Genomic DNA, 144,179 nt, shown 5'->3' with positions numbered 1-144,179 from the left:
ATGTGTAGATGGATGTTATGTGGTTAATTAGGAACAAGAAACTCGAATTTTTATGGAGTTTTGATGGAGGAACGAATGGGTTTTCGAAGAGGACACACAAACAGTTTCAGTTTGTGTGTCGGTTTTGTTTAGGGTTTTTGAAGGATGTTTAGGGTTTGTTTCTGAGGTTTAAAGCTTGTGGGTGATGGTAGGATGTATGGAGAACTTAGAGGAATGATTTTATGGTGGAGGGGTGGTATTTATAGGGAGTTAAAGTAGGGCAAAAGAGAGGGAGGGCAAATCGGGCTAGCTCACGGATGGCTGCTGTCCATCGACTTTTGTGAGGGTTTGAGGGGGGGTTTCTTGGTGATTAAGCTAGGATAATATGGGTAGGATACTAGGGTATGGGTTAGGGTTAATGGGTACGGGTCTTGGTAGTGTTTGGAGCGGGTTTGGGCTCGCGAATTGACACGCAAAAACAGGGGACTGCATTGGTGTTTTGCGGGCTGCTTGTGGCCTGTTTGGGACGAGAATTTGGGCTGCTTGTGAGGGGGTTCGAACATGGGTTGATGGGTATTGGTCTAGGTGGGTTAATGTACTCGAGATTCGTGCCAATTTGCAAAGGAAACGGGCTTAAAAACCGAGCTAAAATCGAGCTCAAAAACAAGTGTTCAAAACGAGTTTTCTTCGCTTTTCAAATCGATTTTTCAAATCAATTAATAAATTAAAACAAATGACTTTTCAAATCAAGTATTCTCATAAAATGATTTTTCAAATCAAATATTTATTTTATTTTCAATAAAATAAACTTAAGAAAATAAATTCAAAATAAAGCTTTAATTTAAATATTATTTAAATTAAATGAATAATGAATTCACTTAAAAAACACATTAATTTTAAATATCATTTAAAATAACAAAATGAACTTACTAAAAACATTAATTTAAATATCATTTAAATTAACAGAATGAATTCACTAAAAACATTAATTTAAATATCATTTAAATTAATAAAATACTTCATCGACGACGCCCATTCCACCTCGTAAAACGAGCTCCAAATAATGACAAAGACAACTAAAGAATACATGTGTCCTATCATCATCGGGTGTTTGTCGGGTTCTCTATAAATTCCAATATCGACGGATACGGGTATCTACAGAGCCCCACTTTGACCGAGGCTTGGACAAGGCGAAAGTCAAAGTATACCCCAGTCCCTTTCGACCGAGGATTCTTCGGTCGTTTATAGTCCATTAGACTTGCGTATATAAGCTCGCCAGCCATAAGAAGAGATCATACCTGAAACTTCGCTGGGGATTGACTCTTGCTTCTGTTGCGTCGAATTATCATCGTTGGTCGTCGACCCATAAATTGCATATATGGTGGGTTGAGCCTTATCCTTAGGCGCCTACGTATCCGTTTCTGACGGAATCAAACCCGCGTCGTAGTTCGGCAACTGCTGACACATGCCCAAAGTTTATCATCTGCTGGCACCCAACCGAAATTCATCATCTGTTGACACTTGCCCAAAGCTTATCATCTGCTAGCAGGTGCCTAAATGGGACGGGACTTTCCGAGGAGGTTGCCGCCACTTTCATCATTTGCTTTCAGCTATGGAATTCTTCCATTTCATACTCTTGTATTGAATTGAATTCTTGGTGGATGTCATCCTTTATATCTTGATAATGGTCTCTGAAGCCAACGACTTCAGAGCCCCCAGTTTGCAATGGCTCTAAAGTCGAAGACTTTAGAGCCCCCAGTTGAAGCATATCCTGCTGTATTTGAAACACAAAAACGCACTAGCAATAATCATCACATGAGCACATTTGGATCATCGATCTTGAAATTGGATCATTTTGAAGTACTGGGTCATCGACCCGAAAGTTGAATTTGATAATTTTGAATAATTGGGCCATCGACCCGAAAATTGAATTTGAAAATTTTGAATGATTGGGTCATCGACCCGAAAATTGAATTTGAAAGACTGGGTCATTGACCCAAATTTTGAATTTGAAATGAATCACTTGGATGCTGGGTCGTCGACCCAAAAAGTTTTTGAAATTTTGAAAGTTTTTGAAATTTTGAAATTTTGAAATTGAACCTTGATGGGTGAGCATGAAATGCGACTCAGACATTCTATACGACCGGTAAACAACGTGGGCGTAGCCCGCTACCGCAAAACAAAAAAAGAAAATAAAACCGTAAGTGTGCGCGGGTTTTAATTCAATTATTGACTTGTTGGGGGTAGAAATGTAAATTGGCCATTCTGGCGCCAAAAGATGGCAAATGGGAATCACAAGGTCGTCGAACTTGGGACGGAGATATCGCATGGCATGGGCGTGCTCCCGAGGGCACATGGGAATCAAGATCACTTGACATTGACAAGGTGGATTAAACTCATGGAGCACAACGTTAGCTTCGCCTAGACACTAAACACAGACTGATTTTATGAGAACAGTTGGACATCACACATCACTCTTGTTGGGAACATTCTCACTTTCTCTTCTCCTCGCCTCCTTTCTTTTCAAATGAGTATTCATCATTTCTTGCCACCGCCTTCTTTCTTTTCAGCGGGCTTTTACTATTTTTTCTTCCACGCCTTCTTTCTTTTCAGCGGGTTTTTCATATTTTCTGTTCCCAACACAAACCCACATCTATGTGACTCAAAGATCTTTGCCTAAACCGTTAGATAAAGCTCATTTCGAGACTTGATACTATTCATCCGAACCTATATCCTTATCCTAGCCTACATCGAGTGCTAAGACCGACTCAAACAAAGGTGGCTTCATTTGGACTTGGTTAAGACCCGTAAGAAACCGACAAGATGACAACTTGGTTGATGAGTGGATTGAATCCCTTGTTCAGAAGGACTGCCTACGTATTCGCGTGGAGCGAAATCAAATCCGACGTAGTTCGATCATGGTGCATAAACATGGCATATTGATTGTGTGTACACACTCGAAGGTTTCACCTAAGGTATCATGTCGTATCCCATTCTAGCCTGTAAGGTACCGTTAAATCCCGTGTCTAGGGTTAGGTGTAAAAGGCTTGGATCTTTTGGGATGTGGAGCTTGGTAATAAGAAGTTAGAATGGTTAACCATCATTCTGAAGGTTTGTTTTGTGGTGCTAAGGCCAAGGGCTATGGTCACTGGCGATATGGTTGGAATGGGTGTCTCGGGTTTGATGAACCACGAGTGCAAATGGGTTGAAAAATGATGTGGGTTCAAATTTCCATGTCTGGACCCTAAAGGTTGGGTGTAACAACACAAGCGGGATAATTCTCAAAATTCCCGATTGTCCCTTTTCTGTCTCGGGAAGGACTTAGAAGGTAAAGAGGTCACTACTTAAGCTTTTGGGCTTTGCCCATTGAACTTCAACTATGGGTACTTGATTTGACTTAAAGCTTCCGTAACTTCGACATTCAACCAAAAGCGCTCTGCAATGACTTCAACATCTTTTTTTTTTTCTTTTTCTTTCATCACTTTTCATTTTTCTTTTTTTTTTTTTTTTTTTTTTTTTTCATTTTTCCAATTTTCCTCATTTTCTCATTCTTTTTCATCTTTTTTCTCTCTTTGAAAATGATCTTCTATTCATTCTCTTAGTCATAAATGGATACACCTTGAAAACCGGGCTTCGCCAACTAATTTGGGTAAGAACTAACAATTCCTTGTTAGAACGGGTTGATATCTTCTCTCTTCGAGATGGGATGATTTTGGTGGGGAAAAGGCTTGCCTTCCATCATCGATAGGGAAACAAGGAGCTAGTCCGGGTTTGTCATAGAATCATCTAAAAGCTTGTCACAAACATTGGTTCAGATGGAGGTTTTCTACCACCAGACATGGAATAGGTAAAGGAATCAAACACGGGATCCTAGTGTACCTTACATTTTGAAACAGGACATATTTCTACCCCAGGGATGCCTTTGAGTGTGTTGTGCATTTTATCATTTTTTCTAATGATTGAGGATCGAAAACAAGACATATTTGGAAATGAAACTGCAACTTTTTATTGGAAAGACAAAAGCTTAACAGACTCGAAGGAACGATTCCTAGGACACACCCTAGGTCATCGCGGAACAAACGACTCAACTTCAAGAAAAGAAAGTCCTAGACTCGACTCGACTAAGATAAGAAAACAGATCCGACTCATAATTTTCAAATCTAGTCTTGAGCTTTCTCTTGTTCAAATTGTCGCCTTAAATGCCCGGCTCTGGTCCTTGATCCCTTTGATGGCCGGCCTCCATCCCGAGGTAGTCCTCTGAGGATCTACGCCAATGATGAAGGTTGGTGAATCGAATTGTCTTTTATTAACTTCGTTAACGAGAGGAGTACATTCTAGAGCGAGACTCCCGATTTGAATTTCATTCTTCGGGTTTGGCAAGAATTCAAAGCAATCCACAAATATTTTCCCGATAAACACCCCTTTTAAGTGACATGGGCGGATAAGATGGGAATAATCGACATTGTCTTCGACAGAAACAAAGTTGGCGTGATCGCCAAATGGATTGGTAATGTTATTGGGTTTTATGGCTGGGATTGGGAGCGTTCCGTTCTCAATCATGTCTTGGATTTCGTGCTTCAGTCGATAGCACCTTTCGGTATCATGGCCTTTCCCTTGATGAAAGGCACAGTAGGCATTTGGTTTATACCATTTACCTTGTTGATCAGCGGGAGGGTCCGGAGTTGGACCAATAGGCTTCAGCTTTCCTTGGGCTATGAGCCTTTGGAGAGCGTATGTATAAGTGCATCCGATATCGGTGAATGCCCTAGGTGTTTGGCGCTGCGACTTCTTCAATTGCCCTTCTAAGAGATTGATGGCTTCATCAATATGGGTCGTTGCTTGGGCCTTGCCCTTAGACGATGACGCCCCTTGGTACCCTTTCGGCTTTTCACCTCGCCTTATGACATCATCTTCTACCTTTATCCCGATTCTTATCAATTCTTTGAAAGAGCCAAAATTCTGTATTTCGAGCATTGCGGTAAATAGGTCGTAGATTCTTTACGAACTTATCTACCATTTCAACTTCGTCAGGCTTCTTGGCTAACTTCACGCTTTCAGCGCGCCATCTTGCAAGGAATTCAGTAAAACCTTCTTTTTCTTTCTGTGTCATCACCTCCAATGTTCTTATGTTGGTTTGAATCTCGACATTGTCAGCATAGTGCTTACAGAACTCCACCGTAATATCTTCGAAAGTGGGGAAGTTCTTAACGTCAAGATTATAGAACCACGCCTTCGGTGTTCATCCGTAGATTGAGCGAAAATTTCAGAGAGCATGTCAGCAGGTACTCCCTTCAGTGCTAAGTACCCCTTATAGGCCTTAACATGGTGGACTGGATCTTCTGTGCCCTTAAACTTTGGGATGTCAGTGAGTACCATGTTCGTGGGCAACTTATCCCGCACCGGGGCATAGGCCCTAGCATTCTCATAGTGGATGTTCTTCCCCTGGGAGAGTTTCAAACGGTCTTCGATGAACTTGAACCGTTTCTCCGGATCGATCGAGGTGGAGGGGAATCTTCACCCAACTTAGATTCGATTGCATCCATTCGGGTCATCATGAGGTTTACGGCCTCGGTGAGCTTGTTAACAAAGATCTTCCATTGCTTGACGTCGGGTTTTTGGCGGCCTTTCTACAAGAAAACCCCGTACTGAGTCAATATTTAAAGTAAGAGCCCCTGCACACTTAAGGACACGACCCCAACTTGACTCAAACAAAGACTCGACTTGAGACTGACTAACCAAAGGTTCGACTCACGGTTGGATCTAGACCTTGGTTCATTTTAGACTCGACAGAACGACATGACTCAAACTGTCATAAATCGGTTATAAACTGGACTCGGTGTGGCCAAACCCGTGATTGGACTAACATAGCCCATAGGTTCGGGTGAAACGCCCTAAATGGCCTAGCTTGGGCGTTTTTGTGGACTATCCTACACCAAAAGGTCGACCAACATGACTCAAGGCCCAAGAGGTGAGCTTGGGTGACCCAACAAGGTCGTGTTCTAGACTCTTAGAACGAAACACACCCGGCCTAACACGACCATGACCCGGACACGACTTGACGCATTTCATGCTTGGTTGAGGTTCGAGAAACATTTTGGATTGATTTTGAAAAGATGAAGGATTGATTTGAAAATGAGATTTGAAATGGGCAAAGATGCCGGCTATAAAAGCTCATTTTGGGCCGAAATTTCTAGTCCTATTTGGGCAGCATTCCGCGTTTTTAAAACCATGCTATTTTGAAAGTAAGTTGTTCAAAAGTTCGGTTTTGAAAAGGACATGGGAATTTTCGAAAAACAAGACTCGGGAAAACACATTGCACATTGTCATTCTCATGTTATAAGGATGTATGCTCCTAGACATCTCTAAGTCTCGGCAAGTCTTCTATAAGAAGGTCTATGCCCTCCATCCTTTTGCGGTCTTATAGAGCAAGGTGTCTTAAGGTAAAGTACCTAGAAGATCGTCCCCACCCTCAAGAACCACGCGAGGCGAAGTGGAAGCGAGCAATGTGCAGCTTCCTGGCATAGTGGGACGTCGCCCCCCACGCATCACGAAGAAACGCTGGGACGGCCCGGGCAAGTCCTTAAGGGTTTATGCATGAATCGTAGCACTATGAGTAATGTTTTACTTTCCAACACTTTCTTTTAAAGTTTCACCTCGGAGGAAAAGACCCTAGAAACACAAAGTGTAACTAGTCCTCTTTTCCCAAATGAGTCGCCAAATCGTGGACAAGGCCCTCGGAATCGCTGCGTCCGCGGGATCCACACTAGGCATAATCGACTCGAGGTTCTTTCGAATCGAATTAAGACATATTAGAGTCGCCACCAAGTTTTTGGGAACTTGGAACCGTTCAAGTCAACTTTACACCTTTCATCGAAAAGCATAAAGCCAATCGACTACGAGTGATTAAAGATAAAGACTTGTACCCTATATCACTCGATTTGAATGACTCTCGTAATCCAATTGTATTTAGACGGATCCACAAACCATAGATCTTGAGTAAGGGGTGAGGGTACGTGTTAGGAAGCCCATAAGGACACCTAACCCCGCCCGTCAATAACGGCCTCTACTAAGTCAAGTATCGGATTTCAAACAAGGTCATAGCTACTACGATATATGATATGCAAACATCGTTTTAAAACCCTAACACGTGACAACAATTTCTATGTCGTTTAATGCATGAATACTAACTTTGTCAAAGTTGTTTTAGCATGTTGGTTGATTTGAAATAAAAGATGCGCAAACACGGCTTAGGAGGAATGGGGAGCCATTGGGATCTATCCTATTACAACCCAGGCATTTCATGCCGACACAACGAGAAATAAATTACAACTCGATCTAATTACAACAACTATCGAAATTATTTTGACTCAATTAAAATAAAACCTATATACATGATACAAAATTACAATACAAACTAACAAAAAACAACTTAAACTATTATGACTTAACAAATAAAATAAATGTAAACACAAAGGCTAAAACTAAGTTAGATTGATTAATGATGTTAGCCGATTTATTAATTAGTAAACAAATTAGACTAGAATTAAACTAATTAAATTAAATTAAACAAATACAAAGGTTTGAAATAAATTAGGTACAACTTATTGATTAAATTGAACCCAATTCATTAAAATTATTCACCAATCCATATTTATTAAAATAGGATTAGTAAACAATTAAAGAAACAAAAGAAGAAAAGAAATCAAAACTGGCAGACCCGTGCAGTGCACGGATCAGAAGTCAGAACAGACCCGTGCAGTGCACGGTTTTTGTAGAAAACAAAGTTAATTGCATTTTAATTTCGAAATCAGCAAAATAAATTACGGAAAAATTCACTAAATTAAATTTACATATTTTGAACCTTAAAAAATAATAAAAACAAAATTTACAATATTAGAAACAAGTAAAACAAATTAAAGGTTAATTAATTATAAATTAAATTAAATAATTACGAACTAGGTTAAAAACAATTCTAATTTGTCAACGAATGCAAATGGAAAGGTGTTAAGCACGCACTTCCATGCTAGCGAGAAAATTAGTGAAAAGAGAGATGCGTTCAATTAAGTTATAGAATTGTTAGTCGATTGATTTTAAAAGCTATGTCGAAACACCCTAAAGTGTCTAATTAGATTATTAAATTAATTTAATGTCATCTAAATACGTCATAGGTTAACAATCAGAGGTTAAACTAACATACAACGGGTCCTAGGGTATGTCGAATTGGCCGAAATAACAAAGGGGTCAAAAGCGAAGAGCGAAGTTAGAAATTCGTTTTATTTATGCCCTACCTTGAACACGAGGATATGTAAATGAGACGGGGGTGTACGACCGACAGAAGTAGCGGTTTCTTTTCCCATCTCAAGTCAACGCGGGTGTTCATGGTGGTACTTTAACTCATACTCGGACTAACTAGTTTCATAGTTAATTAAAAAACAATCGATAAACAAACGAAAAAAACAAACAAAAAAAAGACAATAAAAAAGGCATAAAAAAACGAAATAAAAAGAGAAAAGAGAAGGGGATTTGATGCACCCTCAACCTACATGTATCGTTGACACCGTCTTGGGTCGTAATCGATGGTAGATTTTATCTCGAGAGGCCGTCGTCGACGAAGAACAAAGCAAACACGGGTTTTGGAAAGTTTCTGGACAGCGATTTTAAAACAGTGATATCTCCCTCGTTTCACGACGAAAATTCGATCCGAAAGATGTTTTGGAAACTAGAAAGAAAGGAGAACAAGGATCTTAAAGCAACCCCTGCTCGATTTGGGTTAATGGGCACGAAAAACGAGCACAAACAGAACTGGACAGACAAGAAGAAACCGCGAAAACAGAGTGTTATTTCACTCTGTTTTTCGAGGGATTTCGTGTACTCTCAAGGGCAATTTGGCTCGTAATTCTTTGTCTAATGTGTAGATGGATGTTATGTGGTTAATTAGGAACAAGAAACTCGAATTTTTATGGAGTTTTGATGGAGGAACGAATGGGTTTTCGAAGAGGACACACAAACAGTTTCAGTTTGTGTGTCGGTTTTGTTTAGGGTTTTTGAAGGATGTTTAGGGTTTGTTTCTGAGGTTTAAAGCTTGTGGGTGATGGTAGGATGTATGGAGAACTTAGAGGAATGATTTTATGGTGGAGGGGTGGTATTTATAGGGAGTTAAAGTAGGGCAAAAGAGAGGGAGGGCAAATCGGGCTAGCTCACGGATGGCTGCTGTCCATCGACTTTTGTGAGGGTTTGAGGGGGGGTTTCTTGGTGATTAAGCTAGGATAATATGGGTAGGATACTAGGGTATGGGTTAGGGTTAATGGGTACGGGTCTTGGTAGTGTTTGGAGCGGGTTTGGGCTCGCGAATTGACACGCAAAAACAGGGGACTGCATTGGTGTTTTGCGGGCTGCTTGTGGCCTGTTTGGGACGAGAATTTGGGCTGCTTGTGAGGGGGTTCGAACATGGGTTGATGGGTATTGGTCTAGGTGGGTTAATGTACTCGAGATTCGTGCCAATTTGCAAAGGAAACGGGCTTAAAAACCGAGCTAAAATCGAGCTCAAAAACAAGTGTTCAAAACGAGTTTTCTTCGCTTTTCAAATCGATTTTTCAAATCAATTAATAAATTAAAACAAATGACTTTTCAAATCAAGTATTCTCATAAAATGATTTTTCAAATCAAATATTTATTTTATTTTCAATAAAATAAACTTAAGAAAATAAATTCAAAATAAAGCTTTAATTTAAATATTATTTAAATTAAATGAATAATGAATTCACTTAAAAAACACATTAATTTTAAATATCATTTAAAATAACAAAATGAACTTACTAAAAACATTAATTTAAATATCATTTAAATTAACAAAATGAATTCACTAAAAACATTAATTTAAATATCATTTAAATTAATAAAATACTTCATCGACGACGCCCATTCCACCTCGTAAAACGAGCTCCAAATAATGACAGTGACAACTAAAGAATACATGTGTCCTATCATCATCGGGTGTTTGTCGGGTTCTCTATAAATTCCAATATCGACGGATACGGGTATCTACAGAGCCCCCACTTTGACTGAGGCTTGGACAAGGCGAAAGTCAAAGTATACCCCAGGTCCCTTTCGACCTGAGGATTCTTCGGGTCGTTTATAGTCCATTAGACTTGCGTATATAAGCTCGCCAGCCATAAGAAGAGATCCTACCTGAAACTTCGTTGGGGGATTGACTCTTGCTTCTGTTGCGTCGAATTATCATCGTTGGTCGTCGACCCATAAATTGCATATATGGTGGGTTGAGCCTTATCCTTAGGCGCCTACGTATCCGTTTCTGACGGAATCAAACCCGCGTCGTAGTTCGGCAACTGCTGACACATGCCCAAAGTTTATCATCTGCTGGCACCTGTCCGAAATTCATCATCTGTTGACACTTGCCCAAAGCTTATCATCTGCTAGCAGGTGCCTAAATGGGACGGGACTTTCCGAGGAGGTTGCCGCCACTTTCATCATTTGCTTTCAGCTATGGAATTCTTCCATTTCATACTCTTGTATTGAATTGAATTCTTGGTGGATGTCATCCTTTATATCTTGATAATGGTCTCTGAAGCCAACGACTTCAGAGCCCCCAGTTTGCAATGGCTCTAAAGTCGAAGACTTTAGAGCCCCCAGTTGAAGCATATCCTGCTGTATTTGAAACACAAAAACGCACTAGCAATAATCATCACATGAGCACATTTGGATCATCGATCTTGAAATTGGATCATTTTGAAGTACTGGGTCATCGACCCGAAAGTTGAATTTGATAATTTTGAATAATTGGGCCATCGACCCGAAAATTGAATTTGAAAATTTTGAATGATTGGGTCATCGACCCGAAAATTGAATTTGAAAGACTGGGTCATTGACCCAAATTTTGAATTTGAAATGAATCACTTGGATGCTGGGTCGTCGACCCAAAAAGTTTTTGAAATTTTGAAAGTTTTTGAAATTTTGAAATTTTGAAATTGAACCTTGATGGGTGAGCATGAAATGCGACTCAGACATTCTATACGACCGGTAAACAACGTGGGCGTAGCCCGCTACCGCAAAACAAAAAAAGAAAATAAAACCGTAAGTGTGCGCGGGTTTTAATTCAATTATTGACTTGTTGGGGGTAGAAATGTAAATTGGCCATTCTGGCGCCAAAAGATGGCAAATGGGAATCACAAGGTCGTCGAACTTGGGACGGAGATATCGCATGGCATGGGCGTGCTCCCGAGGGCACATGGGAATCAAGATCACTTGACATTGACAAGGTGGATTAAACTCATGGAGCACAACGTTAGCTTCGCCTAGACACTAAACACAGACTGATTTTATGAGAACAGTTGGACATCACACATCACTCTTGTTGGGAACATTCTGCTACTCTTCTCCTCGCCTCCTTTCTTTTCAAATGCAGTATTCATCATTTCTTGCCACCGCCTTCTTTCTTTTCAAATGCTTTTACTATTTTTTCTTCCACGCCTTCTTTCTTTTCAGCGGGTTTTTCATATTTTCTGTTCCCAACACAAACCCACATCTATGTGACTCAAAGATCTTTGCCTAAACCGTTAGATAAAGCTCATTCTGAGACTTGATACTATTCATCCGAACCTATATCCTTATCCTAGCCTACATCGAGTGCTAAGACCGACTCAAACAAAGGTGGCTTCATTTGGACTTGGTTAAGACCCGTAAGAAACCGACAAGATGACAACTTGGTTGATGAGTGGATTGAATCCCTTGTTCAGAAGGACTGCCTACGTATTCGCGTGGAGCGAAATCAAATCCGACGTAGTTCGATCATGGTGCATAAACATGGCATATTGATTGTGTGTACACACTCGAAGGTTTCACCTAAGGTATCATGTCGTATCCCATTCTAGCCTGTAAGGTACCGTTAAATCCCGTGTCTAGGGTTAGGTGTAAAAGGCTTGGATCTTTTGGGATGTGGAGCTTGGTAATAAGAAGTTAGAATGGTTAACCATCATTCTGAAGGTTTGTTTTGTGGTGCTAAGGCCAAGGGCTATGGCTGCTGATATGGTTGGAATGGGTGTCTCGGGTTTGATGAACCACGAGTGCAAATGGGTTGAAAAATGATGTGGGTTCAAATTTCCATGTCTGGACCCTAAAGGTTGGGTGTAACAACACAAGCGGGATAATTCTCAAAATTCCCGACTGTCCCTTTGTAACTGTCTCAGGAAGGACTTAGAAGGTAAAGAGGTCACTACTTAAGCTTTTGGGCTTTGCCCATTGAACTTCAACTATGGGTACTTGATTTGACTTCTGGCTTCCGTAACTTCGACATTCAACCAAAAGCGCTCTGCAATGACTTCAACATCTTTTTTTCTTTTTTTCTTTTTCTTTCATCACTTTTCATTTTTCTTTTTTTTTTCTTTTTTTTTTTTCATTTTTCCAATTTTCCTCATTTTCTCATTCTTTTTCATCTTTTTTCTCTCTTTGAAAATGATCTTCTATTCATTCTCTTAGTCATAAATGGATACACCTTGAAAACCGGGCTTCGCCAACTAATTTGGGTAAGAACTAACAATTCCTTGTTAGAACGGGTTGATATCTTCTCTCTTCGAGATGGGATGATTTTGGTGGGGAAAAGGCTTGCCTTCCATCATCGATAGGGGAAACAAGGAGCTAGTCCGGGTTTGTCATAGAATCATCTAAAAGCTTGTCACAAACATTGGTTCAGATGGAGGTTTTCTACCACCAGACATGGAATAGGTAAAGGAATCAAACACGGGATCCTAGTGTACCTTACATTTTGAAACAGGACATATTTCTACCCCAGGGATGCCTTTGAGTGTGTTGTGCATTTTATCATTTTTTCGGAATGATTGAGGATCGAAAACAAGACATATTTGGAAATGAAACTGCAACTTTTTATTGGAAAGACAAAAGCTTAACAGACTCGAAGGAACGATTCCTAGGACACACCCTAGGTCATCGCGGAACAAACGACTCAACTTCAAGAAAAGAAAGTCCTAGACTCGACTCGACTAAGATAAGAAAACAGATCCGACTCATAATTTTCAAATCTAGTCTTGAGCTTTCTCTTGTTCAGCTGTCAGCTTAAATGCCCGGCTCTGGTCCTTGATCCCTTTGATGGCCGGCCTCCATCCCGAGGTAGTCCTCTGAGGATCTACGCCAATGATGAAGGTTGGTGAATCGAATTGTCTTTTATTAACTTCGTTAACGAGAGGAGTACATTCTAGAGCGAGACTCCCGATTTGAATTTCATTCTTCGGGTTTGGCAAGAATTCAAAGCAATCCACAAATATTTTCCCGATAAACACCCCTTTTAAGTGACATGGGCGGATAAGATGGGAATAATCGACATTGTCTTCGACAGAAACAAAGTTGGCGTGATCGCCAAATGGATTGGTAATGTTATTGGGTTTTATGGCTGGGATTGGGAGCGTTCCGTTCTCAATCATGTCTTGGATTTCGTGCTTCAGTCGATAGCACCTTTCAAAGATCATGCCCTTTCCCTTGATGAAAGGCACAAAGAGGCATTTGGTTTATACCATTTACCTTGTTGATCGGCGGGAGGGTCCGGAGTTGGACCAATAGGCTTGACTTTCCTTGGGCTATGAGCCTTTGGAGAGCGTATGTATAAGTGCATCCGATATCGGTGAATGCCCTAGGTGTTTGGCGCTGCGACTTCTTCAATTGCCCTTCTAAGAGATTGATGGCTTCATCAATATGGGTCGTTGCTTGGGCCTTGCCCTTAGACGATGACGCCCCTTGGTACCCTTTCGCTTTTCACCGCCCTTATGACATCATCTTCTACCTTTATCCCGATTCTTATCAATTCTTTGAAAGAGCCAAAATTCTGGTATTTCATAGCATTGCGGTAAATAGGTCGTAGATTCTTTACGAACTTATCTACCATTTCAACTTCACAAGCTTCTTGGCTAACTTCACGCTTTCAAATGCGCCATCTTGCAAGGAATTCAAGAAAACCTTCTTTTTCTTTCCGTGTCATCACCTCCAATGTTCTTATGTTGGTTTGAATCTCGACATTGTCAAGATAGTGCTTACGAACTCCACCGTAATATCTTCGAAAGTGGGGAAGTTCTTAACGTCAAGATTATAGAACCACGCCTTCGGTGTTCATCCGAGATTGAGCGAAAATTTCGAGAGCATGTCGGAGTACTCCCTTCAGTGCTAAGTACCCCTTATAGGCCTTAACATGGTGGACGGATCTTCTTGTGCCCTTAAACTTTGGGATGTCAGTGAGTACCATGTTCGTGGGCAACTTATCCCGCACCGGGGCATAGGCCCTAGCATTCTCATAGTGGATGTTCTTCCCCTGGGAGAGTTTCAAACGGTCTTCGATGAACTTGAACCGTTTCTCCAGATCAGTCAGAGGTGGAGGGGAATCTTCACCCAGCTTAGATTCGATTGCATCCATTCGGGTCATCATGAGGTTTACGGCCTCAGTGAGCTTGTTAACAGCATCTTCCATTGCTTGACGTCGGGTTTTTGGCGGCCTTTCTACAAGAAAACCCCGTACTGAGTCAATATTTAAAGTAAGAGCCCCTGCACACTTAAGGACACGACCCCAACTTGACTCAAACAAAGACTCGACTTGAGACTGACTAACCAAAGGTTCGACTCACGGTTGGATCTAGACCTTGGTTCATTTTAGACTCGACAGAACGACATGACTCAAACTGTCATAAATCGGTTATAAACCAGACTCGGTGTGGCCAAACCCGTGATTGGACTAACATAGCCCATAGGTTCGGGTGAAACGCCCTAAATGGCCTAGCTTGGGCGTTTTTGTGGACTATCCTACACCAAAAGGTCGACCAACATGACTCAAGGCCCAAGAGGTGAGCTTGGGTGACCCAACAAGGTCGTGTTCTAGACTCTTAGAACGAAACACACCCGGCCTAACACGACCATGACCCGGACACGACTTGACGCATTTCATGCTTGGTTGAGGTTCGAGAAACATTTTGGATTGATTTTGAAAAGATGAAGGATTGATTTGAAAATGAGATTTGAAATGGGCAGCATGCCGGCTATAAAAGCTCATTTTGGGCCGAAATTTCTAGTCCTATTTGGGCAGCATTCCGCGTTTTTAAAACCATGCTATTTTGAAAGTAAGTTGTTCAAAAGTTCGGTTTTGAAAAGGACATGGGAATTTTCGAAAAACAAGACTCGGGAAAACACATTGCACATTGTCATTCTCATGTTATAAGGATGTATGCTCCTAGACATCTCTAAGTCTCGGCAAGTCTTCTATAAGAAGGTCTATGCCCTCCATCCTTTTGCGGTCTTATAGAGCAAGGTGTCTTAAGGTAAAGTACCTAGAAGATCGTCCCCACCCTCAAGAACCACGCGAGGCGAAGTGGAAGCGAGCAATGTGCAGCTTCCTGGCATAGTGGGACGTCGCCCCCCACGCATCACGAAGAAACGCTGGGACGGCCCGGGCAAGTCCTTAAGGGTTTATGCATGAATCGTAGCACTATGAGTAATGTTTTACTTTCCAACACTTTCTTTTAAAGTTTCACCTCGGAGGAAAAGACCCTAGAAACACAAAGTGTAACTAGTCCTCTTTTCCCCAAATGAGTCGCCAAATCGTGGACAAGGCCCTCGGGATCTGCGTCCGCGGGATCCACACTAGGCATAATCGACTCGAGGTTCTTTCGAATCGAATTAAGACATATTAGAGTCGCCACCAAGTTTTTGGGAACTTGGAACCGTTCAAGTCAACTTTACACCTTTCATCGAAAAGCATAAAGCCAATCGACTACGAGTGATTAAAGATAAAGACTTGTACCCTATATCACTCGATTTGAATGACTCTCGTAATCCAATGGTATTTAGACGGATCCACAAACCATAGATCTTGAGTAAGGGGTGAGGGTACGTGTTAGGAAGCCCATAAGGACACCTAACCCCGCCCTTCAATAACGGCCTCTACTAAGTCAAGTATCGGATTTCAAACAAGGTCATAGCTACTACGATATATGATATGCAAACATCGTTTTAAAACCCTAACACGTGACAACAATTTCTATGTCGTTTAATGCATGAATACTAACTTTGTCAAAGTTGTTTTAGCATGTTGGTTGATTTGAAATAAAAGATGCGCAAACACGGCTTAGGAGGAATGGGGGAGCCATTGGGATCTATCCTATTACAACCCAGGCATTTCATGCCGACACAACGAGAAATAAATTACAACTCGATCTAATTACAACAACTATCGAAATTATTTTGACTCAATTAAAATAAAACCTATATACATGATACAAAATTACAATACAAACTAACAAAAAACAACTTAAACTATTATGACTTAACAAATAAAATAAATGTAAACACAAAGGCTAAAACTAAGTTAGATTGATTAATGATGTTAGCCGATTTATTAATTAGTAAACAAATTAGACTAGAATTAAACTAATTAAATTAAATTAAACAAATACAAAGGTTTGAAATAAATTAGGTACAACTTATTGATTAAATTGAACCCAATTCATTAAAATTATTCACCAATCCATATTTATTAAAATAGGATTAGTAAACAATTAAAGAAACAAAAGAAGAAAAGAAATCAAAACTGGCAGACCCGTGCAGTGCACGGATCAGAAGTCAGAACAGACCCGTGCAGTGCACGGTTTTTGTAGAAAACAAAGTTAATTGCATTTTAATTTCGAAATCAGCAAAATAAATTACGGAAAAATTCACTAAATTAAATTTACATATTTTGAACCTTAAAAATAATAAAAACAAAATTTACAATATTAGAAACAAGTAAAACAAATTAAAGGTTAATTAATTATAAATTAAATTAAATAATTACGAACTAGGTTAAAAACAATTCTAATTTGTCAACGAATGCAAATGGAAAGGTGTTAAGCACGCACTTCCATGCTAGCGAGAAAATTAGTGAAAAGAGAGATGCGTTCAATTAAGTTATAGAATTGTTAGTCGATTGATTTTAAAAGCTATGTCGAAACACCCTAAAGTGTCTAATTAGATTATTAAATTAATTTAATGTCATCTAAATACGTCATAGGTTAACAATCAGAGGTTAAACTAACATACAACGGGTCCTAGGGTATGTCGAATTGGCCGAAATAACAAAGGGGTCAAAAGCGAAGAGCGAAGTTAGACAATTGTTTTATTTATGCCCTACCTTGAACACGAGGATATGTAAATGAGACGGGGTGTACGACCGACAGAAGTAGCGGTTTCTTTTCCCATCTCAAGTCAACGCGGGTGTTCATGGTGGTACTTTAACTCATACTCGGACTAACTAGTTTCATAGTTAATTAAAAACAATCGATAAACAAACGAAAAAAAACAAACAAAAAAAGACAATAAAAAAGGCATAAAAAACGAAATAAAAAGAGAAAAGAGAAGGGGATTTGATGCACCCTCAACCTACATGTATCGTTGACACCGTCTTGGGTCGTAATCGATGGTAGATTTTATCTCGAGAGGCCGTCGTCGACGAAGAACAAAGCAAACACGGGTTTTGGAAAGTTTCTGGACAGCGATTTTAAAACAGTGATATCTCCCTCGTTTCACGACGAAAATTCGATCCGAAAGATGTTTTGGAAACTAGAAAGAAAGGAGAACAAGGATCTTAAAGCAACCCCTGCTCGATTTGGGTTAATGGGCACGAAAAACGAGCACAAACAGAACTGGACAGACAAGAAGAAACCGCGAAAACAGAGTGTTATTTCACTCTGTTTTTCGAGGGATTTCGTGTACTCTCAAGGGCAATTTGGCTCGTAATTCTTTGTCTAATGTGTATATGGATGTTATGTGGTTAATTAGGAACAAGAAACTCGAATTTTTATGGAGTTTTGATGGAGGAACGAATGGGTTTTCGAAGAGGACACACAAACAGTTTCAGTTTGTGTGTCGGTTTTGTTTAGGGTTTTTGAAGGATGTTTAGGGTTTGTTTCTGAGGTTTAAAGCTTGTGGGTGATGGTAGGATGTATGGAGAACTTAGAGGAATGATTTTATGGTGGAGGGGTGGTATTTATAGGGAGTTAAAGTAGGGCAAAAGAGAGGGAGGGCAAATCGGGCTAGCTCACGGATGGCTGCTGTCCATCGACTTTTGTGAGGGTTTGAGGGGGGGTTTCTTGGTGATTAAGCTAGGATAATATGGGTAGGATACTAGGGTATGGGTTAGGGTTAATGGGTACGGGTCTTGGTAGTGTTTGGAGCGGGTTTGGGCTCGCGAATTGACACGCAAAAACAGGGGACTGCATTGGTGTTTTGCGGGCTGCTTGTGGCCTGTTTGGGACGAGAATTTGGGCTGCTTGTGAGGGGGTTCGAACATGGGTTGATGGGTATTGGTCTAGGTGGGTTAATGTACTCGAGATTCGTGCCAATTCGCAAAGGAAACGGGCTTAAAAACCGAGCTAAAATCGAGCTCAAAAACAAGTGTTCAAAACGAGTTTTCTTCGCTTTTCAAATCGATTTTTCAAATCAATTAATAAATTAAAACAAATGACTTTTCAAATCAAGTATTCTCATAAAATGATTTTTCAAATCAAATATTTATTTTATTTTCAATAAAATAAACTTAAGAAAATAAATTCAAAATAAAGCTTTAATTTAAATATCATTTAAATTAAATGAATAATGAATTCACTTAAAAAACACATTAATTTTAAATATCATTTAAAATAACAAAATGAACTTACTAAAAACATTAATTTAAATATCATTTAAATTAACAGAATGAATTCACTAAAAACATTAATTTAAATATCATTTAAATTAATAAAATACTTCATCGACGACGCCCATTCCACCTCGTAAAACGAGCTCCAAATAATGACAGTGACAACTAAAGAATACATGTGTCCTATCATCATCGGGTGTTTGTCGGGTTCTCTATAAATTCCAATATCGACGGATACGGGTATCTACAAATTGGCTCAACATCAGACTCGGTATTTGGCAAAGAGTATGGGAAAACATGTTCATAGAAAATAATATCTCGCGACACAAAAACCCATTTCTCTTTCAAATCATATACTTTCCACCCTTTTTTGCTATGTGGGTATCCAATAAAAATACACCTTTTACCTCGCTCCCCAAATTTATCCTTTGGCTTGTCTTTATTGTGGACATAACACAGGCATCCCAAGATTTTCAAATTATCAAATTTAGGCTTTTTCCGATAAATCATTTCATAGGGAGTTTTTCCATCTAGAAGAGGCGTTGGTGTTCTATTTATTAAATACGCAGCGGTTAAAATGCATTCTCCCCAAAATTGAATGGGTAACCCTCCTTGAAAACGCAATGCTCTTGCTTTCTCAAGGATGTGACGGTGTTTCCTTTCGGCCCTACCATTTTGCTGAGGTGTATCTACATTACTTGTTTGAAAACGAATACCATTCTCTTCATAATAATGTTCCATTACCCCAGACAACAACTCCGTCCCATTATCGCTTTGTATAATTTTAACACACTTGTCAAATTGTGTTTTAACCATTTGACAAAAGGTTCTCATTAAATCACTGGCTTCACTCTTTTCCTTCATAAGATAAACCCATACTCCCCGACTATGGTCATCCACTATGGTCAAAAAATAATGCGCTCGAGTTAAACTGGCTACACGATATGGTCCCCATATGTCACAATGAATAAGACCAAACAATATATCACTACTTTTATTATTCAATTTAAAAGGAGCACGAGTTTGTTTCGCCCTACAGCATGAATCACACACAACATCCGAGTTCCAACTTAAACTTTTGCCAACAAGATTAGAGAAGCTAGAAAAAATACTCTTTGAGGGGTGCCCTAGCCTCCTATGCCACAATCGACTCTCCTTCGTTACCAGCGCTTGGTTCGTCAATTCTAGCTTCGGTTGCTTCAAATAGTACACCCCTTGTCGATGCTCACCTCGTCCAATCTCCGTCCTCATAGTCGGATCCTGCATTATACAACAATTAGATTGAAAAGTTACTACACAATCATTTTCACATATCAATTGTTGCACGGAAATAAGATCACACGTGAGTGTGGGAACAAATAGCACGTCTTTTAGCAAAAAGTTTCCATTCAATTCCACTTCTCCATGGATTTTTGCTTCGACTTTTCTACCATCGGGAAGACTAACTGTCGATGGCTCTTCGACCCAAGTATTCTTCAATAAACTCCGTCTTCCCGTCATATGGTGTGATGCTCCGCTATCAATTAGCCACTCAACATTATTTAATTGCATGCTTAAAGATTTTTCATTGCCATCATGACTTCCGACTAGGAGAGAACGAAGCCTTTCGATCTCTTCGCTGGTGAAGGGGAAATTTTTCGGCTCATCTCCTTCCTTTGATTCTGAGGTACTGGTCATCGCATTAGCCTGCTGATGTTCCCGATTCCGTCCTCGTCCTCTCCCCCTTCCACCTGCAGCACCACGGCCACTGTTGCCGCCACGTCTGCCGCGTCCTCTTTCCCGCGACTTCACTTCCTCATAACCATGTTTACTGTAGCAGTTATCTTCAGTATGATAAAACTTACCATAGTAGTTGCATTGTGGTGGAGTCTCTTCTCCATCAACATCTCCCTTACTCTCTGGTTCCTCCACCTTTCCCTCGAGGAAGCCCAGTTTATTCTTCGCGTCGAGGCCATTCCGTACAGCCTCTGCCAACATGTCGTAGTTGTTCCCATTGAAAATGATCTGGGTAACATTCATGCTTGGGTTGTCTGCAGGATGTAAGTACAAAGGCGATGACATCGGGATGGTCTTTGGACCACTTCCCTGCCCTTTGTTCTTTCCATCGTCCCCTGTCATTGAGGAAAAAAAAATGATTTGTGATTTTGATTTGTATTTTTAATGGCCTGATACCATGAGAATTTCTATAACAAAGAAACTGAGTATTTGCCAGATACAAGTCATACTTTCATTGATAGCAAAAGTGTCCAATATATACAACTTAGTCAATAACAAAACCCTATCATATCTCCTACAATAATGGTAACAAATAACAAACAAATATTTACTATTATTTACAATACACACAATATATTATCAAGATAATATCTTGATAATATTCTTTTAATTTTTGTCTATCAGGTATCTTACTCATGACATACTTACTACTTTTAATGTATCATTATTTAATAGCTTTGTGATCAACATATCGTAAACTATTTTTGCCTTGATATAGAGGAGGAACTTAATCTGTATACTTTCCTGTCTAATTTTCAAGTAATTGTTATTGGCTGCTCTCTTATTTGCTATCTTACAAATATAAGTCTCATGCTTTTCAGGGAGATGATGAATTTGATATTGCCAGTATAGGAAAAGGTATATATCTTCCCATGTCCCCATGACTGAGCTATTTGTTTCATAGTTCCCTTCCTTTTGAAATTAGTAGCCCTGGTCTAGTAAAATGGAGAGTTTTATTTTGCGCTGCTACTTTCTTTTACACTGCATTTGGACTGACAATATAAGGATCGTGTTTTGTGTACTACAAAGATTTTGCAGCTATGGACAATAAAGTTCTTTGGTGTGCTTTGTTAATGAACTACAAATAAATCTGCCCCACCCCATATACCTCTTCTCTCTGGCACTTCCTCACTCTCGATGCTTCTTTCCCTTCCCTCACACAGACGCACAACAACAGTCTCCCTCACCATTGACACTCGCCAACGACCGCTTCGCAACCTTATGAAGTTTGTACATTTTTCAATTGAACTAGTTGTTGCGCCGCGCCCTCCCGGGCGCGGAGCCCCAATTTGTGTTTTTGTACTTTCGAAGTTTTCAGGAATATAGCTAACGGTTGCGGTTGTTTTGTGCGAAGTATGATGGGTGAAAGTAGTTAACGTATAGGAAGTAAACAACATAGTATTTCCAGTAAAGCTAATTATTTTTACACATTAGTAAATCCGCATCTAGAAGCCATTAATTTCTAAATAACCGTAACTGCCAGGAGCTAATTATTTATAAGTCTGTGCAGATTACAAAGTACAACCCTAACATTAGACGGTCGTTGTTAATTCGTAAAGCAACGGTTACAAAAGTGCACCAAAATTTGCCAAGGTAGCTTTCAAACGTCTTGCTTTTTTAGTTTAGTGAAACTTGCTTTAGCACCCACTCTAGTTGCTGTGCTCTAGAAAGAGCTGTTGTAGGGACGACCTATACATAAAGTTTAGTTCTCAGAATTTTGGATTCGATGTACTCGAGGAAGTTTTCCCGTTCATGCAGACCACAAAACGTGTACATATATTGTAAGTTGATAAGGTTTGGTTTTTTAATAGAGGTATGAGCGTTTCTTATAATGTAAACAACTTATTATGGGCCGGTAGTTTTACTTGGCAGACAGTAAATATACAAGGTACCACGTATAGTAATGTTATTACTTGCACAGGCATTTCATACAAAATGGATGCCTCCATTTCTACAAGCTTTTCTGGATTGTTAGTGGATGCTGTTATAGTGTATTCCCCGGACGCGTCTGCTGCTTCAAATGTTATTGTCATTCTGTATATGCAAACCAGAGTGCAGATAAGAACCCATAATGGTGTTGTTTGTAGTGTTGTTGGTTATTTGGTGGTGTGCGGGGGAGGGTGTGGGGGTAATTTGCATTGTTGAATTATTACCGTGGAATTGAGGTGACGTTTGCTGTAAAACATGAAGCACATGTATATACAGAGCCCTTAGGTTGAATGCTGCTTGTGCCACAAAAGCTACAACCAAGGTACAGGTGTATGTCGTATTTGCTAAAGTTGTTCAGCTTAACGTGCAGTTAGTGGGATTCCTCTTGTAAAGTGTTGGTAGCCTGTAATTTGTACCAATTTTTAAACAATGCTTTCTATATACGTACGCTCGTGAGAGAAATGTTCATTATTCTTAAATAAAAACAGTGCTTTCGCAATGTTATTAATATTCTGTGCACACGCATCGGGTTGGTGATAAGTGTTCATGTCATAAGGCATGGTTGTTGCAATTAATAGTTGTGTTTCGATGTGATATGTAGGTAACATTTTTATGGAACTTACGTTCTTCTCGAGGAGACTTTCAATGGTTGTTATCCTGCGTGTGAGCGTTGGACGGCGGCACTCGAAGATCTGTTGTCTTTTTGCATTAAGCATGTTTTCGTTTTCCTTAGCCCTGTATTAATGTAAATAGTAGTATATATATAGCAAGCAAATATATCATATAGTTATGCAGAACATTCAATGTGTGCTTACCAAGCCTTGAGTGATTCTGCCTTTTCTACCCGTGGATTTAAGATTATGAATGATGCATGCGTTATTATGAGTGAGAAGCCTGCAATATAAGAGTTCATACTTTGTTGTCAGTAAGTTTCATTGTTCTTCGTTGCTATATACTTACTTAGCAAGTCTCAGATTGAACCTTTTTGGTATGACGACATCAAAGCTGTAAAGCCAACTACTGGAAAGGTTGCTGCAACAGAGTGTAATGCTGCACATTCTTGAATTGCTAAGTCTGTCCAGGCTGTTATCATCATCACCTGCTGATGACTACATTCCGGAAGAGATGTTTTTAAAGTCTGGACATAGTATAGGTTTTTGCATGCATAGTTTTGCGGTCAACAATAATGAGTGTACCTGTGATCAAGAATTAAAACCTCGCAAGCATCTGAGGTCCGACAGTTGTAGTTAGTATCATTGCAGCGCCGGTCCACATATATAACAACTCCTAAGACATCTGAAATTGTAGATATAGTTAAATGGCTAACAAATGTATGTACTTATTACTTGTTTTTTTTTTGTTCACTTGCCATTGTACGTGTATTATTAGTTGAAATTGGAATGTACATTTTATTGCACTGCAACTTACCGTAGCGAACATCAAGTGATTCTATTCTAGGGATAGTTCCAATTAACACGTAATTAGGCATCTCAGGAACTTTTATTTCGGAAACAGGTTGGATAATCGTGTTGATGTTGAAATCAATTCCATAAATTTGATTTCCTGAACTTCCTGAATAGTTAGCACGTATTGGTTCGACCCTGGCATTAGCAATGTCATATTCCTTGCCTTCTTGCATAACATCCTCAAATGCTTCTAGGGATTCATTGAAGAGGTAGGTCTTCATTATAGTACCCTGCACGGTCAGGATCATGTCCTGTTGCTGTGGTTTGTCGCGGTCAAGTTAAAGTACATATGAGTATGCATAATATAATAGCTCTGATATTAGGATTTTTGATTCTGTTTAGGTAAATCCGGGAACAATTGGACATGCACAGGAAAAATGAAATGTACCAACAATTATATACAAAACTGCTCAGTTTCAGCAAAACAGTATAATCACTAAGAGGATGAAGTTCAACAAGACAAAAAAAAAAAAAATATAATTCAGGCAATATTATAATGCGATTTTGCGACTTTTAGCAAACAATGGCATTTCTCTAGACGCCTCAAGTAAGCAGGTGTCTGATATATAATACAGTGATAGTTTAGGAATCAAAGAAAGTTTTGTTAATCAGGAAATAGTATAAAATTATCTGAAAGGTACCTCGTCATATTGAAAGGTGATTTCTTGGTACTCTAAGGGGCTTCCAGGAGTTGCTGAACACACATTTGTTATAACGATGACTCGTGCTTTAATAGTGTATGGACCAGTTGTGCCAGAGAATTCCCTAGTGTGTTTCCTTAAAGGTCTCATAATTATCTGCATCTTAACAGAAATGCAAGCAATTAAACAGGTATGAATCCTTTGTTGTATAGATACAATATATAGCACGAATAATGTAGCTACTATTCAGCTATGTATGGTGAAAAGCTTGAAAAGTTTAGATGGATTTTAGATTCAGTATCTCTGTGGTAAACTACGTAAGAGTTTGTTTTTGACTGTCTGCTAGCCTTTTAGATTTGGTTTGCAGAATAACAGGGAAAACATGTGTGTACCTTCGATAAGCTGCAGCAAGATGTCTAAGATTGTTTCTACAATATGTGCTTGGATCTCTGAATTTTATGATAGTGCTTTGATATATCTCTCTATTTCTCCTTCTATCTCTGTTCTCCTTTATCTTTATATATATATATATATATATATATATATATATATATATATATATATATATATATATATATATATATATATATATATATATATATTTTTTTTTTTTTGGGGGTGTAGTATGTCGTTAGCCGAATACAATATTTGAGCTGTTGTGTTTAGTAAAACATATCACAATCTATATATTTTTTTTGGTATATAACACTGTAATATGTTTAATCTTATCCTAATACTGTTCTATGGATTATCTATGTTGTATTTATGCATGTTCTATAAGGTCTAATCATGCACTCTTTAGATCTTGTGGAGACTGTTATCACTACTACAAATCCAGGCAACTACAACGCCCCTTTAACAACGATTATTCACGAAAATCACAACAGACGTTGTAGAATGTATGGCGCGAATTTTACTAAAATTAATTACAATGGGTATGGTTATAAAAACCGTTGTTATTAGTTTTAACAACGGGTCACACATGAACAACCGTTGTTAATAATTTGGCGCAAAATTGGCGCAAAGTTAGTGAAAAGTAATCACAACGGGTGTTTTTTACAACCGTTGTTAAAACATATTTCACAACGGTTGTTGTTTAATAACCGTTGTCAATATCTTCCATACTATAAACCACACAAACACAAGTCTGCTGCAGCCACAAAACACAACCCTTAATACACAAACACAAACACAGCAGACAAACAAACACAAAACACACACTTTCTTTTTTCTCTTTCTCATCGTCGCTTTTTCTTCTCGCCGTCACTTTTGATTTCATCGTCTTTTACGTTCTGTATTTATCAGGTAAATCTCGCCGTCACTGTTAGTTTCATCATCATTATTTTTTTTTTCTATTTATTTCTTTTGCATGTATGTGTTTTTATCGACCATTATGTTATTTGTTTAAGTATTGTTCGCATAATTAGTTAGTAAAACAATGAAGAAGCAAGATAAACATAATTAATATATATATATATATATATTTATAAATACATAAATTAACAATAAAAATTACATATATAAAAATGCAATTCTTATATTTTCATAGAGGATCTTATTCTGCTCTATCGTATCCGTCCTCTCCTCCTTGGCTATTTGGAGGTTCCGTTCGGCCAGCTTGCTATATCGTCATATAGCCGCAATCGCTGCCGCTCCGTCAAGCCATCTTCTTTGGCGTGCTTCAGTGCGGATCGAGCATCCGCAAGGTAGCTTCTGAAACTTTCCTCAATATGGAGGAACCGGCGGATGAAGTCATGTTGTTCTCGATCATAGTAAGAGTCTTAAGGATGAAATCATTCATTTTGTTGGAGTTTGGAGTTTGTTTTGAAAGATTAAGTAGAGTTATTTATTTGGAGTTTGTTTTAGCAGTTAGGGTTTGGAGATGTATATATTGAGATAATGGAAATGTTAGTTGAGATAATGCAATGTATTTATACTAAGCAATGTGTGGGTTGAGTTGTTTTTTAATTAATATATATGTTAGTAAGTTATGCCATAATCATCATATCTCTCAATGCTGCTTCAAATATTATTACTAACCCTTCTCATTCCATATTGTCCGTTCATATGCACAGTGATGTCAGTAATAATGCATGCATCGGAATTCTAACGGGCCGTAATTATACATGCATCTAGTAATATGTAATTTTATTTTGTTTTTTATATTTTAAGAACAAACAACAACGGGTATTTACAAGCAACCCGTTGTCTTTAGTTATAATAACGGTTTTCTATATTAAAACCCGTTGTTATAACTTTCCCCCCAAAATTGAGTCACACTTTCCACAACGGGTTTTTATACATAAAACCGTTATTAATAGTTTTAACAACGGTTTCCTTAAGAAAACCAACTGTTGTTAAAACCTTCTACAACGGACGCTTTAACAACGTCCGCTTTTTTATATAACAACGGTTTTTGACCGTTGTTATAGCCTGTATTTGTAGTAGTGTATCTTTTGAGTGGTACATTTATTTTACTTAATTTAGGGGATTGTGTTTTGAAGGCAAGATATGTAGTTAGTTTACAACCGACTGGTTAGATATAGGTGCAACTGGAAATGCAACCGTATAGTTTGTGCAGTGATAATTATGCTATTTTTTTTGTTGCCATTGCCACAATTTTTTTTTTTTTTTTTTTTTTTATTGTTTGTTTTTAAATTGTATGAATGTACACCAGCAAATTGGGAGACCAGTTTAGAGAGGGACTGTCAAATGTTTTCATTGGCTGACGTTTAGGGAGTAAATTACAAGTTGTTAAGTGGAACCCTTACTTTCATAGGGTTAATTTCTGAAAGTTAAACTTGTACTCATCCTATTTAGCCTATAGTTCCCCTTTCTCTAATATATGTGAGGAGTATTATAATGAAAGGGGAACTATAGGCTGAATAGGAGGGAATAATTATTACGCATAGATGATTGTTTAAGTGGATTAAGAAACATGATTAATTCATAAAACAAACTCGACTTGGATCGTTAATTAGTTACTTAAACACAATAGTTCAGAGTTGTTTTGGTAGCATAGATCCAAAATAATACATTTAACCCCAAAAGCAAAAGTCAGAATGCTTTTGGTCAGAACAGGATGCTATGTATGCAAAAGTTTTCTCAAAATGCCAGGGGCGCTCTATAGCCTCTATACAACCATTCCGTTTTCCAGAAATGGATAGGAGGTGCACCTTCAAGGCTTTATAAGTAGGGGAGACAGTCATAGTTACTATTTACATATATGCTGCAGCCGTATAGCTTGGAAGTATTCGAATGTGGGATTACTGGGTTGCAGCTGAGCTGCTGGTGGGTTTCTTTTTTTGGTAGGCGATCCAGAACCCTGTTTGGTAGTGTGACACTTTGGAGTGTTTTGTGCTGGGGTTTCTGGGGTGCATGAAGCAGTTTTTTCAGCTTTGGGTGCTTTCAGCAACGGGGTTGTGGGCACGGTAATCGTCTTAGACGTATTAGAAGAGGCAGCAGGTGCATGAGTAACTTCAGTTTCAACAGTTTGAGTAGGAGCTATAGGCTGCAATTGTATGTTTTCAGGGACTGAAATGACTGATTCAGGAAGCTTTCGTGACGATGGATAGTCGGAAGTCATTGCAATATCAACCAGGGTCAGCTTGGTAGAGGGCTGTTCTGTTTCTCCAAATTGCAATTGTCTAGCTACCCGGGCAGGCTGTTTTGATCTGACTGTGACCGACACAGACTCTGAACCGTGAGGTTCATGCTGTTCGTGCGTGTTAGCTTCTGGTTGTTCTGAGACATCTTTGTGTTGCGATGGAACTGCAACAATTTTGCGAAGAGCCCATTGCAAAATATTGTTCCTTGATAGTGCAATATTTGGTGAAACTTCAATTACTAAGGGCCCGTTCTTTAAAGGTTCACAAGCCTTCCTGAATTTTATACTGTTGTCCTTAAAGAGAGAACAATAGCTTGTGAGTTTGGGTGTCATAGAAGTTTAAAAAGTCTGTTGTAAGGGATAGTCAAACTTAGAGATTGTAAATAGGACATTTTTTAGAATTGAACCTGTAATGTTTTTTTAGTCAGCATGTATGTTTTACGATGCTTTGATGTAAAATCATTATTCTGGCTGAACCATCCTATCTTTTTATTTGATTTAGTTGGTCTACCACAATGTCATATGTTTATTTTTTACATTCTGAATGTTTGTTAGAGGTTTGTTTGAGAAGACATAGTTAAGGTTTTAATGATTGGGCCCTAAATGGTGTTGCTGTTAATTTGTCTGCTATTCACGTATGGAAGATCATTTGGTATGACTGTTGGAGAGTGCTCTAGAGTGTTATAAGTGCAAACGCTATTTAAATGTGAGAACATACCGTATGTCTCATATGAAATATATCTGTTGCCGACATCTGGAACATTGCTACTGCATCTGCTGTGAATGCTGTTATTTCCATCTGGCCAGTGTCGTCAAAGACTTCACAATTGAAAGTAATCCTGCGTTTAAATTTTATAAATTATTAACATATACGTGTTTGATCATGAGGCAGTTTGATTGTGTCATTTACAGGAAATGTGGGTGTAGACTACCTTGGCTCTGACACAACTCTATCCTTAGTGCATGTTTCACACTTGAACGTTTCCCCGGATGCATAGTCAGTACGCTTACCACATATTGAACAGCCTAAGTAGGCATTAACTTTCTGCAGGTCTGCTTTTTCCACTGTGACGTTCAGCTTGTACCGTTCATCCTGAAGTGTCTTGTTTGCGTGTTGCGAATTACACATGAGATACCGAAGGTAAAATAGTGGATGTAAGGGCAATTCAATATTAAGTGTGAACAGTTGTTAGTAAAATTTGTACAGTGTAAATCTTTCAGGAAGACTTGGTTTCCCCCCCTACAGAAGATATCTGTGATTAGTAAGGGTGGTGGTGTTTAACTAAGCATTGAAGATGAAGTTGGCAAATAATGTTGTAGGTTTATAGCTGAAGGGATCATACCATTCTATCTGGGCAGTTATTTTAGGACCTGTAGGGTCCATATTGATTACGGTTGACATGGTACATGTTAATGAGAAGCCTGCATGATACTCAGTTTAAAACAGCAGCAATATTGGAACATGATAAGCGTTATGACACTGTTATAGGTTATACCTCTATAGCTGGAAACTCGCAAAGCTGTGAAGCCAACTACAGGTAATTTATCGACCAAGGAAGCCAGCTTATCACATTCGCCTTCTGAAAGATCATTCCAGGCTGAGACTACAATTGGTTGTTTAGTACTGGGCCATAGATGGTAGTGTTAGTTTTTCGGGAGGTCAATATGTCCAGTATGTCTGCAAAAATGTGACAAGTGTTACCTGTGGTCAGTAATAACTATCTCTCTAATAGTGTTTTTGCGGCCTTGTTTGGAGGGAACTTCGCGCGCAGCTGGTTCGACATACAATAGGGTTCCAGCAACATCTGGTAGGATCATTTTTTTTGTTAATAAACAGAAACATTATGTCAGTAAGCAAAGTCATTCTGCACACTCGATATTTACCAAATATGTCGTAAGTTGTTGCTGTTTTTGGTACTTTAGAAACATTCTGGTATTCCGGCAGTAAGGCCTCAGGTGCAGTCAGGGGCGGACCCAGAAAATTATCTATGATGTAGCAAAATTTTAATGTTATTAAAAAAAGCCAGTAACTAACACAATGTTATCTATTATTGGACAACGAACTTATAATTTGTCACGTTTTACAGTAACTAAGTCGATTAAAGCTCGAGCTCAAGCTTGCCTCAAATCTCGACATCAACTTTTGAATTGTAAAGCTCACACACAATTTTTCATTTTCTTCAATTTTTTTTTCATTGCTAATTTATATATAATAATGTTTAATTTCAAATAAATCATGTTATTAACTAAATAAAAAATAAATAGAAATACTCCATTTGTCCAAATTTATTTGTTTACCTTTGATAAAACTAGTTTTCTTTCATAAAAAAAATATAAAAAGTGACATTTCTTTTTATCTCTAATTAGGATACAACACTATTTGCAGTGACAAAGTACACTCCAAGTTTTTTTTTTGACAATCCATCATTTCTATTTTGTTTGTGGTTTTAATTATATACTCTCGTATATTAGTGAGGATCCTTTGTTCTATATGGTGTCTCATCTCCTGTCCCATGCTACTCTTTGCTTGACACATCAACATAGGAAATAATAAATATACCATATATGTGGTTTTTATGTCTATGTGTTAAAAGGAGAGGGCATGGGATAGGAGATGGGATAGAAAAATGAGACAGATGATCCTCATTGCTCGAATATATATGAATCAAAACCAGAAACCAAATACACACTACGTGCTTAAATATGTACTTCATACTTCTATATTGTTCCATATCAACATTCGAGATACAATATTTGTTTACTAGCCAAAAATAGCAAAAGAGTAGTGATGCGATCCCGCTAAGTGTTCACAAATTAAGATGTGGTCGTTGGTCACGGTCGAATCAAAACACAATTTATAGCTCCACAAACAACTCTACAATTAGTAAAGAGGCAAGTAAAGGTCGGATCCCAAGGGACGGGAGTTGAAATGAGATTTCTATTGTAACTAGTGGTGTCTAAGGGGTGTCACAAATTGGGTTGATGTAGAAAGTTACTAAACTAAAATAGCAATGAAAATAAACAAGCAAGATGAATTAAAGGGGTGTAAACAATTGATTAAAGGCACTAGGGTGTCATGGGATCATAGGGGAATCATGGGATATGATCATACAAACATGTTCTCAAATTATAAGCAAGCAATTATTGTTGTGATGGATTGAGTTGGGTTATATCTTACAATCCTAGGAAAGTTCGGGTCCCGGAGCCGAATCGATTAGATTGTACAACACCTACAAGTCGACTTAATCTTCCCTACTCAACAACATGCATGGTCTAATGAGACTCGAGTTGGGTTATATCTTACAAGTCTCATTGAAAAGATAGGAGATGATAGTAAATGCAAGGATTCATAGGCTTAGCATTTCATCAAATATAACATGTGCATGAGTTGAGATCAAAACAAGCAAGCAAATAAAACATGAAAGCATATTAATTTAAGCATGAATCATTCCCCATGTTGGTTTCCCCTAATCACCCATTAACCCTAGCTAAGAGACTACTCACTCATTATCATGTTGATCATGCTAGCAAGGTTGTCAATCATACCAACAATATGAAACATGATGAATAAATGAAAGTAATTAACAATAATTAAAAAAGGGATTAAGAGATTATACCTACTAATGATTCCAATAACAAAGCAAGAATAATAGAAGTACTTGAATGCTTGATTGAGAGGTTGTCAATCTCCCAACAATAACCCAAATAATCTTCAATTACCCAAAATAAAGGATGAACAAAAGAGAGATTAAAGAACTAAAACTTGGATTAAAACTTGATTAATACTTGATTACAATATTAAAGAGAGATTTGATTGATATTAACTACACTAATTATTGATAAGAAGAACATGCTCCTCTAATTAGACTAATGGGGTATTTATAGTGGAAATTAGGGAGGATGCATTAGGGTTAACTAAGGGCTAAACTAGTAATTACACTTTTTAAGTTGAGAAAGGAGGAGCCGGTATTTTCTGAGAGAAGGGCTTCTTTCTTCGTAGCTTGGAGAAGACAATCCGTGCTGTGCTAGAATCCGGGCGGAATAGGGTCGGGACGGGCGGATTCTGGCATTGGAATCCGAGCGGATTGAGGGGAATCCGGGCGGATTGTGGAGGGGGAATCCGAGCGGATTGTGGCAAAGCCACTCGGATTGTGCTGCTGCGGGACGGACGGATTGGTGACAATCCGCTCGGATTGTCAGTCAACAACAAATCTTCTTCTTTTCTTTCCTTTTCTTCATAAATTCCTTGGGGATTTCCTTGGGGACTCAAGGATCCTTTCTCAACATTGCTCTTCTACTATGATATGTACAAAGGCCTTCTAATCTTGTCTCTCCTTGATGCTTGGTCATTGAATTCGATCAATTTAGTCTCGTTTTGCCATGAAAATGCAAGATTCTTACTCCTTTCCTACCAAGGGATCAAAATCTCAAAGAATATGCAAAACAAAGAATTAAAGATAAGAAATGACCCAAATAAGCACTAAAAAGCATGGGAACAAGGCTAATTCGGGGGCTAAGTATGCGCCAATTATGGTCACATCAAATATCCCCAAACCGAACCTTTGCTCATCCCGAGTAAAGAGGTGATAAAGACTAGGACCAATACTAACCTATCCTAATAATATAACCGATATGAGACAATTAGCGGGTCTCACTCCGCCCCTTCAACTCACAACAAGACAACCATGAGGTAGGATGCCTTCTTGCAAGGCAAGGTGGGTCTTGCCAAAATGGCGACACATTCAAACTTTAAGCACACAAAAACACATAATGGATGCATCTACAAAAAGAATAGCCACTCCCTCATCAAGTGGCGGAGGCACTAAAGAGGAACAAATTTAAGAGCATGTAATCCTTCACAAATACTAGTTCAACAAATTACTGAGTCTAAGAGGATGGCACTAAATCACCTCCAAATGGTGTTAAACTAGACTACTTTCGTCCTCAATTTCCAAATGCTTTCGTCAAGAGCGATCGGATGGTGGTGGAATGATGATCCCTATGATGTTAGTAGCATATGACATGACAAGTCTCGAATTCTCTACAAAAGTAAAGGTCGTGGATCGTCCCAAGCTCGACCAAGTGGCTTGACAAAAGGCTTTTTGGGAATGAAATGCTCAAATCTTTCTTCACAACGGGTGGATATGACTAGTATTCAAAATTGTCCTCATTTCACTTTCACATTTCAAAAATTTAAGATGGGGTTTGTCCCTTCCGGGCTAGTGTCCTTTGCTTTCGCCAATCGCTTATTAGGCAACCGGTTAACCTCTAGACAATAGCTTTTCGGGGTGATAGTCACTCTGTCTCTGGGCGGCCGAATTCACAACCGTATGGGGGCCCAATTCAATGGATCCCACACCAAAGCACATCGAAGTGGTACGCCTCCATCAAAACAACTTAACTTTCTCAACTTTCAACAATTCATAACATTTGAGGTTTCCTTGGCATTACATTACTTCCACATGACAAAATTTCTTTGAAATGAGAACTTCAAGCTTATTGATAGAAAATATTTTTGGGTTGCCTTACCACAAGGTTAACCAAGGTCACCTAGACAAGTTAACCAAGTCCACATCGCATCACGGGGTTGGAAAGGTGACTCACATGCAAACCCTTGACTAGGCCTTGGGTCATGGGTCAAAAGACACTAGTATGACACTATCTAGGGTGTTTTACAACCATTCTAGTAGGCAAAGTCTTAAGTTGAACAACTATTTGTAATGGCTTAGTTGCTCTTGTCAAAGTTCCTAAATAGGCATTTTTCAAAACATTTCTAACATGCAACTACATGCCATGATGCAGCTAATATAAACATCCTAATGCAAGTTATTCTATCAACTAATATGACATATAAACTAAATGCAAGTCCTAAATTCACATTGTTATACCGCATCAATCAAAATAAAGCCACATAGTCATTAACATAAAGAGGATAAAGGAGATTGGAAAGATCATACCATGCGGTCTTCAATATCCTCATGTCTCGGATGTGGCGTAGTCAATCAATGTGAACAAGGATAGAACAAACACAATATATACAAGACTACAAAAGGAAATAAACATGTTTTTGGGTTTTCAATTTTCAAATTTTTATGATTTTTGAAATTTTTCAATTTTTTTGGATTTTTGAATAAGAGTTAAATGTTAGAATTCCCATCCCCACACTAATATGGGCATTGTCCTCAATGGCCAAAATGATGGAAATTATGCAAAGATGATGCATGATTTCTATACTAAATGCAATCTATACTAAGCTACACTACATGATGCATGGTTTTTGTTATGACGGAGAGGATAATTTAGATTACCTCCCGTTGTGTATGCATTAACTTCCCCAAACTGAGTGAGACACTATTGCTAATGTCCAAGGATGGGTATAGTTCATGCACACACTATGCTATCCATGAAACTAATTTGTCATTTTGGATTTTGAAAACGGGAACAATAGAATGAGAACACCTCAATGGTACCGAGGTGTGAGTCCTCTAATGGGGCTAGGACTACTTCAACAATGATCAAAATGAAATAAAATACAAAGAGAGAAATAGACAAACCATGAGAGGGTAGGAGTCTCCAAGGCTTGCTAATCTTCCATCATGCTATCACCATCACTTCCCTCATGAGAAGTGGTCACATTACCACTTTCCTTGTCATTTGCTTCTTCACTTTCTTCCTCATATTCCTCATCATCATTTTCACCATCCTTTTCTTCTTCACTTGCTTCTTCCTCAATATTATCATCAACTTCTTCATCATTTCCAACAACCTCATTGTCACCCAAAACGACCCTAGATGCACCCGGAAATAAGGCTTCTCTATCCGCCCAACTAGGCAAAGGACATGATGGATCAAGTAGTCCTTGCCTAGCTAAATGTAGGAGGGATGGATATTGAGCCAAGTAGGCATTTTTCCGATCTTCATAGGCTTGCTTGTGCATTGCTTGCATGAGAAGAGTCACATAGTCTTTCCCAACTTCAACTCCTTCCGGTTTGAACTCTTCATACTTAAAGGGGTAAGGTTGTATGACAATGGAAGAGGAGGGCATTTCAAGATCACCCTTTTGTTGTTGAATGATATACTCGGCCTCTTTGGAAAGGGGAAGTAGATAATTGGTCCGGTGGACGCTTAGACGGCAAATCTTCGAAGGCAAGGTGACGATCTAGCTTCACTAGTGAGCCATCCATACTTAGTGTCAAGGGGGTTATGGGCAACCCACTTGAACTTGTGAATCATAGTATGCATATCAACAAGATGGCCACCCTCCTTTGCTTTGTACTTGTTATCCTTATTGAAGTTAGGATCAAAGTGCTTAGCTAGGAGTGTGACTAGGCCGCCATTGACAATAACGGTCGTGCCCTTCTTCCCACAATCAATGTTGAGCCATCTATCTACCAAGAGCCTCAAAGAATTGTAAGGCTTGGTGTGTACTCTTCCGATATTCAAAGCCGATTCAAGGAGAATAAAATCAAGTCTTGTGAAATGGTTGGTATCTTTCCTAGCAATTATGGTGTTACCCACGACCTTGTGCCATACTCTTATGCCCGGATGGTGGACCAAAAGAGCACGACTCGCATGAAAATCCTCAAATTTCTTCCCGGAGATTGCCTCCCAAAGAGGTTCGGGGTCATACTTTCCATAACTCTTAAAATAACTCGGTTCATCACTAAGACCCAAAATTTCACCAATTCCCTAAAGGTAATGCGTCTACTAACATTAGCTAGACGAAACTCGAGATTCTCCCTATTCTCAACTTTGGTGACTTTCAAAGAACTTAAAAATTCCAAGGTAAGGGAGGGGTATGTCAATTCCCTTGTTTCAAACAATTTCTTCAACCCCATGGCATTGAAAAAGGCTTTTGTTTGCTCAAGAACACCCAATTTTTCTAAGGTATCTTCACATATGAATTTGGTGGATTTTAATGACTTCATAGCAAACTTGACAAAGGTATTTCTATGGGTATCGGAAATAAAAGTTACCTCCGGATAATGCAAAAGTTGATCAATTACCGGAGTGGAAGGTGTTGTTGCTCCCATAGAAGTTTGTTGTTATTGTTGCACTTCCAAGTTTGGTGTTGCTACCACCATAGCCAATGCTTTCTTTGTTTGAAGAGCCTTTTGCCTTTGTGAGAGTGTCTTAGCCTTTGTTGCCTTTGTTGCTCCCTTAGTCCTTGCCATTGACGAACTAACCAAGAAAAGAATGAAAAATCTTCAATTTGTAGTATGCCCAAATCGATTTGAAGGTGAAAGGCTTTGCCTTTATGAAAACAAAAATCGACTCAAAGGTTGAAGATTTTTGTGCTTGGTTTTGATTTTTGTTGAGGAAGGAGTGATTAATTTGTTGTTGGAAGGATGGTTTGATTTGATTTTGGTGAATGTTGTTGAGGGTTTTTGTTTTTGTGATGGAGAGGATGAGGGTTTTGATGTTGTGGGTAGTGTTTATGAATGAATGAATGAATGAATGAAGGTGGGAGGGGTTTTAAAGAGACCGAAATTTTCGAATCTGCGGGGGCAATCCGTGCGGATTCTGCTCCTTCTGGACTTTGCAAAACTCGCCTAAAGACGGGCGGATTTGTGACAATCCGCTCGGATTTGCTGGACACGGGACGGGCGGATTTGCTTGAAGACGGACGGATTTCAGTCTAGAAAATTTTGCTTGTTTTCCTCAGCTGCAAAGACGGACGTCTTTCTTACAGGACGGACGGATTCTTCAAGACGGGCGGATTCTTCACAGACGCCCGGATTCGATCACAAATCAAGAAATTTTCAAAATTCAGCTCGATTCGGGACGGGCGTCTTTTCTCGCAATACGCTCGGATTCTTTCGGACGGGCGGATTCTCGGGGAATCCGCTCGGATTCTTCCCCGTGTACACGGATTCGATTCCATCCGTGCACACTGCATTTCCCATACCGTTCTTTCATTCTTTCTTCAAGTCTTGTGTTCGTCATTGTGGGGGCACTACTAAGGCATGGATAGCCTAGGCAATTGCCATCCCCACACTAAGCTAAAAGCACTACACATCAATTGAAATCGTTAGTCCCTCCCTCACTTTCTCTCAAACATGACAATTATTTTGATCAAAGTAAATAAAAATCCAAAGATGACAAAAATGCAATACAAGAATTGAAATGTAAGTTAGGGAGTTAGAAATATTTACAAGTGGTGGTTTGGGAGGACTCCACCAAACTCTCATTCTTGATGAGATGTCAAGGGGCATGTCCAAGGTGTTGTTGATGTTGCTCAACACCTTGAAGAAGTAATCAAAAGCTTGTTCATTATCATGGTAGAGGTTCTCAATAGACCTTGTCCCTTGTTGTTGGTCTTGATCGATGGCATTACCAATGTAGGGATTAAAAATCCCTTCAAATTCGTCGTCCCAAAGACCACAAACTTCATTGAGTTGATCATTGAAAATTTCTTGCTTAGATGGAGACAATTCTCCCAATTTCTTCTCTTGGCCAATGAGGCCATCCTCTTCTTCCTTGGTTGATTTTGATGAGCTTTGCAAGCTCTCCTTGTCACAATTCACTTGCTCTTTGAATGGAGCATCTTCAATTTTCTTCTTCCATTGGAGTTCCGATTTCTTCCTTTCATCCTTTCGGCTATAATGATCAATCATGAAACATGGTTCATGCAAACGAGGAGCTCTCATGGTCTTGTCAAGATTAAAAGTTATGCTTTCATCTCCCACTTCTAGAGTGAGCTCACCATGTTTCACATCAATCACCGCACCGGCGGTGTGTAGGAAAGGTCTTCCTAGGATGATTGTAATGTTGGAATCTTCCTCCATATCAACAATGACAAAGTCCACCGGGATGAAAAACTTCCCAATTCGCACGGGGACATCTTCCCATATCCCTAACGGTGTCTTCGTCGATCTATCGGCCATTTGGAGTGTGATATTGGTGCATTTAAGCTCTCCCATCCCCAACCTTTTACTCACCGAGTACGGCATGACACTCACACTAGCCCCTAGATCACATAAGGCTTTGTTGATCGTTGTGTCGCCAATGGTACACGGTATTGAGAAGCTTCCCGGATCCTTTAACTTTGGAGGTGAACTCCCTTGAAGTATTGCACTACTCACCTTAGTGAAGGCGATAGTCTCAATCTTCCGGATCGAATTCTTCTTTGTGAGGATATCTTTCATGTATTTCGCATAGGCCAGCACGTGATTGATTAATTCCGTGAAAGGAATTGAGACTTCTAAATTCTTCACAATTTCCATGAATTTTCCAAGTTGATCATCAAATTTGGGCTTGGCTTGACGACTTGGAAAAGGAAGTCTAATCACAATGGGTTCCTTCTCCTTGGCCTTGTCTTCATTTTTCTTTGAACTTTCTTCTTTTGACGATTCTCCATATTTGGAGTTTTGCACAATTTCTTCCTTTTCACTAGCTTCCACAATTTTATCCTCAACTTGCTTCTTCGGTGCTTCATACCTTGTACCACTTCTCAAATGAATGTCACTAACCGTTTCATGTCTAGGGGGATTACTTTGAGGTGGTAATTTCCCCTTTTGTCTTTGTGATCTTGAAGATGCTAGTTGAGTCAATTGTGTTTCCAACATCTTGGTGTGAGCTAGAATGTTGTTGATGGTGGTTTCCTTTGCTTGGCTATCTTTTTGCATTTGAGTGAAAAATTCTTGTTGATTCTTTTGCATTTGGAGGACCGCTTTTTGGACATCAAAACCTTGGTCATTTTGGTGATTGTATGGATTTTGATTTTGGTAACCTTGGTTTTGATTGTAAAAGGGTCTTTGATTTTGGTTTCTCATGGGTGGTGGAGTGTATGTTGTTTGAGGGTTTTGAACATTTTGGCTTTTGTATGAGAGATTTGGATGGAATTTGGTGTTTTCATTGTAAAAGTTGGAATAAGGGGTACCACTCTTGTATGCTTGGAAAGCATTCACTTGTTCATTTGTTCCCCTACATTCACCTTGGTCATGTCCCAAAGTTCCACAATTCTCACATATCCCACTTGGGATTGATGAGGATGCCGTCATGGCATTAACATGATGCTTCGATGATTTTGAGTTTTCCTAAAGTCTAGCCATAGCTTGTTCAAACTTCAAGTTGATTGTGTCAATGTGAGCACTAAGTTGAGCACCCAATTGAGTAACGGAGTCTACTTCATGCTTTCCTCCTCTAGTAGCCTTGCGAGGTCTACTATATTGTGAGTTATGGACCGCCATTTCCTCAATCTTGTTCCATGTTTGATTGTCATCAACTTCGGTGAACATTCCATTTGATCCCATATTGAGAATGTTCCTAGAATCTTCATATAAGCCATTCCAAAATTGTTGCACCAAAAACCATTCGCTAAGTCCATGGTGAGGACATGAGCGACAAATTCCCTTGAACCTCTCCCAAGCTTCATACAAAGACTCTTCATCCCTTTGCTTAAAACCCGTAATTTGAGCTCTTAGCATGTTAGTCTTTTCCGGTGGGTAGAATTTTTTGTAGAAAGCTAGAGCCAACTTCTTCCAAGAATCTATTCCAAGGGTGGCCTTATCAAGGCCCTTCAACCATTGCTTCGCGGTGCCGATTAAGGAAAAAGGAAATAAGACCCATCTAATTTGGTCTTGAGTCACGCCCGTTTGAGAGATAGCATCACAATAGTCGCAAAAGGTTTCCATATGAGAATGAGGGTCCTCACTAGGCATCCCCCCGAATTGGCTCCTCTCAACTAATTGGATGAAGGCGGACTTGGCAATAAAATTTCCGGTTAGATGTTGCGGTGTAGGAGTACCATTTGGTAGATTCTCCTCGGTGGGTACGGAGTGTGACGAGAATTTTGGCATTGTAGGTGGATTTTGTGGGGTATTTTGTAATGGGTTTTCTTCTCCTTCTATTGCGAAAGGATTGACAAACTCACTAGTGGGTTGAACAACTTCACTAATACCTCTTAAATTCCTCCTAACAACTCTCCTATTGTTCGTCAAGGTTCTTTCGATTTCACGGTCAAAAGGTAACAAATCACCTTGTAACCTTCTAGACATGCAAAATATCAAACAACTCGAAAATGATTAGAACAAACCTTGAGGAGTTTTACTTCCTCAAGGCGAAGAAAGACACAACTAATGACAATAAAAAGAAATCTAAATCAAACAAACACCGTCCCCGGCAACGGCGCCATTTTTGATGCGATCCCGCTAAGTGTTCACAAATTAAGATGTGGTCGTTGGTCACGGTCGAATCAAAACACAATTTATAGCTCCACAAACAACTCTACAATTAGTAAAGAGGCAAGTAAAGGTCGGATCCCAAGGGAAGGGAGTTGAAATGAGATTTCTATTGTAACTAGTGGTGTCTAAGGGGTGTCACAAATTGGGTTGATGTAGAAGGTTACTAAACTAAAATAGCAATGAAAATAAACAAGAAAGATGAATTAAAGGGGTGTAAACAATTGATTAAAGGCACTAGGGTGTCATGGGATCATAGAGGAATCATGGGATATGATCATACAAATATGTTCTCAAATTATAAGCAAGTAATTATTGTTGTGATGGATTGAGTTGGGTTATATCTTACAATCCTAGGAAAGTTTGGGTCCCGGAGCCGAATCGATTAGATTGTACAACACCTACAAGTCGACTTAATCTTCCCTACTCAACAACATGCATGGTCTAATGAGACTCGAGTTGGGTTATATCTTACAAGTCTCATTGAAAAGATAGGAGATGATAGTAAATGCAAGGATTCATAGGCTTAGCATTTCATCAAATATAACATATGTGCATGAGTTGAGATCAAAACAAGCAAGCAAATAAAACATGAAAGCATATTAATTTAAGCATGAATCATTCCCCATGTTGGTTTCCCCTAATCACCCATTAACCCTAGCTAAGAGACTACTCACTCATTATCATGTTGATCATGCTAGCAAGGTTGTCAATTATACCAACAATATGAAACATGATGAATAAATGAAAGTAATTAACAATAATTAAAAAAGGGATTAAGAGATTATACCTACTAATGATTCCAATAACAAAGCAAGAATAATAGAAGTACTTGAATGCTTGATTGAGAGGTTGTCAATCTCTCAACAATAACCTAAATAATCTTCAATTACCCAAAATAAAGGATGAACAAAAGAGAGATTAAAGAACTAAAACTTGGATTAAAACTTGATTAATACTTGATTACAATATTAAAGAGAGATTTGATTGATATTAACTACACTAATTATTGATAAGAAGAACATGCTCCTCTAATTAGACTAATGGGGTATTTATAGTGGAAATTAGGGAGGATGCATTAGGGTTAACTAAGGGCTAAACTAGTAATTACACTTTTTAAGTTGAGCAAGGAGGAGCCGGTATTTTCTGAGAGAAGGGCTTCTTTCTTCGTAGCTTGGAGAAGACAATCCGTGCTGTGATAGAATCCGGACGGAATAGGGTCGGGACGGGCGGATTATGGCGTTGGAATCCGAGCGGATTGAGGGGAATCCGGGCGGATTGTAGAGGGGGAATCCGAGCGGATTGTGGCAAAGCCGCTCGGATTGTCTTCTTTGCCGCTTGGACGGACGGATTGGTGACAATCCGCTCGGATTGTCAGTCAGCAACAAATCTTCTTCTTTTCTTCCCTTTTCTTCATAAATTCCTTGGGGATTTCCTTAAGGACTCAAGGATCCTTTCTCAACATTGCTCTTCTACTATGATATGTACAAAGGCCTTCTAATCTTGTCTCTCCTTGATGCTTGGTCATTGAATTCGATCAATTTAGTCTCGTTTTGCCATGAAAATGCAAGATTCTTACTCCTTTCCTACCAAGGGATCAAAATCTCAAAGAATATGCAAAACAAAGAACTAAAGATAAGAAATGACCCAAATAAGCACTAAAAAGCATGGGAAAAAGGCTAATTCGGGGGCTAAGTATGCGCCAATTATGGTCACATCAAGTAGTATATTGCACTAAATGTGCAATTATAAAAAATGAGCAATAAATAATCAAAAATGAATTGCATTAGCATTAAATCCCATGATTTTTGGGGGAGTTGGGAGCGAGACATTTCCAAAGTGAACAAGTAAATAAGCATACGTTTTTGACTTGATTAATTACTTAGCATTAAATAACTAATTGTGGTGTAGCAATTTAATTTTCCTCACATTAAATTTTTTCTTTGGTGTAGCAAATGCTACACTATGCTTGGCCGTGGGTCCGCTCCTAGGTGCAGTTGCAAGAGGACGGATGAGTGTCTGCTTTCCAAAACCCATTGTGTATGGCACCTCAGCAGGATCTCGCCTACATTGGTCCTGCATTGGCCTGATTGGGGCATTTGCAATTTCATATACCCCGTTGCACATGAGCGCTTCTATGTGAGCTGCAACCTGATCCCCAAATAGAACCCCCCACATTTTCTGACCCTGTACAGAGGGCTCTCAAACTCAGAAAGCTAACTGCAGTTAAAAAAAACACGGCAGTTTTTTGAAATACGGCAAGTAGTGTTCATAGTAGTCGCCTACAAAACGCAAAGATCGATGGCTATTATTTGGGTTCCTGTAAACACAGCAACATAAACGTAATGACATCTGCATGAAGGTACCCACCAAACGTTAAGTAAGATGGCCTTAAAGGTTCTACATAACCATCCAACAAACCTATATAGACGAATTAAGTACACAAATAACAAATTGATAACTGATAAGTAATAACACACAGTGGCATTCATATAAATTTGGCATGCAAGATATACACAATATAATGGACACGTTATTTGCCTTATCATCTTGCAGCACCACCGTCTGATAGAGGACATCCCTTGCAGATTTTTGGGCTTTCCCTTTCTGCAGAACCTTAACCTTGACCCTGTAATTTTTGCTTTTGTTGTTCAGTTCATCCAAATATACCCTGCCTTCAGTCATGATAGACGGTGCACTACATAGAAAGCAACACCGTGAGAATGTAAGCAAGTGTTCGGGTAAACTAAATGCATAATTTTTGGGTGTTTTGCAGTACAGTACTGTTAGTTTAATAATCTGATTGCAAATTGCAATACAACAACAATGCTTGAGTACCAGCCATATGAACGTGCAATTTTAACTTAAATTTTTATAGTTTCCAATTTCACGTAAAATACACGAACAATATAGTATGGACACTGTAAATGTAATGAATGTGTGGGAAGGAGAACTGACCTTTACTTGCGATAAGTTTAGATTTCAACTACGATAGGGTTATATTTGGATTTTCCCTATGGTATATTGTTCGACGACCCGTTTACCTGTATCTCACTGCTGTTGGTCTAAAGGAGAACCTTGTTAAGCAGTTTGACAATTGTATACTGGCAGCTATTAAACAGAGCAATAAGGGTAACCTGATTTGACCTTTAACACCATTAGAACTTAGAAGCACTTTAATTTAAACAAGGTTAAATGTTTGTACATAAATAGCATGAACGCCATTGATGCAGGACTCTCTATAGGATAACCATAAAATATTAGAAAGCTAATCATTGAAAAGTCGCCACTATAATCATGCATTTTATTACAAAAGCTGAAAGTGTAAACAGAAAAAATAGTAATACACATAGTAGCAAGCAAAAGCAATCTAAAGGAAGTTATACCCCTTCACAGTTGGTATTTAGAATTGTTTCCTGTCGAAGGAAGATCGTAATATCACAGACGATTTTTCCAGTTAGTCTTGTTTTGAAAGCTTTACTTTACTTGTTTTTATGAGGGTCAGTATTGAGGAGTGGTGTGGTTTATACTTTTAGTATATTGTTTTACTGATAGAGGGGCACATTGTTGTACTATGCTACAGTCATTAGCCTTGTGCCTATGACCTATGGAGTGTTGGAGTGTATTAAGGAAAGGATTTTGTGAGGGTAGTTGTATATATGTGGTATGTAGAGCTATTGTACTTTTTAAATCAATTGTTTATTGTGGTAAGTTTGGTTCATTGGGTGGAATTGTCAATTAGTAGTAATATGAGTGTACCGTAAACAGGTATTTACGTATAAAATTGTATATAGACCAAGTAGTTTATTATTTTTCATATATGACTAACAATTAACAAGGCATATCTTACTAAAGATTATTGATTTTTTTTATATATTTATTTTTTCTCTTTTTTTTTGTGTTTTTTTTTTTGCCTTGTTTTAATATATATATATATATATATATATATGTATATGTATATATATATATATATATGTATATATATGTATACGTATATATATGTATACGTATATATATGTATACGTACATATATGTATACATACATATATGTATACATACATATATATATATATACATACATATATATATATATACGTATATATATGTATACATACATATATGTATACATACATATATATATATACATATATATATATACATATATACATATATATATATATATACATATATATATATATATGTATACGTACATATATGTATACATACATATATATATATACATATATATATATACATATATACATATATATATATATATATATATATATATATATACATATATATATATATATATGTATATATGGAATTTAACATCTATTTAGCGGATGTCCTAGTTGTCCAATTTTAAGCACATAGAATATTTAGTAGAGCACAGTGATTTTTAGTTGTTGCTTAGGCATACATATTTCCAAAAGCTAATTCATCGTCCATTGGACTATAGATTATAGCAGCTGGCAACTGAACAACTGAGCTAGGATTTCATCACAAAATAACGCTGTTCCAATCAAAGCTGAGGTAACGCATTTTTTCAGATGACAGCGCCACGCATAGTAAGGCATAGATAATGTACAGGAAGTGTGTAGTTCCAGGTGCACAAAGTCAGTGTTGCTTGTTTATTAAAAGCCTATTGTAAAATACAAGTAAAAACCGTTAATATTTGCTGTGATTGAATTCTGAACAATAATCCGTCAAGAGATTTATCTCCCAGGTAGGAAGTCAGCAGCAGTGGTTTACCTTTAAGTGGTAGTAGGTGATATAATTCCGGCAAGGATAGTTAGCTGAAGTAGCTGGGCGGAGTTTGATCTGTGGTATCAACACGATGTCTCCCCTATTTTGCCCAGTTATGATGACACATTCAATTGTGTTTGGTAAAAACCTCTTGCATATCAGTCGTGTGCCATTGCATAAGCCAAATGATGGCTGGAGGTTCCGGATCAGAATAACAGGTCAATTTTCTTTAGGTCTAAGTTTGTGAGGACTCATTCCCCCAGGATTCAATTTGTTGATGAACTCAGCAGGATAGACTGCACAGGTGTCATCTAACATTGAATCGTGACTTGTGTACGTTACAGATTGCCTAGGGAACTGGTCAATTAGAGCGTCATTAATGGCATCAACATCATCGTTTAAGGGTGTTAAAATAGCTCGATCTGTAAATAGGTTAGAGTCAAATGTACCAAGTTCTAATTCTGGAAATGCAAGTGCCGCTAAATCAGCAATTGGATTTGGATTTGTCCGGTCCAGAACTCTGACAAGACCATCTGATAGTTCAATGCTCTCAAATTCTTTTGTCTGCAACTCGCCATTGCCAAGTGCAAGTAAAAACTTTGCAAATTTAGGATCATCTTTAGCACGGAGGTTTTTAGTCAGGCTAAACTTAATAAGCTTTGGCCAGAGGTGTGAGCTGAACAAACTCACTTCTACTACTTCGTGCTGTGACTTTCGGGGTAGAATGGAAAGTGTTTTCTGGAAGTCACATCCGAATACAACTACCTTTCCCCCAAAAATCTGGTTTGGGTCACATAAGTCTCGAAGAAGATGGTCTAGGGACTCAATATTCTGGCGGTTTGACATTGAAGCCTCGTCCCAAATTATCTAGCTTACTGCACGGATCAATGCAGCTAGGCTGCTTTGTTTGGGGACATCACATGCAAGAGATATGTCCCATTCCAAGGGTATTTCGAACTGCGAATGTGTTGTTCACCCGTCGGGTATGTTAGCTGCAGCTATTCCTGAAGATGTGGTAGGCAATACAATTTCCCCCATCATGCACACCTCAGTGTACAACGCTTTGTATAGAAAAGTTTTACCTGTGCCCCCCGGTCCATCTATAATGAATGCCCTGGTTTCGAGGTCTGTTTGTGTTCCATAATTGTGGTAAATGCTTCTTTCTGAGCTTGATTTAACAGTGACTTACACAATCTGCAATCTTCAGGTATTGCTGCATATAGGGCATCAACTACTATATCTCTAGTGCGCCGAACGTCATCATCAGTACAGGTATCTAGATGGTCCAACCCAAACTCTGCCATTGTCTTTCCCATAGCTTCCAAATACCTCTCGACTGCACGAGCTGTCAGCTGACTAACTTTCAGTGGGTCGTCAGGAAATTGAAATCGGAAATCATCTGACAACGATTCATAGTGTGTACTCCATAACAAAGATGGGTGCTTTGGTTGGGCGAAAATTAGCAATGTTGAGAAAAGGCGACGAAGTGCAATAGGCATCTGAATTGCGCATGCCTCTGCCATACATAATTCGACGACATCCTCTTCTTCAAGCAATCTGTGTCGCAAGGCTGCCTCTTGGAACGTTGCACATACGTAACCGTCCACCGTTTTCAAATACTCAAATGAGGTCGGACCTCGGATGTGTAGTAACAAAAGCCTTAGGAAAAACTTTTCACCTTCGGCTGGTGCTACAAAAACCAGTCTGCCAATTGCAATAACTTTGTTCCTCCTTTTTCCCATGTTCTAGACCCAGTATCCCAACGGTAGTGTTCTGTGAATTCCCCGTACAACAGTTTGGGACATCCTTCGGTTGCACTTGTCCTGAAAAACTCCGTTAGGGGTGTGCGGCTTCTTTTTTCATCAGCAATGACATCAGCCAAGTTATCTGTTGGCCTTAGTCGTATTGTCTGCATGTTTGGAGGTGCACCTGCAGGGGCATTACCGGTGGTTGTGTCTCAAATAGATCAAAACCAAATATTCGCCAAGCTGCTTCGCATGGAGATAACCACCGTCCTGTTTGGTATTGAAAAATGTCAACAACTGCTTGAGGTTCTTCACCTTCAGCTAAACTGAAGGATACCCTGTCGTGGCCTTTGTATATATACTTATATAAATATTTCATTGCGTGCATTGTTGAACAGACTTCAACCTTCAGGTGGCAGTCGAACAATGCCAATAAGTATGGGTTATAAGGGATAACCCACCTATTGTCCATATTGTGCTTCCGTACAACAACCGTCTCTCTTGTGTTGCGCCTCCTATAGTCCAGATATCCAGAAACATTAATTATAGTATCGGACGTGTAGGGCTTTGGGTAATTAAATTTGCAGTGCCTGAGTGTGTTGGGATGTTTCATATAAGAACATGTAGGATTAAGATTGCCACAAGGACCGTGCATAATGTGCTTAAGCACAGACTTACGAAGGGATGGGTTTGCCATAGACGGTATTTCAGCAGAAACAAATTTGTCAAAATCTGCTGGGCATTTCAGCCTATACCCATCTTTTAAAATGATAAGGAAGTGGACTTGAGGGAGACCCCTTTTTTGGAATTCAACTACATATACGTACACAGCCACTTCCTGAAAGATTTGCTTTTCTACAATTTGTTTCTTCAGCGCTAGAAGCTTAGCACGGAAGACTCTAGCTACTAAGTCTGGTCTATTCTGAGCCTCCTCTCCTGGGGCTAGTTGATCTTTTATCTCAGGCCAGTTAGCATTGCATGTCTTGGTGATAAACAGGTGTTGTTTCCCAAACCTATGAACAAGAGCCTTTGAGTTCAGATATCTCTTTTTTATGTCCCCGGGTCCTCCCAAGAAAGACGGTGGCAAAATTACCCGCTTGCCAATGTTTGCTGCACGGTGCTCACCTGCCCCAATAGTATCAAGAATTCCTTGGTATAACTCAACCCTTATCGTTTCTTGATTGTTCCGAAAATAATCAAGGCGGGTGTTTTCGATCTTAACGTACATGTCAACCACGTACTGCTGAAAACATCGTCCTGTCCTAAGCAGCATATTACCGGGTCGGCTTTGCAATTTGTAACAATAATACCGGCGGTATGAAACGATTTTGGACTTTGGGCCATATATTTGCACGACACCTGTTGTTGACATGCATAAACAATTAGCTAATGCAGATACCACTCTTATTACTACTAACTGAAAAACTATTAACACGTAAGTAAGTTATACTGGTAAGGTTACATACGGTTTGATTCATCTTCTAACAGGCACTCGACAGTCTGGCTAAGTTCAGAAGGTACCCTGTTATAAGCATTGGTCCCTTTCTGGGCTGCTTGTGGGTTTAACTTTTGAAGCCCTTGCACCCACCCACACTCTCCGTACGGGAAAAGTAATGGGTACTGCAAAGGATCATAGCACCCATAGTAATGCATTATTCGATGGGACTGGTTATCCTTCGCAGTCACAGTTATGTGGGGGGTGTTAGATTCGCTAGAAGACGAGTTATCTGTCCAAATAATAGCAACCTCATCAGACGTGGGTGCATTATACACCCGTTGGTCTAGGACAGTATTCCTGTGAATTCTTATCTGGCTATTATCATTAATGGGTAGTTCTCTAAGGGATCGAAAGAAACGTGCATAGGGATTGTTATGTGTAATTTGTATAAGGGTGTTAACGATAACCCCTATGACTTCTGGGAAGCATCCAATGCGATTCAATGCTTCATATTGGCCATCGTAGAAATACAGCTGCAAATACTTGGGTTTACGATTATCGGGAAGCAATTTAGGTACGTTATGATAGATTTGGCCTTGAAGTTAAAAGACATAAATACCTTTCTGAGTGGATGCTATATAATCTCCACCAAATGAGCTAAATGCAAAGAGGTTGTTGTATATTCTTGCGTATGTCCGGAAATGAACTGCAGAAATGAACTGCATCCTCGTCAGGAGAAGTATATAGCCGCACTAAGGCAGGAGGGAATGCATTTGTAAGCAAGTTGATTGCTCCATCAGCACAGCAGAATAATGGGGATTCCTATAAAATCTTTAGGGCGTTGCATTTAGTACAAACTCGACCCTGTGGAAGTCTCAACTGGTCTGTAGGTAATGGCTGTGCAATGTGGACTACAGGTAACCCTATGCAAATAGTGGCTCCAAAGGAGTTAGTTTTAGACTTACTTATAACGATACAACGATTACATAAACAGCAGAATGGAAATGTTATTCGCCTATTTGTCGACCGACTTGGGTCCTCTTTTGCCTCTTGGGCCGCGGTCGTAGAGGCGTTTCAGGTACATTGCTGCATTTGACAGTCCATAGAGTAAGAAATTTTACTTTTTAGTTCCACCCATAAAGGATTGTACACTTCAAACTATACCTTGTTCCTTAATGGTCGACATTTATAAATGTCGCTCTAGACCGTTTCGCACGCATAATTGGTGTAAGGGGTGGGACAGCCATGGTACAGTCTGCCTGTGTGCCACGGCTTTGTGACGAGCTACATCCTTGGGTCTGTAAGAGCATAAGTTAGAAAATATAAGCTTGCGAAGTTAAGTGTTACGTGGGGGTTGGCGCAAATCACATTTTCAAACAACACCATAAAACAGAGGAACTTCGTTGGTAAACTTATTAAGATTGGGAGATAATACGAACCACGGTACACTGATTACACCAAGTTCCAAATGCAAAAATGTGGTAATTGTAACGACGGATTACATGTCTGCTAAATATCACATGGCAAATGGTCGAAACTATGCTGGTCTGTGACAGCCTGTTTTGTCAAACCATATACCCTAAAAATAAGGCATATTTTATGTTAAACTAACAACGGCATTAAAGTATTTAAGGCTCTACTACTTTGAAACAGGGTATTTTCCTTTTCACCTCGAAATTAACATCAACAATTTAAAGCACAACACGTAATATATCAGAATTCGTGCTAAATATGCAGTTGAGAATCACAATCTTGATTCATTCGGTTGTCCACTTCATATTCTATCTGTGTTAATTCAACAATTAGATGTTGGTGTATCTCCTATTTGTATTATGTAGTCATAAGTCTACTTATAGACATTTTGTTTTAGTAGGAGTAGGGGCTTTGATTAAACGGCTGGTAACCAGTTTCAGACTGTAAATGTAAGCTGAAAGGATATACCAGACAGTTCCGTAGCCTTGCTGAATGCATCATTTTTTTGATAGGAAATTAAAACATAAAATTACAAATAAGAAGTAGTAGGGACCATAAACGTTCATCCCAAATACAGTACAAGCATACGGGAACATAAGTACAACTTATATACATAAACACTGTCGTAGTGTCAAAAGGTTTCAAGATAATCCTATTTAGCAGGATTCCGAAATTTTAGGGTTTGTGCGGTTTTTAGCCTACACATAAAACATTTGGTGCCAAAACGGAACTTCAACCACACTTTTATCTTTATTAGCGCGATTCCTAGTAAAGCATGTACCTACGCCTTTTTGAAACGGTCAAACATTTCCTCCACATATTTTGAATTTCTAAAATAGCGGGGGGGGGGCTTAGCTCATGCAGGGAGCACATGTGCCTTATGTGTGCAAGTTGCACACAACTTTAGTTTTTTAGGTGGAGGTGGAGGGCCCTTGTTGTGACGAGGGATCTGAAAGTCAGCAGCACGTCGGGTTGTGGCCCCTTCCTCAAGAAACAAGCATGATTGTTACAAATCCTCTTCTACGCCTGTGAGCCGTGCTTTTGTAGCAAGATATGTTTCTCGCTCTAGGGCATGATGTATTCAATTGCCTTCTTCGCTACGTCGAATTTTGCGCACTCAGGAAAGTTGAAGCAGTCACTCACTATGTCCTTCTTTCCAGTTACCATTCCTGGAACGGACACAGTTATAAATGCAGTATACCTTTCCTTCCCATGACTAAGAGTATGCAGTGTCGTGCAGTGAATTGGGAATTTATGGGTTAGAAGCCCCAATAGGGAAACATAATCAAGAGTAACAATCTTGGGGGTTCCTGATCTAGCCTCCGGGGGCTCTTCATTTAGTGGGGTGTTTCTATGACCTTTAATAAGCTCTTATAACTCTAGCCTTTTCAATCTGTACAGCCCACACATCCTTTGCATCAGTTCTCTCTTTGTGCGGGTAAAATCCTTAACCGTAACATTGTACTTGGTCATGATATCATGAACAGCCTACATAGCTGCATGCTCACATGATTCTTCTGGGGTTAACGCTGGACCACCAGAGTATATTAAGGCTACTGGCGCACCTTCTGGGCGGAGTGAAAGGTAGACGATATTACTGGTCCCATTAACATACCGATACTCAGGACTTGAGAAACTTAGACATTCGGCTATTTGCTCAATCAAGGGTTGGAAAGGTATTACTACTTATGTAGGTGCAGTACCTAAACCCTGTAATTTGAGTATACTTTTTGTTAATAAGGCTTGTTGCCAATGTTGTTAAAACAGCAGTCGTACTATCTAATGGGAGAAGGAATGTGCAGGCTGTTCTTTGAAGTAACTTACCCAAAGCATGCGATGAGTGGATCTAAGGTTATTGCCAGCGTGTTACCGTTCATGGGGTTCAAGTTAAACCAGCAGGTCCAAATTTAAGAGTTTAGATTTAGGTTTTACGCATATGTTTTTAGGACATTTTCTCTATATGCGAGTTATTTTACAATACAACACATCACTTAGTTTCTACACATTTCAGTGCATATGACACATTATCAAACGCAGGCAATTACTATGTTACTAAACTAAAGTTATAGTTACTTTAAAATTATAGTAGTATACTAATGTAATTTAAACACCATGAACCTATTATTAAAATCTTAAAATGAATATATTCTAAATGTGTCTAATCGTGTTGTCTATCTTTTCTACTTAAATTTATCCTCATAAACTATAAATTCAGAATTTGATTAATCAGTTGAACTCTCACACACATACATATAAAATTAGAGTACATAACGGATCATTTCACGTATGCCAACAAAACTGCAAATTCTTTCAAACTAAATTTCAATGTTCAAAGTTACCTACATCAAGGCACATTATTCCTTGTTTGCCTAGGTCATTTCATATAGTTTATTTCATTTAGCTTGCACTATGAATAGCAAGACACAGACAGTAACATGCGCATAATGCTATCGCCAAACAGTAAGGATGCACATTATTACAGAAACAGGCAGGGAAAATGAACATCATAACATAACCAAAATGGTCTATAGGGGCGCAAAAAACACCATTTAAAGTTAAATTATAGAGTGCATTTGCTACTAAGGAATACGTACAAACGTTAGAAATCTAGATGTAATCACATGTGCAGAATTTACCTTTGTTAAGCCTGAGGAAGACGGTGGTCTATCTTCTTATGCATTATCCATGGTACTCTCTGTTGGGTCAAATTGACTCATAGTTTTCCCTTAGTGTTTAGTCACTAAGGTTCTAGTACTTTAACAAGTATACACACATGTATATATATATATATATATATATATATATATATATATAAAACACAAAAACACATTGGTTGTTTCTAAGTAAATATTATAAATATACTACTGAAGCAAGTACAATTGCGACTCTCAAGTTAATCGGTTTATAACAATGACTTTTCACGAACAAGCAATGTTCAATAGATACTTTTAGATCAGTTCAGTTTGGGTCTAGGCTAAATGTGTGGTTAGTGGTAACAAAGTATCCACTTAATCTTGAGTTACTATCTGTTTACTTCCCTTTTGTGTGTGTATGTGTGTGCGTTTTTTAAATTTCTTTCCCTTTTGTGTGTGTATGTGTGTGCGTTTTTTAAATTTCTTTTTTTTTTTGTTTTTTTATTTTTAGTTTGGGGTTGTTGTTTACCTTTTTAGACCTTAACATATGGAGCTCGAGCTTTTAATCGTTATGCGTTACTAACAAGCGTTTCATAAAGGGAGCACCCGAATTGAAACAGTAACGCTGGCTTTGTTGCAATTGAGAGATCCGATTCATTTTATGGCAACGACATTTACCTTTTTGTATGCCTCTTTTTATTTTTTTTGTTTTTATTTGTGTGTTTATCCTATCCTTTTTTTTTGTAATGAAATGTGGCATTATGAGCGTTATGTTAAATCACTTTATTTAGCATTCATAGCAATTACAAGCATCCCATTCGTGTTAATGTATGTAATTATATATACAAGCTAGGCAAATCGTGTTAGTGCATTTTCGTCCTCATTTCATATAAGTATTAGTTACAGTAAAGTGTCTATGGAGTGGTTTATTTTTGGCTCCATAAAAAAACAGTATATATATTAGGCATATTTTCCGGCCTATTTCAGATTACCGCTGGTGCATTTATATCCGTCATAATATAAACATATAGTTGTATCTCGTATGGAAAGAGTTAGTTAGAATATAAGCCAATTGTAGTAACTGGCTGTTAGTTGGCAAATATTTGTTAGCATGGAGTCAACCTGTTGTACAATTTCTACCCGTATTTCATGGTAATCTTAATCACTTCTTGCAGGCCACAAATTGCTTTGCACATTTCTGGGATTTGTGTTTACCATGTGCACTGTTTAGTGGTATAATGATAGGTAATGGCGATTGTATCTCTTTGTGTATGATGACCTCATATTGTTGTGTGGGGTTGTTGTAAGACTATTCTTTGCTTGGTTGACTTGCTTACACAAGCAGGCTGATGCCGGACAACCCTGCTTCTGTGGGACGGTGCAAGTTGCAAAACTCCCGATGGAAATGTACGGAGTATTAGTTATCGTAAATTTGTTGCTTCGACCGGAAAATTACCTAAGCATACTGCAAAACCTATCCTTGTTACGACACGCTATCTCCGGAACGGAAAAAAAAAAAAAAAAAAAAAAAAAAAAAAAAAAAAACTCTTTCATAACTGGCCTAGATATAAGGTGTGAGCGAAGTTGGCTAGTCGTGTTGAAGGAAAAATAAATATAGTAAAATTTCATTTAAAAAATAGTTTAGTTTCTTGAACCTTTCAAAAGTTAATTTTCCAAGATAACAATTACACACACACACACACACACACACACAAACACACATATATATATATATACATATATGTATGTACATACACACACACACACACACACACACACACACACACACACACACACACACATTTAAAATCGGCATTTATAATAAGGGTAACGATTGATAACGACGTATTCAAGGCTTGCAGAAAGATACATATGTATCTCAAAGTCAGAGCCTAAAAAGTACTGCATAAGAAAGTAGGCGTTTCAACTTTCAACGTACGTCGGTAAGAGTATAAGTTTACGATTCGCGCATCAACCAGTCTGTGGCGTAAAATCATCCGTAAGTAAATTAAAGTCGACTGCTAACTATCTCAATTGGCGCTTGAGTTAATCATGAGACAATGTGAATCAGGTTATAGCAAATTAGTTGCAATAATAAACCTTTTTTAACCATTTACTAATCATAAGATATTAATTTCAGTTTCTAATAAACAAAAAAAACTTTGCAAATTGGAAGATATGGAAAGATTTGGATGTTGGCATAAATAAAAACATTGCAAATCGCATCACTTTTTTTTTGAAACTATCTAATATAAGTCCATTTTAAATTTAAAAAGGAAGAAAAAAAACTTGTGCAAATTCACTTTAAAACATCATGTCATTTAGGTAGTTGTCCATAGCGATTATTCTTTTTATATACATAGATCGTTAATTAAAGTAATGGCTACTTTATTAGTATGTACTCATATACTTTAAAAATAGTTTTGTTATTGTATTTGTATATACTCACAGTGTACAAGAAAATCAATGTTGAGAAATCAAACATGACGCCTCAATTGCGAAAATATAATTATAGCAAATCAATACTATAACCCGTAAATGAGACAGGCACAAATTTCAGAAATTAATGGATGTCTTATAAGCGCGAGTATTACTTTGGAAACACAACTAAAGTTAGTCATTGTAAATAGCATAAGCGTAGTTAGATCAACGGCAGTTAGTCAGGTTTCTATAAAATGTATTTTCCTATAGACAAATGTATATAAACTCTCGAACAGACAGTCCAACCTAAGGGTATGCGAGGTTCGTAGGACCCTAACAATTAGGAGAAGCAGTTACAAATAAATTAAGAATGTGATAAGGATGTTACGAATAATATGTTAAGGGTGCGCGAGTTTCAAAAGCAGCAATACAGATGTATGTTCCTAAATTCAGGGGTAAAGGGGCAGCACAGGTGTTGTTTAAAAGACAAAATGATAAAGAAAAACTACCATACACGAGCACTGCCACGCACGTCAGATCTAATGCGCAAGTAATTCTGAAATGCGAAAGATAATTATAACAGGCCATTAACTCGCACTTTAGATATCATATCTAAACCACTGTTACTCAACTACTAATTGATGGATGACATGTATAGGGACGCGAAATGCATTGTTTAAAAGTGATGACAAAAATAGTATAAATTCATATCTTAAAGTTTGAGATTAATGCAGCTGTAGATGCAAACTTGGTTCTTATCAGCGAGTTGCCTTCCTTGTTGTCGCAATATGTAAGGGAGCTTCCTACACATTGGTGTGCAGGTAAAGTACTTTGCATCCCTTTTTGTTGCCACCCATAGATATGGTCCGTGTCTTGATTTGTACTCGGCAAAGAAATCTTGTCTGCTACGTCCTACTGATTCAAATTTCTCTTGCAATTTGAATGCTAATCTGCATGACTCATCTTCATTTCTGAATTTAATGCGAACTATACCACTGAAATGTTCTGCCTTTGTGCTATTGGTAATGCTTAATCCTTCTATAGTATACCCATGGCTGTTGAGAATGTTTGGTAATGCTTATAAATTTCTCGGTACATATCGATCCCCCTTTCATTTTCCCTGACACATTAGCAAGGATGCATGTGTATGGGTATACAAATTGATCTCCCATTTCCTATATATTTGTTTTTTTGTTTCTTGTTTTTTCTTTACGATTTTGTCTTTTGATTGAGTTTAATCTGTATGTTATATATACTCTTAGGTCTGAAATCTAGACAGTCAATTTTTCGCCCAATTCATTGTACTTCTATGTTCACACGTTATCTTTCCAACTTCCAGCCATATTAGTTGTATATGTTGGTTTGGTTGCCTGTTACCATTCCCTATTAATCAATATTTTTAATATTTATACAATCCTATTTATTGGCCATTGAATACTTTTTAATTCAGATACTGATTCATTGACCGTCATTTATTCCCGTGTTGCCTGATACATATTTTGTTTTTCTGTTTTCGTTTCTGTGGTTTGATTATTATTAGTTGCATTTTTTTATTCAAGTTAACAGTTCTTTCTTAAATATCCGTAAGCATAAGTCCTATTCTTTGTTGTAATTCGTTAAACTTTGTTGAATGGTAAACCAAATCTGAAAGACCTCCTTATGATCGTCATAGTATTTAGTAAGACCGTCTTTGTCATTTATAATAATGTTACGAATCATAATAATAATAATAATAATAATAATAATAATAGTAATAATAATAGTAATAATAACAACAACAACAATAATAATAATAATAATAATAATAATAATAAAAAGGAAGGTTGAATTTTATAAAAGGCAACAGGTTCGCAAAGTAGCCATAGGCAACTTTTTAAGACGTTAGTTTGCTGTTTCTTTTTGGTATTACTGGAACCAGAAATTACGATTATCTCTAAAGCACCAAAACCGTAATTGGCCTTTTGACTGTTCTTTGATAACGGCTACATGAAGAATTTGGAGGTCCATTTGTAGGTTCTTCTAAATGCTTGTCACAAATGTTATTGTGAGTTATTCTGGTATCACATAATGCTTGCTGCACTATAGAATTTGAAGTGGTTCTAACTTATCTCCTTTACATTTTTGAAAAAATACCAGCTAAGTCCCTCTGACCTGCTATCCATAAATTATGTGGAGGCGTATGTTTCTGAGATACTAAATACAAAAGTTCCTCAAGAAGGAAATGTTCAGTACTGTTGTTTTAACTTGACAATATATAATGCAGAAGGAAGGCAGTAGAGATCTTGTTACTGGCTAGAAAATACATTGGCATTTTGATACATTTGTTAGTCTATAATTCAATAACATAGAGGCTTAATACCTAAATTAGCTGTGGTTGGTTGACATTAATAAGCTGCTGGAAATGCTCTTTAGATTTTCTCCCAGACAAAATAGGAGTCAAAATAATGCAGATAACTGTAATAATTAAAACCTGAGTAACCTAGCCCTTTATGATATTAACCTTAGATGAATACAACATAATCAAGACACCTTCAACGAACTGTCCCAAACGATTTAGTGCACATGAAATGTCACTGAAGGATAGGCTTGACCTTTCACAGTGCTTAAATATAATGTAAACGGCGATGAAAACAATCCCCTTTTTAAAAAATGATAACTCAGTTTCTAGAAACGCATTCTGACGAAGGCATTTGAATGACATCGTTATGCAATCATCTGAAATACTCAATACAACCTTAAAGTCTCTAATTCCATATGGGTAACAAAGACTTCTTTATAGTAAGTCTCTCTGAACTTAAAAATTTTCAAGGGCCAAGTAATATAAAATTACATCACCGATTGGCGTCAACCATACTATACCATCATCCTTTCTAGCTACAAAAACAATAGCAGTGACTACCCAACAATGTAGCTTTATTTGACTTCATACCATACCTCAAGTATTACTTTAAATAAACCAGTTAGACGAACTTTTAATCCCAAAAATAGCATTTCTTATATGTTAACATACACCTTATCAAATCTTAATATCGAAAGTAACTACGATAGATAATGATGAACTCGACTTAATTACTTAATATTACACCCTGAATTCAACTATTCAATTCTAAGCGTTGTAAGTTGGCGAAGCTAATGTTTTGCAATCGAACCATTGATTTGCTGTAACTAAACTGTGAACTGAATTCAGGGGCTAAATTTCTATATGGCGTAGACATTTGCCTATAAATCACTACCATTTTAAAATAGTTTTGTTTATATTGTGTTATGAACTGAAAATTCTACTTACCTTGTCCATAAATTGACTCTTCATATGTATTCAATTATTGAATAGAAATCAATCATAGTTCACTTGCCTATTGAAACAGTAAAGTCAGTTTAATTCAGCAACCTGCGTTGATCCTTCTCGGAGTTAATCCTCAAAAAACTTGTTCGAAAACTTATTGTAGTATAACAGAAGATGTTAACCAATAAACTCATTACTAAATCACTCATTAACAACAAAAGTGACAAGCTTACCCCCCAAAATTTGAAATATCAATGATTTCTGAGAAAGTTAGTAAATACCATTAGGATTTTAAGCGCCAACTGTATTGGTAGCTATAGCTTGATGCAGAAAATATACAAAATCTGATATCCTTACTGCTAAGTAGACGCCGTTTTTTTTTGGTATTTTGTGTACTACTGTTGATAAAGCAAAATGAATACTGTGACATGTAATGTAACCAATCGCGTTTAGTTGAAAGTTCGCCGCATATTATTCTGAAAGCGAAGAACAACTGCTAATACTATAGCTGCATAAAGGCTTGCAGCTCATGACCATATATACACTGAAATTGCAGTCCCCCCAATTAACATTGTTTTAGGATACAAAATTAGACGTAGACATTTCTTAGACCACAACCTAATTACAAAATGGCCAATAATGAAAACAAAGGCAAGCCTAGCAGATTTGGAGATGTTTAATCTGTGTAGGATTGCATAACTAGATGCAATCACCCTACATGAGTCCATATTTTACATGCAAAAGGTTGACACTGTAGGTTAGGCTATATAAACAAGCAATAAACCGAAAATCAAACCTGCTTACCGAACGCCTTAGCACTTAGTCAGAGTCGTAGTTGAAGGAAAAGTAGATCTATATACTAACATATTCATATATGTTCCATTTTAATTTGTCATAAAATTAACAAGTGATCTTATGCATGCAAACTATTTAACAAAATAAAGAAGAAACATTCATCCTTACATTGGAATTTCGGTTCATATGGGCACAAAAGAGATCTCCTTCTCTTTTGTTCTTGAGCTTTCCTTTTAGATGAACAAAGACCCAAGTGTAGGATCTCTCCCAAGGATTAATACCCAAAGCACACTCTTAATAAAATTAATATTATGTATACTAGATAATATTAATTTTGTGAGAAAAATTGACCCAAAATATTTGGTTTTTGCTCTGAAAACCGGTTGAGAGAGAGGAGAATGGAAGGTGATTTTTCTCTTTCTAAAAACTCTTGTTTTTGTGTGATGAATGAATAATGATCACTAGTTTCTATCTAAGTGAATATTAAGCAAAATAATAAGAAAAACCACAAGGTTTTTCTTACCCAAAACCGGTTGGGAGAGGAGGTATAAAAGAGCCAATGCATGCCCTAGTTGTTCTTCACAATGTAAACTAGGGTTGCATGGCTAGGCTATTAGTGAATGATTATGTTTTCCACTAATTTAAACAACACAATATTAGCCTAATTCTTCCCCTTAATTTCGGTACATATAAAATGGAATCCATTTTATTTTTGTAAATTTGTCTTATGTCACATGTCATATGTTACATAAATTTGTTATGTATTTTTAACATATTAAAAATCAACGTATTAATAAAATACGTCATATACAAAAATCGACTTAGTAATTCATAATTACTTGTACCAAAATATTTTACCAATTTATAAATCACAATAAATTGTATTTATAATAAATCATTCAATTTCAATTGTTTCTTTAAACAATAATTTCATCTGAGTAATGATACAATTCAATTACTCAGACCGTATCTCATTTAATCAAATTTCAATGAGATACGTAAATTTTACTTCCAAAATCGTCCGTCAATTTTTCAAGTAATTTAATTAACTCGTAACGTTATACGATTAATTAAATGATCAATTAAGAGTGTTGTCCTATAGGTATGACCTAGGGGGTCAACTGATCACCACCGTCGCACGACAGTAATGTCAAACTCTAGTCAGCCAATCATTACCGATATATGTTGACCAGTTGACAGTAAAAATTACTTCCTAATTGTATTCTTTAAAAATGAGATTTAAACATGTGATCATCATGATCAACAGTCGTGATCGCATTATTGTCGGAGGACACATATTCCAACAATCTCCCACTTGTCCTCGACAAGTGTGCGTCACTAATTCTCTTGTCCTATTACTATCTCCCACTCAATGCAAGGTGTCTTTCAGGTCGTACTTGCAAGTGATCATATCGAGAGTGGTTTCCTCGATCTGGAGAATAACTGATTGACCGGATTTATCTACCATGGATACAATCCGAGCGTGGCCACGCATTTCCAGTTCATTACTCCTCGAGTGGCCCTGATATATTGTTTTAACCCTGACAAGGGGGTGGACAATTCCTATCGCACTTATTCCCTTCGACTAGCCACAACCATCATAACCCAAAATATGCCCATTTGACCCCATTTACGAAGGTCGTAGTAACACAAATCAAAGTTAATCTGAAACTGTGCCATCTTAGGCGAACAGTCTTTAGTCAAAAGAATCGACTCATTAGAATACTATAGCAGCTCTCGCCACGACCAAGCTATATAAATTGCCAGAACTCTATAAGCGGTCATAAGGCCCGACAAAGTGTTCCTAATAGTCTGCCTATGTGATCGACTAGTCATCTCACATGACTCTATGGCACTTGAACTTGCCATCAATCGCATCACACTCTAGTCACTTCGAGACGTCACCTCATACAAGCGACTATGGGCTAATACTATGTTAATCCGGGTTCACTTTAACGGGGTTCAACGTTGTCTCTACAACCTGTTTGGATGTAACAAAGTATAATAAAAGAATTTTAAAGTAAAACTCGAACGACAAATGCGATTATCACATATGAATAGTCAATGCCTGATTACTATTTCATGTTCTATAATCTAATTTGATCTTGTACGTAGTTGTTCATTTCAATTCAATTGAAATGACATGACTCATCATGTTTAGCCTTTGAGAAGGCTTTGGTTAGTAGGTTTTATCAATTTATTGTACCTTACTCAACCTTACTACATACTCGTTTTCCTTTGTAATGTATACATTTGCATTACAAAACATTTTGAGCACGTGTCGAGATCCAATCAAGACATAGGCCCTCAAGCCTAAGAATAGCTCCCACTGTTTTCACAGTGTGCGGGACTCATCCTTCTTGCACATCTCATGATTGCAAGTGTACTCAATTTCCATTATAAATATCTCTCATTGTTCTTTATTGCCTAGAACGATTCTAGAAAATCTACTTCTTAATTAACATTGCCACAATTGTATCTTAACCATCTTAATGTGTTTTGATTATGGTTTTGTCGGAAACCATGCGCAATCTCAATTGTCAATTGTCACTTGTGTAACACCCTTACACAAAATTGCATCATAAACACTTTGCATCATAGCCTTAATGCTTCTGCAAGCACTTAAGGGTAATCTTTATGGCTTACTTGGTAAAGATTACTTAAATTCGATTTTGAAAATAATTCATCATACTCAAAGTATATGAAGTGTTACACATCATTACTTATTTAATTGATCCGCAGCGGAAAAATGTAATCAATCAAATATGTTCAATTTAATTGAACTAGTCATGAATCTTATCAACGTAAGACTTCTTATTGACGCTTATATCATGTGGATTTATCTTCATAAATCCGGATATTAAAGATGTATTATAATACTCCAACAGTCTTACATCATTCGCAATGATCAATATGTCATCCACATATAAGACTAATAAAAATTTCCGTAACTTCCACTAAACTCCATGTATAAACACAACTTCTCGACTTATCGAGAAAAGTTTTATAACATGATCAAAACATTGATTCCAACTCATTGATGTCCTACTTAAGATTCTCTCTTAAGTTTCACATTATCTTAGGATTGCAAGAATCTACTAAACTCAAGACATGTATTGAATACATTCCTTCTAAATGAAGAAGTGGGTTTTAGATTCACTCGCTATGTATTTCATAATAATGAAACACAATCCCTAAGAAGATCCAAATAGACTTAAGCATTTCAACCAGTGCAAAACCCTTTGGAACCAATCTTGCTTAGAAATCTCTCTTTATTAGTTCAAAACCCTTTGTCACTAATCAAGCCTTTTTATTTCGGATTTTCATGGCTCTAAGCCTTGTATTGAGTTGTGACTTTAAACACTCTCATGTAAGTCATATGTTCATTACTTTCTAGAAGTTATCAACTTGAATCAAACGATTTCTTTTGTAAGTTATAAGCTCTTCACTTTCTTAAAAGTAGCATGAATTCATCATCTTTAACAAGTGACGACTTTTAACCTCCTAGGTTTTGAAGAAACAACGTTTTACACGAAACGTCTCATGTAGCCAAGAAAAACCGGTTTCTTGCGACATAACATTCTTTGTGGCTCTTGAATAATTTTCTCCCACTCTGTCTTCTAGAAATAAATTTGTATTTTAGAAAGACAGCTTCACGAGCCACAAACCCGGTGTACTCGTGATAATTGAAAAGGGAAAAATGAGCATTTGTTTCTTGTGAAAACTTACAAACATGGTACCCTTACCATTTCATATCTCATATGATCCGATTTAGTGGAAAAATAATCTAGACAAAATGATAAAATCCCCAAAAGGATCAAGTAACTCAAAGTAACTTGATTGAAGTCCAAACCATATTGAATAGCGTTTGATTTCTTATCCAACCACACATTAATCCATAATGCGTGCTAAGAGAGATTAACTTGTGATACTATTGAAAGAAATGTAGATCTATATACAAACTAACATACTCATATATGTTGAAATTAATTTGTCATAAAATTAAATACGGATTTTATGCATGCAAACAATATAATAAAATAGAGAAGAAATCATATCCTTACAATGGTATTTCGGTTTAATGGGGCACAAAAGAAATCTCCTTTTCTTTTGTTCTTGAGCTTTCCTTTAATGGAAGAACAAGATCCAAGTGTAGGATCTCTCCTTAGGAATAATACCCAAAGCTAACTCTTAATCTAATTAATATTATTTGAGCTAGTATAATATTAATCTAGTGAAAAATTGAACCAAAATTGTTTGGTTTTTGGGTTCTCAAAACCGGTTGAGAGAGAGGGATTTTTGGAGGATTTTATCTTTCTAAAACTTAATCCCTTTTGGAAGTTGGATGAATGAATGAAATCTTACACACTATTACATGTAGTGTATGTTAAAAATAAAAGACAAAACCCTTTGCCCTTTTCTTTTGTGAACCGTGTAAGAGGAGAGGAGAGGGGAAGAAAAAGACCCAATGCATGCATTAGTTTGCCTTCACAAGGTAAATAGGGTTGCATGGCTACTCTCCCTTTTTAATCATTATGTTTACCACTTAATTGCAAACACAATATTAAGACTAATACTCCTCCAATTTTTCGGTACATTGTATAATATGGATTCCATATTATTTTTGTCAATTGTCAATATGTCACATGTCACATAAATTTGTTATGTATTTTTAACATATTAAAAATCAACGTATTAGTAAAAATACGTCATATACAAAATCGACTTAGTAATTCATAATTACTTGTACCAAAATATTTTATCGTTTATAAATCGCATTTATAATAATTCATTCAAATTTAATTGTTTACTTAAACAATAATTTCATCCGAGTAATGATACAATTCAATTACTCAGACCGTATCTCATTTAATCACATTTCAATTTGATACGTAAATTTTACTTCCAAAATCGTCCGTCAATTTTTCAAGTAATTTAATTAACTCGTAACATTATACGATTAATTAAATGATCAATTAAGAGTATTGCCCTATAGGTGAGACCTAGGGGGTCAACTGATCACCACCGTCACACGACAGTAATGTCAAACTCTTGTCAGCCAATCATTACCGATATATGTTGACCGATGATGATAACAAAATTACTTCCCAATTGTATTCTTTAAAATGAGATTTAATAATGATATTTAAATCACATGATCGCACTATTGTTGAGGACACATTTCCCAACAATCTCCCACTTGTCCTCGACAAGTGTGTGTCACCAATTCTCTTGTCCTATTACTATCTCCCACTCAATGCAAGGTGTCTTTCAGGTCGTACTTGCAAGTGATCATATCGAGAGTGGTTTCCTCGATCTGGAGAATAACTGATTGACCGGACTTATCTATCATAGATACTTTCCGAGCGTGGCCACGCATTTCCAGTTCATTACTCCTCGAGTGGCCCTGAGATATTGTTATAACCCTGACTAGGGGTGGACAATTCCTATCGCACTCATTCCCTTCGACTAGCCACAGCCATCATAACCCAAAATATGCCCATTTGACCCCATTTACGAAGGTCGTAGTAACACAAATCAAAGTTAATCTGAAACTGTGCCATCTTAGGCGAATAGTCTTTAGTCAAAAGAATCGACTCATTGGAATACTATAGTAGCTCTCGCCACGACCAGGCTATATAAATTTGTCAGAACTCTATAAGCGGCCATAAGGCCCGACAAAATGTTCCTAACAGTCTGCTTATGTGATCGACTAGTCATCTCACATGACTCTATGGCACTTGAACTTGCCATCAATCGCCTCACACTGTAGTCACTTCGAGACGTCACCTCATACAAGTGACTATGGGCAAATACTATGTTAATCCGTGTTCACTTTAACGGGGTTCAATTGTCTCTACAACCCGTTTGGATGTAACAAAGTATAAATTAAAGATAAAAGACAAATGTGATTATGAACATGAACAAAAACAACACTTTTATTTCATTTCAAAATCTAACAAAAACTTGGTACACGTTTAAGTCCCATGGACGTAACATGTCCATCATGCTTAGCCTGCGATAAAGGCTTGGTGAGCGGATCGGCTATGTTGTCATCCGTCCCAACCTTACAAATCGCAATTTCCTTTCTTTCAATGAAATCTCTTATTACATGATACTTTCTAAGTACATGTCTAGATCTATTACTAGACTTTGGCTCCTTAGCTTGGAAGATCGTCCCACTATTATCACAATAGAGAGTGATGGGATCATTGGCGGTAGGTACTACTTTTAGACCTTCCGTGAATTGCCGATCCAAACAAACTTCCTTAGCAACCTTCGATGTCTTTGCGATGTACTCGACCTCCGTTGTAGAATCCGCGGTTCTGACTTCCTTGAAGCTTCTCCACTTACGGCACCACCATTGAGCATAAATACGAAACCAAACTTGTGATTTCAAGTCATCTCTATCTGCTTGAAAACTTGAGTCCGTGTATCCATTAACACGCAACTCAGTGTCACCTCCAAACACAAGGATAGAATCCTTAGTTCTTCTCAAGTACTTAAGGATGTTCTTGACAAAGAATCCGTGACTCTCACCGGATTTCCTTGATATCTACCGGTCATGCTCAAGGCATACGAGACATCAGGACGTGTGCATATCATGGCATACATGATTGATCCAACAGCGGAAGCATAAGGGATCAACTTCATGCGTTCATAATCATGGGGTTCGGAGGGACATTGAGTCTTGCTCAATATCGTCCCGGTTACCATAGGTACCAAACCCCTTTGTGGACAGCGGGCCGCCCACGGGGGCGCTTGGTGAAGGGGCTCGAAAACAAGCGTTTGCATTTTGTATGGAGTCGCCACCAATTTTTATGGGAAATTGGAACCGTTCGAATACCTCGTGCCATGTCAAGACACAAAGTAGTGACATGAACACTAAGCAATCGTTACCCTTAGCATTCTATGTCTAGAATGACTCTCGTGGATGCCAATGAACACGGGTGCTCACGGAGATCTGGAGTAAGGGGTGAGGGTACGTATTAGGAAGCTCTTTTGATCGAACACCTAATCCCGCCCGCCTCGATAGCGGCCTCTACTAATGATTAGGGAAGTTATTCGTACTCGATATATCGTCGGCTATATGCATGAATGCAACATCCAAGTTTTAATCCTAGCATGTGAGAATTTAACTAGGTCGGTTGACACGTAATTAGCATACAATTGGGTCGAAGTTGGAATTTAATGTTGATTTACATGCGGAAAACATACAAAATGATAAAAGAAATACAATTTACATAATAATGAAAATTACATTAATTACATTGGAATAGGCGATTTATGTCGAAAATACCTTTAAAACGGATAGTTTGATAAAACGAATAAAAGAATAAAAGAAGGAATTACGAATGTAAATTAGCGATATTACGGATAATAGTTAGTTATACGGAAGCTTAATAAACTAGGTCAAGGCGAAAGGAGTTCGTAGACGTAAATCATCTCGAACAGCGCAGTAGAGATCGCGCCCCTGGAAGAGGCGCAGCGATTCTTGCGTCTGTTTCAAGGGTGAGTTCTGCCGTGAAGCCGAATCGCAAAACCGTTAATGTCGATTGGTGAATTTAAAGATTGATTAGATTATTGACTCGGGTGAGAGTGATTTAATGCATTAATTACATACGAATGGGTCATAAAAGCAATAAACATGGATGAGACGGAATTAACGAATTAATTACATGATGGAGCGATTAATTAGTGACATCGGTGAATGAAACAAACTAAACATGATGAATTAATGACAAATTAATGACGAACAGGTGAATAAACAAATGAAAACTATATCAATGACGAATTCGAGAAACTCAATATGAACAAATTGAATCTCTGAAATCCGGGTTTGAATTTAATGACGAAAACCCATAAATATGGATTATTTAGGATTTAAGTCGGATTAAACATGTTAATGATGAATGAATAATATACATGTGATTAATTATGCTATCATGTGAACGAATTAAAGAACAAACAAATACAAATCAAATACGAACAAGAGCGAATTACAGAGGACGAAGAAGAAGAAAAGAAGCAGGAACTGCGGCAGCCTCACGAAGAGGCGCAGCAGGAACTGCGCTCCTTCGAAGAGGCGCAGCAGTTGCTGCGTCTTTTCTCGACTGTCAGTCTTCTGAAGATCCGTGAAAAGGGTTTTAAAGACGGTTTTTAGAAATCGGTTTTAATGAGGTATTTTCGACGTAAACCTTACAATTGTTATACAATAATTAAAATACAATAAATAAAAGAGAGATTAATACACCCTCAGACTTACATGTTGACGGAACGAGATGAACTAAGAAGATCGATTAGTGATGCTCGACGCGAATGCAAGGAAAGAGTGCCCTCGAAAGAGGAAAACGATTAAAACAAGATTGATTAATTAGATTGATTGAGTGTAGTGGTCAAATTGGTCGGTCATGCAACGGAGAGGCTGGTACCCGGAAAGATCCGAGCTTACGTGGTCGGAAGTCCAAGCACGTAGGCGCCAATTAGTAAGAACGAAGTCTAGAATGCAAAGGGAGAAGAGAAGGGCGGACACTCGCGTGAGAAATATGAGGAACGAAGGCTCCTATTTATACTAATCACGCGACGGAATTATGGTAAGACTAGGATACGGAAGGAAAGATCCGGAAATAACCGACTTAGGTTAAAACACGGAAACTTGGACAAAAAAAAAGCCCTGGGAAAAGGCGCAAGAGGGATCGCGTCCCTTGGAAGAGGCGCAAAGACTTGCGCGTCCTTTCCCGGGTAGGTTCCTCCCGCGCGTAGAAAATGCGTTTGACAACCTGTCGTATTTTAGGCATAACTTTCTCTACAAGACTCGGATTAAGGTGATTTCGGTGGCGTTGGAAAGCTAAGAAAGAGATCTAGAACTTTCTGTGAAATGGGCCTGACCCAAAAAAGTGGTTATCACCTCGTAAAACGGGCCTAAAGGTCGGGTTATCATTTTAGCCAAATGAAATGCACATTTTGTAATGTAAACTTTTAAGTTTAGCCCAAAGAAGTGACATGGGACTCAAAATGAGATATAATCTCAACATTTTATGACATCCCAACCTTAGGTAGACAAGCACATTGCTTTGACTCGGGATTTGACGGTTTTAAGAAATGAAGACGGTTTTTGACCCGGACTCCAAATGTACTCTAATTACTGCCAAAACGACCGTATCGGCGCGTAGATGACAACCATGAGGTAGACATTTAATATTTGAGCAATCACTTGACGATAATCTTACGAACTGTCACAAATCGTTCCGCGTATCAAACATGCGACCCAATCATCACCGGGTGATTTGCGGGAGGTGCAGAAACGAGGTGTCTACAGAGCCCCCACTTTGACTGAGGCTTGGACAAGGCGAAAGTCAAAGTATAGCCATCAGGTCAATCGAAGATTACAACTCGACGACTATGGCGACGCGAGGCGCTAAAGGGGTCCGAGCCAAGGACTGTCGTCGTCGAACATTTTAGAGTCTGTCAACTATCCGGGAGGGTCGTTTAAAGTCCATTAGACTACGTAAGGAGGCTCGCCAGCCATAAGAAGAGACCATACCTGAGAGTTCTTTCTCGAGATGCTTCCGGAGTTGCGTAGGAGCTAAGGTTAAGCATATGAGCTAAGGGTAAGACCTAAAGGATATATAAGGATTGGCGCTAGGGTGTGGGGCCCTAAAGGAAAGCATTGTCGGGAAGGAGGTCAAATATAAGTTCAACCTAAGGGGTAACCAAGGTTCGAGTGTAGGAACCATAAGGAAGTGATGATCCTAAAGGATTATGATCCTAAGGGGTATAAGTGTATGAACTCTAGGGAGTTTGGGAACTTAAAAGAAGCTAGGTGTGCGAACCTGGGTATATGAACCTAAAAGGACGGCTGGTATGGGGACTTAAAGGCTTATGAACCTAATAGGAATTGGGATCCTAGGGTTAAGTTTAGGAACTACTGGGTTACTAATTCTTGCTTTAAAATGGGCGCGCTTAAGCTTTCTGAGGCATGAGAACTCCAAAAGGATTTATGGGTTTATGAACCTAAGGATGTTGGTGTGGGAGCTTAAAGGTTTATGAACCTAAAGGAGGCCATTTTGGGATCTAAGAATCTAGGGGTAAGAATCCTAACTTTGGGTTTACGAACCTAAGGAAGGAGGCTCGTTTGGGAACTTCGGAGAACGACACCTTTGCCGAACTCCGTGAGGAAACAATAATATTGAGGGTAGCAGGACGTCGGTAGAAACTGCTGGGGAATCCGTTTGCGTCGGTCTCAAGCGAACTCTGGCAAAACTTGAGGTTGAATCTGCTTGCGTCGGTCTCAAGCGAACTCTTGTTGGGGAATATATTGACGATTAGGAACATCTTGATCGCCATGGAAGAAATCTTGAGTGAGCAATCGCAAAATATCTCATCTGTGCTGGGACAAATATTTTGACGACTAGGAACATCTTGATCGTCATGGAAGAAATCTTGAGTGAGCAATACTGCAAAATACTGCTGCGCTGGGGAGAATGAAGACTTGGGCGAAGCCCCCAGTTGGAGTGAGCACTGCTTCTGATACTTACCTGCATGGATATTAGCCACACAAGAATGCAATCTAATATGTAAATAGAACATAAACACATATGCACGTAAGCAATTATCACATGGACCTCGAATGAGGAAACACATAGGTTTTGCAAAAGGCGTTTCTTTATAAAAGTTGTTTAAAACTTGTTCAAAGAAGTTTGTCGTTCATAATGCGTATATGCATATTCAAATGGGTTTTAGACACGTGACTGACGCGACGTAGACCTACCAGGACACGACGCGAAATGTAGACTTAACTTAGACTGACGCGACACCAACTTAGATTTGACGCGACACAGGGATGACCTAGACAGACTTTGCTTAAGTATGCGCAACCCTTAGCCAAGTGTGGGTGGCAACGTGTATCAGTTCCAAAGGTATAAGAATCGCAAGAATGATGAAGGCATATAAAAGCAAGGCATGAGCCATGGATCATCTGTCTACTAGGACATCTTTTGCTGCCACTTGTCAAAAGAGACCCCTCTTGAGGCACGATAACTTGGAGAATCGATCTAAGACCTTATCATCGCCTGGACCGAGTACTAGCTAGACTCAAATGAGAGAGGAATAAAGGAAGGGTGGCATCTCGGAAGAGAAGCCCCCAGGATGAGAAGATGACTCGGACTTTTGGTAAAGAGAGACTCGGCGACAATAAGGAGCCCCCAAAGATATAGGTGTTGGTTGTGGAAGGAATGTTAATTGAGGTTGAAAGGTTGAAAATTGGGATGGTTGATAATTGAGCTAAAAAGTTGGAAGTGGGGATGGTTGCGTCCTTGAGGACTGCCTACGTATTCACGTGAAGTGAAATCAAACCATGCTCGTAGTTCAAGGTTTGGTTAATTTTATTTGGGTGTTGTGGTTGTATCCTTCTTGTGTAAGAAAGGACTGCCTACGTATCCACCTGGAAAGGTGAAATCAAACCATGCTCGTAGTTCAAGTGTGTGCCTAAGCTAAGTTGTTAGGACCTTAAAGTGCAGGGGTCACAAGGGTAATATTCCTTTGGTGACTCGAAGAATCGATTTGAGATAACTCCCTCTAATCATAGACCAAAGAGGTATAACTAATTTTGTAAAAATTTCCTTGTCATGTGAGCACACTTAAAAGTGGACCCTAAGGATGATATGGGTTTGTCCCATCCTAGGTAGCAAAGTATTGAAAGACTCCGTGTTTGGGTCAAGGTGAAACTGGATTGGATATTTGGAATGTGGAGCTCGGTAATAAGAGGCTTTGATGAACAAATCTCTGGAGCTTGATTTTGTGGTGTTAAGGCTTGATGGGATTATGGCTTGTAATGTGGCTTGGAAATGGAGTCTCTTGGCTTGATGTAGCCTGAGCACATAAAGGTAGGTTAAAATGACGTGGGATCAAGTTTCCATGTCTTGGCCCTAAAGGATAGGTATACTTGACGAGCTTGAGAGGATCCTCAAAATTCCTAACTATCTCCCTGTAACGGTCTCGAGAAGGACTTAGGGTATGATGTGTGAAAGGCTAAGTGAGGGTGCTAGCCGACCATCTCGATTGGTGTCTTGATTCTATCTAGACTTCAGCAGTATTCCGTATTTGATTTCATACTCGTTCTTGATTCAGACTCAGATTCTTGGTCTAGAACATATCTAGGATTTTGCTCAGATTTTTGATTCAGGTTTTTGAAGATAACTTTGGCTTTGGATATTGACATATCTTTCTTGATTGAGCCTTGTTCTTTTAACTCTTTTGTCTTGGATATTGATCTTTGGTATTTCTCTTGATTGAGCCTTTTGTCTTTCATCATGGCTCGTATCGTCTTGGATGGACTTGGGTCAGACTAGCACCTTTAGTGTGAAACGGGTTGGTCTTTTAGTAATACGGGTTGTTTATTGTGAGGAATGGGCTTGCCTTCCGTCATGGATTGTCAACAAGGGAGACGGTCTGGATTCGTCCTAGAATCTCTTGAGATATGCTCATCCTAGACTAGGGTTATATTGTGGTTTCTATTGCCAGACATGGAATAGGTAAGAAAAGAACACGGAGTTTCAGGTCCTCTACGACTTTGAATGGAACATCATCTAAGTGCACTCACATCGACAGACATGCGTTGTCATTTATTCATTTAAAATGTCTCAAACCAATTCTTGTTGTCGCAGGAAACGGATAAAAGAAGAGATATGATAGAATATGTGGATTGAAAATTGTACTTTTATTGAAATGATTAATGAATGTATTTAACATAGACTCGAGAAGACATGTGACTTGTGGGACAGCCCCCAGGTTGTCACTAGGAATGAAATGGACACAAAGAAAGATACTAGAAAAAATATGGGATAGAAAGCCTAAGACTCGGACTCGGACTCGGACTTTGACTCGATTTCAGATCTAGACTCGTAATCATTGGCCCACGCTTGAACATTTACTCTTCTAGCAACTGGCTTCGGCATCTGACTTTGAGCATTCACCCATTTGAGCACCCCGTCCTCATTATTGGGAACACTGGAAGGATAACAGTCAAGAAGAGTTTCTTGATAATTGGTATATCCATGAGGATTGCCTAAGCTACCTTGTAGGTTAAAAGTTGAGAGGGACAACTTCCCACTTTCAATCATATCTTGGATTATATGCTTCAAACAAAAGCACGCTTCTGTATCATGTCCCCTACCACGATGATATTGGCAATATGCATTACTGTCCCATCTAGGTAGTATGTTTTCAGGGTCTGGAGTTGGACCGATTAGGTGTAATTTGCCCTGTGATACTAACATTTGTAGTGCCGCCGCATAAGTAATGCTAAGGTTAGCGAATGCTCTAGGAGACCGTCTCGGTTTTCTGGGTGGGGCTTCCATGAGTTTAGCCTCATCACACTTAATGTCATCTTGAGCAAAGGTCGATACATGGTACTTGCCATTCTCGATATTATCTTGGATGATATTCTTTAGTTTGTAGCAATTCTCGGTGTCATGCCCCCTTCCTCTATGGTATTGACAATACGAATTGCCATCCCAAAACTTAGACTTCCTTTCCGGATCTGGGGTAGGCCCTATTGGTTCAAGAAGACCTAGAGAGGATAATTTGTTTAAGGCTAGGGCATACTGTATGCCTAAACTTGTGAATGACCTGGGGGAGTTTTTTGACAAAGGCTCCATGAGATTGACTTTGTTGATTTTGATGCTTGGATTAGAAGAACTAAAGATACCTTGCTCAGTTTTTGCTTTAGGACTATTAGGTTGAGGGTTTGTCTGGAAACTTTTCATCTTGAGAGGTTGGGCATCAAGCTTCTTACCCATTTCAGCAAACCGGTTCTCTATGTTGGAAAGTCGAGAGTTTAGGATATCAATGGCTCCTTCTATTTTGGAAAATTTATTGTCAAAGGCCCTGGAAAGCATGAGCATTCCATTTTGGATATCGTCGTCTTCAAGCACGTTGATTTCTTTGTCATCACGAGGATCGAGGAGATGAGAACAATCCAGGAATGATTCTTCATCATGTTTAGTGATATTGGACCCAAGAGGGTCGGTCTTCTTGGTTTGGCCGACAGAAGGTGGCTTAGGAAGCTTGCCCTCTTCGATCATATCTTGGATGGTGTGTTTCAAGAGAAAACACTCTTCAATATCATGACCTCTACCTTGGTGGTATAAGCGATTTGTTTGTTGCCCTTCCAGAGGTTCACCTGTTTCTCTAATGGTGGATCCGGAGTCGGTCCTATTGGATGTAGCTTACCTTGGGCATAAAGTCTCTTCAAAGCATCGGCATAAGACATGCCTAAATCGGTAAGCACCCTTTGATGCCTCCCAAGTTTCTTTTCACTGTTTTTAGGCTTTCTAGGACGATGGTTATTGCAAGAGATAAGCTTTGGACGACCTAGACTAGAGGTTTCCCTAGTTGGCATGTTCTTTTCCACCATTCCATTCTCGAGGGTGAAGACGCGAATGCTCAAATTTTCCACTGTATCTTGCACTCGTAGGACCATGGCATAAACATCTTGGAGAGACACAAAGATTGTGGCTTGAACTGCTTCGTGACCTTGCTGATTGACAGAACTTGCTGGATTCCTACTCGGCAGAAATGACGCGCATTACAACTCGATTCGACATGGGATCACGCATACTAAGGCAACAAACAAAGGAAGGGACAAGATGACACATATTGACTCGTGAACTCGTGAAATGTCGTGAGCAACATCTCGTGTTTGAATTCACAGTGCTTGACTATAATTTTAGACTCGAGTGTTAACTTTGACGGAGTGACCCTCATATGATTGACGGGATTTACGACACGTGTTGATTCTAGACTCGAGGTTTGCTTATAGGTGTTAAGAAGACTGCGGTAGTTTATACTCAAATATGAGGCCCATTGAGACTCGTGTGTTGAGCCTCGGAACGTGTGACTCGAGTGTTTTAGATCCTAACTGAATTGGGGTAGGGGGGTCCACAATGACGGCGCGACGCCTTAGGATTTGACTTGATTTTGAAAAGACCCAAAATGTAAAGGAAGACGGGTTCATGACTCGACGGAGTTCCGACTAGGACATAGTCGATTTGAACTTTGACTCTAACTTAGCCCAATTGAATTTACATATTTACATTTACATGTTGGAAAATGTTTTGAATAAAACGTTTTTGTTTTTTTTTTCTTTTTTTTTGGACTTTTTTGTTTTGGACGTTTTCTTTTTTCGTTTTTTATTTGGTTTTTTTTTTGTTGTTGTTGTTGTTGTTTTGTATTTAGTTTTGAAATGGGTTTTAGGCCCGAAGTTTGACTTGAAAAACGGACAGAGTTTTGACTGGGTTTTGCGCTAATCAAGGCCTTATTTCGAAATTCTTGATTGAAAACGGGTTTTGATTTTTTTTGAAAATTCGTCATGGTTTTGTTTAGAAGTGGTGATCACATAAGGTTTACACATTTATACAAGCATTATAACGGGATGCTGAGTGCATTTAGAAGGGTTTTGGTTTAAAGGGTGGGTTGCCATACCGAACCATCAAACCCGAAGTCTGTGGAGAGGCTCGTGCCAAACAAGAGTAAGGTCGATTCCTAGTCCATTTCCTCAAGTAGTGAAGGCCCTTGATACAAACAAGAGTAAGCATCATGGTATGGATGACGTCAATCGCTATCCATCCTTAGGCCCAAATAAGAATTAGGACCGTTTAGACGGGACGATTGGTCGAATGGGTTGGGTTGGGCCTAGGAAGGCCGAATAAAACGATCTAGGAAGACCGAGTTATGAAAACCGACAATTGTCTTGTACAAATTATTCCCTAACCTTGTTCAAGTTTCACCCTTAGCTACACGTAAGTGTATATCCCTAGCGGAGTCGCCAAACTGTGGACAGCGGGCCGCCCACGGGGGCGCTTGGTGAAGGGGCTCGAAAACAAGCGTTTGCATTTTGTATGGAGTCGCCACCAATTTTTATGGGAAATTGGAACCGTTCGAATACCTCGTGCCATGTCAAGACACAAAGTAGTGACATGAACACTAAGCAATCGTTACCCTTAGCATTCTATGTCTAGAATGACTCTCGTGGATGCCAATGAACACGGGTGCTCACGAGATCCGGTAGTAAGGGGTGAGGGTACGTATTAGGAAGCTCTTTTGATCGAACACCTAATCCCGCCCGCCTCGATAGCGGCCTCTACTAATGATTAGGGAAGTTATTCGTACTCGATATATCGTCGGCTATATGCATGAATGCAACATCCAAGTTTTAATCCTAGCATGTGAGAATTTAACTAGGTCGGTTGACACGTAATTAGCATACAATTGGGTCGAAGTTGGAATTTAATGTTGATTTACATGCGGAAAACATACAAAATGATAAAAGAAATACAATTTACATAATAATGAAAATTACATTAATTACATTGGAATAGGCGATTTATGTCGAAAATACCTTTAAAACGGATAGTTTGATAAAACGAATAAAAGAATAAAAGAAGGAATTACGAACAGAAATTAGCGATATTACGGATAATAGTTAGTTATACGGAAGCTTAATAAACTAGGTCAAGGCAGAAAGGGAGTTCAGAGACAGAAATCATCTCGAACAGCGCGCAGAGAGACCCTCCTGAAGAGGCGCAAAGATTCTTGCGTCTGTTCCAAGGGTGAGTTCTGGCTGTGAAGCCGGAACTGCAAACCGTTAATGTCGATTGGTGAATTTAAAGATTGATTAGATTATTGACTCGGGTGAAAGTGATTTAATGCATTAATTACATACGAATGGGTCATAAAAGCAATAAACATGGATGAGACGGAATTAACGAATTAATTACATGATGGAGCGATTAATTAGTGACATCGGTGAATGAAACAAACTAAACATGATGAATTAATGACAAATTAATGACGAACAGGTGAATAAACAAATGAAAACTATATCAATGACGAATTCCAGAAACTCAATATGAACAAATTGAATCTCTGAAATCCGGGTTTGAATTTAATGACGAAAACCCATAAATATGGATTATTTAGGATTTAAGTCGGATTAAACATGTTAATGATGAATGAATAATATACATGTGATTAATTATGCTATCATGTGAACGAATTAAAGAACAAACAAATACAAATCAAATACGAACAAGAGCGAATTACAGAGGACGAAGAAGAAGAAAAGAAGCGAGAATCATGCGGCCTCACGAAGAGGCGCAGAGGAACTGCGCTCCTCTTCAAGAGGCGCAAGATGCTGCTTTGCGTCTTTTCTCGACCGTCGATCTTACAAGATCCGTGAAAAAGGTTTTAAAGACGGTTTTTAGAAATCGGTTTTAATGAGGTATTTTCGACGTAAACCTTACAATTGTTATACAATAATTAAAATACAATAAATAAAAGAGAGATTAATACACCCTCAGACTTACATGTTGACGGAACGAGATGAACTAAGAAGATCGATTAGTGATGCTCGACGCGAATGCAAGGAAAGAGTGCCCTCGAAAGAGGAAAACGATTAAAACAAGATTGATTAATTAGATTGATTGAGTGTAGTGGTCAAATTGGTCGGTCATGCAACGGAGAGGCTGGTACCCGGAAAGATCCGAGCTTACGTGGTCGGAAGTCCAAGCACGTAGGCGCCAATTAGTAAGAACGAAGTCTAGAATGCAAAGGGAGAAGAGAAGGGCGGACACTCGCGTGAGAAATATGAGGAACGAAGGCTCCTATTTATACTAATCACGCGACGGAATTATGGTAAGACTAGGATACGGAAGGAAAGATCCGGAAATAACCGACTTAGGTTAAAACACGGAAACTTGGACAAAAAGAAAGCCCTGGGAAAAGGCGCAGCAGGCACTGCGTCCCTTGGAAGAGGCGCAAAGACTTGCTCGCGTCCTTTCCCGGGTAGGTTCCTCTGCGCGTAGAAAATGCGTTTGACAGCCTGTCGTATTTTAGGCATAACTTTCTCTACAAGACTCGGATTAAGGTGATTTCGGTGGCGTTGGAAAGCTAAGAAAGAGATCTAGAACTTTCTGTGAAATGGGCCTGACCCAAAAAAGTGGTTATCACCTCGTAAAACGGGCCTAAAGGTCGGGTTATCATTTTAGCCAAATGAAATGCACATTTTGTAATGTAAACTTTTAAGTTTAGCCCAAAGAAGTGACATGGGACTCAAAATGAGATATAATCTCAACATTTTATGACATCCCAACCTTAGGTAGACAAGCACATTGCTTTGACTCGGGATTTGACGGTTTTAAGAAATGAAGACGGTTTTTGACCCGGACTCCAAATGTACTCTAATTACTGCCAAAACGACCGTATCGGCGCGTAGATGACAACCATGAGGTAGACATTTAATATTTGAGCAATCACTTGACGATAATCTTACGAACTGTCACAAATCGTTCCGCGTATCAAACATGCGGCCCAATCATCACCGGGTGATTTGCGGGAGGTGCAGAAACGAGGTGTCTACACCCTTTTGGATTTGTCCATGCTGAACCGTCGAAGAATCTTATCGACATAAGACTCTTGACTTAGTGCCAATATCCTCTTGGATCTATCTCTATAGATCCGGATACCTAATATGCGTTGTGCCTCTCCTAAATCCTTCATTTGGAAGTGGTTACCTAACCACTTCTTAACAGAAGACAACATTGGAATATCATTTCCAATGAGTAGTATGGCATCGATATACAAGATTAGGAACACAACATTGCTCCCACTGAATTTCATGTATAAACATGGTTCCTCAACACTTCGAGTGAAACCATTTTCCTTTATCACATGATTGAATCGATGATTCCAACTTCTAGATGCTTGCTTAAGACCATAAATGGATCTCTTAAGCTTGCACACTTTGTTAGCATTTTTAGAATCAACAAAACCTTCGGGTTGTATCATGTACACCTCCTCTTCTAAATGCCCATTTAGAAAAGCGGTTTTGACATCCATTTGCCATATTTCATAATCATGAAATGCGGCGATCGCTAACAAAATCCGTATGGATCTTAGCATGGCTACGGGGGCGAAGGTCTCATCATAATGGAGACCTTGGACTTGGGTAAATCCCTTTGCCACTAGCCTAGCTTAGTAGACAACGTCATGTCCTTCTATGCTATTTTTTACCTTGAATATCCATTTGCATTGGAGGGGTCTTGCCCCTTTAGGCAAATATACCAAGTCCCAAACTTGGTTTTCATGCATAGAATCCATTTCGGACTTCATGGCTTCAAGCCATAAGGAGGAATTTGGACTAGAGATTGCGGCCTTGTAGGTGGCGGACTCATCACTTTCCATAAGCAATACATCGAGTGTTCCATCTTCCTCGATAAGTCCCACATATCGATCGGGATGGCGAATTACTCGGCCCGTCCTTCTTAGTGGAGGAGGTACAACCGCGTTAGACGACGAAGGAACATCTTCTTGCGTCTCTTCCTCAGTTTGTGGCTCTTGAACTTCGTCAAGTTCAAAATTTCTCCCACTCTGTCTCTTAGAAATAAATTGACTTTCTAAGAAGACAGCCTCACTAGACACAAACACTTTGTTTTCTTGAGGTTTGTAGAAGTAGTATCCTCGACAATGCGAGGGGTAACCTACAAAGGTGCATTTTTCGGATCTTGGGGCAAGCTTATTGTCGGCTTTAGTCTTGACGTAAGCATCACATCCCCAAATCCTCATATAGGATATATTGGGAACCTTTCCCGTCCACATCTCATATGGAGTCTTTTCGGTGGATTTAGTGGGACTATTGTTCAAAGATCTAATTGCGGTTTGAATCGCAAATGCCCAAAACGAGTTCGGTAACTCGGTTTGACTCATCATGGATCGAACCATATCAAGTAGGGTTCGATTCCTCCTTTCGGCGACACCATTGAGTTGTGGTTTTCCGGGTGGAGAAAGTTGTGATATAATACCACAACCTTTCAAGTGTGAATCAAATTCAAGGCTAAGGTATTCACCACCACGATCGGAACGTAGTGCTTTTACCTTTTTGTTCAATTGGTTCTCTACTTTGTTTTGAAATTCCTTGAATTTCTCAAACGCTTCACTCTTATGTTTCATTAAATAGACATGCCCATGTCTACTTAAGTCGTCGGTGAAGGTTATAAAGTAGTCATAATTACCACGAGCGGTGATACTCATTGGTCCACACACATCGGTGTGTATGAGTCCCAATAGTTCACTAGCTCGTGTCCCTTTACCACTAAAAGGATTACGAGTCATTTTGCCAAGTAGGCAATATTCGCATGTACCAAATGATTGATAATCAAATGGTGTAATCACATTAGTAGAAATTAATCTTTTGATGCGATTCTCGTTTATGTGACCTAATCGACAATGCCAAATGAACGCTTCACTTGGGTCACTTGTTTTGAGTTTCTTTGATTGAATGTTATAAATTTCATTAGTCGGATTTGAGGTCTCTAAAATGTAAATGCCATTGATAGAGGAAGCTTGGCCTATAACCAAGTCGTTCCTAGAAATAGTACAACGATTGTTCTTAATGACAAAACAAAAACCGTCCACGTCGAGCATGGCGATTGAAATAATGTTTTTAGAGAGCGTAGGCACATAAAAACAATTATGTAAATACAACTCAAATCCGTTTGGCAAAGCTAGAACATAAGTTCCTTTGGATTCGGCCGCTACCCGAGCTCCATTTCCAAGGCGTAGATCCACATCTCCCTTGCTAAGCCTCTCCACATCTCTTAAACCCTGTAAATGATTACAAAGGTGAGAACCACAACCGGTATCTAGTACCCATATCGTAGTGGAAGTATAATTTATATCAATAACATAAATTTCTTTAGGAATTGTACCTTTTGGAGCAATGAGTCCTTCCCTTATATTTCGCAAATACATGGGACAATTCCTAAGCCAATGTCCCATGCCATAGCAATAATGGCACTCATCATTAACTTGCTTGAAGTTTTTGATTTTCTTTCCTTTCTTCTTGAACCTCTTGCCCTTTGAAGCAAGAACTTGATTGCTAGAGCTCCCACTAGCTTTGGCATCTTTATCTTCCAGAGACAAAGACCCTATAGATTGTATGAGGTAGTCTTCCTGAGACGGACTCACACGAGGTCTAGTAGTAGTAGGTGGTTTAGAAGAAGTGATGAAGTTAAGGTTTCCATCCGAACCTATCCCGAAATGAAGTTCTCTAGTAGTATCGAAATTGTTGTTGGAGCAAACGTCGTCAAGAACATTGTGATATGACTCAATAGTTATCGGTGCGGTAGTATTTGGTGGATTCATTGTAAAGAACTACAAATATGGAGGAAAAGGAAATATTAACACTTGTCTTTTTAAATCATACTTGCAAATTAACAAGATATGAACATTTATATAGTGACCTCTACCCAACTATAATAAATGATTCCAAGATCCAAATTCATATTAACTTGGGCACGGTATGGCCGATGAAACCCTTATCAATATAACTCGGTGGATTAACGTTTTAATCGATTCTACTTTTAGAACTCTTGGTCGATAAAATTACTCTAATATTTATCTATAGCCCGGAACACATGCAACTACGGCCGCGAATACTTCCGTTGAGCTCAATCCAAATTTCGAATAAATGTGTCCATGATCCAAGTCCACATCAACTTGGGCACGGTATGGCCGATGAAACCCTCATTAACATGAACTCGGTGGATTAACATTCATCACCCACTTCCCCTATGTAACAAGGTTTGTACCCCGGTAGGGCCGAGTGCACTCCCTCGCGAAATAGGTTTTCATGGTTTCTACTATTTGGTAAGGCTATGTCTCAATTGTTTGTTTTAGCGAGAGGTCATGTCAATTTATTATCTATCACGTTTTAAGTGAACTAAAGCGGTGAAGTACGATAATTCGAATTGACACGGTCGATAAACTCGATAAAATAAGGATGCATGTTTTAGTTATGGCGATTTAGCGATGCATGCGACATAAAATAAAATGCAAGCATAAAGATAAATAAATCCTAGTATGGCCTTTCCTAAAATAGAAAAACTATTTAACTATTACATATTCGGAAACCAACTCCATTGGTCCCTTGAACTTCGGTTGTGGCACGCATCTCGAGGTAACACCGTCTTTATGTATCGCCATCTTGAAGAAATCCGTCTTTGGGAACTCCGAGATAAATAAAATTACATAATAAATTACATAATTTCCTATTATACATTTGTAACTAAAATAAAATAAATCTATTAAATTACAAAACGGTGATACGAGATCACAATAAAAATTACAACCGAATCGATATTCCCATACATTTCGGAAATACCAATTAAAATCTAAGGCCATACTAAGTAAAATTACATAATTCAAAATTACATAAATTAAAATTATGACAATCATAAAGAAAATGCAGCATTATAATATGTATGAACATGCTCAATTTTATGCTAAATCGCCTTTAATTAGCCAATATCGTATATTACTCGGTTTTTTGGTTTGCGTGATTTCAACATTTTATAATCACAAAAATACATAAACTCATATTTATGCATAAGTTAATTACCCTAACCTCTTAGGACTCAAAATTTAGTCTTCACTAATTATTTGACCATAATTAACCCATATTTACAAAATTGTTCATAAATGGACCAAAAATTACAAAAATAAGCTATTAAACTTCAAATAAATCACAAAATTTCAAATAAATTTGAAATTTGAAATTTAAACTCATGAACATTCTGGAAAAATTCCATGACACTCATAATGTTCAAAATCTTAGGTTAAAAATTTCGAAAATTTACCGGAAAAACAATGTTGCGGTTTATCGATTTTTTAATAAAATAATCATAAAAACATGGAAAAATTATTTTCATTAACTTTTCAATTTTAGATCTGAAAAAGATATAAAAATGAAACATTAGACGTTTTTCCTAAGTCATAGATTATGTTTTATTAATTTTCCACTAATAATGTCACTATTTATGCTATTTTTCTTCAAATATCCATAAATCATGCAAAAAGACTTCTTTATAGACAATTATTTTACACACATCTTGTAAAATTGCATGTGACAACATATTAATTTTCTATGACCAGATTCGAAATTTAACTCATATTAACCTATTTTTCACCTAAATCCGAATTTAATAATGAAAAATTCATTTTTCGAGCATAACAAGTCCAAAAATTATGAAAATTTACAGGTTATCTCAAAATAATATATGTGACAACATATCCAAAAACCAACTTAAAATTCGAAGTATAGATAATTTTAGACCAAAAATGACATTTTTACTCATAAAATCATATTTAAATGCCATTATAGTGAAATATGAACAATAAAAATCCGTAAAATTAACCAAAATATCCTAAAACATTTTAGGACCAGAAATATTAACATGCATGGATTAATTTCGTGATATTTCATAATAACACAAATTTTACAAGTTTTATTTGTTATTCTTATAACTCGGAAAAAACTTTTAACCGATTTGCATGCAAACAACCGTGGCTCATGATACCGATTGAAAGAAATGTAGATCTATATACAAACTAACATACTCATATATGTTGAAATTAATTTGTCATAAAATTAAATACGGATTTTATGCATGCAAACAATATAATAAAATAGAGAAGAAATCATATCCTTACAATGGTATTTCGGTTTAATGGGGCACAAAAGAAATCTCCTTTTCTTTTGTTCTTGAGCTTTCCTTTAATGGAAGAACAAGATCCAAGTGTAGGATCTCTCCTTAGGAATAATACCCAAAGCTAACTCTTAATCTAATTAATATTATTTGAGCTAGTATAATATTAATCTAGTGAAAAATTGAACCAAAATTGTTTGGTTTTTGGGTTCTCAAAACCGGTTGAGAGAGAGGGATTTTTGGAGGATTTTATCTTTCTAAAACTTAATCCCTTTTGGAAGTTGGATGAATGAATGAAATCTTACACACTATTACATGTAGTGTATGTTAAAAATAAAAGACAAAACCCTTTGCCCTTTTCTTTTGTGAACCGTGTAAGAGGAGAGGAGAGGGAAGAAAAGACCCAATGCATGCATTAGTTTGCCTTCACAAGGTAAATAGGGTTGCATGGCTACTCTCCCTTTTTAATCATTATGTTTACCACTTAATTGCAAACACAATATTAAGACTAATACTCCTCCAATTTTTCGGTACATTGTATAATATGGATTCCATATTATTTTTGTCAATTGTCAATATGTCACATGTCACATAAATTTGTTATGTATTTTTAACATATTAAAAATCAACGTATTAGTAAAAATACGTCATATACAAAATCGACTTAGTAATTCATAATTACTTGTACCAAAATATTTTATAGTTTATAAATCGCATTTATAATAATTCATTCAAATTTAATTGTTTCCTTAAACAATAATTTCATCCGAGTAATGATACAATTCAATTACTTAGACCGTATCTCATTTAATCACATTTCAATTTGATACGTAAATTTTACTTCCAAAATCGTCCGTCAATTTTTCAAGTAATTTAATTAACTCGTAACATTATACGATTAATTAAATGATCAATTAAGAGTATTGCCCTATAGGTATGACCTAGGGGGTCAACTGATAACCACCGTCACACGACAGTAATGTCAAACTCTTGTCAGCCAATCATTACCGATATATGTTGACCAGTTGACAGTAACAAAATTACTTCCCAATTGTATTCTTTAAAATGAGATTTAATAATGATATTTAAATCACATGATCGCACTATTGTTGAGGACACATTTCCCAACAACTATATCACATTTCCTTTGGATTATATCAATGTCTTCACTTTGATAATCCCATCACGACTAAATCGTGATTCCTTGAACTCTTTAAACTTCTTCAAACATTTTGGATCCATGATTTACAACCTCGATCTCCTTTTCAACCAAAAAGGCACGAGACATCTTGCTTTGAATACAAGATACGCATATACCATTAACAATCTAATGGTTTCAAGAGTACTCGATAACTCTTTGCGTTCATCATTCCAAAATTTAAGGTTTAATCTTGGGTTACCAATTTGAATCTTACATCATCTACATGATATATATCATTCTAGTTTGGTTTAGAATATAATCACCTTGACAATGGGCTAGCCATACATCAAATCGTGGTGTATAGGGTCACAAATTTGAAAACCTCTTTTGTATCTTAACAAGTTTATATTCTTATTTAGAGTTTATGCACTTAATAGTCACAATTAAGTACAACTCCAAACCCGAAAACTAGATTTAGTACACAATGACTCTCTTTCTCGACTTCATTGTTGCTAGTCGTCATATTCTAATCATCCTATGTATCAAACATAATGATGAAAACCACCACCGGTTTCTAATATTGACAAAGTAGTACTAGCAAAATTTTATGTTTAATAAAATAAACATTTAAAGAAGAAGGTCCAATTAGATGTCCCACAACTAACTTGTTGATTCTTCAATAATTTGGGGTAGTTTCCCTTCTCGTGTCCAACATTTAAGACAATGGAAACTTATCGGTCAGGATTGATAGGTTTAGTATCGTCATTCTCAACAACTTTACCTTTAACATTACCTTGTATCAATTCCATTATAATCTTTACTTCTTGAACCTCGTCCTCATCTTAACGGTTTAAGAGAATGCTCCCACTTAATTCAATGAGTCTTTGCTTTGAGAAGCAAAATTGAATTCATGAAGATCACTCTTCATTTGTTCGTTTTAGTCTTAAAACTTTCATTGAAGTGGTTGCGTTATTTTGGTCAATTACGAATTCTTGACAAAACTAATTACCAAAACAATTTATCGCTTCAAGGTACTTAATTCATTTAAGTACATGGAAAATAATCCATTGTAAGTAGATGTGTTAGTCAAGAATCAAAAACCTGTTTGATAATGAATAACTTTAATCTATACTCTTTACAAGAGATCCTTAGCAATGGTTCATATGAGGTTTTAGAAGCAAATTCATATTTGTCTTCAGTTACGATGTTTTAATGGAGTTTTGAATCAAAAACGAAATGATATCGTATATGAATTGTGGTAAAGAAATAGAACAATATAACAACGGAATAGTGGAAAACTTAACATTTATCGTTTTATTAATACTTGTAAACAACAAGTAAAGCATTTACATAGTGACCTCTACCCAACTATGATAAATGATTCCAAGACCCAAATTCAAATCGACTTAGGCACGGTAGGGCCGATACATCCTTTATCAATATAACTCGGTGGATTAAAGTTTAATCGATTCTACTTTTAGAACTCTTGGTCGATAATATTACATGAACAATTATCTTTAACCCAAAACACATTCGACAAGGGCACGGTGTGGCCGATACATCCCTTATCAAAAACTTTTGTTGAGTTCAATCCAAATTTCGAATAAATGTGTCCATGATCCAAATCCACATCAACTTGGGCACGGTAGGGCCGATTCATCCCTTATCAACATGAATTCGGTGGATAAACATTTATCAACCACTTCCCCTACGTAACAAGGTTTGTACCCCGGTAGGGCCGAGTGCACTCCCTCGCGAAATAGGTTTTCATGGTTTCTACTATTTGGTAAGGCTATGTCTCAATTAATTGTTTTAGCGAGAGGTCATGTCAATTTATCATCTATCACGTTTTAAGTGAACTAAAGCGGTGAACTACGATAATTCTAATTGACACGGTCGATAAACTCGATGAGATGAGGATGCATGTTTTAGTTATGGCGATTTAGCGATGCATGTGACATATAAATAAAATGCAAACATAAAATAAATCCTAGTATGGCCTTCCTAAAATAGAAAAACTATTTAACTATTACATATTCGGAAACCAACTCCATTGGTCCCTTGAACTTCGGTTGTGGCACGCATCTCGAGGTAACACTGTCTTTATGTATCGCCATCGTGAAGAAATCCGTCTTTGGGAACTCCGAGATAAATTAAATTACATAGCAAATTACATAATTTCCTATTATACATTTGTAACTAAAATAAAATAAATCTATTAAATTACAAGACGGTGATACGAGATCACAATAAAATTACAACCGAATCGATATTCCCATACATTTTGGGAAATACCAATTAAAATCTAAGGCCATACTAATTAAAAATTACATAATTCAAAAATTACATAAATTAAAATCATGACAATCATAAAGAAAATGCAGCATTATAATATGTATGAACATGCCCAATTTTATGCTAAATCGCCTTTAATTAGCCAATATCGTATATTACTCGGTTTTTACGGATTTGCGTGATTTCAACATTTTACAATTACAAAAATTACAAAAATTCATATTTATCCATAATTTAATTACCCCAACCTCTTAGGACCCAAAATTTAGTCTTCATTAATTATTTGACCATAATTAACTCATATTTATAAAATTTGTTCATTAATGGACTTAAAATTACAAAAATAAGCTATAAACTTCAAATAAATCACAAAATTTCAAATAAATTTGAAATTTGAAATTTAAACTCATGAACATTCTGAAAAAAATACCATGACACTCATAATGTTAAAAAACTTAGGTTAAAAATTTCGAATTTTATCCGGAAAAAACAATGTTGCGGTTTATCGGTTTTAACTAAAATAATCATAAAAACATGAGGAAAATTATATTCATCAATTTTTCAATTTTAGATATGAAAAAAGATAATAAAATGCAACATTGGACGTTTTTCCTTAGTCATAGATTATGTTTTATTTATTTTTCACTAATAATGTCATTATTTATGCTATTTTTCTTCATAAATCCATAAATCATGCAAAAAGACTTCACTATAGCCTATTATTTTACACACATCTTGTAAAATTGCATGTGACAATATACTAAATTTCTATGACCAGATTCGAAATTTATCTCATATTAACCTATTTTTCACTTAAATCCGAATTTATCAATGAAAAATCCATTTTTCGAGCATAAGAAGTCCAAAAATTATGAAAATTTACAGGTTATCTCAAAATAATATATGTGACAACATATCCAAAAATCACTCGAAAATTCGAAGTTTAGCTAATTTTAGTCCGAAAATGACATTTTTACTCATAAAATCATATTTTAATGCCATTATAGTATAATATGAACAATAAAAATCCGTAAATTAACCAAAATATCCTAAAAACATTTTAGGACCAGAAATTTAACATGCATAAATTAATTTCGTGATATATCATAATAACACAAATTTTATAAGTTTTATATGTTAATCTTTATAACTCGGAAAAACTTTTAACCGATTTGCATGCAAATAACCATGGCGCTCTGATACCAATTGAAGGAAAAATAGATCTATATACTAACATATTCATATATGTTCCATTTTAATTTGTCATAAAATTAACAAGTGATCTTATGCATGCAAACTATTTAACAAAATAAAGAAGAAACATTCATCCTTACATTGGAATTTCGGTTCATATGGGCACAAAAGAGATCTCCTTCTCTTTTGTTCTTGAGCTTTCCTTTTGGATGAACAAAGACCCAAGTGTAGGATCTCTCCCAAGGATTAATACCCAAAGCACACTCTTAATAAAATTAATATTATGTATACTAGATAATATTGATTTTGTGAGAAAAATTGACCCAAAATATTTGGTTTTTACTCTCAAAACCGGTTGAGAGAGAGGAGAATGGAAGGTGATTTTTCTCTTTCTAAAAACTCTTGTTTTTGTGTGATGAATGAATAATGATCACTAGTCTCTATCTAAGTGAATATTAAGCAAAATAATAAGAAAAACCACAAGGGTTTTCTTCCCCAAAACCGGTTGGGAGAGGAGGTACAAAAGAGCCAATGCATGCCCTAGTTATTCTTCACAATGTAAACTAGGGTTGCATGGCTAGGCTATTAGTGAATGATTATGTTTTCCACTAGTTTAAACAACACAATATTAGCCTAATTCTTCCCCTTAATTTCGGTACATATAAAATGGAATCCATTTTATTTTTGTCAATTTGTCTTATGTCACATGTCATATGTTACATAAATTTGTTATGTATTTTTAACATATTAAAAATCAACGTATTAATAAAATACGTCATATACAAAAATCGACTTAGTAATTCATAATTACTTGTACCAAAATATTTTACCAATTTATAAATCACAATAATACATAATAATTCATTCAATTTCAATTGTTTCTTTAAACAATAATTTCATCTGAGTAATGATACAATTCAATTACTCAGACCGTATCTCATTTAATCAAATTTCAATGAGATACGTAAATTTTACTTCCAAAATCGTCCGTCAATTTTTCAAGTAATTTAATTAACTCGTAACGTTATAGGATTAATTAAATGATCAATTAAGAGTGTTGCCCTATAGGTATGACCTAGGGGGTCAACTGATCACCACCGTCGCACGACAGTAATGTCAAACTCTAGTCAGCCAATCATTACCGATATATGTTGACCAGTTGACAGTAAAAATTACTTCCCAATTGTATTCTTTAAAAATGAGATTTAAACATGTGATCATCATGATCAACAGTCGTGATCGCATTATTGTCGGAGGACACATATTCCAACAGTAGTACCCTTCACTTCCGAACGCTACGGAAGTGTAAAGCATATACCTCTCTTCGGCCGCTCGTATTTTCTCCAATCTTTTGTGAAATGCTCGCTCTCCTTGTCTGTGTCGCGGTAGTTAAATGCACAGAATCTTTGGACTAACTTGTCTTCCCTGTACAGCCAAATCATACTCCCATCATTTTCCCTTGCCAATTGCGAGTTATAATCACGACTGACCTTTGATGTGTCAGTGCCGATTATAAACCACTTGGCCCAACACTTGCAAACCTCAAACATGTTCTTTTTTCCCGGTTTGTCAAGCTTGTTGAAGACATCAGTAACCACATGCTCTAAATCCAGGAATTCGTGTGCCTCTTCATCACCACTCTTGATTTCCTTTTCTACCTTGTTAGTTGTAAAGATATCTTTAGCAAAAAACGTACCCTTCTTCCATTGTTTGTAATCTCTGACGAACTGATTCTTGTCCGTTTCATTTACGTAAACAAGCCTTGTCCATTTAAATTTCGGCATGATTCTTCTTAATTTTTTTAAAAACTTAATTTTATATGCCAACAATTTTATGTTAATTAGAATAGAATGAATTGATTGTCTTGTGATTTGGAGATTTTTGTTAAAGAGAAGTTTAGGTGGATAAGCTATTAATTAGTAATGATGAAAGCTAGTATAATTTGCATGTTAAATAGTAACTTCCGTTGTCCAAGGCGGCAGAGTATGCAAAACTCTATCTTTTATTGTGGTTAGTTGGGATTTTAAGTCTCATTAGTCATTCATATGAACAGTGGTGGCACATCAAAATGATGTCAGTGTGCCTTGTGTTTTGTACATAATTTAGGCTGATCAAATATTCATGTTATCTTTTACTCCTTTTGTTCTGGTCATTTGTTGTCCTTTTCTATTTTTGGGTGTCTTAGTGATTTGTTATTCTTTCTATTTAAAGAAATAATCTGAGGTTTAATTTGACCATTCATACCCAATTGGTTACACTTGTCATTTAGTTAAACCATTTTTTTAATGTAATCATCAAGATCAATTATAACTAGTGAATAACCATTATATTCTAGGGAAATAGGATCATATGGTTCTCTAAGTGGCTTATTAATATGTTAGATTAGGACGTACTATATTTTTTTAGCTTAACCATTTAATTTTGAACTTCGGCACCCTTATATTTTTTTGTTTATTTTTTTATTATATAGTCACTGGCATAAAGTTCAGAATTTGAAGATTAATATTTACAAACAGAAGTGACTTTTTAGATTATTTTTCTAAGATATACCTCTTATTAAGTAATCTATTAGTTTAATTGGATGCACTATCTATGTTGCTATAACAGAAGCAAGAAAGAACTGATAAAAACAATAAAGAGACAAACGCACAGATTTACGTGGTTCACTAACGGTGTGTTAGCTACGTCCACAGGGCAGAAGGGAGAGAGTTTATTGATATGTGAGGAGTTTTCAGATTACAGATTCAGACGGTATGACTGCTAGGTAGAAGCTTAGAGAGTTTATATAATACTCTCTAAGACCTAATACAGAATGACCTAATAAAGGCCCAAAACAGACCTAGCCCAATAACAGATACAGATACCGTTTAAGTTATTCGAAGCGGCGGTTAACAGAATCAAGGCACAAACCCAACAAATCTCCACCTTGACTTGAATTCTCTCACAAACAGACAGATGTACCAGATGCATTCCCATAAATGCCAGATGTACCAGAAAGCTCTTCTCTCTTCCCCCTCAGATATTGCCCCCAAGAGGGCAATTACAGACTGCGGATATTTAGCAAGTCCAAACAATGTTGGAACTTGCTATGCGGAACTGGCTTAGTGAACATGTCAGCTGGGTTATCATCAGTACCCACTTTGTTCACCTCAATCCTCTTCTCATTTCTCAGAAAGTGATATCTCACATTTATATGCTTAGTTCTCTCATGATGGACTTGATCTTTAGCCAAGCATATTGCACTAAGACTGTCACATAATACAATAGCTTGCTCCTGATGTAGACCCAAATCACTGACCAGTCCTTTTAACCAGATTTATTCTTTAGTTGCTGCGGTCAACGCCATATACTCTGCTTCAGTAGTAGACAAAGTAATCGTGGGTGCAATGTAGCCTTCCAATCGACGACCGAACCACCAAGAGTGAAAACATAACCGATCATTGATCGTCTGCTGTCAACATCTCTTTGCATAATCGAAATCTGAGTACCATGACACAAGGCACTCTCTATCACCTCCATAAATGAGACCAACATCGGATGTACCCTTAAGGTACCGAAAAATTCTCTTCACGACTTGCCGTGCTCTTTACCTGGATCACCCATAAACCGGCTCACCACACTGACCGATCTAAATCAGGTCTAGTGCAGACCATAGCATACATCAAACTACCCACTGCACTAGAGTACGGAACTCGGGACATGTACTCCCTTTCTTCAGCTGACTTGGGTGATAAAGCAACAGACAAATGTGCATTCGATGCACTAGGAGTATCTATGGATTTAGCAGTAGACATGCCAAACCTTGCTAGCACCTTCTGAATATAGCCTTTCTGAGATAAGAAAAGCTTCTTCTTGCTCATATCCTGTAAATCTCCATTCCCAGAATTTTTCTTCTTTGCACCCAAATCTTTCATCTCAAATTCAGCACTGAGAAGACCCTTTAATTTCTGAACATCAGACTTGCTCTCTGCAGCTATCAACATATCATCTACATATAGGATCAGATAAATGAAAGACTCATTCTTCAGCTTGTTGTAATAAACACAACAATCATACGGACTCCTAGTGTAGCCAATCTCCAACATGTAGTTGTCAAACCTTTTATACCACTGCCTCGGAGACTGTTTTAGCCCATATAAGGAGTTCTTCAGCTTGCAAACATAATCTTATTTACCCGGAATCTGGAAACCGTCTGGCTGAGTCATGTATATCTCTTCTTCCAACTCTCCATGTAGGAAAGCTGTCTTCACATCTAGCTGTTCGAGTTCTAAATCCTGATGTGCAACTATTGCTAGCAACACTCTGGTGGAAGTATGTCTGACCACTGGCGAAAATATTTCATTATAGTCTACCCCCTCTTTTTGACTGAACCCACGAGCTACCAATCGAGCTTTATACCTTATACCCTCAGCAGCAGTCTCTCCCTCTTTATTCTTGAAGACCCATTTACAAGTAACAATCTTTCTCCCTTGAGGCTTCTTGGATAATTCCCAGGGCTGATTCTTTTGAAGGGACTCCATCTCATCTCCCATGGCAGCAAGCCATTGGGCAGATTCAGAACATGTAGCTACTTCTTTGAAAGTGGATGGCTCATGTAAGTCAGGATCCACCTCCTCAGCAACCTGAAGTGCATAACCCACCATATCTTCAAAACCAAGTCTATTCGGAGGCTTCCCAAAATTAGGCCTGATTGACGGCTCACGGGCTAAACTCTGCTGATTCGGAACTGGTAATGAAGAATATGATGGAACAGATTCGGATTCGGACTGTAGTGGTTGATCTTCATCCTGTGGTACACTCTCATCAAGAGTGTCTTGCTGCTCCACCTATTTATCAACACTACTACTACTATCTGACAACATATAAGACTTCACAGTAGGATTAACCATAGAATTTTCATCAAAGACAACATTTCTACTTAAAATAACCCTACCCTCAGATGGAGACCAGATACGGTATCCCTTGACACCATCCCCATAGCCCATGAATACTCCCTCTTTAGCTCGTGGCTCAAGCTTACCTTCACTAACATGATAATAAGCAGTACTACCAAAAGCCCTTAAAATAGAATAGTCAGCAGACTTACCAGACCACATCTCAAATGGAGTTTTGAGATTCAGACTCGTGTTAGTCTAGCATTAGAAAGCATGCACCTTGCCCTCTCCAGAAGTGTCTGGTTCATTCGCTCTGCTACACCATTTTGCTGAGGTGTATCTCGGACTGTACGATGTCTAGCAATCCCTTCATTCTTGCAGAACTCGTCGAACTCAGAACAACAAAACTCTAGGCCGTTATCAGTTCGCAGCCTCTTGACCTTCTTCCCAGTCTGATTCTCCATTAATGCCTTCCACTGCTTAAAGTGAGTAAAGGCTTCGTTTTTGTGCATCATCAAATAAATCTAAGTCTTCCTGGAATAATCATCAATAATAGACACAAAATACCCGTGACCTCCCAAAGACTTCACCTTAGAAGGACCCTAACAATCAGAATGAATGTAATCAAGTGTGCCCTTAGTCCTATGCACTACTTTAGGAAACTTGCTGCGATGTAGCTTTCCAAATACACAATGCTCATAGAAATCCAGATTCTTGACCTTGTGACCACACAGAAGATCTTCTTTTAACAGAGTCCGCATCCCCCTTTCGCTCATATGACCAAGCCTCATATGCCACAACTTAGTCAAATCTTCTTTATCAACATCTGAGGATGCAACAACAACAGAACCTGACAGAGTAGATCCCTGAAGATAATATAGAGTACCATGCTTGATACCCCTCAGAACCACATTCCAACCTTTGCAGACATTCAGAACTCCACCTACACCTTGAAAGCTGAAACCCTTACTGTCTAACTGTGGGTATACATCCGTATAATACCCTTTAAATTTAGGACTATAACGTAAATTTAAACATGTGATTATGGTCATAAAACATAAATACAATAGAAACGATAAGGAACAAGAAATAACCTCGGGTCCTTTGATGCACGGCGTAAAGAACAGAAATCAAACGAGATTCCCTCCTAATTGTTGCACCCAAGACTTGTCCGAGATATGCCCTTGTGCTAGAACGTGTTCTCCGATTGCCTTGCAATATTGGGAGAACTTGTTGTGAGGTTTTCGAGATGTGAGATCTGAGTTTCCGAGAGAAAGTGTCTCCAAAACCCTAGTTTTCTGTAAAATGAAATGTCTAGGTCAAAAGGAGAGGGAGTCTCTCCTTTTGTTAACCTCGGCCAGCCGTGGGTTTGCATGGGGAAGTGGGCTTCCACTTCCTCTTAATTTTACCTCGTGGTCCGGCTCATAAATTGCTAAATGTATATGACGCGGTTTATTATAAACTGTTATCGGTTATCGGAAATTAAGGCATCAGCTAATAATACGGGTTAGCTGAATTATTAATACGTGTCCGACAAAACAATATTGTATAATTATATTCAATATACATTTAATTAAATATAAAACGCTTATATTTAATTTTACTGAATTAATCGTTAATTCGCCTTAGCCCATGATATTTAATCCGTATTAAATATAATATCTCGACATCACATATTTGACTAATTACTAGTCAAATAACTCGGACTAACTGGTTAGTCAGATTTGGCATCTACATGACTGTATTTTCATACCGTCACATCTCTCGAACGTATCCTATAGGTGTGACTTTTAGGGACCAGTTGATCACCGCCATCTGTATGACAATAACGTCAAACTTATCTAGCAAGCCAACCGTTATTGATAAACGTGGATCAACTGATAATAATACCAAAAGTATGCCCTTTGATCCTTTTAGAGGTTTATAAGTCCTTGCACTAATCGCTTAAGGACACCAACCCCAACAAGCTCCCACTTGTCCGTACAAGTGCATGTGCAATGACGTTATCCGCACTAACTGGAGGACACAAGCTCCAACAAACTCCCACTTGTCCGTACAAGTGTATGTGCGATAACCGATTCTCATATTCATTTAAAATTTCTCCCACTCAATGTAAAACAATTTGCAGATCTGGATCCACAAAGGTCGTATTTTACAATCGATCTGTATCTAGAGTGGTTTCCCCGACTAGAGAGTAACTCAACTGATAAAACGAATCCGTATCCGAGCATGGCCATGCATTTCGATTCTGACTCCTCGAGTGGCCCCGAGAAATATCGAGTACATGATAAAGGCTGAATATTTCCTTCAACTAGAACTCCTTCCGATCTAAGCACGACATGAAATGACCCAGAAAAAATCTACTTGGCCCCCTGTTACGGATGACCGTGAGAAAGAAACCAAAGTCACCCAAAATCTGCCGTAGTCTCAAGAGACAGTCGATAGTCAAAAGAATCGACTTTTACGATCACCATGGAAGTCCTATCCACGACCGGGCAACGAATGTTATAAAACATTTAGGACTCCACGTCGATGTCACAAGTGTGTCCTACGAAATATCCGTATAAATAGCCTCTGTGATTGGTCAGTCAACCGGTTGACTTATGGCTCGTTGAACCCACCATCAACCAACGTCACAAAATAATTGCCAGAGTTATCAGCTCATGTGAGCAATTAAGGACTAAAAAGATATGATGTTTGTTCAGTTCACTTTGTGGTGTTCAAAATTGTCGTACAATTCCACATGAAAAACAAAATATATATAAATATCAAAACGATGATGTCGTATAGAGTACAAAAGAGAATGAATCTAATCCATAAAAGTACTACAACTCAGGAACACGTTTGATTCCCATGGAATTTACGTGCCCTTCATGCTTATCTTGTCGTAATGCTTTAGTGAGAGGATCTGCTATGTTATCATCAGTAGCAATCTTTTCTATCACTACTTCCTTTTGCTCCACGTAATCCCGGATTAGATGAGCTTTCCGTTGTACATGTCTAGACTTGTTGCTAGACTTTGGCTCCTTAGCTTGGAAGATGGCACCACTATTGTCGCAATAGATGGTGATCGGGTCATTCGAACTAGGCACTACAGAGAGCCCATGTAAGAATTGACGCATCCATATCGCTTCCTTTGTAGCTTCGGACGCGGCATAGTACTCGGACTCGATCGTAGAATCTGCTGTGATTTGTTTCGAACTCTTCCAGTGATGCAGCGGCGCCATTAAGAGTAAAAACGAATCCAGAGTGAGATTTCGAGTCATCTCGATCCGTTTGGAAGCTAGCATCTGCGAATCGGTTGCGCATAGCGTTTGAGAGCCTCCATAAGTCAATGCCCAATCTTTAGTCCTCCGTAGGTACTTAAGAATGTTCTTGACAGCCAACCAATGTGGTTCACCTGGATCTTTGTTGGAATCGACTTGTCATACTCAATGCATATGCCACGTCCGGACGTGTGCATATCATGGCATACATGATTGATCCTATAGCCGAAGCATAAGGAATCCGTGTCATGCGCTCTTTCTCTTCCGGTGTCTCTGGTGCACGAGACGGCTCAAATGCACCCCTGGAGCCATAGGAAGGAACCCCTTCTTGGAGTTAGTCATCTTTGAATCTCTCTAGGACTTTGTCTATGTAAGACTCTGATCGAGAGATAGCATCCGTCGTGATCTATCTCGATAGATACGGATGCCTAGAATTCTTTGTGCCTCTCCCAGATCTTTCATCTGGAAATGGTTTTTCAACCATACTTTCACCGAAGTTAAGAGAGGTATGTCATTCCCAATCAGGAGTATGTCGTCAACATACAATATTAGGAAGACAATCTTGCTCCCACTCGACTTGATATATAGACATGGTTCCTTGACCGATCGAGTAAATCCATTGTCTTTTATCACATGGTCGAAGCGATGATTCCAACTCCTTGATGCTTGCTTAAGTCCATAAATGGAACGCTTAAGCTTGCACACTTTCTTAGGATGTACTGGATCGATGAAACCTTCGGGTTGTACCATGTACAACTCTTCCTCCAAAAAGCCGTTTAAGAAGGCGGTTTTCACGTCCATTTGCCAAATTTCATAGTCATGAAAAGCGGCAATCGCTAAGATAATCCGAATGGAACGCAACATGACTACGGGTGCAAAGATCTCATCGTAGTGCAAACCTGGCACTTGGGTGAAGCCTTTAGCAACTAGTCGTGCTTTGTAGATATCTTGCTGACCTTCCACAAAATGCTTTATCTTGTAAAGCCATTTGCATTGAAGGGGACGAACCTTAGCAGGTAAGTCAACAAGATCCCACACGTTGTTCTCATACATGGAGTCCATCTCGGATTGCATGGCCTCAAGCCATAGCTTTGAGTCGAAACTAGTCATGGCACCTTTATAGGTTGCGGGTTCACTACTCGTTAAGAGTAGAACGTCATCTATGTCGTGTTCCTCGACCATACCAATGTATCTGTCCGGAGGAATAGAGACTCTTCCCGACCTCCTAGGTTCCTCAGGAATATTCACCGCAGCCGGGATTGAAGGAACGGGTTCCTCCAATGGTTGCTCGGTGTTTGGTTCTGGAATCTCCGACAGGTCGAAGGTTCTATCACTCTTTGCATTCTCGAGAAATTCCTTCTCTAAGAATGTCGCACTAGCCGCAACAAAAACGCGTTGTTCGGTTGGCGAATAGAAGTAATGACCACGTGTTCCTTTAGGATAACCTATAAAGTATGTCTTGACCGATCGCGGGCCGAGCTTATCCTCGTGTCTCCACTTGACATAAGCCTCGCAGCCCCAAACCCGTATAAAGGACAAGTTAGGGACCGTTCCTTCCATAGTTCATATGGAGTCTTGTCAATGACTTTAGACTTGACTTCGGTTAAGTATTAGAGCGGCTGACAAAAGAGCATAACCCCATAATGAATCGGGTAAAACCGTGTGACTCATCATGGATCGAACCATATCAAGTAGTGTTCGATTTCTCCGTTCGGACACACCATTCAACCGAGGTGTTCCAGTGGAGTTAACGTAGGGCAATCCCACAGTCCTTTAGGTGTTGATCAAACTCGTGAGAAAGATACTCGCCACCACGATCCGAACGCAGTGTTTTTATCTTTCTACCCAATAGGTTCTGTACCCTATTTTGGTATTCCTTGAATTTCTCAAAGGATTCACTTTTGTGCTTCATTAAGTAGACATAGCCATATCTACTCAAATCATCCGTGAAAGTGATGAAATACCTATAGCCTTCTCGTGCGGTGATTGACATAGGACCACATACATCCGTGTGTATGAGCCCTAATAGGTCAGCAGCGCGCATTCCAACACCTTTGAAGGAAATCCGAGTCATCTTACCGATGAGACATGATTCACACGTGCCATATGATTGAAAATCAAAGGCCGAGATAGCTCCATGTTTGATGAGCTGTTTTACGCGTTTCTCATTAATGTGTCCCATACAGCAGTGCCATAGATACGTTTGATCTTTGTCACCAACCTTTAACTTTTTATTCATTACGTGTAATATTTCCGTGGTCTGATCTAAAACATAAATTCCGTTCATGGAGACTGCCTTGCCGTAAATCATATCGTGTAATGAGAAAATGCAAGCATTATTTTCTATTACAAATGAAAAACCAAGTTTATCAAGCGCAGAAACTGAAATAATGTTTTTGGAAAGACTAGGTACATAATAGCGATCATATAATGACAACTCGAATCCGCTAGGAAGCTGGATCACATATGTCCCCTTGGAGATGGCAGCTACTCTTGCTCCATTCCCAACACGCAGGTCCACCTCACCCTTTACGAGGGGTTCGATGTTTCGGAGCCCCTGCACATGATTACACAGATGAGAGCCACAACCAGTATCAAGTACCCAAGTTCCGTAACTTGCGTGGTTAATCTCAATCATATGAATAAAAGTAGAAGAAGAAGACATACCAACAGGTTTAACACGACCTGCTTTTAAGTCCTCATGATAAACAGGACATGTGCGTCTCCAATGCCCATCATGTGGCGGTGATGGCATTCCATGTTATCTTTCTTGCTCTTTGTCGCGCCTGATGAGTTACTCGACTCACCAGGACCACTCTTACCTGAGCCCGACTTCTTGAACTTCGCCTTACCTACTGCTAGGTTTGCCTGAGCTTTGCCCTTACCCTTTCCTTTATTTGACACAACGAGAACATCCTGTTTCATGCTCCCACTGGACTTCATGTCCTTCTCGGTCTGTACGAGAAGGGAGTGCAGTTCATGGGGAGTTTTCTTCAAATCATTCATATAGTAATTCGCTCTAAATTGCGAATAACCATCGTGGAGTGAGTGAAGTATGCGGTCGATAACAATCTTCTCGCTGATGTTACAGTTAAAGGTCTCCAGTTTTTCGACATTCTCAATCATGCTGAGAATGTGTGGGCTAACCGGTTGGCCCTTCTAGAGTCTCGCATCAAAGAAGCGAGTGGTATGCTCATAAGTCACGATTCTCGGTGCTTTCGAGAATTCCTTGGTGAGCGTGGTGAAAATCTTGTTTGCACCATGGGCTATGAAGCGTTTTTGCAAATTGGGTTCCATTGCAAAAATGAGTACGTTTTTAATCGCACCCGCTTCCATACAGAAATCATTAAACTTGGTGATTTCAGCAGCTCTAGCCGTGGGACCTGGGTTTGCCGGGATGGGCTCTAATAGATATTTGAGCTTCCGTCGCCAGCGGCGACATTCCGTAATGCCGCCTCCCGATCCGCGAAGTTGGATCCATCATTCTTCGATCGAGTAGACCGATTCATCCGATTCATGAAGATCCGAAGCCAGGACTCACGGTCCAATGTGGCACTTGGCATTGGGTTATCGGTAGAACCAGCCATTTGTTGTTTAGCGGTTTAAAAACGTGATCTACACTCGAAAAAGAAAGAAAAACAAAACGAAATAAGCAACTCATCGAGGTGATTTAAGTCTATTTTAAAATTTATTTTAAACATGTAGACTCTCCCACTTGCATAATTGATCTCCCTCAAGAATGATACAAGTGATCCCAAGACTCAATTTACGTAAACCGATAAGCCAACTGTTGTTCACTAATTCTTCCGTAAGAACTCTTGGTCGATAGATTTCTGTAAATCCTATCTATAGTCCACCATAATCACGGGATCGTACGAGTGATCATAGTGTTGAGATAAAATAGGTCAATCGGTTCCAACTTACCCGACGTAGAAGGGGTCATATTATGCCTACCGACGAAGAAGGGACTCATTGGAGTTTGACCTATAAAGACCGTTCTCAATTTTTGTTTATACGAGGAAGATCCCATCAACTAAATTATAATTCATATTAAGTGAACGAATAACTAGCGTCTGCGTGAATGAATTAATTTGGGTGATGGCTTATAAAAATCGTGTGACATACGAATGTCAAAGAAAACTAACTCGTGACCTCTATACGTGTCAGTTTTCATGCAATTATTAGGTGGTTTGGTTTTTAGGCGGAATATGATGCATATAATCGTTACGGAAAAATAAATAATTGAATGCAATACGTAAATAAAAATTCCTAGTGTGGCCTATCCTAGTAAAACAAAACATAAAACAACTTTGGAATCCACCGTTGCACCCGAGAAGCTTGTCTTGATGTTCCATCTTGATCCAAGTAGCGGGAGTGAGCATCCGGTCTCCATCTTTGGTCTTCTCAAAAATTACAATTTAAAATTACAAAAATAAACCTATTTACATTCTAATTAAAAACTGTAATTACAAGTGAAAAATCCAAAACGGAGATACGAGATCTCAAAATACAACCAAGACCGTGTTCCATCATTACGGTAACACGTTCTACTAAGGCCACACTAAGTTACAACCGTTTGCAAAAATTAAATACGTAATAAAAAAAACATTCACGGCATTCAAGATAAACGATAAATAAAATGCATCAACTAAAAACAAATTCATTCGTGACATAATTCCGTAATTATGTTAAATTTATCCAAACCACCTTTTAATGATTAAACTTCATGTGATAAAACCGCTTCTATCATTTAATTTTAATCCATTACAATCCGTTACTTTAAATGTGCTTTAAAATAACTTAATGGTACGTGTGTGAACCGTGTCACAATCATAGCGAGTGTACAATATCCGTATAAAGTACATATTGAAGCCAAAAGAAAATTTAAATCAAAAGAAACAAATTTTCAAAGCTGTTAAAACGGAAATCCTTCGATCCAGGGACATAAGTGCTCGATCGAGGGACAAAAAGGGCTCGATCGATGAATCGCAAGTCGATCGAGAGGGTTGCCAAACAGGAAGTGCTCGATCGACTAAACTGGTGGTCGATCGAGTACCTTTATCAGCAAATCTACTCGATCGAGTACGAGGACAACTCGATCGAGCAGTAGGGTTTAGAAAGGGGTCGATCGAGTACAACAGGGACTCGATCGAGCAAAAGGTTTTTGAAACGGGGTCGATCGAATACAACAGGGACTCGATCGAGCAAAAACAAGACAGAAAAAAACACTCGATCGATTAAAAACTTGTTCGATCGAGTACAAAACTTTCTGAAAAACTCCAAACCCTCGTGAAACAAGTTTTATGATACAAAACCACAACAATTTTGATCAAAAACGCATAAAATCAATTTTAACAATTGACAAAAACATGACATATTGTTATAATCTCCGTATAAAACAACAATATGCAAAAATCAACGAAAACAACATGAAATAACCGTGTAAAACATGTCACGGTTTCATAAAAACGCAACAGCCAAATCAAAAAAATTTCTGCCGTGAGAAAAATTGGCTGATGCCGCACGGTTTTTAAGACAAAAACAATCGTTTCAAAATCGTTTTATGAAAAACACATAGAAAATTTACGTGGCCTCGCTCTGATACCACTTGTGGGTATACATCCGTATAATACCCTTTAAATTTAGGACTATAACGTAAATTTAAACATGTGATTATGGTCATAAAACATAAATACAATAGAAACGATAAGGAACAAGAAATAACCTCGGGTCCTTTGATGCACGGCGTAAAGAACAGAAATCAAACGAGATTCCCTCCTAATTGTTGCACCCAAGACTTGTCCGAGATATGCCCTTGTGCTAGAACGTGTTCTCCGATTGCCTTGCAATATTGGGAGAACTTGTTGTGAGGTTTTCGAGATGTGAGATCTGAGTTTCCGAGAGAAAGTGTCTCCAAAACCCTAGTTTTACTAAAATGAAATGTCTAGGTCAAAAGGAGAGGGAGTCTCTCCTTTTGTTAACCTCGGCCAGCCGTGGGTTTGCATGGGGAAGTGGGCTTCCACTTCCTCTTAATTTTACCTCGTGGTCCGGCTCATAAATTGCTAAATGTATATGACGCGGTTTATTATAAACTGTTATCGGTTATCGGAAATTAAGGCATCAGCTAATAATACAGGTTAGCCGAATTATTAATACGTGTCCGACAAAACAATATTGTATAATTATATTCAATATACATTTAATTAAATATAAAACGCTTATATTTAATTTTACGAATTAACTGGTAATTCGCCTTAGCCCATGATATTTAATCCGTATTAAATATAATATCTCGACATCACATATTTGACTAATTACTAGTCAAATAACTCGGACTAACTGGTTAGTCAGATTTGGCATCTACATGACTGTATTTTCATACCGTCACATCTCTCGAACATATCCTATAGGTGTGACTTTTAGGGACCAGTTGATCACCGCCATCTGTATGACAATAACGTCAAACTTATCTAGCAAGCCAACCGTTATTGATAAACGTGGATCAACTGATAATAATACCAAAAGTATGCCCTTTGATCCTTTTAGAGGTTTATAAGTCCTTGCACTAACTGTTAAGGACACCAACCCCAACACTAACGTGGTTAAGGAGATCAGATTCTTTGTCATTAGTTGAACATGTCTAACTTCGTTCAATGTACAGAATTTACCATCATGTGTCCTTACCCTGACTGAGCCGATTCCAACTATCCTGCAAACAGCATTCTTGGCCATAGAAATAGTGCCTCCATCTACCTGTTCATAAGTTGTAAACCACTCTCTGCGCGGACATATAAGGTAAGATGCTCCGGAATCTAGAATCCACACATCAGTGTGATGCGTGACGCTATCCGTTACCAGAGCATAATCATCTTCCTCGGAATCTGTTTTTGCTACACCAGCAGTAGCAGTACCAGACTTGTTCTGTTTGTCTTTCTTGGGACAATCGAATTTCCAATGTCCCTTCCCTTTACAGTAATTACAGACATCAGTAGGTTTAGGACCCCTAGAAACATAAGAACCAGAATTACCAGAAGTACCCGAAGTTCAGTAACTAGAAGAACCCGAATAAGAAGGCTTCTTATACTTTTTCTTCCCCGAATTTCCCTGTCCATAACCCCCAGTGGCTGCTAACCCTGCAGCCTGATTGTCTGTACCTGTACCAGCCGCCTTATGGCGCAGTTCTCTAGTATGAGGAGACGACCTAACATCTTTTAGAGTAACAATATCTTTACCCACAATAAAAGACTGTACAAAGTTCTCATACGACAATGGTAAAGAAACTAACAGAATTAATGCGGCATCCTCATCTTCTACCTTAACATCAATATTACGTAATTCTAGTAAAATTGTGTTTAACTGATCTAAATGATCTCGAAGAGGCATACCTTCCTGCATTCTCAGACTAAACAGACGTTGCTTCAGAAGCAACTTATTGGTCAAAGACTTGGTCATATAAAGACTCTCAAGCTTTTTCCACAGACCGGCTGCGGTAGTTTCCTCCGCGACTTCAGTGATGATATCATCAACAAGACACAACATAATCGTTGAATGTGCTTTCTCCTCCAGACTGGCCATCTCAGCGGTAGCAGCGGCAGTAGCAGCAGTTGCGCTTTCCGTCTTCTTATCTGAAAGCGGCGCCCACAACCCTTGCTGCTTTAACAGAGCCCGCATCTTGATCTGCCACAGACTAAAACTATTCCTCCCGGTAAAGCGATCGATCTTTATGTTCATCGCCAACATCTTTCTCGCTGCTCAGGAACCCGAAGGCTGTGATACCAGTTTGTTATAACAGAAGCAAGAAAGAACTGATAAAAACAATAAAGAGACAAACGCACAGATTTACGTGGTTCACTAACGGTGTGTTAGCTACGTCCACATGGCAGAAGGGAGAGAGTTTTATTGATATGTGAGGAGTTTTCAGATTACAGATTCAGACGGTATGACTGCTAGGTAGAGGCTTAGAGAGTTTATATAATACTCTCTAAGTCCCAATACAGAATGACCTAACAAAGGCCCAAAACAGACCTAGCCCAATAACAGATACAGATATCGTTTAAGTTATTCGAAGCGGCGGTTAACAGAATCAAGGCACAAACCCAACATATGTAACACAAGAAATAGGTATATTGAAGAGAAAAATAAGAACCTTTAAGTCTTAAAACTGATACGTATCTAAATTTGTAATCTACACCTAAATAAACATAACATAGATAATATATGTATAAACGTACGCCAAACTTGTGAATTATAACTTTGTATTATTGACTTATTGTTATTAATGTCCATTGTTAAACCAATTTTTTAAATGTAAATATGAAGATCAGTTATAGCTAGTGAATAACCGTTTAATTTGACGGAAAACATATGGTCCTCTAAGTTGGCTTATTAATATGTTATGTTAGTACGTCAACTATCTACGCATGCCATCTAGCTATTTGATATCAAAGTTAAGTATGGCAACTACGCATGAAGCTCAGATTATCCGTTTTTTGCTTAGCATAATGTGCCTCGTTACTTTCTTTTGTAGTAGCCTTTCGACTGTAAGTATATTGCGCGTTTGTTGTGATTTTCTCACCTGGAACACAATAGTTTCAGGTAATACAGAGCCGCATATGGCCTATGGAGTGTTGGAGTGTATTAAGGAAGAGTTTCTTTGAGGGCAGTTGTATATATGGAGTTTGTAAAGCTTTTGTGTTTTTAAAATTAATTCTTTATTTGGGAAAGTTTGATTCATCTGATACATTTGTCTATTGGGTATTAATACTTTAGTGTGTTGTAAATGGGTAAATCCGTTTAAAGTTGTATAAAGGTTAAATAGATTATTACTTTTAGAGAAATTGTTTCGTATACCTTTTTTTTTCTTTTTTTTTTATTTAATACATTTTTTCAAGGTATGCCATTTTTTGGTATTTTTTTTTTTAAAAAAGCATAAAATACCTTGTTTCTAATTTAGTGAATGTTTTTTTTCCATTTTAAACTAATTACCTCGTCTAATCTTTCAACTCGGGAATTAAATTAACTATTTATTAAATTCGTTACCGTTAGTTATGGATGGTCATACATTTTTTTAACGATTAAACTTTGTCAGACCATAATTCCCGATTACAAATAAATATGTAGGTGTTTTTTTTTCAAAAGGAAGACATTCTAGAGACGTTAATTTTGAAAATTTTAAAAACAACAAATAATTAAACGAGTAAAATATATATAGCACAATAAACTGTTTAAATAGAAATTTTTAACGTTTTTAAAATTTTCATGAAAAAGATGATATCATCATAAATATGAAAAAGCTGAATGATACACAAGAGGATATTCTTATAATTTTGTAATATGACTAACAACCGACAAGATTTGATTTATAGATATCATTGCCGAATATTTTCCGTTTTTCTTTTTTTTTTCTTTTTTTGTGTGTTTTAATTTTTGTTTTCCATTTAAAGCACACCTCTCTCTCTCTCCCTCACTCTTTCTTTCTTTCTCTCTCTCTTTCTCTCTCTCTCTCTCTCTCTCTCTCTCTCTATATATATATATATATATATATATATATATATATATATATATATATATATATATATATATATATATATATATATATATATATATATATATATATATATATATATATGTGTGTGTGTGTGTGTGTGTTTTAATCTTATTTTCTCATCCTTTTTTTTTCTTTGCGATCTGTTAAGTTATGTTCACTGATTTACGTACTTCACTTAGTGCTCCCGTTGTGTGCTTATTCTAAATGAGTTTGTTTATTTCTCAACACTGCGTCGTGGAAATTTTCCTTTTTAAGCGAATATTAGTACGTTTATGTGTATGCGTCTTAAAAACAGATTGTAAAGGCGTTACTACATTAAACATTGTCAGTCCGACTTACAGTTAGTTGTACATTTACACGTACGATTGCGCATTGCTTTGTTCATGTACTGCCTATTTAGGATTAAACTGCACTTGGATGAGGGTCCATTATAACCACTTGTTTGGGATTGGATCATTAAAAGGTGCTTGCCAAAAAAGAATCACCATCAATGCTGGAACTCATATTTAATTTACATATAGGGGGAAAAATTGTTTACATCAACTTTATAGTAGTTCAAATTTAAATTTCGCTGGTGTCCTAGTGACATGTTTTGAGTACATACAACATTTGGTGCATTACAGTTATTTACAAGAGTTTCCAGGAGTCGCAAACAACTGATACCAGTTGTGCGGCAAAATATAGTAGGTGGCATAAATGGCAGTTGATTCAGCTTTTCATGACAAAGGAACGTTGTCTCGTTCAGAGTTCAGGTAATACATTCTTTACATGTTGGTACCACACATAGTAAGCCATAGATAGTGGCCTGCAAATGTTGATTTCCAAATGAACCACTTTAGTGTTGATTGTGGAGATGACCTATCATAAAATACACGAAAAAATTGTAATTCTTTGCCGTACATAAATGTATATCATTAACGTGTTCATAGACGTAAATGTCAGGTAGCAGAGTTTTCAGTTATAGTTACCTTTAAGTGGTATTTTCTAAAAGTTTACTAGCAAGGGATAAAGCTTCATATGACATGACATTCTTGACAAAAGTTGCGGGTGCTGTTGCTGGCCTCGATGCTGCGATCACTGTAACTTGTGATGCCTTCCGTGCGGTAAGTACACAGTATCCTGACTTTAAGCTTAGCCCTGAACACATGTCAGAGTACACACTGACTAAAAGCGGAAAGTAGAACGTTTATTTCTTACAAGCTTGTTATGTTTTTTATTATTATTATTTATAACGAAAGGAGCATAGTTAGGAATTAACACCTTTATTTTTTAAGTGTACAATTAATGTGCCATCACAAAGGGCAGCATACACGCAAGCGAAGGAGGAAAAGACGAACTTAGAGAACTACCAGCCACAGATCGTTGGTCATCATTTACGATTGGACAGAACACGAGCAGTGTTAACACGCATGCAGCAGTACGCAATTTTAAAAACGTATGGAGGAGCGAGGCGTGCCGATAGGTTGTACGTGTGGGCAGCGGTATTGCACTTAGACTCCCAATTTCCAGGCTTACATCACGGAATTAGCCCTAGCAATGTTTGGTCTGAACATGCAAGGCGTAGCAACAGTCATGGGCGAGTACACTAAACAGTATACACATGCATATTTGAAGCCCCTTAAGAAACGGCTAAGGAATACAGTTATCCGTAACGTGTAGGTCAATCCACCAGGGCACTAATGGATGCACCAGCGAATGGTTAGAAGTTTTAATTGTTGCCTTCCCTTAAAATAACGTAAGTGGCAATAGTGATAATGCCCTGGCTATGTGGGGTGCCCCGCTAGGTACGCGTAGCAAGCTATGGGGGGGGGGGGGGTGGTTAGGTGGCAGGGGGTGGGGGGTGGGGAGGAGTAGGGGCTTAAACACCAGCGTTTATGCCGTTAACGGTTAGTCTGTTCGTGTGTTTTTTTTTAAGATTTCGTAGGCACGATAACCACAAATTGACCTGTTTTTTGGTGCCTTATAAATACCTATCCGATAAAGTCGACACCCCACTCCGTATTCTAAATAAACAAGCTAAGTTACACGGTTTCCTGTCCAAATGCTTTGGGATTTGATTTGTTGCTTTATCTGCAATTCACAGAACCTAGTGTCAGTGTCAGAAGAAACGTGGGAATGTAAACTATAGATTGCAGCCTGGCAGTTTATCACTCGAAATGGTTCATACCTACAGTCACAAACACGAAACTGTTAGTCAGACTCAACAAGGCATGGCTTATGCATCGTATTGTAAACAATATGTTCATTGCACTAACATAGGTAAACGAAGACCCAATTAAGGGGTTAAGTTAACAACATAATAGCAAGTGATAGGCAGTCAAGTGTACTGACACCCTGAGCCTATTTGGAATTACAGTAAACCTAAAAGGCATGTTTAGTCGCAAACTTTGACCGCATTAAAAAACGTAAAGACACACACACACAACACACACGCGCGCATGAAAAGGACAAAAGAATACTAAAAAACCTGAAAGGTCTTAGGACAAGCTATCTAATCCCTGAGAAGCCTAAGCTACAAAGTCCAACCAGCCTGGGTATAGTTAGTCCTGGAGTAACCCTTTTAGAACGAGGGTGAACCCCAAACTGGCTGTCGAATGTTCATTGTAAGACTCCTTCTTGGCTGTCTAATAAGTTTACCCTGCACTTGCTTCACGATTCGGGAAGTAGCCCCAAAAGTCAATGATCACAGCTGGAATGCGCTGTAAGAGTTATTTCAATACGAATTACAGTGAGCCATTTCAGGAGGAATAGCGGCCAGCTGTTTTTGCGTGGTTCAATGCTTGTTAGAAGGGCCAAACCATGTTCTTTAAAAAAATATCAAAGCATAGCCACACCCAAAATAGTAACGTTTTTTTTCTTCGTGTTGGTATCTTTCTGATTAAAAAGAGGGCTTAAATAAACCTATATCATATGAAAAGCCAAGAAGTCTGTTAGACAATAGCAAAGTATGAGGTTTAGCGGCCTGTCCTAGTACCACTTACACCCGAGCTGGTTAGCACCAGCAACACATCCATTTCAGCATACTGCAGGCAACAAAGACGCGGGTAGATTCCCGTTTTTTTTTTTTTTTTTAATATTTAAAAAAAAAAGCGTAAAATTTTAAAAAACTTTCTTTGGTTTGGGGGCAGCCAACAAAGCCACTTAGGCAGCGCAGTTTGGGACAACCAGTGTTGGTTGGTAAACAGGTGGCCGAGATTCTATTCACTAGTAAGGGTTGTTGCCAAACTAACAGAATGTTAGCGGAAAATTTTGTGGCGGTACAGGCAAATCATTTCATCACACATGCCCCTACCCCCTGTCAAAATGCACCATTTCGAGACATAACCATTTGACCACAGATACACATTTGTTTTGCCAAACCCACAAGGTCCAATACGCCTAGCCACCCCGTCAGATAATCCATGTTTTTTTTCAAAATCTAATATGACAAGAACATTTTCTAACTACTAAAGATAACCCTCAAAGTGACAATGCAACTTGCAGGATACTATTCAAACGATTATGTTGTAAAGGACAACAAATTTTTCCAATTTATAGGCATTCAACAGCTACCCGCCCAATCCAAATCACCCACACATCCACATGGAAGTCGTTTACTAACGTCACTAAATCCAAAAGCGGACAACTAAATCCAACAGCCGAACCACTACCGTCAAAAAAGTAATACCGGTTCTTTTACATACAGATAATCCCTTTCCCTGGTAACAATCAGCACTCCTTTTCTTTTTCTTTTTTTTTTTTAAAAAAAAAACAAAAGGTAAATCTAAATTCAAGGAACCACATTAATCACAGATCAGTGAAAGTGGCCAGAAGTTTTGTCTCTAAAAATTCAGGAAAACCAATAAAGAAGCCTTATCTATCGCCGCCTACGTTGTCAGGCATACACCACATGTTTAGCTTCCTGGTTAGAGCAACCACCTGGTATTTTAAGGTCGCCAAATTAACACACCTCAGAATAGTTATTTTTAAAGTAATTAAGTACACAAAAAAGCATTACTTAACTAAACAGTAAGGCGACAAAAGTTAAATTGCTTATTACCATTGACGTCAGAAAATGTTTGCGGGTGGTCAGTAGACAAATAGGAATTAATCCTGAAAAGACACGCATCTGTAAATGCAAGGAATCATATTGAAGCAAAATTTAAATAAAGGATGTATTTTTTTTTTTTTTAAAAAAAAGGTATACAAAGTTGTTGTACCAAATAATTCTTATGAATAGCTCACCTCTAGCAGAAGCAACAACGCAGGAGAATTCCGATAACTGGTAAAGATAAAAAAAACATGTAAATTCACGGGTCAACATAAAGCACAAGTTAGGAAGTTCTCTAAAGCATTTTTTTTTTAAAAAAAAAGTAAAACACCCAAAAGAGGGGGCTTTAGACATGGAGGGAAACCAAAAAGAAAAAACCTTATCTTTCGCCGCCTCTGCCGTTAGCCATACACCAAATGTCCAGGTTTCAGGGTAATGTAAGTACCTGGTATTGTAAGGCCACCAAAAGTCACACATCTCAGAATAAATCATTTAAGACTAACTAATAAAACAATACAACATCATCTAAATAAACAATCAGGTGCTTAAAGTGAAATTGCTTATAACCGTAGACGCTAGAAAACGCTTCCCGGTGGCCAGGACATACATAATGCATAACTCTGTTAAAAAAAAAATATTTTAAATGCAAGGAATCAAACTGAACTGTACATTTTAAAAATGCTATAAAAAGTCGTCGAACATAAAAAAAAAAATTGAATAGCTCACCCCTGGCAGGAGCCACCACGCAGGACATTTCCTAAATCTCGAAAAGTTCAAGAAACCTGTAAATCCAAGGAATAACATACATCAAAGGTTAGGAAATGCTCTTAAAACATTTTTTTTTCTAAAAAACCAAAAAGCCGAATCCACATACAGCAGAATCTACAGACGCCTACCAGGCACTGTCATTTATGAATAGGGGAGCCACCTGGGTGTTCAAGACAAGGCTGTACCAGACTCCTTAGCCCAATACGGAAAACAATAAACAATTCAGTAATAATAATAACAACATAAACAACAATCACAACAGAAACACCAACAAAAACAAGAACACCGTCAGTCACAAGGAGTTTTAAGCCTATTATTCGGTTATAAAAGTGTCTAAACAACAAAATAATTAGAAACCACACCTCCAAAGACATAAGTGTACCAAGCTCGTAGATCCTACATACAAACCAATGAACAAATCGTTAATAATAACAACAGAAATAACAACCACAATCGCATCACCAACACTAACAGCGACGATAATTAAGAGCAAAACTATGCTAAATCCTAACCCCTAAACAAAGTACAATAAGAGATCTAACACGGACCCGACATTTACATAGTAATAATGTAACAACAATCACACTTAAATCAATTTACGACCAACATAAGGTAAGCGATCAAGAACTATCAAAACACCAACAACAATCGATATCCAATAAAGGAACAATTATAACACCTTATCCAGAATAATAACTAAACTAAACCAAACTCAATTAATGTTAAGGGAAATACCTTGAAGACGATGCACGATTTCTGGATTTTAGCGATATCTTGTAGGGTTTGATTTGATGAGAGAGCGGCATCGCAATAACTGGGTGAGGATGTGTAAATGAGGATGTGGATGTGAGGTAAGGAGAATTAGACGGAGTAGATTCAAAAAGAAGATCTAACGGCTGAAAAGAGAACTTGTGATAGCACTATTCATCGCTACCCTGCACAAGTATAAACTTTTTGAGGGGTTTAGGATTGGGATTTTTGTATAAAATTAATTTTTTTTATGATTCCTTGTATAAATAGGTTTAAATAATGCTCATAGGGTTTATTTATTTGTTGGTGTTTAATTTGTGTTAGTCCTCTTGGATTCTCGATTCACTAATATTTGTTTGTACTCGTCTTTTTTTTTGTTTTTTTGTTTTTTTTTAACTACGTTATGCCCATTTCCCTGACTAGGAGTTGTTCCTTCATCTATTATTTTGCTCTTGTGTATATGATATATATGCTTGTTTTCTTTCATTATGTTTAGGCTCCTGCTAATAGAGTACTAATAGCTGGTCATGTTCTTGCTATTGATGAATCAAGTATTACAGAAGAGAGCAAGATTGGTATTAATTGAAGATATAAGTTTGGGATTCTAAAGCCCATATCATGTAATATTGTCAAGTATAAATTGATGTCTAGAGTATTCATTTAAGTCCTATAAGTTTTAGATTGCATTTTTTTTAAAGACATTCTTATTATTTTGAAATCATGTATGAATGTAAAATATAAATTTATATATATTAAGAATATTAGTTTTAAATAATAATAATTAATGGTTGCATTTCTTCATTAATGTGAAAGCTGGAAAAAATGCGCTATTTTTTTTTAATTTTAAAATTATCTATTTGCCGCTCATTTTTCAAAAAAACGCTGCAAATAAGGCCTCTATTTGCGGCTCAATTTTAGAAAAACGTCGCAAATAGCACTTTCTATTTGCGGCATTTTTTAGGAGCCGCAAATAAGGTCCTTATTTGCGGCTCCCTTATTTGCTGCTACACCAAAAACGCCTCAAATAGTCTATTTTTTGGAGCCGCAAATGATATTTTTTCTACTAGTGAAGGGCATGGGAGTGCAGGAAGAAAAGATGGACTCGCAGCGCCTAAGCCAGATACGCCAAAGGAAGAAAGAAAAAAGGGTGTTCCAATGGTGGTTGCTAGAGGTACAGTTATCGATGATCCATCTCTTAAGGTCAGTGGTAAAGAAAGTTGGGGAGACATTAAGAAGAGACCAAACGCTAGAAGCAAAGATACACTCACGAAGGGCGTGAAGAGAGGACTTAATGAGGGAAGGGTTGGGGAAGAGAGTGCAAGTGGGGCAAGGAAGGACATTTTTCCGGGAGAGGAAGACGTTGTGAGGAAGCTTATCCCACCAGACTAACCACAGGAACACCTTGATCCTCGGGAGGGTGGGGAGGTTCCAGAGCCACATCATGTCAGTGGCATAAGGAGGAAACCGAGGCAAGGGATCGAAAAGGGAGTGATAGGCGTCGCTGATAAAAAATTGCCATTAGTGGCGAGGGAAGTAATGAGAGTGTCCGGCCTAGGAGAAGAGAGGATAGGGAGGGTAAGGATCTCCAGGGTGATGTGATCGGGGAGGACGAAGTCAAGGGAATCGAGGGCCCACCAACCACCGAAAATGATGGAGTTCAAATTAGCCAAGGAGGAAGAATAAGTAAGTGGCCTAGAGATGAGACATCTAAGTGGGCCAAGGCTGAGCCACTTATCTTCCCACAATCGGATGGAAGAGCCATCACCAATAGACCAAATGAGGTGGTTTTTACGGGTAGCCCACCCGAGCCCAATGTTCCTCCAACTATGAGAGCCATAGGAGAAGGAACGGGGGGAGGGAGACATATACTTGCTATGAATGGCTTTGGCACTTAGAGAGTATTTATCAAGAAGAAGTTTCCAGCTAAGTTTGGCCGAGAGAGCATCGTTGAGCGGCTTGGTAGCTTTAATGCCAAGGCCAGCAAGATTGAGGGGGAGGGTGACGATGTCCCAGTTGGCAAGGTGGAGTTTATTTGCAGAGCTACTAGACCAGAGGAAACTCCTAGTAGCTCTATCGATGTTGCGAAGGATAGAGGAGGGGAGACGGATGCATTGCATCGCATGAGAAGGGATGATATTAAGGGTGGACTTGACGAGGCAAATTCTGCCAGCTCTAGAAAGGAATCGAGATTTCCAAGTGGCTAGTTTGGAATGGATGTTATCGATGATAAAATGGAGATCAGACCTTTTGTGTTTTTTCCCCAGGAGGGGAAACCCTAAGTAGCTACCAAGGTTGTTGGCCTTTTTAATACTGAGAGCATCTTCAAAGAGTTTTATCTCACTAGGGGGCGTGTTCTTGGAGAAGATGATTTTGCTCTTAAGGCAGTTAATCATCTGACCAGAGCAGGAGCAAAAGGAGAGGATGGTGTCCTGGAGGGCACAAAGGTTCTTGTCCGAAGTCCTCCCAAAGACAAGGATGTCATCGGCAAAGAGGAGGTGAGAAAAGCAAGCACCACCTTTTCCAAGGGGAAAGGGGGTCCAATCATTGTCGAATCAGGCTTGATGAATAAGATTGGAGAGAGTATCCATGCAAATGATGAAAAGATAGGGGGAGAGGGGGCCCTTTGACAAATTCCATAAGAGGGAAGGAAGTTATGAATGGGAGAACCGTTAAGGTTGACATGAGCAGAGACCGTGGAGATGCAGCTCATAATGAGAGCTATAGTTTCCTGGTCAATATTGACAGAGGAGAGGCACGTTCTGATGAAATACCATTCGAGCCTGTCGAAGGCCTTTTCAAGGTTATGTTTGAGCGCAAACCAACCCAGCTTACTCTTGGAGGAGTGCATCGAGTGGAGGATCTCGGAAGCGATGATAAAGTTAGTGTCAGTTCCTCTACCAGGGATGAAGATGCCTTGGTTAGGGGATATGATTTTGTGCATATGTGGCTTGAGGCGGTTGACAAAGATTTTTGTGACCATCTTGTAGGTGGTATTACAAAGGTTAATGGGTCGGAAGTTGTTGATGGTTTGAGGAGAGGCCATCTTTGGAATGAGGGAGATAGTTGTGATGTTGATGGTGGCACGGACAATTAGAGCGGAAGATGTGCTGGATGAAAGGGGTGATGTCGACCTTGATCACATCCGAGCATTTTTTAAAGAAGCCGGCGTGAAAGCCGTCCGGACCAGGGGCTTTATTAGAGCCAAGAGAGAAGACGGCAGAATGAATCTCATCCTCATTAGGAATCACAAAGGTCGTGATAGGGGATGGGCTAGTATGCGGGTAAATAGGTGGAGGTAAAAGGTGGACAGCAACTTTGCCAGTAGTGAAAAGCTCTTCAAAGTAGTACGGAAATTTTTGCATGCATACCTTCTGTTCTCAAATAATTTGTGGTCAAATTTGGTGAGTTGTGGAATTATTTTGCTATTTTTAATCATTTTTATGGAAAACCGAGTCGAAATTATCGTATTTTGGTTAAGAGGTTAACTAAAATAGTTAGACTTGGATTCTGAACTTCAAATTTTTATAAATTATCACATGCAATTTTTACAAATGTTCTGTAAAAAATCATAAAAAGTTATGATGATTTGCATGTTTAATGATTTTTAATGGTTAAAAATCGTTATTTTGTTCAAAAATATTAAACAGAAGTTTCTGGGTATGAAAATTTTTGGTATATTTCAAAATATGTTTTATATAATAAAAGTGAAATTTAGAAAAACGTTTCCCACTTTTTGATGTTTATTGGATTTTATTAGATAAAAACCGATAAATATGGATGTTTTTGTTCTTGAAATTAATTCGAAATTTTTGGACTAAATTTTTGACCTTTTTAGGTCCCTGGAAGATTTCAAGAACGTACAAAATTTTTGTGACTAAATTTTGTAATGGTTAGAAATATTTTTGAATTGTTTATCTAGGTCGTGATAAAAACCCATTTAAATAGCACATGGATAATATCAATTCAAACTAATTCTTATTAAGAAATTAGTGTTGACTAATTTTGAGTTCTAAATCAGTTTAGACAATTAGTTTGTGCTTAAATGAGATTTAAGTGTTGATTATTGATTTTTAACGGGTAAAAATCCCATAAATTCCGCAAAAACGAGCTATTTTTAAAAGATTATGCTAAAGTGGCGATTTAGGCATGAAATTTACAGCATTTTATTTATTTTTATTGTTGAATGAATGAACGTCATTTATTTAATTATCATGCAATTTTTGTACCTAGTATGGCCTAGTCTATTTTTAATCGTTATTTCCCGAAATGTATGGGAATAGCGATTTGTTTGTAATTTAAATATGATCTCGTATCGTCGGTTTGTAATTAATTAATAGATTTTATTTATTTAATTAATTAATGTATAATAGAAATAACTATGTAATTTGATTGTAATAGTTATTTTTACCGGTGTTTCTAAAAGAATGAATTTACATCGAGACGGAGTCTATTTTGGAAGAGGTTCCAAATCCCACAATACGGTGCTTCCTTGGAAGATAATCCAATGAAGATGTTAGGGACCAAGGAGTTGGTTTCCGAATATGTAATAATCTAGTTAATTTGAATAGCTAGGTGGCCATACTATAATTTATCCGTTTTTTGCATGTTTATTTACTTTATTTTATGCTAGTTCATCATGCCGAAATCGCACACATGCATTTTATTTGGTTTCATGCTATTATCATTCTATTGTCGATTTAAAGTTATCGAAGATTCTCCTAGTTAGTTCACTTAAAGGAGAATGATAACTAATTGAAAAGATCTCTCACATTCTTTTAAAATTGAGATTAGCCTTACCAATTATTAACACCTATGAATCCCTTGTTCACTAGACCCACGCTCGCCCAAGCGGGGTGTTCTCTTTTTGCCTCCGGTAAGTAGGGTGATAAGGGTTATCACGCGCCAAAATTGGTTGGACTCAACGGGGTATAAGACACGATTGTATTTCGGGGCTAGTAGATGGGTTTGTTGAAATCCGTCGACCAAGAGTTCTAAAGGTAGAATTAGTCAAGCGTTGTGTAACACCCCGGTTTATAGAAGAAGTCCTCGTCAAGACATTCCCTCATAAAACGGACTGTTACCATCTCGGTTTCCCGAGGTAGTGAATAACAAATTAAACTCCAAGGCAATTTATAATATTTTAACTTAATTATTACAAATTCTCTTTTCAAATTAAATTACAAGAACTGACGTAAATAAAAGTGAAATCTTCTAGATGATGATCTAGCTACTAGGTCATCTGATCCAGTGTCTCACGCCCATCAAGCTCCCGTCCTATCTTTTAAACCTGTCAAGTCTGCTCCCCATAAAACGGTTCATCACAGGTGTTCACGAATACACAGGGTCAACCGCGAGGTTGAGTAGGAAAACAATAAAACAATAAAATATGATATGCATGATACTCCGTCACCTCCATCTCCATCTCAACTCATCACACACATCTCATACCCCGGACAACCCAAACCATACCGATCCCTTAGACTATATATATCGACCGAAGCCGATCTGCCAGCTCAACAGCTGAGGACACCAGGGCAAGTCCTGCAGAACCCGCCTGGGCCTTATCACAACATCACACCGTATCTCAATATCGTCACTCCTGCACCATCCTCCAACACCAATGCATATGAAATGCTCAACAGTAATAATGCAACACAATATGTATAATAATGAATGAAATCATGCCAGCTACCGAATGTTGTGATATCATACTCAATACGATCAAATCAGCCAATCACCTTTCCGAATATAAATGATCACGTAAATCAACAACCAGGAATCAAGTCAACACAATTCAACAACGACGATAATAGGACAAGTGTATTTCCCTACCTCAAAGTGCCAGAAATCCAATTAAGCAATTAAGCAATCCAGAAAAGTAAAGCAATGAATTTGATTATCGATCCTTCACGAATTAATTCACCTAAAACAATTATAATAATTATAATTACTAACTACTAAATATAGTAATTTCCCAAAATAGAAGCTTTCCCGAAATACATTCCCGACACCAACTTATGCCCAACTGGTAACTAAAATAACCCGATTAGTCATTTGACCCAACTTCCCAAAATAGAAAGTTACTAAAGTAGAATTTCTTAGAATGGAAACTTTCCCGATATAGTAGCCTTTTCATTTAAACAAATCCGTCTCAAAATCCCGCTTCTAGTTAATTAATTATTATTTTATTTTAATTAACTCGGAACTAAATCAAATGATAATTAAAGGATTAAACGTCATATGCGATTTTAATAAAAACCCAAATCGATTATTTGAATAACTCAACACCCGACTCAAACCCGTCTTTAAATATTTTAATACACTCGGGAATTAATTAAATAAATTATTAGATGACTCGGGATTAAATTAATTAATTAAGAATACGATTCATTACAAATTGTAACGATTTAAATATGAAAAACCCGCATCGAAATCAAAAACAACTCGATATTAACACGTCCCCTTCACACACGCACACACACCACCACAGGCCACCTCACCACCGCGACAACCACCGACCCAACACCCACTCGACCCAGCCACCAAGAAACACCCCCACTGGGTCCACCCTCGCCGGCGAGGTGAACCACGACTGTTTTTGGCCCGGTTCACAGCCGCGCCTTCCCAAACACCTCTCGTTCCCAACCTGCCACCACCGCAACTTTCCCCAAAACACTATTCTATCACCGTCATTTTGTTCGCCGCCAACCCACGCCCACATACACCGCATCACCACCTTGTCGACCTCCCCCTAGTCGACGTTGGCACCACCCAAACTTACCCATCTAAAACTCGCTTTGAAAACGCATCTTAAACCCGTTTCTACCACCCTTGTCGCGCCGCCTTTTTTGTCATTATCACCGCTCAAAACCACCCTAACCACCACCACTCCACTCGTCCCTTACCACCCATTACCCTTACCCCGACATCAACCACTCATATCCCCTCCCTAAGACACGACACTACAACCAACAACCCACGACATTCATATAAAAACAGAGGAAGGAATTGCTCTTACCATTTTTCTGCCACCACCACGGCCACCACAGCCACCTAAGAACGTCGACGACCACCACTAGCCCTTCCTTGATGCACGGTCAACACTCACACTCTCTCTCTCTCTCTCGTTTTGCGTGAGGCTTGAGATTGGATCTGAAAAAGGAGGGAGGCGTGAGGGAGGCGGGTTGAGGGAAGGATTAGGGTAGTGTTTAGGTTAATTAGGTTTAGGGTTAGGGTAATTAGGCTAAATGGGCTTAGGGTTTAATTGGGCTGGACAGTTATTGGGCCAGCTCACATGTGACAGCTCACATTTCGAATTATATATAAAACCGACTCAATTAACTTAGCTCGATACGACGCGAGTTAAATAAAGTAACTTAACATAATTATCGACTCAACAATTTACCCGACTTAATTAGTAATATAATATGATAAAATGTATAATAAATAATATTATATGATATCCATTTAATTTATTATATAAAATCCATTTAATTTATTATATAAAATACGGGGTATTACAGTCTTCCCCCCTTAAAATGAACTTCGTCCCGAAGTTCGCTCCCGTACCCAAACCTCAAAAGGGTATTGTATATCGTACTTACAGACGTCGCGCATTTCTAACACGGTTAACACACACTTTTGACACATTAATTAAACATGACAAACACGAAATGTTACATTCTGCCCTCCTAAAAATAAACTTCGTCCCGAAGTTTAACCCATCATTACTTAGCCAACTAACTATAACTAACAACTACCTGAGAACACGAATATATCTCAACTATATAATCATTTGAGACACTGTCATCTTTCCATCTCAATTCCGATCTCAACTCAATTAACTCGATAACCATGGTCGCGCTGGACCGCAAACGTAACTCGGCACAAAAGCCCCACAACTCATAACTCAATACCAGTAGTTTAACTATACTCTCCTTTTACACATCAACCAACTAACAGAAGTAGAAACAACACCTATAGAACTCATTTGCATAGGTACCCCACAACGAAACATCTACTTGGTCAACTATAATCTACAAACAAGTGCAGATTAAGCATCAAGATTTTACAATCCTCCCCAACTAAAAACATGGTTACGTCCTCGTAACCTTCATTATTATAACTAAAGTTCTCAAATTACCGCTAACAACTGAAAGAGGATAATAGGTTCTCAACTCACGCTTAAGTTAACTAATCCTTATAACAAAGGGTTTGGGAATTATTCACGAATGACGAATGCACCTTGATTGACAAATTCTACAAACTTATTGGTTGAGTCAAACAAGCGAGTAAACAACGATATTGTAAAGTTAACCTACCAGACTATCAGACCTAAAATTTCGTTCTTGGTTTTGAATATATTTTGACTGCACCCAACATCATGACATAAAGGATTAAATGTATTTAACTACTCCAATTTTACCACTATTCGTTACCTGTCATGCTAATATTAACATACCATGTGGACACACAACCCACTTAAATCACCACATTACATTTCCCGGTTTGATATTCGTAATTAACCACAACCCACCAATTCGTTATATGAACGAACAATCATGACTAAATTAACCCACTACTTGTGACTCCATTCTAGTTTCATTACTCCAGACTTGCAATTATCGTGAACCATGCAACCAGACATTGGCTGGAAATCCCATTCCGAATTCATACCCACACGACAAAATTTAACTTCATTTTCAAAACTTTTACTTTCATACTGGACGGTGAATAATTTTCTTAACGTAATCTTATAACAGAGCCGTCCATCGATTCATTTACAACTTACTACGAGACTCAAAATCAAGTAACTTAATTCAATTCCTTCAAACAAAACAAGTTTAGGTGTCGACTCATATATCGTAATTTACAGGTTCATCTTATTCATTTCAGTCCTATCTTTACTAATGAGCGACTATCATTGGAACCAATGCATACCATGTGAATCATCAAAGGGTTATCCCATTATAATATTGCCAACATAGTTTTCATAAACAATGCTTATTAGAATATAATTAATAGTGATGACTCGAGAATATAGATATGTCAAATGTCATGTTACAGTTGCAAAAACCACTTTAGCATTTAATGACAATATAATAATGAACATATTCAATAAAGAATAACGACACGGTTTATTATCATGTTATAGGTTTAGGTTCAATTGAAATAATTTAATGCAATGAAAGTAATAAGTTTAACTTTAGGCACACAACTCACATGAAAGTCTTTAAAAACTCAGATGACATCCTACATGGGTGGACATTTAGACACAATCCTTACTATCATCCATGTGTAAACATTTAACAAAATTATTGTAAATATTCATGCGAGTATATTAGAAAATCAAATTAACTTTTAACGTTATCAACTTACACGACTATGACAATATGGTTTTATTTTTATATATGATGAACACACCAGCGATATTACATCATGCCAACTGTATATAAAATATGCAAACAACTGGACTCATATAAAATATTTCACCCTTGATTAAAAATTAATTTAAGCTATTCATTTTTTTTTTTTTTTTTTTACTCATACTATCATGCCAACCATGTATCAACTAAGTTTTAATTTTATCACTTGTTAAGATACCTAATTACTGAACATGCGTGCTACTATCGTCATATAAAATATTATAAATTCACATTATTAAAGCTCATGAATTAAACAAACAATTGTATGAAAACTCAACCTAGAATACACATTTTACAAGTCACGATTCACGTTGTAATTTTTCAAAGATCACGATTAAATAACCGTTCGATTAAAACTTGATTCATATTATTTTTATAAAACTTAGAGAGTTAAAAACACAGGGAAAAAGAATTAGGTTTAAGGCACACGAATTCCATTTTTAAAGAATTTTACAACTTAGTTGGTCCAAACGAACATGTGACAGCTATTGGTCCAAACTTGGGTCAGTTTACAAAATTTATTATTTAATATTGAAACATCAAGATTTTTCGTGGCTTATTAATTTGAAAACATATGCGACTCTTTTGATCGATGGAGTTGGAATTATGTAGAAATTATTAATACAATTTAAAAGAGGATTTTTACGAAATCGTTGGTCACACGTTACTGCACAGGAACTTCCTAACCACAACTCACTAAAATATTTATTACTCCTAGTCTGTATATCCTATAAGCGTGAAACAAATGCCAAGCGATCACTGACTCCCAAGACTATCTCTCATAAAATTTTCATCCATAGGCAATAAACAGAAAAGAAATGGTAGTAAGGTCAATTAAAGGGTAACACCAACTAGAACGAGTTTTATCACTAAGTTATTCATTTTCTATTTTCCAAACTCTTACAAGCATACTATCGATACTAACTCATCCTAACTTAAATCTCCCACTATACTTACGTAAACATCTATCCCGTAGAATCCCTTTAGTATCCCGATCTACTCAGTATATCTAAATCACGATGGCTATGCCTATAAACATGTAATTCAATAGTGTTTCTAATTACTTATCACAATACTATACTAGCATGGCTTCGGGATCACATAACCGCATATTACTTAGTCATAGTAGTGTTATCAACACATCATTCATACAAATTACCTACCGTAGCGTTGTCCTGTAATAACCAATGTATCAATCAATTAACACTTAGGCAATGATAGATGAATTTCCTGTTCAACCTCAAGCACTATTCTACCCTTTCTCTCGTATACACTCATGGTTTCCGGTTCAACTGAGAGGACCACTGGTTCGGTGTGAGGGGGCCCCTAACTCATACCTTACCGTAGTGTGCTCCTAACAGTTCTATCCCGGGGTTCATTTAATTTAGACACATCCTATGTTCATTGGGCTCATTGGTTTAGGCCTGAGGATCGTTCGCTCTGATACCACTTTATAACACCCCGGTTTATAGAAGAAGTCCTCGTCAAGACATTCCCTCATAAAACGGACTGTTACCATCTCGGTTTCCCGAGGTAGTGAATAACAAATTAAACTCCAAGGCAATTTATAATATTTTAACTTAATTATTACAAATTCTCTTTTCAAATTAAATTACAAGAACTGACGTAAATAAAAGTGAAGTCTTCTAGATGATGATCTAGCTACTAGGTCGTCTGATCCAGTGTCTCACGCCCATCAAGCTCCCGTCCTATCTTTTAAACCTGTCAAGTCTGCTCCCCATAAAACGGTTCATCACAGGTATTCACGAATACACAGGGTCAACCGCGAGGTTGAGTAGGGAAAACAATAAAACAATAAAATATGATATGCATGATACTCCGTCACCTCCATCTCCATCTCAACTCATCACACACATCTCATACCCCGGACAACCCAGCCATACCGATCCCCTAGAGACTATATATATCGACCAAGCCGATCTGCCAGCTCAACACCGAGAGGACACCAGGGCAAGTCCTGCAGAACCCGCCTGGGCCTTATCACAACATCACACCGTATCTCAATATCGTCACTCCTGCACCATCCTCCAACACCAATGCATATGAAATGCTCAACAGTAATAATGCAACACAATATGTATAATAATGAATGAAATCATGCCAGCTACCGAATGTTGTGATATCATACTCAATACGATCAAATCAGCCAATCACCTTTCCGAATATAAATGATCACGTAAATCAACAACCAGGAATCAAGTCAACACAATTCAAGAACGACGATAATAGGACAAGTGTATTTCCCTACCTCAAAGTGCCAGCAAATCCAATTAAGCAGTTAAGCAGTCCAGAAAGTAAAGCAATGAATTTGATTATCGATCCTTCACGAATTCGTCACCTAAAACAATTATAATAATTATAATTACTAACTACTAAATATAGTAATTTCCCAAAATAGAAGCTTTCCCGAAATACATTCCCGACACCAACTTATGCCCAACTGGTAACTAAAATAACCCGATTAGTCATTTGACCCAACTTCCCAAAATAGAAAGTTACTAAAGTAGAATTTCTTAGAATGGAAACTTTCCCGATATAGTAGCCTTTTCATTTAAACAAATCCGTCTCAAAATCCCGCTTCTAGTTAATTAATTATTATTTTATTTTAATTAACTCGGAACTAAATCAAATGATAATTAAAGGATTAAACGTCATATGCGATTTTAATAAAAACCCAAATCGATTATTTGAATAACTCAAAGACCCGACTCAAACCCGTCTTTAAATATTTTAATACACTCGGGAATTAATTAAATAAATTATTAGATGACTCGGGATTAAATTAATTAATTAAGAATACGATTCATTACAAATTGTAACGATTTAAATATGAAAAACCCGCTTCGAAATCAAAAACAACTCGATATTAACACGTCCCCTTCACACACGCACACACACACCACCACAGCCACCTCACCACCGCGACAACCACCCGACCCAACACCCACTCGACCCAGCCACCAAAGAAACACCCCCACTGGGGTCGACCCTCGCCGGCGAGGTGAACCACGACCGTCTTTTGGCCAGTTCACAGCCGCGCCTTCCCAAACACCTCTCGTTCCCAACCTGCCACCACCGCAACTTTCCCCAAAACACTATTCTATCACCGTCATTTTGTTCGCCGCCAACCCACGCCCACATACACCGCAGCACCACCTTGTCGACCTCCCCCTAGTCGACGTTGGCACCACCCAAACTTACCCATCTAAAACTCGCCTGAAAACGCATCTTAAACCCGTTTCTACCACCCTTGTCGCTGCCGCCTTTTACTGTCATTATCACCGCTCAAAACCACCCTAACCACCACCACTCCACTCGTCCCTTACCACCCATTACCCTTACCCCGACATCAACCACTCATATCCCCTCCCTAAGACACGACACTACAACCAACAACCCACGACATTCATATAAAAACAGAGGAAGGAATTGCTCTTACCATTTTTCTGCCACCACCACGGCCACCACAGCCACCTAAGAACGTCGACGACCACCACTAGCCCTTCCTTGATGCACGGTCAACACTCACGCTCTCTCTCTCTCTCTCTCTCTCGTTTTGCGTGAGGCTTGAGATTGGATCTGAAAAAGGAGGGAGGCGGGTTGAGGGAAGGATTAGGGTAGTGTTTAGGTTAATTAGGTTTAGGGTTAGGGTAATTAGGCTAAATGGGCTTAGGGTTTAATTGGGCTGGACAGTTATTGGGCCAGCTCACATGTGACAGCTCACATTTCGAATTATATATAAAACCGACTCAATTAACTTAGCTCGATACGACGCGAGTTAAATAAAGTAACTTAACATAATTATCGACTCAACAATTTACCCGACTTAATTAGTAATATAATATGATAAAATGTATAATAAATAATATTATAAGATATCCATTTAATTTATTATATAAAATCCATTTAATTTATTATATAAAATACGGGGTATTACACGTTGACTTACCGAATTTACGTAATTATGGGATGTTTCGTCCAAGCGATGCCTATTTTTGTCTAAAGACGGATCTTGGAATCATTTATATAATTTAGTGAGGGATCATTATATAAATGAACTTGATAAAAAATGTTTGTCGAGTTTTTAAAACATTGAATGTTAATTTTTCCTATTTTTTCCGTTCTTATTCATAAATGTGACATCACACATTTCATCCTCTTTTCATCCTCTATTATCTTATTTGATTCGTTCTTTCATAGAAAGCGGTTTCTTTGAAGGAATTTCGTAGCAATGATTGGAAACATGATTTAGCAAATCACCTACATAAGCTTACAACGATTTTTGCGATTATTTTACAACTAGCATCCATACATATTAAAAGGGAATTCATGTTGCAAACTCTTATTACGAGTTTAAAAGGGCGTCACAATTTATCAAGAGGGCCTTGATTTCGGAAGTGAAACCTCCGTCATGATGATGACATACTAGTTTTAATTACTCAAGAGTAATTCAAAAGTTTGTGAAAGAGTTTTCAAAAACACAAAGAATACTCCAATATGATACCGTCAAATGGCTCACTTCGAGAAAAGCCAAATCAATTGTTTATGCGCTAAACAGTTTAGGCATATGATGACAATTGAACGGTTAGGTAGTCCAATTTCGCAAGAAGTTGAGATTTTGCCACATGTTGCACTCACTTTATTGTAATGTACTCTTATATCACGAATAACATGAAGAGAGGTCTTCATGAGATTTATTTTTGCTTGTTGAAGCAAAGAGGAATGTGAAAGTGAGTGATAGTTAAGAAGAAACAACCCTAGATGTATGCGATAGGACAAAGTTGAATGAGACATCTACTCAAAGGATAGGCTAGTTCCACTATGTTGGTATGAGATACCAAGCATGGGTCATTTCTTTGTAAAGAAGTTTACATGAATTGATAAAACGTAAGACGTCTAGCATAGGACATTTTTTGTATCAAAATAAAGCTAGAGTAGGAATGATTTCGATAGGGACAAATGCACCTTAATTTGGTTTTAAAAGAATGTAATCATCTATGTTTATACAAGAAAGGCAACACTCATGTGATTTAAAACAAAAGGTTGTACCTACTCCTCTGATAACTTGGTGGTTGCTTTAGACCACTCAAGTTAGAGGTATTTTACATTCTTCATGAAAATTAAATATTATACTATCTTGTAGATTTTAAAGTCTCTTATCCGGTGAACCCGATTGATCAAACCTCATATAAATTCGTTTAAACGAGTATACAATAAGAACATCGAACAACCATTTGATTGAGAATCTTATGGTGTATGTGCATAAATTATGTTTTCTTTTGCAGAAAAGCAACACAAATAGTGAGTTGATTGACCATATACATACGGATGTGTAAGGCTAATAGTAGGTTATATATACTTCATTACTTTTACCGTAATGTTTAGTAGATATGAAAACATCGTATCTATTTAATAATACATAAAAGTGATTTTTTGAAACGTGGAGTATTTACAAAATGAAGTAGTAAACCAAAAGCACAAGATCAAAAAATTTGATCGGAAATTTCAAAGTAATGACTTTGAAGGTCAAATGGGTAATATCAAGTAATGAACTTGATGATGACTAAGAAGATTGTGAACCAGTTCACATATACCTTCTCCTAGGAACACCATAGAGTATGCTGCGGTCAAGAAGATAAACCGACGTTTAGGAGATATAGTTTGAGGTTTTTTGGAATTTTGTAAGCTATTTTCTCACTAAAATTTAAAACCCGGCTATAATAGCCTAAATGACTCCATATGAGATATGGATAGGGAGGGTCCCTAACTTGTCTTTTTATACATTTGGGACCATAAATGTTTATGTTCATAACCAATTTATGTGTTTGTGAGGGTTATCCAAAATTGAACCACTTGGTTTTTACTCCTCCAAAACGAGAACAAAGAGTTTGTGGCTCGTAATGCTGTCTTACTAGAAAGATTTTTATTTTCTGAAAGACAGAGTGGGAGAAATTTTGAACTTACGGAAGTCCAAGACCCCAAACTTAGTACAATGCAAGAAGACGTTCTTTACTGAGGCTTAGTGGTTATAAGGAGATAATTTTACGATAATATTGCATTACTTTTCGAAAGTGACGAATCTTCAACCCTCATCAAAGGCTTTTTAATAGGATGAACTCTATGTGATGGCGTGTCACCATGCAATTCGAATTGGTCTTCTTGCACAAGATGTTATAAGGAAGGAAACATGAGATGTTTTCGAGACTTGATTTGGGAGAAAACTTTGTACCAAATTAGGTTATCTTGATCTTGTCATTAAGGCTGCATAAGATGTTTCAATTTTGAGTTGGTTACAGAGAGTTTGTGACAACCCAAATGCCTTTCTCAATTCATATGTTCTTAGTAATATTGCCTCTCATAAGGATGAGATTTGACCAAAGGATAACAAAACTTTCTCCTTGAATGTAACTCATGAAGGGAGAATTTTTTTTGATCTTGTCAATGCTAAGAAATCTAGCATGCTTGAAAGATCCCTTTTGTGATCTTATATACGTCAAGGAATTTGAACCTTGGTTTCACTCATGTCATTAATCAGAATGGTATTACTCGAGTTATCGAGGTACAATGATGATACATGGAATTTAGTGGGAGCTATGGTGAGTTTCTTAGTCTAAATATGTGTTGGACATATTAGTGACTAGAAATATTCTCGGGTGAATACTTGAGAGTAGCATGGCGCATCTTAAATATCCGGATTTAATGAGATAGATTTCCATGGATTAGGATTTTAGTCGAGAGACTTATGTGATAAGATTCTTGACTTGTTCAAGTTGTTGAACACAAATATGATCTCTTGTGCTTCCACTGCAGGATCTATTAAATATGCTAAAAGCTGCTCTCGTCGAGATTTATCATATATAGAATAGGAGAAGTCATTACCAATAATTTCCTAGTGAGCGCCACTAGATCATTATCAAGAGCATCCTTCAGTACTTGAGAAGCACTGAGGATTTACTCTTGTAGTTTGGAGGAATTTATGAATTTCGTGTAAAAGGGTTACAAGATAACATTCCTATGCTTATAAGTTGTTATGGGCCTTGTTAAGGAATGGTTAGCATGTAAAAGGGTTATGTGCATAAAGAAAGAATAATATGTGTAAGTAGTTATACATATATATATAAGGAATCATACATAAAAGATGTCATATGAAGGATGTGTATGTATAAGTGTTATACGTACAAATCATGAACGAAAGTTAAGTACATTACAACATCTGATGTTGTAAAAGAGACAGTTGATATCCGGAGTTTAATGGAACTAGAGTAGTCCTGTTAGCCAAATATCGTCTCCCGACAGACTGTGAAAACAGTGGGATTGTTTGAGTGGCTTTAGAGCCAGAGTCTAAAAACTTGTTTAAACATGTACTCAGAAAGGTTCTATGTGATTAAAAGATTACATAGAACAATGGAAAATAGCAATGAATATTAGAGTGATGCAACTGTTATTAATCCTCTAGCCAAAGCCGTTGGCATAAGGTAGATAGGATGGTTATGTCATCTCAATGTGATTGAGGAGTATACCTTAATTGCTGAAGATCGTTATGTAAATATTGGATATAGTATTAATATTTACGTAAGTGATGATCGCATTCATTGTTTGAGTCTCTTTAAGAACTCAATTATTCAGTTTTGACTGAAAACATTGAATATGATGTGACTCTTAATTGCGCACATTTGGTCCCCTAATTGAACCCATTTTGCATACTAATTTAGCATATCATCTCTTGTAGGAAAGACGATAATGAGGCGGAATTCCCGTCTCCCGTGAATATTTGTAAGCTTCTTGACGATCTTAGATGGACTAGTATGAAGAGGAGGCAAGAACAATGACAAACGAAGTAAGAATAAAGAGTATACATAGATCGTAGGCTTTGAAGCAAGAGGATGGAATACTGTGCCAAGATCCGTGCGTCCTAAGCACCAGACGAGCGAATTGCCATGTCCTGATCCGAGCGGCCCCAAGACGAGACGAGCAGATCATGGAGCTTTGATCTGAGCGTCTTCCTTGCGATCCGAGCGGATCCCTTTACAGAATCAATCGTGCCTCAAGCCAGGCCGGGCGGATCGTGTCAGGAGTAGCAGCCTAATCTGCGCATTTCCCTCAGGAATTGGAATTCTCTATCGAACACTTAACATTGTTATTTACTAACCAACCCTTGCTTAACCTAATGATATACTACTATATATACTCCATTTTGTAATAATCAAGGGAGAAAGTTTCGATAGTAGAGAGTCTCTTTAGATTAGATTAGGAGTAGATTAGAATAGATTAATCTCAATCATTCCACATTAATCTTTCCTTTATTATTGTTCATGCTTTATTATTTGGTAATTGAATATTATTGGGTTATTATTGGAGAACTGACAACTCTTCACCAATCAATCAAGTTTTCTTCTATTAATCTTTCGTTTCCAATTTTTCATCTTAAGTTTGGTATAATCTCTTTACTTTTACTATTTATTGTTTATTTCCTCAATCTCTTATCATGTTTATACTTGTTGTGATGATTGACACCATTAATGACATGTTTCCCATGATAATGAGTGAGTAGTTACTTAACTAGGATTAGTGGGGGCATTAGGGGAGTTAATCATGCGATAGATTTATGCTTAATGAGTTCATATGAATGCTTGCTTATTATTCTTTAACTTATACACATGTCATGTTTGATGAAATGCTAGACTACGAAACCTTGCATTCTTTGACCATCTCCTATCTTTTCAATGAGGCTTGTAAGATATAAACCAACTCAAGCCTTGTTAGACCTTGCATAGAGTGGAATAGGGATAACCCAAGTCGACTTGTAGGTGTTGTAAAGTCTAAAACGACTCGGCTATGAGACGAAAGTTTCCCTAGGATTTGGTTTATCATGCATATAGTTTAATAGGTAGAATTAAGTCGACTAGTAGGTGTTATACAGTCACAAATAACTCCGCTCCGGGACCCAAATCTTCCTATGAAATATTTGATATGAACTAAATTAAAATCGAACAATAATAAATTGCTTGCATCTATATAGCTCAGTTATGCCATCTTACCATGATTCCCCTATGATCCCATGAAATCCTAGTATCTTAATTAATTGTTTACATCTTTATTTGCCTTATTGCTTGTTCTACTTTATTGATTTCATAACTACAAATCCAAATCAATTGTGACACTATCATAAATTGAGATAGATAAACTTAGAACCCAAAGCACACCGTCCCATGGATCGACCTCGACTTAACCACTATCTAGTTGTTTGTTAAAATTATAAATGTGTTTTATTTGGTATGTGACGACCGTGTTGACCATCAAAATGGCGCCGTCGCAGGGGACGGTGTTATGTGATTAAGTACTTACTTGTATGTCTATGTTAATTGTGCTTTAACCTTAAGGAACAAGTTAAGGTCGTTCTTACTATTTTATTGTAGTTTCCTTGGTTGTAGTTGTTTCCTTGTCTTAGCTATGATGGCTCAAGACTTGACATATGGAGCATGTGGTGGATCTTTTGAGTATGACTATGGGTATGGGGAGTTTAAGGAGCAAGTCAACAAAAACCTACCTTACAACTCATACAATGAAAGTCCTAGTTACTACCCCAACTATTCCCACCAAAATCTGCACATCCAATATCCACAACAACCACCCACCCAATACGCACTTCACAATGAATTTCAAATGCCACAATATAACCACTTTCACAACCACCCACAACAAGAAGATGAGCCCATTCAAAATGTGATTCTCCAAAGGATGCGAGATCAACAAAACTTCTTCAAACAAATGCTAAAGGAGAGTGAAAATAGGGACAATGTTCTTCAAGGCATTGTTACCCAAGGTGAGGAGTTGGAAATTCAAATTGCCCAAATGGAAGCCCAAGTAACTACTCGTCACCATTCCTTGGACATTGATCATGAATGTAAGTTTGAAGGAATTACCTTTGATGAGAAGTGGGAAGAGCCAATCTCCTTGAGCTCTTGTGAGTATGAAAGTGTTGTGTTTGATGAAGAAGATATGAGGTTGAGTACGCCAAATACTATTAGCCTTTATGAGTATGAAGGTGTGTCCTTTGATATGGATATCGAGATAGTGGAGGAAGAATTATTAAAGAAGAGTGAAGTCCCCATTTATGATTCTTATGAGGATAGCCATGATGATGAAATCGTGAAAGAAACTTATGAAGAATATGTGTCTTGAAAGGACCTTTGGAATAGGGGAGAAGAATGGACTTGTGAGATCACCTTACTTAAGGAGCCCATCCTTGAGAAATTTGAGGTATCCTATCATGAAGAAAATGAATGTCCCTCCCCTATTGCCTATGAAGACCATTTCACACCCACCATGGAACCTATGATTGTTGGAGATGATATGGTGGACCTTCTCCAAAAAGTCAAATCAACATATAAAGGGTAATTGGTGGAAAAGCTCAAGAACAAACTTACAAATGAACTTACTTTTGGAGATTTGGCACCCACAATTCAAACCTCTAAGGTATCCGATCATCAATGTTATGAGAATTCTCCTTTTACATTTGAAGGATTGACAAATCCAAGTGCTATCATCATCAACGAAATTAGAGGAGAAGGTGGTAAGTGGAAGTCTCCGGTTGAAAATGAACCATACTTCATGCCTAGTGTTGACAAGAATCATGGGTATGTTGGTTTGAAGAATTGCAATTATTAAAGTGCCTTGGGTAAAGTGAGAAATAAAGTGAATGACAAGCTCCCTTGGCCAAGCTTTATTTTGAATTGGGGCAAACCATACTTATGCTTATTTGGGGCTTGTTCACAATCTTTTGACCTTCTTCTAAGAACCTTGAGCTCTATGTACAAAGAATTTCGACAGTTCAAACTAGTTTGGTGGAGTCCTATCTCAAACCACCACTTGTAATATATACCTTCCCACATTTTTTTCATTGTTTATACCTTTAAATTACTTGCATTATTACATGAGAGTAGTGATAGAGGGTTGCTTACCCATTCTTTGAGTATATTTTTCAGAAAATGATAAGAAGGAATCATAAAAGGGTGCAAGGGAAAGAATTCAAAAGAAAGAAATAAGGGATTGACGAAGAGCAGCTCAGGACGCTCGTCCTAGCCACGAGCCGCTCATCCTGAGCCCTGCTGCAGGCAAAAATTAACTCTGTCGAAGGATCCGCTCGGATTGCCAGAGGGATTTCCGTCCCAATAAAAATCCGCTCGAGTCGAGCCTGGAACGCTCATCCTGGGCAGTACCATGAGTAGCATCAAGCACTTGATGTCAATCCGTGCAGATTCCCCAGAAGCCGCTCGTCCAAGCAGAACCGCTCATCCCCACACCAATCCGCTCGTCCCCAACTGAATGCAAAAGACACGGACTCACTGAATGAGAATCCGAGCGTCTCCTGAGCAGGACGCTCGGGCTGCAGCTGCAAGATGCCCGGATTGTCTTCGGGACACTCGGGTTGGCACGGTTTTTGGCTGGGTTCTCAAATTATCCGCCCGAGCCCAGCCCAGGTCCGCTCGTCTCCCATCACTTCCTTGTTATAAACGCCCCCACCATCCCTCTTTTTCCTTATCTTATCTACCAAAAATCTCATACCATCATCCACAAACAATCCGCATCACAAAAACAACCAAAACACTAACATTCACATCAAGAAAGTGATTAAACTAAGAGGCAAGAGCAAGAAATCCGCCGATGCTGCACCTAAATGGCGCAAGGGTGCTACTTCATCCACCCTAAGGGAGGCAAGGGGCCGTCAAAATATAGAGATACACAGTGTTACACAACTTGAATACTTCCCCGAGGTACTCTTCACTAGAGATGACCACCGCCAAAGATTTGAACAATTGTTACGTAAGCACTACGAGCCTACTTAATTTATTGATACTGATGTTTTAGAAGTTCTTGGCATAAGGTATCATACCGAGATGTTTTTCAATGGTTTGGGTCTTGGGAAGTTACTCTATGCTCATGAGGATACCTACTTAAGTTTTACTCTCGAGTTTTTGTGTAGTCTCTGTATTGTCACTAATACACATAGAATTGTTGGTTTGGAGTTCCGTGTTTTTAATCAAGACCATAAGTTAACCATAGACCAATTTGCAAACATGCCGAGGGAAAACACCTATAAGCCCTCCGACTTCACCGTTAACCACATATGGAGAACCATTTCTGGGAGAGAACTTCATTCCTTTAAACAGTGCTATACCTTTGCCATCCAACAACCGGTGATTTGGTTCACCGAGCGCTTTATAGACGGAACCGTCAATGGGAGGCTAGAACAAGATAGGTGCACCCTTCTTGACTTGACCTTCTTAGAGTCCTAGTTGAATGTACAAGGGTGCTAGATCCATGAAAAAATCTCCTTTTGAAAATATAGAAATAAGTGGAGTCGCCAGTAGGTTTTATAAAAAAACATACAAAAATAAGTTAACGGAAAAGGCCCTTTTTGATCCCTGAAATGGGGACTGATCCGTCACTCCGGTCTGAACCAAAGATTGCGGATTCGGGGGTAAAGGTACGGTCAGCGAAGGTGTTAGGCACCAGAACCGCCCATCAAACTGACGGCCTCTACTATTTATTTGTAATATTATATATTTGACTAAAAGGATTAGAAAAACGATACAAATATTTACAAGGACAAATAAACTGGGTTAGTCAATACAATAAATAGAGAAAATAAATAAAAGACAATAAAAAAATTAGATAAAAGGAAAGAGTAGAGAAAAACTTATTTGAATCTGGTACCCTTAGGCCTATGTGGATGTTGACTATTAATGAATTTTGACATTGTCGTAAATTAACGGCTCTTATGCGCTTATATGAAAACTGGGACAATTTAATTTGTGGTTTGATTTGAAGCTGGAATAATATATTTGAGACAGAGTATAAAAGTACATAATTTATGGCCTGGTTTAAGGTTTGGATCTTTCGGTATTGTATTTGTGTCCCTGGTTTTGTGTTTGTCCCTCTCATGTAGATAGAACGGTTGTCATTATTTATAGTGGATTCTGGATGGTAAATTTTGTACCATTAGGAAACCCAGTAGACAGACTTTTATATTACGGAGTATGTTTTATAATCTCCAAAGAGCAATATTACTTCTCAAATAAGACGTTGTAATTGCCAGCTAGTGTCCTAGGATGAGTACTTCTTTGATCTTCATAAGGAATTATCACGAGACACTTATCACGTGAGAATTGTGAGCATGTTCAAACTAAGTGACATAAAACTTATTTTCCATGTACTAGTCCAGCTATATGATTGTAATATGGGCTTTTGTCATATTTAAATAAGGATAGCAAGTAATCAAATGGTTGTTGGATCGAATGGAATTTGGTGAGGTCAATATGGGTGTTGGCTCATTTTATGTAGTTTTTCGTGAAATAAGCGTAAAAAGCCTTTAATTATAACGTTGTCAATTTTTATATAGTCATTAAATTTTAGCCTCATCATAGGGTACCCACAAGGCAAGTAGACAACTTTGAGGTGTCTACAAAGGGACAAGGGCTTACAATTTCAACACTCTCCTTGAGATGCTTACAAGGCTCAATGACTATGCTCAACGGAATTCTAATATCATGACCTTTGTGATGGCAGGCCTAATCACAATTTTGGCCAATGAAGTTTGCCCCGGGTTTAACCTTCATGGGAGCTATGAAAAGCTCAAAGGGGGCACTTTGATAGATGAGGAGGCTATCTTCAACCACCACCGTTGGTGCACTTACAATCAAGCCAGAAGTGTAGAATGGTTCACAAAGGGGATTTTCTTCATTTGTCCTCTTGGGGTAGAGCATACCACCTACCGAGCCCCGGCTGAGTCGGTACTCACCTAGGCTGAACTACCTCCTCCCCATTGAGATTTATAACAATCCAACACAAGGAGAAGAAGCACCTCGTCAACCTCGTGAGTTGCCGGAATGGGGAGATGTACCACCATCCTATGTACCCATTCCACATTACCCCACACCACTTGTACCATTCACTCCCCAAGATCCAAGAGCTCCAAACATGAATAATTTAATGTAACTCATGCAAAATGTCGATCTTGGAGTGCACGAAGGGAGTGTTGACAACTACTTGGCCCAATACCCCTCCTACTACAACATGGCTCAACAAGGGTACATCAACCCTAGAGGCCCTCACCCATCTTGGGCACAACCACACTTTTGTTCCCTAACTCTGGGAACCAAGAAGGGAACTTTGGTGGCCAAGGTGGATGATTCTTTGACAAAGAAGGCTCTAGCGGACGTGGGTATCACAATGATGATGATGATGATGATGACGAGTGAAAGGGAAAGAGGTGTTTGACCACACCACCTCCATTTGTATGATACTCTCTTTCCCTATCTCTTATGTATAGTTGCATTGTATTTTAAATCATCTTGCATATAGTTTACACCTCACTTGCATTTGTATTATATTTCATATTTCATTTAAAATAGTTAGTTCATATAGTATAGTTGAATTGTAATATATCTCATATGAATATATTAGTTTGCATTGTGATATATATCATATAGTTAGTTGCATATAGACTAGAAGTCATACATAATCACTAATGACCAAACCTATTCATTTCTACACTAGAAATAGTGCTTAAATCGATCTGGGGAGGTTTGATCATAGGTGACTTAAGCATTTAGCATGCATCATATAGTGTAGTTTCGATTGCATTCATTTCTATTATATGTCATATAGAATTTCATTTAGTAAAAGCATGCATTCATTCATATCATATCATTGTATTTGTACTTCAACTTCCAAAAAACCCGAAAATCCAAAAACATGTATTTCTTTTTCATTCCTACTCCTACATGTACATTGAGGACAATGTCAAAAATAAAGTGGGGGATGGGAATTTATATTCCAAAAATACATAAAAAAATTGAAAAATTTAAAAAAACCAAAAAACCAAAAACATGTTCTTTAATTTAGTAGTGTAGAATTGTATATACATGTGTTTTTTGTCCTCTTCTCACATAGATACGACACTTCATTTGAGGCATTAGCAATGGAATATGAAGACCGCTTGGTATGATCGCTCTAATTTCTATTTCCCTTCCATTTATTTTCATTATTCATATGAGGAGGATGGGCTTACATGTCAAGGAGGATGTGGTGTATTTTGTTGTTGCGGTTTGCGTATCTATGTTAGTTGCATCATGGCATGTAGTTTCATGGTTAGAAAAGTTTGTGAAAATGCCTATTTGGGAAGTTTGAAAAGTGTATATAAGGCCCTTGTAGATAATTTTTCTTCTGGAGATTTCGTTTGCTATAATACCCTCAAGACACCCTAGGATGTGTCATACTAGTATCTTTTGACCCACGGACTAAGCCCTAGTCAAGAGTACCTTGTGGTGTGATAACTCCTTGGCTACCGTTTATTCCAAGGTGACCTTTAACGCCATGTAACCGTTCTTTGACTTCTATCATCATATTTTGTCAAAAAAAAAGGAAACGGGCACAAAAAAAAACATCAAATTGAGTTCAAGTACCAAATCGAAATCATATGTTTGCAAAAATTCCATCAAATGAAACAAGGAGCAAAAATAGACTCCTATGATTTAATAAAAGTACCCTTATTACAAATGGGGTTACTTTGAAAATGTTCAAAAAGGATGCAAAAGAAATTGCCAAGTATGAAATTGTCAAACATCAAAAGTGGCAAAAGAAATGTTCTCAAAAAGTCAAAAACCACAAGAAATTGGGGGGAAAAACAATCAAAAAGCAAACTACCAATGTGAAACTCAAAACAACTTGATCCTTTTTATCCATTGATCTTATTTGTTGTATGGTGGAGAGGGGACGACCCTTCTTCTTGTCTAGGCAAGAGGGGGAATTCCACGATCCTACGGTGTTTCTAACACCATAAGGGATATGGCTCTTGACAAAAGCATTTAGTAATTGTGGACAAAGGTAACCTAGTTTAACACAGATTGGAGGTGACTTGTTTGTATCCTCTTAGACTTAGTAACTAGGAGAACCAATATCTATGATGGAGTGTGTACCCTTAAATTGCTTCCCCTTTAGATGATTTCCGCCACTTAGATGAGGAAAGTGGCTATTCTTTTGTAGATGCATCCATTACTTGTTTTGTGTGTTTAATGCTTGGATGTATCGCCATTTTGGCAAACCCCACCTTGCCTTGCAAGGAGGCACCCTACCTCATGGATGTCTTGTTGTGAATCAAAGGTGCGGAGTGAGACCCGAAAATTGTCTCACATCGGTTATATTATTAGGACAGTTTAAATAAAGGTCTACTTCTAGTCACCTCTTTACTCGGGACGAGTAAATGTTCGGTTTGAGGATGTTTGATGTGACTCTTAATTGCGCAAATTTAGTCCCCTAATTGAACCCATTTTGCAATTTAATATAGCATTTCATGGACATTTTATCCGTCAATTCCTTCCTATTTTGCTTTCCTATTGCATTTTATATGTCTTGTAGGAAAGAAGATAATGAGGTGGAATTCCCGTCTCCCGTGCATATTTGGAATATTATTGACGATCTTAGATGGACTAGTATGAAGAGGAGGCAAGAACGACGACTAACGAAGTAAGAATAAAGAGTATACATAGATCGTAGGCTTTGAAGCAAGAGGACGGGACACTGTGCCAAGATCCGTGCGTCCTTAGCACCAGAGGAGCGGATTGCCATGGCCTGATCCGAGAGGACCCGAAGACAAGATGAGAAGATCATGGAGCTTTGATCCGAGCGTCTTCTTTGTGATCCGAGCGGATCCCTTTACAGAATCAACCGTGCCTCAATCCAGGCGGGGTGGATCGTGTTAGAGTAGCAGCCTAATCTGCGCATTTCGCTCGGGACTTGCAATTGTCTATCCAACACTTAGCATTGTTATTTATTAACCCACCCTTGCTTAACCTAATGATGTACTACTATATAAACTCTATTTTGTAATAATCAAGGGAGGAAGTTCTGATAGTAGAGAGTCTCCTAAGATTATATTAGGAGTAGATTAGAATAGATTAATCTCAATCATTCCCCATTAATCTTTCCTTAATTATTGTTCAAGCTTTATTATTGGGTAATTGAAGATTATTGGGTTATTATTGGAGAATTTATAACTCTTCACCAATCAATGAAGTTTGCTTCTATTATTGTTTCCTTTCCAATTATTCATCTTAAGTTTGGTATAATCTCTTTACTCTTTACTCTTTATTGTTTATTTCCTCAATCTCTTATCATGTTTATACTTGTTGTGATGATTGATACCATTAATGACATGTGATAGGTCGTTATGTACCAAAAATAAATACCTAGCTACTACTAACAGAAGTCAGCGATAAGTAGGGTCGATCTCCACAGGGAGGTGGTCACTATCTACTTGTCTATTCGGTCTGTCTATGTCACAAGTTGGGGGTTTTGACTTGTTTGACTAAACTAAATAAGATAAAGCAAGAGAAATAGACATGAGAGGAATTAACAAGCAAGGGGGAGAGGACTAGGATTTCGGGTCATCAATGAACGTCAGTCAATTGCAGTTAAGGTCACAGATCAGTCGATGTGTCGGTCTAAGGGGCAATGAATATCTCCTTTCGGTCTCAATTCGCCCTAAAATGCCATTAGCTTAACTTTCGCCCTCACTAAAGCATCCTATTGTTCACTGCGGGTCTCACCCCTTCCAACCTTTTGGTCTAGGTCAAGGCTTACCAATATTAAATAAGCTAATTGTGTCGACTCAACTAGCATGATACAATTATAGCAGCGATTAACAACATAGACTAAAACAACGACAACCTATAAACCTAATTAGCAATTTAACATTAGTCCATTGAATCACCTAACCCTAGAAGAGAGAATTAGCTAGACATAAATAAAGAAAGAACAAGAATAAAGGGAGGAAAAAACAATAAGCATTAATTAAGTTAAAGAAAAAAGGGAAAGGAAGAAAGTTACAGTAGAAAAGGATTCGGAAAATAGGAGAAAAAATAGTATTCAACAGTAACCAGAGGAAAAAGTAACGTGTGATGTGTGTGTAGTATGATAAGAGAGCCTCCTTAACCTAATTATGAAAGCTTAAATAGGAAAACAAAAGTCTATCCCGAAATTAAGCCCAACACGGGTTAATTAATCCCGCGTAACATCAAAACCACTCGATCGAGTAACTTTAAATCACTCGATCGAGTAAAATTAAGCTTCAACCACTCGATCGAGTAAAAAATCTACTCGATCGAGTAAGCCTTAAATTGAATCTACTCGATCGAGTAGAAAAAGGACTCGATCGAACATAAATCTACTCGATCGAGTACTTTCCAACACACAATTTCCTTCTTTGTGCACTGAACTTCAAACGGCTGCCATTTCTTTGTTACTTGGGCAAACAGGGCGATTCCGGTGGCGTTGGAAAGCTAAGAGGACAAGCATTTATCTCCAATTGGAATCACCTGAATATCCGTTGAAGAACTCAAGATATAATTCTTCAAAGTAGGAACTAGCAATTTGAAGTTCTTCCCTTGCTCGCCTAGCTATCTTTCTTCTTTGCGCATCTCAAAATAGCTACATTCCCTCTCCAAATTCACTCTTCCTCCAAATGCATGCTAAACGGATGGTAAAAGGCTTGATTTCACTACTTTCTGGTCCATTCCTGCAAATAGAACAAAACAAATCAAAGTAGCATATTCGGGGCATTTCGTAGCATAAAACTACGATAATAGCATAGAAATACGTTCATAAAAAGGCAAAAAAGACTATATAAAATGCACGTATCAAATCTCTCCAAACCAATCCTTTACTCGTCCTCGAGTAAACTAAATGCAAACTAATGGAACGGAAAAGATAACTCAGAGCTAGCTATAACTTGTCTACTTAAACCAGTTTAATGCAAACTAAAATCAACAGTTACAGCTACAATGGTCATTAAGCAAACTAATTATAAGATGTCCATAAATAAAGCTGACCTATCGACCTGCAAGACCAACAAAATCTGACTTTCACGTGGTCACTCTTCTCTCATGAAGCAAAGGGTGAAAGTATATGTATAAGAGAGAAAGAGAAAACAGTCACTCACCTAGACTGCGACCTACATAACATGCATGCAACAAAAATGATAGACGATTCAAGTACTACACATACATTCCAACCGGTCTCTTTTATTCATACAACTCAATTCAATTCAATTCAATTCAATTTTCTTTCTTTTCTTCTTTCTGTTTCACGTGAACTTCAACTTTTTTCAATTTTTTTTCTTTTTTCTTTTGTTTTTTTTCATTCACGTTTTTCTCATATTTTTTCCTTTTTCAATTTCTTTTTTTTTTCTTCTTTTCTTCAATTTCCACCAACCCAATCATATACACACGGGCCAAACTGCAGACGGAAAAATATACCAAAAAAGACATGCTAAACTAGCTTGACTAGGCAGGCTCAGTTTGGGATGTAGCTAGTGGGTCAAAAAGGCAAGTTTTGGCTTAAGTGGAGCTAAATGGGTGAAAAATATAAGAAAAAGGAAATTTGCAAGCACCTCCCTGCATGTGACACCGACCACAAACCTGAATGTATGCAATTGACAAGAAATCGAATTTCATAAATGTGCAAAAGTAATAGACATGTTATGCAAGGAGTACTACTCCCAATTCCTATGTAAACCGGTCATGAATGACACCAGTTATAAGGCTCTAAAACTCAGAATTTATAGAGTAGGTTGCCAAATTATCAGGTCAAGTCTAAACAGTTAGCTAAATTTTTGACATTAACTCATAGATATGCGCAGGACTAAACTAATAACTTTCAATTAGATGCAAGGCTCAAGTAAAAATGACAAGTTAAAGTGCAATTTCATCAGGGAAATCTACCGTTCCGACTCAACCTATATGCAAAAATAAACGTGAATTTTTTTTTGCGTTTTTTTTTAAATTTATTTATTTATTTATTTTGGAAAAATAAAGAACAATGCATACAAAAATTAAGCGTGACAACAGAAATGCAATAAAAATAAGATGTAGACACATATATGGATGCATAACCTCCCCAAACCAAACCGTACAATGCTCTCATTGTACCCAAAAATAGGGAAAGGAAATGCAAGCTAAAAAAAAGGAGAGTGAAGATGCGGAAAACTTACAAGATAACGCGAAGAAGGGACCTCCCCAAACCAGCCAGCAACATGGGAGATCGCAAACAACTTCATAGTGGCGTCATAGGAAGCGAATTAAAGCAAGAAAACTCGATCGAGAGAACCGATTATTAAATAAAATAAAAACTGAAATGTTTGAAAAAAAAACAAAAACTAAAATCTCCGGGTTGCCTCCCGGGTAGCAGTAGTTTCAGACAGGTCCCAGCTCGACCTTCTTTCATCATCCAGCTGCTCCAGTCAGTTACAATCAAAGCAGCTCAAAGCTCTTAGCATGAGATCATATATCTGCGCATGTGCTACACAAGAGGTACAACTCAAAAACGATTTGCAAAACACTTTAAAAATGAACTTTTAAAAACTTGTTTGCAAAGAAAGAATTTGCTGCGTAAATGCTTGCTGTGTTTTTTCTTTTTCACAAGTCTCAAACTGATTTCCAAAACATCATCTCATTATATAAGATTGTTGAAAAGATCTTCCACAATTTTAGCAAGAAAATATCATTATTTATCTCATAAGATAAACTTTTTTATAAAATCATATCTTTTCAATAACAACTTTTACCAATATTTGAAATATATCTTTCTTTTATCTTAAGCAAACATTTCCCAAAAATAAGAAAGATAATGTTAACAAACTTTCTCGTTTAAAGATATGGATAAAAATATATTTTCGAAATCAGTAAAGTTTGCGCGCTGCACCCTTCAAAAAACTGATCTGAACTGAACAGTTCCTCAGACTGTTCAGTGCAGCTACTACGAGTTAACCCAGAACTTACACCTTTACAATGGCTACACTCAAGAATCGACTTGATCCAAGGCTTCAATCATCTTCAAATAATGAGTTCATCCTTGCATACCTGCCATTCATAGCTACCTCACAAGCATACGGTAAGAGGGAATAAAAAGATAAAGGACTTGTCATCATCAACATACAAGATGCAACAACCCTCAAAGTTTTTTAAGGTCTGGTTGCAGATGGTGGGCTTGGCGGTAAACGCAGTGAAGAGGAAAAAGGAGGGGACATGTAGAATATCCGGTAGGAAGCTGGATGATAAGGAGGAAAGTGATATAACCTAAATTAAGTAGGTTCATCCGTCGTACCTCATTGGTAGAGCAGGCACATGTGGGGCTATAAGGGTTAAAGTGGATGCAATCTGGCATAACTCTTATGATGCAACGATTGGATGGGTGGTTTATGATGAGAGAGGGATGATTGTGTTTAGGGGGGGAGTGAAAAGGCGAGTGGAATCTGCCTTACAAGCAGAGGCGTTAGGAGTTAGGAATGTTCTGTTATGGGCACGTGACCACGATATCCTACATCTGTAAGCGTACTCGGTTGTTTTTGAAACTTGATTTGTAAATTCATTTCTCAACGATTTTTTGATTGCAAATATGTTTTAGTTTTGAAATATGTAAGTGAGGCTGGTCGTTCCAACTAGAAGGGCATGAAAATTGAGGATTTCCGACGGGTGGTCCGGCTGGAAAACTTACGAAGGCCGAGTACTTAGTACTCGTTTATTCGAAAGGATTCGAGCTAGGTTTTGAGTCGATTTTTTTTGCGGTTTGGTAATGGAATCTTGGGTATTCTTAGGATGTGCGGGTGTGTGCTTGAGGGTTTGCTATCAATGTTTTCCAACCTCTTCAAATGGTAGTGGATGAGAGGTATTTATTGGAGTGTACATGTAGGGTTTGTAAATGACTTGTGGAGGGGGTAAGGGCTCGGTTTTACCTGCTAAAATGAAGATATTTTGGATAGTTTGGAATGCTCTAGATCCTAGGTTGAATGTAGGCTAAAAAATGAGACGGGTTCGTGACTTGGAGAAAGGGTAATTCTCCGCCAGAAGAAGGAAAAAATGGGTGGGGAGATGCTGCTGTGGGGGTTCAAACCTGGGATTAGTGGGGGGTATGGTGAGTGCTATGCCGGTGTTGATTGGTGGTATTCTTGTCCAAATCAGACACAGAAAAGACTTTGTATAGAAACAAGCATCCAAAACCACTTTAGATCGATTTTTCCAAATCAAGTTTAAAACGACTCATATTTGAAATGATTTTTCAAATCAAAATAAATTCTAAACAACAAAAATTTATTTTTGTTTTCAATAAAATAAATTCGAGAAAATAATTTAAAAGTTCTTTTAAAATTAAACCATCGACGACGCCTATTCTAAATCGTAAAATGGGCTTTAACCAATGGCAATGCCAATTGACAAATACATGTTGTATTATCATCATCGGGTGTTTGACGGATTTCCATAGATGCCAATATCGACAGATACGGTTATCTACAGGACCCCACTCTGACTGAGACTTAGACAAGGTGCTAGTTAAAGTATACCCCAGGTCCCCCTCGACCTGAGGATTCCGCGGGTCGTTTAGGGTCCATTAGACCTGCGTATATAAGTTCGCCAGCCATAAGAAGAGATCATACCTGGAACTTCGCTGGGGATTAATCTTCACATCGGCACATCGAATCATCATGGGTCATCGACCCGACATCATTTAAATTGAGGGTGGGTTGAGCCTTATACTTAGGCGCCTACGTATCTGTTGTGAGGGAATCAAACCCGCATCGTAGTTCGTCACAGCTGCGGATTTCTTCCATGAATTGAATTAAATCGTCGGTAGATGTCATCCGTTTATCTTGATAATGGTCTCTGAAGCCGTTGGATTCAGACTCCCCAGTTGAAGCATTTCCTGCTACACTCAAGACATGGGAAAACAACACATACATCGATAAAGATCATACAACCTTAGATTTGAACGACTTTTGAAAAATTGGGCCTTAGGCCCAGTTTCTAAGTTTGAAATCGGGATTATCTGTTGGGGATATATCGATCTTTTTCAAAAGATTGGATCATCATTAAAACAGCTTAGGTCTTCGACTTGAAATTTTTAAATTTGTTTTATTTTTGAAATGAGATTTTTGACCCGGGTTTGAATATCGAGATAGAGAGCTTCCGCTGAGGATTATGGATTTTTCCAATGAGATTCTTTCCAGAAACAACTATCGAGATACGACTCATACTTCATACGACTCATAATAAATCATAGCCCACTAAAGGTGTGTGAACATCTATCGGCTCGTTAACGGTAGAAATGTAAATTGGCCATTCCGGCGCGCGAAATAATTCAAAAGTCGACGAAATCAACATGAGATGGGCACAAAGCCAGAGGAGGCCCTCCATCCGACCTGAGGGGAGCACAAATCAAGGCCCACACGGCACCTTGCTTAGGGGGCATTCTAGGGCTTCCTAGATGTGTTGCCTCCTTATTTTTTCTATATAACGAGACCTGCTTAATTCACAACTCTACATCTTTAGCAAAATCTTCCTTTTTTCTCCAGCAAAACCTAAACTTTAATCATGCAGTCTGAAGAGTTTATGGATTCTAAGTACCTAAGAGGGGGAGGGGGTGAATTAGGCACTGTTTTAAAAATATTAACTAAACTTAACTGATTTAAGTTAGTCAAATGAAATGATATCTCAAGTATCTAACAAACACCCCTTTTAAATGAAAGTTAAAAGGCGTATTATTGAACTAACTAGAGTAACAGTGAGACAGACTGTTACTAGTTGGCTTTGCACATGTTGTAAGCAACAGACTAAACCGACAGTATCGCAGACTGTTGGGCTTAAGAACAATAAATGAGTTCAACTGAAAATTTCAACTTAATCTTTATTGTTTTAAAGTAAGTTGATTGATAATATGAATGTTAAATGGATACATCAAATAAATTGAATGATTAAGAGTGTATCACGATTGCCAAAGTAAGTTGTTGAAATCAGGAAGCGACAGTTGTTCTGCTTGTTACTTGTTTGTCTTAGCAAGTGCAGTAAAAGCTACAAACCAGAAGTAACAGTATTCAGGGCAGTTGCTAGCTAAAACGTAAACGAAGAACAAATAAAATAAATTGCATCGTAATTAAAAGCGAAGAGAAAAACAACACAACGATTTTGAATTGGTTCGGCCGACACTTTAAAGGCCTACGTCCAATCTTCTTTTATTGATAAGTGAAGTAATCTACTACGACCACTTTAAAACACTAACAATAAAAGGACCAACAACCTACTCCGGTTGCGACACGAGTTCTAAGACTACTCCGTCCATGAACTCTACACTCTAACTAGAATGTTTACAAACCAAGTTTCCTTAGACTGATTCATTAAAAGGAATTGAGAAGGACAACTTATTGGTACAAACGATTTTAAGATGAGAGAGTACAATACTTTGAAGTAACAGTGATTTCGACTGACACACTTGAAGACTTAGAAGATTTTTTGCAAAGAAAATTTCGAGTTCTTTAAAAACTGATTTTGCAAAAACACTTTGATTTCTCTGGAAAAGTCTTGCTTTCAAAGTGAAGAGAAGGGTTCCTTTTATAGAGGAAGCACACAAGAGGAGGCAAGCTAGGGTTTGTGAGTTAAATCATTTGAAAAGAAACAAAGACTTTAACTTTCCCACATTTGCA

The 144,179-nt window shown here is 37.9% G+C and overlaps 2 protein-coding genes and 1 non-coding gene across 3 annotated transcripts; 1 reads left to right on the top strand and 2 right to left on the bottom strand.

Moving 5' to 3' along the window:
- Positions 1–39,399: 39,399 nt before the first annotated feature.
- Positions 39,400–39,506, top strand: LOC141634720 (small nucleolar RNA R71). The gene has a single exon (XR_012539445.1). It is a non-coding gene; the product is annotated as a small nucleolar RNA R71 (small nucleolar RNA).
- Positions 39,507–45,227: 5,721 nt separating this feature from the next.
- Positions 45,228–45,854, bottom strand: LOC141630319 (uncharacterized). The gene has a single exon (XM_074443156.1). It carries the CDS (start codon positions 45,852–45,854, stop codon positions 45,228–45,230), a length of 627 nt encoding a protein of 208 aa, XP_074299257.1.
- Positions 45,855–46,904: 1,050 nt separating this feature from the next.
- LOC141630318 (uncharacterized) lies at positions 46,905–88,753 on the bottom strand. Its single transcript, XM_074443155.1, has 3 exons — positions 88,288–88,753; positions 48,220–48,786; positions 46,905–48,112 (listed from the first exon to the last, which is right to left on the bottom strand). Exons 1-3 carry the CDS (start codon positions 88,751–88,753, stop codon positions 46,905–46,907), a joined length of 2,241 nt encoding a protein of 746 aa, XP_074299256.1.
- Between the last annotated feature and the right edge of the window lie 55,426 nt (positions 88,754–144,179).

The sequence above is a fragment of the Silene latifolia genome, chromosome Y (assembly GCF_048544455.1).
Source record: "Silene latifolia isolate original U9 population chromosome Y, ASM4854445v1, whole genome shotgun sequence".
NCBI lineage: Eukaryota > Viridiplantae > Streptophyta > Magnoliopsida > Caryophyllales > Caryophyllaceae > Silene > Silene latifolia.
The sequence above is the reverse complement of the archived record's forward strand: the minus strand, read 5'-3'. Positions and strand labels throughout refer to the sequence as shown.

Excerpts from the sequence above, each read along its gene's own strand:
- LOC141630319 (XM_074443156.1), bottom strand. The coding sequence starts at position 45,854 with ATGTCAAACCGCCAGAATATTGAGTCCCTAGACCATCTTCTTCGAGAC.
- LOC141630318 (XM_074443155.1), bottom strand. The coding sequence starts at position 88,753 with ATGCCGAAATTTAAATGGACAAGGCTTGTTTACGTAAATGAAACGGAC. Across the intron at positions 48,787-88,287 it reads ATACGAGCGGCCGAAGAGAG|GCCAAATCTATCATAACGTA; the intron begins GTATATGCTTTA and ends TTTAACTTCAAG. Across the intron at positions 48,113-48,219 it reads GTTAGAAGATGAATCAAACC|GTGTCGTGCAAATATATGGC; the intron begins GTATGTAACCTT and ends TGTCAACAACAG.